The sequence below is a fragment of the Salvelinus alpinus genome, chromosome 28 (assembly GCF_045679555.1).
Source record: "Salvelinus alpinus chromosome 28, SLU_Salpinus.1, whole genome shotgun sequence".
Taxonomy (NCBI): domain Eukaryota; kingdom Metazoa; phylum Chordata; class Actinopteri; order Salmoniformes; family Salmonidae; genus Salvelinus; species Salvelinus alpinus.
In genome coordinates, this window is record NC_092113.1 from 2,015,362 (window position 1) to 2,159,540 (window position 144,179).

General features: G+C 44.4%; 3 protein-coding genes, 2 long non-coding RNA genes and 1 pseudogene across 11 annotated transcripts; 4 read left to right on the forward strand and 2 right to left on the reverse strand.

Moving 5' to 3' along the window:
- The first annotated feature begins 2,522 nt into the window (after positions 1-2,522).
- Positions 2,523-7,051, forward strand: LOC139556926 (transcriptional regulator QRICH1-like; annotated as a pseudogene).
- A 13,228-nt stretch (positions 7,052-20,279) lies between these two features.
- Positions 20,280-65,125, forward strand: LOC139556933 (proline-rich transmembrane protein 3-like). 2 transcript variants are annotated; one of them, XM_071371092.1, is made up of 4 exons: positions 20,280-20,556; positions 48,617-49,534; positions 55,124-55,417; positions 60,944-65,125. In XM_071371092.1, exons 2-4 carry the CDS (start codon positions 48,700-48,702, stop codon positions 62,935-62,937), a joined length of 3,123 nt encoding a protein of 1,040 aa, XP_071227193.1. In that variant the 5' UTR covers positions 20,280-20,556; positions 48,617-48,699; the 3' UTR covers positions 62,938-65,125. The 2 variants fall into 2 exon arrangements, with proteins under 2 accessions (XP_071227193.1, XP_071227194.1); XM_071371093.1 differs by lacking the exon at positions 20,280-20,556 and adding an exon at positions 20,570-21,060.
- Positions 39,888-42,690, reverse strand: LOC139556927 (uncharacterized). Of its 2 annotated transcripts, XR_011671311.1 has the most exons (3): positions 42,384-42,690; positions 41,417-41,975; positions 39,888-41,293 (listed from the first exon to the last, which is right to left on the reverse strand). It is a non-coding gene; the product is annotated as an uncharacterized lncRNA (long non-coding RNA). The 2 variants fall into 2 exon arrangements; XR_011671310.1 differs by lacking the exon at positions 42,384-42,690 and having other exon boundaries at positions 41,417-42,369.
- Positions 65,126-75,378: 10,253 nt separating the features above from the next.
- LOC139556934 (rabenosyn-5-like) lies at positions 75,379-82,968 on the forward strand. Of its 5 annotated transcripts, XM_071371095.1 has the most exons (14): positions 75,379-75,532; positions 75,789-75,897; positions 76,496-76,777; positions 76,932-77,081; positions 77,595-77,695; positions 77,827-77,872; positions 78,022-78,183; positions 78,336-78,598; positions 78,686-78,756; positions 78,878-78,964; positions 79,065-79,167; positions 79,332-79,436; positions 79,590-79,862; positions 80,015-82,968. In XM_071371095.1, the coding sequence occupies exons 3-14, from the start codon at positions 76,615-76,617 to the stop codon at positions 80,852-80,854; spliced, it is 2,364 nt and encodes a 787-aa protein (XP_071227196.1). In that variant the 5' UTR covers positions 75,379-75,532; positions 75,789-75,897; positions 76,496-76,614; the 3' UTR covers positions 80,855-82,968. The 5 variants fall into 5 exon arrangements, with proteins under 5 accessions (XP_071227196.1, XP_071227197.1, XP_071227198.1 ...); XM_071371096.1 differs by lacking the exon at positions 75,789-75,897; XM_071371097.1 differs by lacking the exon at positions 75,379-75,532 and having other exon boundaries at positions 75,565-75,897; positions 76,484-76,777.
- LOC139556935 (uncharacterized) lies at positions 77,127-86,116 on the reverse strand. The gene is made up of 4 exons (XR_011671312.1): positions 85,920-86,116; positions 85,584-85,652; positions 79,571-83,410; positions 77,127-78,532 (listed from the first exon to the last, which is right to left on the reverse strand). It is a non-coding gene; the product is annotated as an uncharacterized lncRNA (long non-coding RNA).
- A 20,587-nt stretch (positions 86,117-106,703) lies between these two features.
- On the forward strand, positions 106,704-111,727 carry LOC139556936 (beta-1,3-galactosyltransferase 9-like). Its single transcript, XM_071371099.1, has 2 exons — positions 106,704-107,021; positions 109,805-111,727. The coding sequence occupies exon 2, from the start codon at positions 110,041-110,043 to the stop codon at positions 111,145-111,147; it is 1,107 nt and encodes a 368-aa protein (XP_071227200.1). The 5' UTR covers positions 106,704-107,021; positions 109,805-110,040; the 3' UTR covers positions 111,148-111,727.
- Positions 111,728-144,179: the final 32,452 nt, after the last annotated feature.

Sequence of the window (144,179 nt, forward strand, 5' to 3'; positions counted from 1 at the left end):
GAAGGCGAGGTCAGTACAGGTGCATCAAAGCAGGGACCGAGAGACTGAAAAACAGCTTCTATCTCAAGGCCATCAGACTGTTAAACAGCCACCACTAACATTTAGCGGCCGCTGCCAACATACTGACTCAACTCCAGCCACTTTAAAAATGGGAATTGATGGAAATTATGTAAAAATGTACCACTAGCCACTTTAAACAATGCCACTTAATATAATGTTTACATACCCTACATTACCCATCTCATATGTATATAGTGTACTCTATATCATCTACTGCATCTTGCCATCTTTATGTAATACATGTACCACTAGCCACTTTAAACTATGCCACTTTATGTTTACATACCCTACAGTACTCATCTCATATGTATATACCGTACTCTATACCATCTACTGCATCTTGCCATGCCGTTCTGTACCACCACTCATTCATATATCTTTATGTACATATTCTTTATCCCTTTACACTTGTGTGTATAAGGTAGTAGTTGTGGAATTGTTAGGTTAGATTACTTGTTGGTTATTACTGCATTGTCGGAACTAGAAGCACAAGCATTTCGCTACACTCGCATTAACATCTGCTAACCATGTGTATGTGACTAATAAAATTTGATTTGATTTGATTTGATTTGCCTGTTATCCTCTGACTCATTTTTTACAGTCAAATTATTTTTGGTGTCACCAACTTCACAGGGGACAGGATGTACTAGTGTACATTTTAAAAGGATACATTTAATAATACCCCGGTTCTCACTCCCTTTGCCATCTCTATCAATCAATCAACTAGTCCGTTTCTGGTTGGACCATACCTTGTCTGCTGTGCTGTCGGAGTCCAGTGCGAAGTAGCCCACTCTCTCAAATTGGAACTTATCAAACACCTTTGCCTTGCTTACCGAGCTGTCCACCAAGGCACTGTCAATCACTTGCTAGGAGTTCTGGGGGACAGAGAGGACATAGGAAACTTTTAGGCTTGGGTACATCTCAAACTTCCTCACCTTATCTCCTGTCCTTTATCAGCATGTGTGTGTGTGTGTTTTCTTAGGCCTTGATGTGTCTGTGTCCTTGATAGTAATACAGACTCACAGGGTGGACGTCACTTAGGGTTCCCGACACCCCAGGGCCCAGGCCATCAAATGTAACCCTTTAGCTTCTGTCTGATGTCAAACGTTCCTGGATTCAACCACTGACATACTCCTGGGGGGCGTTCAGTTCACTTCGACGTTTGCTACGTTGCGTGATGGTTTGTTTTGAATCGTGCGCATTCTTCAAATGCCTTTGCGGTATGTTTGGTGGGTATGGCGAGGTGTGGCCTGATCAATATGGGTGTGACCATTTAGAAACTCGCAAAACTCGTGCAGCACGGTAATCGCTCTCTGGGCCACCTTAATGACAAGGTTTTTAATCTAGGGTGTATTCATTAGTCGGGTGTATCCATTGCAAAACGTTAGGTGTAAATGTTTGGAAACCATTGTAAAACTTTTGGAAACCGTTTCCACCAAATGGAAAACGTTTTGCAACGAGAATGAGTTTCTATTGGACAAATTCAGGTAGGTCAATACTAAACATACAGTATACAACTTTGATATCTTGCACGTGCATTTCCCTGTGGATATATTTTTACATCGACTCTTTTTGGAATTAGCACAGCAAACATCTACTTTGAATAATTTGTATTATTAGCTTTGCTGCAAGGACTTTTGTTTAAACGTTCCCTCCTTTGCAACAGACCAAATGTTTTGCAACAAAGTTCGACTAATGAATACATGTCACGATTCCTAATGAAGGTGGCTCCCCTTCCTGTTCGGGTGGCGCTTGGCGGTCGTCGTCACCGGCCTATTAGCTGCCACTGATCCTTTTCCCCCCCTTTTCTGGTAATTGGTTTCACCTGTTTTGTGTTTGGTTTATTAGTTGGGCTATATTACCCAGCAGGCCCGACTGCTATTCGTGCGGGAATGTTTGTGTAACTAGGGTGCACGTTTGATGTATACGTGTTTCTTGTTTTGTGGGTTTTGCTGGACTGTTGTTGTCCCCGGTTTTGGGGCATTTGTTTTGTGTGCGCCCTGTGTTTTGTGGGGTGGCTTATGTTCGCCGTTTTAGTGCATTCAATTAGCACTACCACTGAACTCTCTGCTTCCTGCGTCTGACTTCGCACCCACAACACCCAGAGTGTTACAATACACCCCTGGTCGTACAGTACCATTTCCGTTTAATTCAACCTTTGCACACTGTTCTGTCATACTGAAAGCAACACTTGCTGGACAGGAATCTAGATCCTACTATCTTCAGTGAGTGGACGGCCACAATAGTTAACAGTTCCCTCAGCAAATATTATTGATCTAAAACTTTATTTTCCATCCAAAACTGAAGTGTTTTAATTGTTCTTGTGAACCAACAAAATCTGACTAGCTGTGTACCACAACCCCATTTATGTACAGCCATTGTATATAAGTCATTAACGGCAGGGTTATGGTACAATACTAATTGACATGCATCTTGTTTGTCTCTGTCCACACAGACGCCCCTTCCCCATCACCTTAGAGTAGCGAATCGTATGGAGGGCTCGTTTGAGGAGCTAGTGAGGCTGAAGGTCCACAGTGTCCCCCAGCATCGGATGAAGGAGTTCCTGGAGTCTCTGAACAACAAGAGCTGAGAGGCACTGCAGGAGTTCAACCAGCAGGGGGTGTTACCACCACAACCACCACCATGGTTTACCAGCAGGGGGTCAACTGCATCTACACAGACAGCAACGAGGTGGCTGGATCACTGCTGGAACTGGCCTGTCCGGTAAGAGACTGAGGGCAGGAAAGAGAAGGTACAGTTAGTGAAAGACAAGATGGAGTTGGTGACATTATCCATATTATAAGCACATTGTGCTCTACCTTCAGCAATAGCAGGTAGAGGTGTCCAAGCAGAAGGTGATGTCATGACAGCAGCAGCTCTCGCCCCATATGACCACAGCCATGCCGCAAGGCCAAGACATAATACAGGTCAGGACTTTTTCTTGCGCTCCTTGCTCTACTCTCTTTCTCCCTCATCACACTGTCTCTGTCCCTGCCACTCTCCTAAAAATGTGTAGAAATGATTGCTGAGAGGATTATCCTGGTTAACCAAAATGTATATGGAAAAGATACTGACAGCAGACAAACCCCTCTTTCACCCTCTCCGGTAGGTGCAGGTCAGGGGGCAACAGTAGGGCCAGGTGCTGAAGCTGCACTCCTCCACCTCCTCCCATCGACAGCTACAGGGGGTCACCATAGCCCAGCTATTACAGTCTGGGAACAGCACCAACAGGTAAACACACACAGGCCCACCGATTGGTGTACACACATACCTAACCTTCGGCTGCAGGCCGGGTTGCTGGCAGCGGTGGCAGGTGAACAGCAGATCCAGATCCAGACAGAGGAAGCTCCCCCCCCGCCCCACGCAGCAGCAGTATTCTCCCCAGAGGAGCACCATCCAGACCACCTCCCTGCAGCCAGCCAAGAAGCGTAAGGTGGACATGCCATCACAGTGTCCAACACCCTGCCTGGTCAGCAGCTGGCCACTGTACTAGCCACCCGCAGGGTCAGGGACAGCAGCAGAGCTACGTGTCTCTGAGGCCAGACGTGTTAACTGTAGATCGCAGCCACCGGTACAGCGTTACAGGTACCATCACCAGCCCTACTAGAGAGACCTGGACCATCCCTGTCTACTCTTACCCGCCAGGGTCACGTGGTCAGTGTGGCGTTACACACATTCCCATCCCCCAGGAGGCATACAGTGCCATGCAGGTTGCCGGGGGAACTACAGTGTTAATGGCACACACTGCGCCAACGCAAGTTCCTATTGGCTCGGGTCATGCGGTTTCCACGCTGACGGGGGGGTCATGAGGAGGTGCAGTACCAGACGGTGGCGGGCAGCTCTGTTTCCAGCCCAGTTCATGAACGGGAACATTCACATCCCGGTGGCGGTGCAGGGGTACGGCAAGCAGTCACTCATCTGGGACCCCCAGCAGCAGGTATTGCACACACAGAGAGGGGTGCAGGTCCAGGACTCACAGCAACTACAGGTAACTTTAAGCCGTTACAGATTAGAATTTTAAAAGCCCCAAACATCTACATCAAGATTGTTATAATTTATATAATCTTGATTTAGTTTTTGAATGTTTTTTTGGGGGGGTAATATCAGTCAGTTAACATGACATTTATGATGAAGTCTTTATTTGCTTGTTATGATTACATAAATACTTCAAATTTCACAAAAAGTGATGTTAGCTGATGAAGATGATCTCATAGAACAAAATGTTAGAAGATCTCCTAAGCCTGTTAACCTGTAACCTTATTTTCGGCTTTAATCCCCAAACCCTCTTCTTTCACCATTAATTTCCCCCGTCATTTCCTCTTTTTAGGGCTACAAGCTGTTGAGCTCAGATGCGTGGTGTCCTACTGTATATAGAGCTACATGACTGACTGATTAGTGTCTGTAATGTGTAAAGGATGTTTATAATAACCCCCCCCCTGCATTTTGATTTTGGATTGTTTATTTTTGTTGTATGGCAAACGGATGATGGTGGTTCCCACTTTGTATGCATTGAATCAAAGTTGGTTCTCTTGTGATTTCTCTATTACTAGGGACGAGTTCACGTCCTCCAATGTCATCTCATCCGATATCTCTGATACTGCAGTATGTGGTGAGTTGTCGAGCACTTTGTCCCAGCATACATTGCTGTCGGTGGGGACTGCTCACGGTCAGAGCTCCGCCTGGACCTCACACTGGGCTGCGGACAGAGCTTCTAGGTAAGTTCCTCTGACCACTGCTGCTTTCTAGAGCAATGGCAGGACATATGTTACACGAGGGCTTTGGCCAGGGCATTAGCATATGTGTAGCCTACTGAAATTCCTTCCTCACCCTTTTTTTCTCCCTCCCCCTTTTTCCTCCCAACTTGCGAGAGACAGGTGATGGCCACTAGACCAGAGTTGTGGGGGTGACGAGTGAGGACTCTCACCCACTCTATGGTACTACACCTAGAATCGTCCCAACACCACAGGAGACGGGGATGGGAGGAGGGGCAGGGGCCCCGCTCCAGGGGTCAAAGGGGTCAGGGAAGAGATCCAAGGGAGGGATGGAGGTGGAAGTAGGAAGAGGAGGCGCTAGTTGGCTGTGAGCTTTGACCCAGACATGAAGGAGGAAGAGCTGTTGAATTATTATTTCCAGCTGGAGGTGAAGTTGGGGGATCTGTACACAGTGGGGAGCAACCGACCCACACTTTCAACACATCGCCAACATCTTCACAGGTATGTGTGTTCTTCACCCCAGGTGTGAGAATGCTGTTCCAGGACACCACGGAGTGCCTGTTCTCCTTCATCTGCACCTCCAACAACCAGATCTCTCATATCCAGGGCAGTTGGACCAGACCATCTACCACAACTTCCCGTCCCTGCATGCCCTTGCAGGTACCACCTCAACTACCACCAACACCACTCCGGCTGTCTGTCTGATAGCCATCTCGCTCTTTCAAATCCTTTATGCTTCTCTTTGTGTCTATGGCTCTGACATGTCCACTGTGCTCTGATTGGCAGACAGCAATGTGGAGGCATGTCTGAAGGAACTGGGGTTTGGGTACAGGTACAGGTTTCTGCAGCAGATCCTGGATTCCCACGGTGGACCCCAGTGGCTACCTGCAGGCCGGGGATTCGCTGCGCACTCTGCCCAGGGTATGGCCCCAAGGTCTCAACCCTTCAGGGCAACTAAGGGTGCATCTCCAAAGGGTGCAGCTGAGGAATGGCTTTCTATGAACCAACTGTATGTAGTGCATTATTATGAATTATGAATAATTTTTGTGGAAGGAGCCATGCCTATAGCAAGTCTTGGAATGAATAGGTGTGATAGAGGCCACCACTGTGTATGCATTATACACAGGCATAGAAAGTGTTACCTGTGTTCCACCTGTAGGTGGCAGACTTTGTGTGTGTCTGATGGACAAGGCCTGTGTTGTGCCTGTGGACACGTGTGGCAGATTACTGAACAAGACTACAGCTGTGCGGGCTGGTAACAGGCAGAAGAGCCTCACAGACAAAGTCTGCTGTGAGATTGGTGAGGATTCACCCTACAGTATGTGCTTAACAACCTCAAACTGTCATTCTGAACAAAACATCGCTGATTGATTATATTTCTGCGTAGGGGACTTCTTCAGACAGCCATTGGGGTCCTTACACTCGGTGAGTAGCACACAAACTAGTGGTCAGAATCCATCCCCTCTTCTGTTCACTCTCCCTCTACTCTTTAGAGAGAGATAATCTATAAAGGCAGTCCTTACTTGGGACACCAGTTACTTGAACTTTCACGAAGTCATGCATTGATGTCAATGGAGCACGACTCTCTCCCACTCTCTCAGGTGTTCTGTGCTGACCTGAAGAAGTTCCAGAAGCTGAAAGAGACACCCTCTGAAACAGGAGGAGGAGAAGGTCACGACAAAGCTAAAGGTAGAGGGAATGGGGAAGGACAAGAAAATGTGTAATGGAAAGGTCTGTGAAGAAAGAGGTGGATGTGGCGTGAGGTCAGCAAAGGTTATATGTTGATGATTTATGTTCGCTCAGGAGGCTAAACTGAATATCTGTCATTCTCTGCATACCTCTCTCGGGAGCAACTAGGCTGTGAGGCTGACCGGGTCAGACTGTCTCCCCAGGTTTATGGCCTGATTGCATGCAAACCAAGGTCACTATCAATGGAGATTTTTCCTGATCACTTTGTAGAATGATGTAAGACGGATATATAAATGTGATAGATGTCATAAAAGAGACAGAGTTCACTCCGAACCAGACTTACATTGTCTGTCATATATTTCTGTGTTCAGGCTCTGAACTGAAGGCTACTGATTCCTTTTACAGCGATTTATGTCTGGGAATGAAGATCTACAGGTGTGTGTAATTTCACTCTTCTGTGTTTACATAGATACTTTCTCAGTGTTTAGTTCCTATCTATTATTTTCTAGATCAATGGACCACCAAAAAGACTTTGTATTTGTAACAGTTTATTTTTTTTACAATGAAATAAAAAGGTTTTGTACTCGTTTCCCTTTGTCAGTGATGTGAGATTATGCACACATTTTGATTCAGTCTAGTTGTGGATACTTCCAGTCTTTTGACACCCCTGTATTCATCTTCTACCAGTGTAGTAGACCCAGGGAAAAGGTAGAGTGTCAGAGGTGGCTTCTAGATGGTGATAAGATATGGGAAGATTCTTCATCACAGCATCATATGATTTCCTGGGCCAATTACTTTTAAATAAGACTCTACTTAATATCACATTGAGTTTTTTGCTAAGCTTAGGCTACATTTAAAGGGTCAATCTGCAGTTCAAACCATAACGTTGAGGGATTGGGCTGGAGAAATGTAACCACTCTCAAATTCACAAAAACATGGTTTGTAGTCTAAACCATGTGTTAAGGCTATAAAGTGTTTGTTTACAATGACATTGTTTAAAACAAGCTTATATTTTGGTCCTGATGGGGTATTCATAACTTTTATATTCATCAAGAATCAATGGGTTTGTATCATTCATTTAAAAGTAAAAACACGTATGTAGCCATTTTAGATTGCCCCTTTAAGTAGTAAATGGTTCTCAGGGTAGCCTATGTGCAAATGCAATTAGCAATGTTGACGTGTGCATGTGCTGGTTCATATGTCCAAAAAATGGTGCCCATTGCCCCTCTGACGCAATACACACCCAGTCTCTTGCTGATTCGATTCGTTTACTGTGTATGTCTGCGTCTGTCCTGTAAAAGCAGTATGTCTGGCCAGCTCTGAAATGCCATGTTTATAGCTGGGATTGCAGGTATCTGCCCTCAGTGCTATTTTTTACATTTGAGTCATATAGCAGATGCTCTTACGCAGAGCGACTTACAGGAGGAGTTAGGATAAAGTGCCTTGCTATAAGTTTGTCACTAGGTGCTGTCACTGGTTTCAACTAGAGTATGGACGGTATAGGAGTCACTGAGAGTGTGACTAATACCCTAAATCCGTAACCATGGGCACCCTCATAGATATCATCCTGACCAATTTTGCTCTCTAAATACACCTCTGCTGTCTTCAACCAGGATCTCAGTGATCACTACCTCATTGCCTGCGTCTGCAATTGGTCCGCGGTCAAACGACCACCCCCTCATCACAGTCAAATGCTCCCGAAAACACTTCAGCGAGCAGGCCTTTAATCGACCTGGCCCGCGTCTGTCAGGAGATTGACCTCATCCCGTCAGAGGATGCCTGGTTGTTCTTTAAAAATGCTTTCCTCACCATCTTAAATAAGCATGCCCCATTCAAAAAATTTAGATCTAAGAACAGATATAGCCCTTGGTTCACCCCAGACTTGACTGCCCTCGACCAGCACAAAAACATCCTGTGGCGTACTGCATTAGCATCAAATAGCCCCCGCGATATGCAAATTTTCAGGGAACCAACTTACACAGTCAGTTAGGAATGCTAAGGCTAGCTTTTTCAAACAGAAATTTGCATCATGTAGCGCTAATTCCAAAAAGTTCTGGGACACTGTAAAGTCCATGGGGAATAAGAGCACCTCCTCCCAGCTGCCCACTGCACTGAGGCTAGGAAACACTGTCACCACTGATAAATCTACAATCATTTCAATTAGCATTTTTCTACGGCTGGCCATGCCGTCCACCTGGCTACCACTACCCCGACCAACAGCTCTGCAACCCCTGCAGAAACTAAGTAAGCCAGTTAAGAACAAGTTCTCATTTACAACTGCGACCGGGCCAAGATAAAGCAAAGCAGTGTGACACAAACAACACAGAGTTACACATGGAATAAACAAACGTACAGTCAATAACATAATAGAAAAGTCTATAAACAGCGTGTGCAAATGTAGTAAGATTATGGAGGTAAGGCAATAAATAGGCCGTAGTGGCGAAATAATTACAATTTCGCAAATAAACACTGGACTGATAGATGTGCAGAAGATGAATGTGCAAGTATAGATACTGGGGTGGAAAGGAGCAAAAAAATAAATACATAAATAACTAACAATATGGGGATGAGGTAGTTGGATGGGCTATTTACAGATGGGCTATGTACAGGTGCAATGATCTGTAAACTGCTCTGATAGCTGATGCTTAAACTTAGTGAGGGAGAAATGAGTCCCCAGCTTCAGTGATTTTTGCAATTCGTTCCAAGTCATTGGCAGAAGAGAACTGGAAGGAAAGGCGGCCAAAGGTGGAATTGGCTTTGGGGGTGACCAGTGAAATATACCTTCTGGAGCGCGTGCTACGTGTGGGTGCTACTATGGTGACCAGTGAGCAGAGATAAGGCGGGGCTTTACCTAGCAAGGACTTATGGATGACCTGGAGCCAGTGGGTTGGCGACGAATATGAAGCGAGGGCCAGCCAACGAGAGCATACAGGTCGCAATGGTGGGTAGTATAGGCAGAGTTCCTCTGTCCAGTGTTTGTGTTTGTTTGCCCTTCTTAATTTTTTATTTGTATTGGCCAGTCTGAGATATGGCTTTTTCTTTGCAGCTCTGCCTAGAAGGCCAGCATCCTGGAGTCGCCTCTTCACTGTTGACTTTGAAGACTGGTGTTTTGCGGGTACTATTTAATGAAGCTGCCAGTTGAGGACTTGTGAGGCGTCTGTTTCTCAAACTAGACACTCTAATGTACTTGTCCTCTTGCTCAGTTGTGCACCAGATCCTCCCACTCCTCTTTCTATTCTGGTTAGAGACAGTTTGCGCTGTTCTGTGAAGGGAGTAGTACACAGCGTTGTACGAGATCTTCAGTTTCTTGGCAATTTCTCGCATGGAATAGCCTTCATTTCTCAGAACAAGAATAGACTGACAAGTTTCAGAAGAAAGTGCTTTGTTTCTGGCCATTTTGAGCCTGTAATTGAACCCACAAATGCTGATGCTCCAGATACTCAACTAGTCTAAAGAAGGCCAGTTGTATTGCTTCTTTAATCAGGACAACAGTTTTCAGCTGTGCTAACATAATTGCAAAAGGGTTTTCTAATGATCAATTAGCCTTTTAAAATGATAGCTAATCCACGTTTAAAACAACGTGCCTTTGGAACACAGGAGTGATGGTTGCTGATAATTGGCCTATGTAGATATTCCATAAAAGAATCAGCCGTTTCCAGCTACAATAGTCATTGTTAATGTTGTAAATGTCTACACTGTATTTATGATCAATTTGATGTTATTTTAATGGACAAAAAATTTGCTTTTCTTTTAAAAGCAAGGACATTTCTAAGTGACCCCAAACTTTTGAACGGTTGTGTGAAATACGTATATATTATACTGAACAAAAATATGAACGCAACATGTGAAGTGTTGGTCCCATGTTACATAAGCTGAAGTAAAATATCACAGACATTTTTCCAGACACAAAAAGCTTATTTCTCTCATATTTTGTGCAAACATTTGTTTACATCCCTGTTAGTGAGCATTTCTCCTTTGCCAAGATAATACAGCCACCTGACAGGTGTGGCATATCAAGAAGCTGATTAAACAGCATGATCATTACACAGGGTGCACCTTGTGCTGGGGTCAACAAAAGGCTAGTCTTAAATGTGCAGTTTTGTCGCACAACACAGTGCCTCAAATGGTATCAAATACATTGGTTTCCAGGTGTTTGTTGCCATTCCATTTGCTACTTTCCGGCCATTATTATGAGCTATTCTCCCCTCAGCAGCATCCACTGGCCTATGCCTTCCCAGGCCCACCCATGACTGCGCCACTGCCCAGTCATGTGAAATCCATAGATTAGGGCCTAATGAATTGATTTCAATTGACTGATTTCCTTATATGAGCTGTAACTCATCATTGAGTTACAAATCATTGAATTTGTTGCATGTTGCTATTTAAAAATGATTGTTCAGTATATATATATTATTATTATTAACAGTTAACACCCAACAACAACTGCTCCCCGGATGCCGATGACGTTGATTAAGGAAGACACACTTTGGTTGAATTGCACATTCAGTTGTGCAACTGACTAGGTGTTCCCTTTCCCTACTTATGTACGTAAGCATATGCATTCATGTGTTTACTTGCATCTGCACGGGTTTCGGTGTGTGTTGTCATCCATAGATGGTTTAGTTTGTGTGTGTGTGTGTGTGTGTGTGTGTGTGTGTGTGTGTGTGTGTGTGTGTGTGTGTGTGTGTGTGTGTGTGTGTGTGTGTGTGTGTGTGTGTGTGTGTGTGTGTGTGCAGCCACGTGTGTTAATGTGTGAGTGAGTCAGCTTTCATCTTCAGTCCAGTTGAGTTGGACAGGAGCCGGGGCCCAGCTTTAGGGCAGATAAAGAGAGAGAGAGCACACAGAGTGGAGTGGAAGAATAGGAGGAAGAAAAACAGTGGGAAGGGTAGAGGAGAAAATTGAGTTTGACATAAGTTGGCTAAATAGGCAATATCTGCACACCAACACATATGCTCACCAGGAAAGAAAAAGCTTTACTGCCCTGTGTATTGCGTAAGAGATACGTCTCAGTCTGTCATGTCTGTGCATAGCAGTGGAGGCTGGTGGGAGGAGCTATAGAAAGATGGGCTCATTGTAATGGCTGGAATGGAATAACAAAACAGAGTCAAACGTGGTTTCCATATACTTGATGACTTTGATACCGTTCCATTTATTCTATTCTAGCCACGACAATAAGCTAGTCCTATAGCTCCTCCCACCAGCCTCCACTGGTGTATAGGAGTGTGTATAATGAAAGGATACCTCTCTGGAAGATGCCGCTCCCCTGAAGGGATTCTGTTACTCTCCTCAGCCAACAGATTTGCAGCAGTAGGGGTGTGTTTTTCTCTCTGGGGGGAGCGTGTGAGGTGTGTGACTGTGTATATGAGAGAGAGAGTGTCATGTGTGGGGATGTGGCAGAGAAAGAGTGGTATACAGTGCCTTGCAAAAGTGTTCACCCCCTTTGCTTTTTTCCTATTTTGTTGAATTACAATCTGAAATTTAAATTGATTTTTATTTGGATTTCATGTGATGGACATACACCAAATAGTCCAAAATGGTGAAGTGAAATGGAGGGCATTAAACATAGAGGCAACAAAGAGACCAGATATAACCCTGAAGGAGCTGCAAAGCTCCACAGCGGAGATTGGAGTATCTGACCATAGGACCACTTTAAGCCGTGCATTCCACAGAGCTGGGCTTTACAGAAGAGTGGCCAGAAAAAAGCCATTGCTTAATGAAAAAAAATAAGCAAACACATTTGGTGTTTGCCAAAAGGCATGTGGGTGACCCCCCTAACCATATGGAAGAAGGTACTCTGGTCAGATGAGACTAAAATTGAGCTTTTTGGCCATCAAGGAAAACGCTGTCTGGCACAAACCTAACACCTCACAATACCCCGAGAACACCATCCCCACAGTGAAGCATGGTGGTGGCAGCATCATGCTGTGGGGATGTTTTTCATTGGTAGGGACTGGGAAACTGGACAGAATTGAAGGAATGATGGATGGCGCTAAATACAGGGAAATTCTTGAGGGAAACCTGTTTCAGTCTTCCAGAGATTTGAGACGGACGGAGGTTCACCTTCCAGCAGGACAATGACCCTAAGCATACTGCTAAAGCAACACTCGAGTGGTTTAAGGGGAAACATTTAAATGTCTTTGGCCTAGTCAAAGTCCAGACCTCAATCCAATTGAGAATCTGTGGTATGACTTAAAGATTGCTGTACACCAGCGGAACCCATCCAACTTGAAGGAGCTAGAGCAATTTTGCCTTGAAGAATGAGCAAAAATCCCAGTGGCTAGATGTGCCAAGCTTATAGAGACATACCCCAAGGGACTTACAGCTGTAATTTCTGCAAAAGGTGGCTCTACAAAGTATTGACTTAGGGGGGTGAATAGTTATGCGCACTCAAGTTTTCTGTTTTTATTTATTTATTGTTTGTTTCACAATGCAAAATATTTTGCATCTTCAAAGTGGTAAGCATGTTGTGTAAATCAAATGATACCCCCCCCCCCAAAAAAAAAATATATATATTTTAATTCCAGTTTGTAAGGCAACAAAATAGGAAAAATGCCAAGGGTGGTGAATACTTCTGCAAGCCACTGTATGTGCATGTGGGAGTAAGAGAGCGTGTGTGTTGTCTCTGCATAAGAGTGTGTCTCCATGTGGCTCTGATTGTTATGTCTAAATCCTGGGCTTTTGTGTTCTTAAATGGAAAGACAGTGTGAAAGCCATTGGAACAACATGTACCTCAATGCCTCTCTGTTTTGAATTGAACAATTTTCCCTCTTAGACACACATGGGCTCTGTGTGTCTCCCCCTCTCTCTCACACATTACACTAAACATGGTCTGTCTGTCTTCTACTGTTCCTCTCCCCTCTGTCTAATAATACAATACAACTGATGGCTATTATCTTAAGCAATAAAAGCTGAACTATTTATCATTCTTGGTTAATAATAGACACTGATATTCGTATACAGTGCCTTGAGAAAGTAGTCATACCCCTTGACTTATTCCACATTTTGTTCAAATCAAACTTTATTTGTCACATGCGCCGAATACAACAAGTGTAGACCTTGTTGTGCTTACTTACAAGCCCTTAACCAACAGTGCAGTTCAAGAAGAGTTGAGAAAATATTTACCAAATAAACGAAAGTAAAAAATAATAATAATGAGGCTGTATACAGGGGGTACCGGTACAGAGTCAGTGTGCGGGGGTACAGGTTAGTTGAGGTAATTTGTAGATGTAGGTAAGGGTGAAGTGACTATGTATAGATAATAAACAGCGAGTAGCAGCAGTGTATAAAACAAATGGAGAGAGGGGGGGTCAATGTAAATAGTACAGTGGCCATTTGATTAATTGTTCAGCAGTTTTATGGCTTGGGGGTAGAAGCTGTTATGGAGCCTTTTGGTCCTAGACTTGGCGCTCCGGTACCGCTTGCTGTCCGGTAGCAAAGAGAACAGTCTATGACTTGGGTGACTGGAGTCAGGGTGTTCCTCTGACACCGCCTATTATAGGCCTGCGGGAGGTCATTTTGCAGGGCTCTGGCAGTGCTCCTCCTTGCACAAAGGCGGAGGTAGCGGTCCTGCTGCTGGGTTGTTGCCCTCCTACGGCCTCCTCCACGTCTCCTGATGTACTGGCCTGTCTCCTGGTAGCGCCTCCATGCTCTGGACACTACGCTGACAGACACAGCAAACCTTCTTGCCACAGCTCGCATTGATGTGCCATCCTGGATGAGCTGCACTACCTGAGCCACTTGTGTGGGTTGTAGACTCCGTCTCATGCTACCACTAGAGTGAAAGCACCGCCAGCATTCAAAAGTGACCAAAACATCAGCCAGGAAGCATAGGAACTGAGAAGTGGTCTGTGGTCACCACCTGCAGAACCACTCCTTTATTGGGGGTGTCTTGCTAATTGCCTATAATTTCCACCTTTTGTCTATTCCATTTGCACAAAAGCATGTGAAATTTATTGTCAATCAGTGTTGCTTCCTAAGTGGACAGTTTGATTTCACAGAAGTGTGATTGACTTGGAGTTACATTGTGTTGTTTAAGTGTTCCCTTTATTTTTTTGAGCAGTGTATATTACGTTCCTTTTCATCATAAAAAAACTCCCAAGCAAACCCATAACATGATGCAGCCACTAATATTCTTGAAAATATGGAAGGTGAAACTCATTGTGTTTTATTGGATTTGCCCAAAACATAACACTGTATTCAGAACAAAATATTTTGGGGAGTATTACTTAAATCCTTTCGGAGCCAAGGACAACATACCCCTCTCTAGCTGAAGGTCAGGTAAAAGAGAACAATAGATAACCTGCGATGGCCAATCCAAAATATACAAAACTTTTACAATCACATGTCTGTACAATATTGATATGAAAAAGTGTTTGTACACCAAAGAAAAGCATTAGCTATGCAGCTGGAAAAAAAAAAATACACTGAATTATTATTATTATTATCAAATTATTAACATCCCCTCTTGACCTGGCCTATTTGAATTGGTCCTTGTGTGCAACTTGGTGCATAATCTAGGGGAACAACATCACACTGCTACAGCAAAAAATAGCTTTTTAGATGCTTCCTGTCAGTTAAAAGAGCTGTCGCGGTAAATTAAATAGTTATGAGTTGCTGTCATCCCCAATAGTCAGGAAGCCATAAAAAATCATGTGAAAGCCAGCGTGACACCTGGACTGTTTCAGCTACAAGAGGAAAGGCTTGTTTGTAAATAAAAAGAAACCAAACCTGAGCTAAATGTCTGACTTCCAACTGAGTCAGGTTGAGAATGGTGCCTGACAAGAGAGACAAAGGGATTGGAACAGACTGTGATCTCATGCTGAAACTCTACCCTCCTCCTCTCCTCTATCTGTCCCAACCTATGCCTCTGGGGGAGAGTGAGGCAGCCAAGGCTGCTGGTGTTTCCCTGTGCCAAGCCCTGCACCCTGGCTCCATGCCACCGCTTCATCTCCTCTCTCTCTCCGTCACTCTTTCACTCACCCAAGGATGTCCAAGTGATTCAGAGAGAGGTTCGGGACGTGTTCAAATTCAGGGTTAAGATTAAGCATCAGCCAATTACAATGGTCAACGTGTGATAGAACGCTGGTCCCGTAAGATAACCCGGCACACATTAGCCCTATGCTGACCTCACCAGGTAGCAGTGAATATTTCCCGCAACAAATTCCACCTGAGCCTATCAAAGATCTTAAACTTTTTCTCGACAAACCAATGGCATTTCGTAAAATAAGTCAACTCGGTCACGAGAGGGATACATGTAAAACTCAAAATTCAAGACGTACATGTATCCCTCTGGTGGCAGAATTTACCTTTAAGGAATGCACATGATTTGGGGAGAAAAAGTTTAAGATCTTTGATAGGCTGACAAGGAATTTGTTACAAGAAATACTCACTGCCACCTGGTGAGGTTAACATAGGGCTAACGTGTGCCAGGTTGTCTGATGGGACCAGAAACCATGTAGCATTCTATCACGTGACATTACATTAATTGGCTGATCCTTAAACTTAACCTTAAACTTGTTCTAATGTTTGCAAGTATGGCGCCCTTTATTTCACCTGTCCATGGACACTTGTGTCAACAATATTATATTCAGTGGAGAGAGTGCAGTGGAGTTTTTTTCACAGTGATAACAGTAGAACCACACCCTTCCTCTACTCCTCAAGGCTTAACTATCTGTCCTGCTGCACCACAGACACTAGGCCTGAATCTACTGTCAACAATGCCAGACAGTGTCTCACTGCCACATAGACTGGAAACAAACAACAACCCATACACACACTACTGCGGGGTTTGGAGGGAAGTCACAGATAATCAATTTGTGCCTTTGTCTCAGTACAATACCTCTCTCTCTCTTGCTCGCTCGAGCTGAGGCCTAGGACCTAAAATAACCCTAGGCTTTCCCTAAGACCATTGCATTAGTACTGAGCCAGCAACAGATATGCTTGAGGTGATGAGAGAGGGCTGGGGTAGGAAAACTTCCAGAGCGTAATCAAATCAGTGTGCATATTTTACAACTAACATGCAAATGCACCGTGAGACAGGAAACAAATAAACTCAGACAGATCCTCTGTCAAGTAGAGCAGGTAGAAAAGATCTTCACACACACACACACACACACACACACACACACACACACACACACACACACACACACACACACACACACACACACACACACACACACACACACACACACACACACACACACACACACACACACACACACACACACACACACACACACACACACAAGCAATTTAGGTTGTTAGAATTTAAGACTTTAGAATAGTAAGGGTTCGGGTTAGAATCACTTCATACTGCTTACGTTCTTCAATAGAATACAAACACTGTATGAATGGGTGTGTGTGTGTGTGTGTGTTTCTGCCTCTTTGTCGTTGTTTCACAAAGAGAGTTTGTTCATGTGTGCATGCACATCTCTGTCTCTCTTTCTCAATCAATTATTTTGACAGTGTGGAAGATAGTCAGAGAGGATTTTTTTTGTATGGATATGATTGCTGCAAGCAACCGACTTGAGTGTGGTGCTTCTGTCTTTTCAGTTTGTCAAGTTATAAAATATAAAAACTTAAACTTGTGACCATGTACAGTATGTGTTTTCATGCTTGATTTAATATGAATAAACCCAAAAGCATGCAATCCATGTGTTCGCACAATACACATTACGCTATAGGAATGACCACAGGAATGTGTAGGAGTGTGAATGGGAGGGTGTGTTGCCGTGTGTTTAGGGTATGATTGGGGCATTACCAAGCTATGTTCCCTGGGTACCGAGATTATAGTAATCTGGTCCTCTCACTGGGGGGCATGATTCAGCTAACAGCCTAAAATCACACAAAAGGCCCCCCCCATGAGTTACCAGTCCAGCATGGGTGTCCATCTGTCTGCCTACACAGACAGCTGGACACCCTCTCAAAGAGAGGGAAATAGATACACTACCAGTCAAAAGAATGGACACACCTACTCATTCAAGGGTTTTTATTTATTTGTACTATTTTCTTCATTGTAGAATAATAGTGAAGACATCAACACTATGAAATAACACATATGGAATCATGTAGTAACCAAAAAAGTGTTATATATTTCCTATTTGAGATTCTTCAAAGTAGCCAGCCTTTGCTTTACAGCTTTGCACACTATCTTACCCAATAGGGCTGTCTTCTGTATACCCCTACCTTGTCCCAACACAGCTGATTTGACTGGTACTGTATCTGACTGGTACTGTATCTGAGAGAGAGACGGGGACAGAGAGAAATGAAAAGATAGATAGACGGAGAGAAAGAGATGTCCATAGTGAAAGATAGAACGATAGCCTATGCCATATTATACACAGGGAGAGATCGAGATAAACAGATACACAGTTAGAGAGGGGTACAGTACATCTTTCAGGGGGTCCAGACACAAACGTGGTTAGCTTTCCGGCACACTTGGAACCATATGTGTTAAATTAACAACTTCTTTGTGAAATGTCCTTGAGCTGAGAGAGGGAGTTGGTTGGTCTGAAAACACAGAGACATGCACAGTCACACACAAAATCACAGCCACATGTTACTGAGCATAACGGTAGTCAGGCACACACAGTCAGGCAGTAGATCACACACCTTCCTGGTACAAGAATGAGGTAGATGCATATCATTTGGTCATTAGGACTTGTAGACTGGAACTCAATGGAAAAACACTGTCCTGCCAGAAAGCCACACAAATAGACCTCTAAATTGAATCTTTATTTAACTAGGCAAGTCAGTTAAGAACAAATTCTTATTTACAATGACGGCCTACACCGGCCAAACCCGGACGACGCTGGGCCAATTATGCATCGCCCTATGGGACTCCAAATCAACAGCCGGTTGTGATACAGCCTGGATTCAAACCAGGGTGTCTGTAGTGACGCCTCTAGCACTGAGATGCAGTGCATTAGACCGCTGCTCCACTCAGATCTTTCCTCCAAAACCAGGCATGGGGCTCCATCTCAAATAAATAACACTGCGGCAGCCGGATACAAGCAATCAGATTAAGACCCATATTAATTTCATGAATGTGATAAACTCTTCCTTATTAGGCCTAGCACAGGCTTCTCAGCTAAGGTATGGCTACAGATGAGTCCGTGGGGAGATTAGTACCAAAATACCTCCACAGGATGCAGCCTCTTTCTGGTTGTCTAGACACTCAGGGATAATTCTCCACTCTGGGCTCTAAAGACAGAGCTCCATATGGAGGCTGCTCTCCCTCTCCCTCCACCAGCATTGAGTTTCATCAGATCTGGAGGGACAAGAGGATGGAACCCCATTACAGTCTCTGTGTCTGTACAGTATAATACTATACGTTGCCTTCAGAAACTATTCACACCCCTTGACTTTCTCCATATTTTTGTTGGGTTACATCCTGAATTTAAAAGGGATTACATTTATATTTGTTTTGTCACTGGCCAACACACAATACCCCATAATGTCAAAGTATTTTTATTTTTTTACAAATTAATAAAAAATGAAAAGCTGAAATGTCTTGTAATGGACTCACTTTGTGTGGATAAGTGTTTAACGTGATTTTTGAATGACTACCTCATCTCCGTACCCAACACATACAATTATCTGTAAGGTTCCTTTCGTCGAGCAGTGAATTTCAAACACAGATTCAACCACAAAGACCAGGGAGGTGTCCAATGAAAGAAGGGCACCTATTGGTAGATGGGTACAAAAAAGCAGACATTCAATATCCATCCCTTTGAGCATGGTGTAGTTATTAATTACACTTTGGATGGTGTATCAATACACCCAATCACTACAAAGATACAGTTGTCCATCCTAACTCAGTTGCCGAAGAGGAAGGAAACTGTTCGGGTATTTCGCCATGAGGCCAATGGTGACTTTAAAACAGTTTATTAACTGTGATAGGAGAAAACCATGGACGGATCAACAACATTGCCAACATTGCCTAACAACAATACTAACCTAATTGACAGAGTGAAAAGAAGGAAGTTTGTACAGAATAAAAAATATTCCAAAACATGCATCCGCTTTGCAACAAGGCACTTAATATAAAACCGTCATAATGTTACACAATGTACTGTTATGCTACCATACGTTTGTTACAATGTGGATGATATAAAGACTTATGTTAACAAGTTTCACAAAGCTCGCTAACTAGAGTATCTATTGTAACGTGTGAGTACTTGGGACAGTGTTTGAGTGAGTGTCCATGTGCCTGCGCAGGTGCCTGAGAGCTAGGACTGCGCCAAGGGTTAACATAATGTGTGTTGTCTCTTCGTGTGCAGGGCAAATAAAAAGAATTCAACTGGCAGACCGTCAGTTGTGGCAGCGTCCTAATTAAAAGTACACAACGCAGAATGAACCACGCTACATTGGCTTCAGAACTATTTTCTCACACCTTTAGTCAGTCAATATTATAGATCCACTCATGCCATCATCACACTGCAATGTCTTCCAGTATGCTGATAACATCAAATATTTAATAACGGAATTATCATAATGAATAAACATAAAAAAAGGTTGAACCACAGCAAAAGAAAGACCTGTATGAGTGTATTATTACTACTGTCAAGAGAGAGACAGAGAAGAAGAAAACAAAGTTAAAAGGTGAAAGCATAGCTCTGTCTAGATTAAATGTATATGAGTGGAAAATGTGAGGTCAGTTTTTCTCACAAGGAAGGTTGGGAATGTAATTGTAGGCACATTTATTGGTGTGGGCCCTGGTCTCTGTGCTTGTGCAATTGTGTAATAGTAATTGCGCCGGGCGGTTGGAAGCAATCATGTTGATATGCATGTAAACCGGAGGGGGAGGGAGAAAGAGAGAGGCAGCGAGAGACGGAGCAATCTGAAGGGTGCGTGAGTTAGCGCGCTTGCTCCTGCTGGTTTGATTTATCGTAGAGAGAACTGGGCGTTGGGAATCCAAGTCAAAATCAACAGAAGACTTGTTATATTTTAGCCTATAGCTTGCTACTCACCAGAGGTGGAAGCGTGAGACAGAGGGCTGTGGATACGCATCCGTACCCGTGGCGACATGCATGCCCGAGTCATAATCTGACGCTGAGGACGTAATATCTGAGGACAGGACACAGGAGCGCAGGTAAATCGTGAATGATGAAAGGCGAGTTTGAAACACATTAAAAAAACTGTATGACCAGAGGAGAAAATCCGATAGGCCTACTACAGGCTATGAATTATTAATTGGTGACTTAGCCATACATGCGCGCTTAAAGATACCATATTCATATGCCTTTTATATTATGAGTTTATTATTTCGGGCTATGTGTGCCACATTTTGTCAATATGAATGAATGAAATCGAAATATTTGAGTGGCCGTGGTCGTTTTTCTATCGTTGGGAATCTCTGAGCTGTCGTGCACCGTGGGGGCAGGCTGCTGCGGACATTCTCTGCCAGTTGGGATAGCCTTCTGTAGCCTAGACCAACCTTTCGGGAAAAAACGGCCAAGGAAAGACGATCCTCTCCTTCCAATGATGCGATGATAGGCCACCTGATACTCCGCCAGACTATTTTCCTCACGACGTCCTACTCATGTTTAAATACTAACAGACCCAGATGCCCAATTTACTATAAGAAAGAGAAGGGGTGAGTTGGACACACACAATGAGAATATGATTGAGATCTTGATTGTAAATGTGGAATGCACAAATAGCCTATGGTTCGTTGAAAGAGCAAGCAACAAGTTGTTGTGCACAAGTTGTGTGTGTGTGTGTGTGTGTGTGGTTTACACGTGCTCCTTTGAAACTGAGGTCTGTCCTCTAGCTGGCAGCCTGTTGTGTGTTTATGCAACTAGATCTCACAGTCTCATGTCATAATTATACATTCATCCATGTTTCTTAAACATGACACAAGTGTTTAAGGTTACGATTAGGCATGAACTCTGAATGGTTAAGGTAAGAGTTAAGGTTTGGGATAGGCTAAAGACTAAAATCTCAAATAGCTGTATTCAATCTTGCAACCTTTTTGAATCATAGACAGATGCTAATTGTTGCCCCTAGTGGGCGATTTCCACTTCATCTCCCAATGTCCACAGACATGGATGCGTCATAGTGCTAGTGGCGTCACTACAGACCCTGGTTCGATCCCGGGCTGTATCACAAACAGCCGTGATCGGGAGACCCATAGGGCGGCGCAGATTTGGCCCAGCGTCGTCCTCGTTAGGGTTCTTAACTGACTTGCCTAGTTAAATAAAGGTTAAATAAAATACTTACTTGTATCACGGGTGACCTAGCTGTGTTTACAAGGGCTGCCCAACCAAGGCCCGAAGCCTAGTAGGGGCAGATCCACCTGCTTCTCATCAGGACGTCAGCAGCAGCTGAATCCAGCAGAGGGAGGACAGGTTAGAGGGAGAGAAGGAAGGGGGGAGAAACCGTGCCAATGCGCCTCTGGATCGTATAAACGCTCAGGCAAGCTGCTTGTGAGTGCTACTGGATTGAATGCAGAGCCCTGCCAAGACGGCTTGTGTTGCGAAGAGAAACAAAAACACGGCGATCCACCGACTAGAATAACAGCTATCAACCTCCAAAAATAGCCTTCTGCCCGAGAGGATTTACAGTCTGCTTTGATGCTTTTATTTTAGAAAAGTGTTTTGGAAGGGCTTTCAAATTTGCGGACACGTGCAGACCATACTGTACACACTCAAGAACACCTTGAAGGTATGGAATATCATAGCCAACTGCTATATGTTTAATCTATTAGGAGTTCATCATTCTGTCGTCTTTTAGGCCAGAGTGGGTTGTGAAGCTGGCAGAATAATTGGTATAATGTAGTAATCATCTCCAGTAAAGTGTGCAGCTCAGCAGGACAGAATAGTTAACATATCTGACTGACAAAACACACAGCAGGCAGAGGACATTAGTCACAACAAACCCGAAAAACCTATACTGACAGAGCGATAGACAGAATACGGCACAGACAGAACACAGGCAGAACATTGAGAATGGTTACGAAACACTTAGAACAACAGACAGAATAAGTGTGTAGTCATAAGCGACATAAGCAAGGAAGAATAGTAGAATACACCAAGGTGCAATTTCAACATTTGGTTGTGTATCAACAGTTTTTCTCTTGATATGTCAGTGACTCATTTTGGGATTGGCAGACTCCTCAGTATTCCATTACTATCAGCTGTTTCAATCAGTCAAGAGTCTGCCAAATAGAGTGTGTTTTCTGTGTGTCTCTCTGCTCTTTCTGCATTCACATCTAAACTGGTCGTGGTCACAGCAAATGTAGGTTTGGGGGTTCCATGGGTATACTTCACTCATTAGTGTTGCCAAGACGACCCACATTTGACCCGTGTGTGTGTCTGTGCGTGCGTGCATCAGTGTCTATCTGCAGTTAAAATACCTCCCTGTTCGAGTGAACTGTGGCTCATCTCAGAAGAGGAGAACATTAGAGAAAGATGTCCACCTCAGACCTAGCCGAATATATTCCTCATCCAGAGATCAAAACGGGACAGCGGGACTCAGATGATTGGTTCTGGAGCAACGATAGCAAGCCTAACTTAGTGGACCAATGAACACCTCTCTAAGGCTTCATCATGTGACTGACTCTTCTGTGTGGTCAAAGTCACATTGGACAGGGTTATAGCCATAGACAAAGTGGCAGAGGGTCAACAACCTTTAGTGCTGGTTCATGATGGTGTGTCTATATCCGTAATAGAGTGCCTTTCACCAGGTCCTTAAATAGTTCACATTATGGCGATAACTGTCATGATACTGTAGGTGCACAAATACTGCATGTATCGCTTATTATTGGATCATTCAAACAGTTCATGTATTTATTACGCCACATGTTTTCTCAACATGGTATTGAGACAGAGATAGGGCACTACAGGTAATCAGAGTTGTTGGGAACACTGTGAGTGAGTTACTTTACCCCATACATACCACACACACACACACACTCCTCTCACCTCTCCCCTACATGGCATGCTAACAGGCCATACATGTATAATAAAAGGCAGTAATACTTGAACTGTTCTGTTGGACTGTGGAATCGCTGTGTCCCTTCATGACACAGCTCTCTAGTACTATATGTCTGTCCCTCTCTCTCTCTATCACTCTCTCACTACACTCTCTGTCTATAGCTGTCGTCTAGCTCTATGCCTCCCTCGTACTCCTCTCTTGATTCTCACTTTCTCTCCCACTGTCCACATGTCTGCTATTATTAGGCTCTTGATCATTATTCCTATCTTTTCTCTTTCTCTCTCTCCCCCCGTCTTAGTTTCCCACTTATTCTCTCTCTCTCTCTGTCACATTATTTCTGTCCAGTTCCAGTTCCAGTCTTCCTGTGCCACCTTCACATTCGAGACTCTGCAGACTCCCATTCACACACACACACACACACACACACACACACACACACACACACACACACACACACACACACACACACACACACACACACACACACACACACACACACACACACACACATGGAGGCCAGTATGTCGCTGTTCAGACTGGGGCTTTCTCGGACAAACTCAGAGATCCCTCTGTCCACAAATAGGCTAGTCTCTGTTCCTGGAAATAGTCACTAAAATGTATGGAAATTTCAGACCCTCACTCTCTGGAATCTGACAAAAATGTGTATGTGTGTGCAAGAAATATAGAGAAAGAGAGTTTGTGTGTGTGTGAATGTCAATCTGGGTAACGTGTGGGTCAAAAATGGCAATGATATGTGGTAATTTCAGTTGAATCTGGAACAGAGATTTCATTCAGAATTGGAGAAGTATTTTGGCTTGCTACGATGTACGGCTTGGTTTTTTAGATTCAGACATTTAGTTTGAGCTGAAAGGAATTCACTTTAGAGATCCTGATTTTTGGAACCCATTTGGTTTTGGAAATAAGAGTTTGCACCTGTTTCTCTATTTGTAGAAGAGATAGCAGTGCTTTCAGAAAGTATTCACACCCCTTGACTTTCCCCACATTTTGTTGTGTTGCAGCATGAATTTAAAATTGATTATGTCAAAGTGGAATTCTGTTTTTAGAAATGTTTACAAATTAATGGGGAAAAAAGGCTGAAACGTGTTTGTATTCAACACTTGTTATGGCAAGTGTAATGCATGCTTACTGGTGGCAGAGAAGTCAGGCGCAGGAGAGCAAAGACTGTGTTACAACGGTGCAGTTTAATAATAAAAATCACAGTGAACAAAAACAATAAATAAATACAATGGGACGAAACCCTTCGCATGCCAGACATAACGTGCACAAACTCTTACAATCAACAATTCCGGACAAGGACATGGGGGAAACAGAGGTTAAATACACAACATGTAATTGATGTAATTGAAACCAGGTGTGAGGGAAGACAAGACAAAACCAATGGAAAATAAAAGGTGGATCGGCGATGGCTAGAAGGCCGGTGACGTCGACCGCCCCCTTGACGTACGGCTCCAGTAGCGCGCCGACACCGGCCTCGGGGACGACCCGGAGGGCGAGGCGCAGGGCGATCCGGACGAAGACGGTGGAACTCCTGCAGCATTGAAGGGTCCAACACGTCCTCGACCAGAACCCAGCACCTCTCCTCCGTACCGTACCCCTCCCACTCCACGAGATACTAAAGGCCCCTCGCCCGGCGCCTCAAATCCAGTATGGTGCGAACGGAGAACGCCGGGGCCCCCCCCGATGTCCAGAGGGGGCGGAGGAAGAGGTTAGTGGAGGAGTGGCGAAGCGAGTTCTGTGCCATCTCAGCCCAGGGCACGAACGCCGCCCACTCCCCCGGCCGGTCCTGTCAATAGGACAGCAGACACCTGCCCACATCCTGGTTTACTCTCTCCACCTGCCCATTACTCTCGGGGTGAAACCCTGAAGTAAGGCTGATCGAGACCCCCAGACGTTCCATGAACGCCTTCCAGACCCTACACGTGAACTGGGGACCTCGATCAGACACTATATCCTCAGGCACCCCGTAGTGCCGGAAGACATGCGTAAACAAGGCCTCCGCAGTCTGTAGGGCCGTAGGGAGACCGGGCAGAGGGAGGAGATGACAGGACTTAGAAAAACAATCCACAACGACCAGGATCGCGGTGTTACCCTGTGAGAGTGGATGATCGGTCAGAAAATCTACCGACAGGTGCGACCAAGGCCGTTGTGGAATGGGTAAGAGGTGTAGCTTACCTCTGGGCAGGTGCCTAGGAGCCTTACACTGGGCGCACACTGAGCAGGAGGAAACATAAACTCTCACGTCCTTAGCCAAGGTAGGCCACCAGTACCTCCCGCTCAAACAGAGCACTGTCCGACCGATCCCAGGATGACCAGAGGAGGGTGACGTGTGGGCCCAATAGATCAACCAGTCACGAACAGTAGACGGGACGTACAGACGCCCAGCGGGACACTGGACGGGAGTGGGCTCTGCACGTAACGCCTGCTCAATGTCCGTGTCCAGCTCCCACACTACCACGCCTTCAAGGCCTTGACGACAGCCAACAGCTCCCGGTCCCCCACGTCATAGTTTCGCTCCGCCGGGCTGAGCATCTTCGAGAAGAAGGCACAGGGGCGGAGCTTCGGTGGTGTACCCGAGCCCTGAGAGAGCACAGCTCCTATCCCAGCCTCGGACGCGTCCACCTCCACTATGAACGCCAAAGAGGGATCCGGATAGGCCAGCACGGGAGCCGAGGTAAACAGAGCCCTCAGGTGACTAAAAGCCCTGTCCGCCTCAGCAGACCACTGCAAGCGTACCCCCCACCCCCTACAGCAGTGAGGTAATGGGAGCCGCTACCTGACCAAAACCACGGATAAACCTCCGGTAGTAGTTGGCAAACCTAAGAACCGCTGCACCTCCTTTACCGTGGTGGGAGTCGGCCAATTACGCACAGCTGAAATGTGGTCACTCCATCTCCACCCCTGAGGTGGAAATGCGATACCCTAGGAAGGAGACGGACTGCTGGAAGAACAGGCATTTCTCAGCCTTGACGTACAGGTCATGCTCCAACAGGCGACCAAGCACCCTGCGCACCAGGGACACATGCTCGGCGCGTGCAGCGGAGTATATCAAAATGTCATCAATATACACCACTACACCCTGCCCGTGCAGGTCCCTGAAAATCTCGTCTACAAAGGCTTGGAAGACTGATGGTGCATTCATCAACCCGTACGGCATGACGAGGTACTCATAGTGCCCTGAGGTGGTACTGAAAGCCGTCTTCCACTCGTATCCCTCCCGGATACGCACCAGGTTGTAAGCACTCCTGAGATCTAGTTTGGTGAAGAAGCGCGCCCTGTGCATTGACTCAATCGCTATGGCTATGAGAGGTAGCGGGTACCTATACCTCACAGTGATTTGGTTCAGACCCCGATAGTCAATACACGGGTGCAGACCTCCCTCCTTCTTCACAAAAAATAAACTCGAGGAGGCGGGTGAAGTGGAGGACCGAATGTACCCCTGACGCAGGGATTCAGAGACATATGTTTCCATAGCCTCCGTCTCCGCCTGTGAGAGGGGATATACGTGACTCCTGGGAAGTACAATCAACATTTCCGGACAAGGACATGGGGGGAACAGAGGGTTAAATACACAACATGGAATTGATGGAATTGAAACCAGGTGTGAGGGAAGACAAAACCAATGGAAAATGAAAGGTGGATCGGCGATGGCTAGAAGGCCGGTGACGTCGACCGCCGAACGCCGCACGACTTCGGCGGAAGTCGTGACAGCAAGCCTAGGTAAGTTCAGGAGTAAAAATGTGCTTAACAAGTCACATAAGTTGCATGGACTCACTATGTCTGCAATAATAGTTTTTAGCAGGATTTTTAAATAACTACCTCATCTCTGCACCTCACACATACAATTATCTGTAAGGTCCCTTGGTTGAGCGTTTTAAGCACAGATTCAACCACAAAGACCAGGGAGGTTTTCCAATGGTTCGCAAAGAAGGGCACCTATTGGTAGATGGGTAAAAAAATAAACAGACATTGAATATCCCTTTGAGCATGGTGAAGTTATTAGTTACACTTTGGATGGTGTATCAATACACCCATTCACTACAAAGATACAGGCGTCCTTCCAAACTCAGTTGCCGGAGAGGAAGGAAACCACTCAGGGATTTCACCATGAGACTGTAAACAGTTACAGAATTTTATGGATGTGATAGGATAAAACTGAGGATGAATCAACAACATTGTAGTTACTCCACAATACTACCTAATTAACAGAGTGAAAAGAAGGAAGCAGGAAGAAAATTTAAATATTCAAAAACATGTCTTGTTTGAAATAAGACACTAAAGTAAAACTGCAAAAAAATAACTTTGTCCTGAATACAAAGTGTTATGTTTGGGGCAAATCCAACACAACACATCACTGAGTACCACTCTTCATATTTTCAAGCATGGTGGTGGCTGCATCATGCTTTGGGTATTCTTGTCACCGGCAAGGATAAAGGAGTTATGCACAGAGCTATCCACAGGCAAAATCCTAGAGGAAAACCTGGTTCAGTCTGCTTTCAGACACTGGGAGACAAATTCACCTTTCAGCGGGACAGTAACCTAAAACACAAGGCCAAATATACACTGGAGTTGCTCACCAAGACAACATTGAATGTTCCTGAGTGGCCTAGTTACAATTTTACCTTAAATAGGCTTGAAAATCTATGGCAAGATGTCACACCCTGATCTGTTTCACCTGTCTTTCTGATTTGTCTCCACTACCCTCCAGGTGTCGCCCATCTTCCCCATTATCCCCTGTGCATGTATACCTGTGTTCTATGTTTGTCTGTTTTCAGTTAATTTTGTTTTGTCTAGCCTACCAGCGTTTTCCCCTCTGTTCCTGTCTCTTGATTGTTCCTGTTTTCTAGTTATCCCGGTTTTGACCTTTTCTGCCTGCCCTGATCCTGAGCCTGCCTGTCATCCTGTACCTTTGCCCCATCTATCTGGATTACTGACCTCTGCCTACCCTGACCCTGAGCCTGCCTGCCTGCCGTCCTGTACCTTTGCCCCACCTATCTGGATTACTGACCTCTGCCTACCCTGACCCTGAGCCTGCCTGCCGTCCTGTACCTTTGCCCCACCTATCTGGATTACTGACGCCTGCCTGCCCTTGACCTGTCTTTTGCCTGCCCCTGTTGGATTAAATAACTGTTGTTAATTCGACGTTGTCTGCATCTGGGTCTTACCGGAAACGTGATAGCAAGACATGCAAATCAGCAATGATCAACAACTAACTAGACAGAGCTTTAAGAATTAAAAAAAGATTAATGTGCATTTATTGTACAATCCAGGTGTGGAAATCTCTTAGAGACTTACCCAGAAAGACTCACAGCTATAATCACTGCCGAGGGATTGACTCAGGGGGTTGAATACTTATATGTAGTGTATCTAATCAAAATATATATTAGTGTTTTTTTATTTTTTTATTGTACAAATGTTAGCATTTTTCTAGATCGTTGTGTAGATCGTTGACAAAAAAATTACAATTAAATCCATTTTAATCCCTTTTGTAACTGTCACGACTTCCGCCGAAGTCGGTCCCTCTCCTTGTTCGGGCGGCGTTCGGCGGTCGACGTCACCGGCTTTCTAGCCACCGCCGATCCACTTTTCAGTTTCCATTTGTTCTGTCTTTGTCTTATTACACCTGGCTTCACTCACCAATCACTTGTTTATTATTTAACCCTCTGTTCCCCATGTTGTATTTGTGAGTGATTGTTATTTGTTACGTGGATGATTGTCAGGCGTTGCAATTTTGTTTTAGACCGTGTTTTTGGCACTTGTATGTGTTATGTGCTGTCAGTTGGTAACCGGTATTAAAGTGTGCCTGTTTATTATACACCGTTCTCCTGCACTTGACTTCGCCTCCCATATACACGCATTACAGTAACACAGCAAAATGTGGAAAAAGTCAAGGGGTGTGAATACTTTCTGAAGGCACATCTCTAACCTCCACATCGAACATGTTCTTCTGTTTTCCACTGTGATCTCAACTCATACCCCTTTAAACTATGTTTTACATCCTCCTATTCTGCTTCTGCTTATCTCTCTATCTCTCCTCCCACAGCTTGTGTGTAAAACACAACCATGTTGAAATAACACCACCTGAACAGGGGAACAGTGGTTCCTTGTAGGTGGATTGGCCAATAGAAGGCTGGAGTCTGAGAAAAACAGATGGTTGAGTGGGAGAAGGAAAATAAACAGTGATACTACTCGGAGGAGGTGGTAGATGGAGACATAACTATTTCTTACCCTCTCTTTCTCTCTCTCTCTCTCTCTCTATGTGTTTCTCTTTTTCTGTGTTTCTCTCTTTCACTATACCTCGCTAAAGGCGTCGGATGCTTCGGTTTGGCTGGCACCTAGCCGAACGAGTGTTCTCGCATACTCCCTTAAAAGACCTTCGCTTGAAAAACTTGAAAAAACACCAAATAGTACTGTAGCCAGTATACACTTCCTCAAAATAGTCAGAATTAATCTACTGTTAATCAATAAATGTTTTTAAGTTTTTGCTGAGGAAATCTGAGTGGCACACTTTTACATCTAACTGATATGTTTGGTGCAGTATTTCTAAAGTCATTTTTTGATGTTGTTGCATGAAAACACTTCATTGAGGAATCCCTACTGTTGACCAATCACTGAGGAAGGGGAGTAGACTTTGGCTACCGACTTCGGCTTGCCTCGAGAAAATGTTTGTGTATACGAACAGCTGAAAGAAAAACCTTGCTGAAGACCAAAACAAACAAAAATGTCTCAAAATGTTGTCATAATATATGCACTCACTGTTCCGAACTGTTTCGGATGGGAAGCTTGCCTTAAAACCATCAATTTCGGTGTCTTTTATAGTCTTGTTTTCTCAGCTATGTTTAACATCTAAATGTAAGTATGTGAACATCCCTCATTTGTTGACTTCTGTGATCGAAAAAGCCTTGGCCTCATGCATGTCAACATCAGAAGCCTCCTCCCTAAGTTTGCCTTACTCACCGCTTTAGCACACTCTGCCAACCCTGATGTCCTTGCCGTGTCCGAATCCTGGCTTAGGAAGGCCACCAAAAATTCTGAGATTTCCATACCCAACTATAACACTTTCCGTCAAGATAGAACTGCCAAAGGGGGAGGATTTGCAATCTACTGCAGAGATAGCCTGCAAAGTTCTGTCATACTTTCCAGGTCTATGCCCAAACAGTTCGAACTTCTAATTTTAAAAATTTATCTCTCCAGAAATAAGTCTCTCACTGTTGCCGCCTGCTACCGACCCCCCTCAGCTCCCAGCTGTGCCCTGGACACCATCTGTGAATTGATCGCTCCCCATCTAGCTTCAGAGTTTGTTCTGTTAGGTGACCTAAACTGGGATATGCTTAACACCCCGGCAGTCCTACAATCCAAGCTTGATGCCCTCAATCTCACACAAATCATCAAGGAACCCACCAGGTACAACCCTAAATCGGTAAACATGGGCACCCTAATAGACATTATCCTGACCAACCTGCCCTCCAAATACACCTCTGCTGTCTTCAATCAAGATCTCAGTGATCACTGCCTCATTGCCTGTATCCGCCACGGGTCCGCGGTCAAACGACCACCCCTCATCACTGTCAAACGCTCCCTAAAACACTTCTGCGAGCAGGCCTTTCTAATCGACCTGGCCCGGGTTCCCTGGAAGGATATTGACCTCATCCCGTCAGTTGAGGATGCCTGGTCATTCTTTAAATGTTACTTCCTCACCATATTAGACAAGCATGCTCCGTTCACAAAAATGCAGAACCAAGAACAGATATAGCCCTTGGTTCACTCCAGACCTGACTGCCCTCGACCAGCACAAAAACATCCTGTGGCGAACTGCAATAGCATCGAAGAGCCCCCGCGATATGCAACTGTTCAGGGAAGTCAGGAACCAATACACGCAGTCAGTCAGGAAAGCAAAGGCCAGCTTTTTCAAGCAGAAATTTGCATCCTGTAGCTCTAACTCCAAAAAGTTCTGGGATACTGTAAAGTCCATGGAGAACAAGAGCACCTCCTCCCAGCTGCCCACTGCACTGAGGCTAGGTAACACGGTCACCACCGATAAATCCGTGATAATCGAAGACTTCAACAAGCATTTCTCAATGGCTGGCCATGCCTTCCTCCTGGCGACTCCAACCTTGGCCAACAGCCCCGCCCCCTCCGCTGCTACTCGCCCAAGCCTCCCCAGCTTCTCCTTTACCCAAATCCAGATAGCAGATGTTCTGAAAGAGCTGGAAAACCTGGACCCATACAAATCAGCTGGGCTTGACAATCTGGACCCCCTATTTCTGAAACTGTCCGCCGCCATTGTCGCACCCCCTATCACCAGCCTGTTCAACCTCTCCTTCGTATCATCTGAGATCCCCAAGGATTGGAAAGCTGCCGCGGTCATCCCCCTCTTCAAAGGGGGAGACACCCTGGACCCAAACTGTTACAGACCTATATCCATCCTGCCCTGCCTATCTAAGGTCTTCGAAAGCCAAGTCAACAAACAGATCACTGACCATCTCGAATCCCACCGTACCTTCTCCGCTGTGCAATCCGGTTTCCGAGCCGGTCATGGGTGCACCTCAGCCACGCTCAAGGTACTAAACGATATCATAACCGCCATCGATAAAAGACATTACTGTGCAGCCGTCTTCATCGACCTGGCCAAGGCTTTCGACTCTGTCAATCACCATATTCTTATCGGCAGACTCAGTAGCCTCGGTTTTTCTAATGACTGCCTTGCCTGGTTCACCAACTACTTTGCAGACAGAGTTCAGTGTGTCAAATCGGAGGGCATGTTGTCCGGTCCTCTGGCAGTCTCTATGGGGGTACCACAGGGTTCAATTCTCGGGCCGACTCTTTTCTCTGTATACATCAATGATGTTGCTCTTGCTGCGGGCGATTCCCTGATCCACCTCTACGCAGACGACACCATTCTATATACTTCCGGCCCTTCCTTGGACACTGTACTATCTAACCTCCAAACGAGCTTCAATGCCATACAACACTCCTTCCGTGGCCTCCAACTGCTCTTAAACGCTAGTAAAACCAAATGCATGCTTTTCAACCGTTCGCTGCCTGCACCCGCACGCCCGACTAGCATCACCACCCTGGACGGTTCCGACCTAGAATATGTGGACATCTATAAGTACCTAGGTGTCTGGCTAGACTGCAAACTCTCCTTCCAGACTCATATCAAACATCTCCAATCCAAAATCAAAGCAAGAATCGGCTTTCTATTCCGCAACAAAGCCTCCTTCACTCACGCCGCCAAACTTACCCTAGTAAAACTGACTATCCTACCGATCCTCGACTTCGGCGATGTCATCTACAAAATAGCTTCCAATACTCTACTCAGCAAACTGGATGCAGTTTATCACAGTGCCATTCGTTTTGTTACTAAAGTACCTTATACGACCCACCACTGCGACCTGTATGCCCTAGTCGGCTGGCCCTCGCTACATGTTCGTCGTCAGACCCACTGGCTCCAGGTCATCTACAAGGCTATGCTAGGTAAAGTGCCGCCTTATCTCAGTTCACTGGTCACGATGGCTACACCCACCTGCAACACGCGCTCCAGCAGGTGTATCTCACTGATCATCCCTAAAGCCAAAACCTCATTTGGACGCCTTTCCTTCCAGTTCTCTGCTGCCTGCGACTGGAACGAATTGCAAAAATCTCTGAAGTTGGAGACTTTTATCTCCCTCAACAACTTTAAAAATCTGCTATCTGAGCAGCTAACCGATCGCTGCAGCTGTACATAGTCCATCTGTAAACTACCCACCCAATTTACCTACCTCACCCCCATACTGCTTTTATTTATTTACTTTTCTGCTCTTTTGCACACCAGTATCTCTTCTTGCACATGATCATCTGATGATTTATCACTCCAGTGTTAATCTGCTAAATTGTAATTATTCGATTTATTGCCTACCTCATGCCTTTTGCACACATTGTATATAGATTCTCTTTTTTTTTCTACCATGTTATTGACTTGTTTATTGTTTACTCCATGTGTAACTCTGTGTTGTCTGTTCACACTGCTATGCTTTATCTTGGCCAGGTCGCAGTTGCAAATGAGAACTTGTTCTCAACTAGCCTACCTGGTTAAATAAAGGTGAAATAAATCAAATAAAAATTAATAAGATCTCCGTTGAGATTTACAATTCTACACATGCATGAACACTGGCTCTCATATGTTCACTCTCTTCCATGATGGTGCACACACACGCGCATGCGCGCGCACACACGGCATCCTTAAACATACTTACTCACATGTGTCACTCCCATAACCACTTCACGCGTGTGTTGTTCACGAGCATAAAACACACACGTCAAGATTAGCACACAGATATTTGTTCTTCTACATGTGAGTTAGAGAATGAGGCGTATTTGTTATACAAGAGGCATGTAGTATGAGTCATAAGGAGTAAGATGAGGTTGCCCCAGATACTGATCCTAAGTCAGTTTTTTGGTTAATGTTAGGATTTGGTGAGGGTAAGCTGATCTGTGCCTTGGGGTAGTTTCACCCCCCTCTGTGGGTCACAAACTCAGGCAGTGTGGATAGAGGAGGGGATTTTGAGTCAGAGGATGCCACAGTGAAGGAAGGGGTATGTTCGATAAGACCTGGGGGTGAGCCATTCCAGTCCATGCTTTTGTTTCTGCCCAGATCTAACACACCTGATTCAACCCATCCATTCGTTTGATCAGGTGTGTTATTGCTGTGTTCCACACCCTGAGGTGCTTGGAACCAGAACAACTCACCCTGTTCCGTCACTACCTCATCCTCTGACTCAATAGCACTTCCCTTTTTAAGAGTGGATTAGACAGAATGACAGCATGGAGTGGTACTGATATGATTGTGTAATCATGCACTGTAGGAGCCTCTGGGCAGCTTTGCCACTGTCTTATACTGCATCACCTTCAGCCAATGTTACTGCTATGGATTCAGAGCTGTAGAGATTCAGTTGAACAGATAGTATTTGTAATCGAGGTATAGAGAGAAAGTGTAGAAAGAGGCTGGGAGAAATAGAAAAAGATAGTTCACATATACAGTTGAAGTCGGAAGTGTACATACACTTAGGTTGGAGTCATTAAAACTCGTTTTTCAACCACTCCACAATTTTCTTGTTAACAAACTATAGTTTTGGCAAGTCGGTTAGGACATCTACTTTGTGCATGACACAAGTAATTGTTCCAACAATTGTTTACAGACAGATTATTTCACTTATAATTCACTGTATCACATTTCCAGTGGGTCAGAAGTGTACATACACTAAGTTGACTGTGCCTGTGTGTTACTTTGGTGCAAAAAGTGCAAATCAATCCCAGAACAACAGAAAAGGACCTTGTGAAGATGCTGGAGGTAACAGGTACAAAAGTATCTATATCCACAGTAAAACAAGTCCTATATCGACAAAACCTGAAAGGCCGCTGAGCAAGGAAGAAGCCACTGCTCCAAAACCGCCATAAAAAAGCCAGACTACGATTTACAACTGCCCATGGGGACAAAGATCGTACTTTTTGGATAAATAACCTGTGGTCTGATGAAACAAAAATAGAACTGTTTGGCCATAATGACCATCGTTATGTTTGGAGGAAAAAGGGGGAGGCTTGCAAGCCGAAGAACACCATCCCAACAGTGAAGCACGGGGGTGGCAGCATCATGTTGTGGGGGTGCTTTGCTGCAGGAAGGACTGGTGCACTTCACAAAATAGATGGCATCATGAGGAAGGACAATTATGTGGACATATTGAAGCAACATCTCAAGACATCAGTCAGGAAGTTAAAGCTTGGTCGCAAATGGGTCTTCCAAATGGACAATGACCCCAAGCATACTTCCAAAGTTGGCTTAAGGACAACAAAGTCAAGGTATTGGAGTGGCCATCTCAAAACCCTGACCTCAACCCTATAGAAAATTTGTGCGCAGAACTGAAAAAGCATGTGCGAGCAAGGAGGCCTACAAACCTGACTCAGTTACACCAGCTCTGTCAGGAGGAATGGGACAAATTCACCCAACTTATTGTGCGAAGCTTGTGGAAGGCTACCCGAAACGTTTGACACAAGTTAAACAATTTAAAGGCAATGCTACCAAGTACTAATTAAGTGTATGTAAACTTGTGACCCACTGGGATTGTGATGAAAGAAATAAAAGCTGAAATAAATAATTCTCTCTACTATTATTCTGACATTTCACATTCTTAAAATTAAATGGTGATCCTAAATGATCTAAGACAGGGAATTTTTACGAGGATTAAATGTCAGGAATTGTGAAAAACTGAGTTTAAATGTATTTGGCTAAGGTGCATGTAAACTTCCAACTTCAACTGTACTAGAGAGAAGAGAGGTTTTGTGTCAAGAGGCTAAGAGAAAGAGAGATACAAGGTACCAGTAAGATATAAAGAGATACAAATAGAGAGATACAGTAGTGCCCATCTGCATTGGAGGAGTGAAACCAACTTTGCTCCTTTGCTCTGGTCATTATGCAGGCTTTCTGCATTTAAATGCATTTAAATTGCAGGTTAAGGTCTGGTCTGTGTGTGTGTGATTGCGTGTGTGTGTACACATTTGATTGTGTGTTTGTGTGCGCACGTGCGTGTGTCATGACTCACTGTAACTATACACCACACCCCTCTATGTGTGTGCTGGTGTCGTGCCGCTTAAACCTCTGGGAGAATTCAGTGACCTGCCCTCTGAGTCAGCACAGCAGAACAGCTATAAACACCACTCTATATAGGTACACACACAAGTTTCACATTTTTATTGTCAGTGAAATGCCTTTATTGCTTGCAATGCAGTAGTACTATAACAATTTTATTAAAAAGTCAACTAGAACAAAACACACGAGAAATAGAAATAAGAAGAACACGAGAAAGTAAGCTCGTGTCACAGGGTCACATCTCTGGGTCGCTCCTCTTTTCTGTTCGCTGCAGCTAGCGACTGGCATGAGCTGCAACAAACACTCAAACTGGACAGTTTGATCTCAATCTCTTCATTCAAAGATTCAATCATGGACACTCTTACTGACAGTTGTGGCTGCTTAGTGTGATGTATTGTTGTCTCTACCTTCATGCCCTTTGTGCTGTTATTTGTGCCCAATAATGTTTGTACCATGTTTTGTGTTGCTACCATGTTGTTGTTATGTTGTGTTACTACCATGCTGTGTTGTCATGTATTGCTGCCTTGCTATGTTGTTGTCTTAGGTCTCGCTTTATGTCGTGTTGTGTTGTCGTGATGTGTGTTTTGTCCTATATTTATATTTTATTTATTTTTAATCCTCCTTCCCCACAGGGGGCCTTTTTGCCTTTTGGTAGGCCGTCATTGTACATAAGAATTTCTGCTTAACTGACTTGCCTAGTTAAATAAAGGTTAAATACAAATAAATAAAGTTCCAGGGTCAGTGCCAATATCATATTTACAATGTGCAGGGATACTGGAGTGGTAGGGTTAGATATGTATACGGGTAAGGTGACTACGCATCAGGATATATGATAAACAGAGTAGCATCAGTATGTGTGGTGATTGTATGTGACTGTGTGTGCATGTATGTAGAGTCAGTATGAATGTGTGTGTGTTATGTGTGTGTGTGTGTGTGTGTGTGTGTGTGTGTGTGTGTGTGTGTGTGTGTGTGTGGTGTGTGTGTGTGTGTGTGTGTGTGTGTGTGTGTGTAGGTAGAATGTGCATAGAGAGAGTGCAAAAATTCAATAGAAGGATCATTGCAGATAGTCCGTGTAGCCGTTTTGTTAGCTATTTAGCAGTCTTTTGGCTTGGGGGTAGAAGCTGTTCAGGAACCTGTTGGCGGGAGACTTGATGCTCCAGTACCATTGCCATTTGGAAGCAGAGAGAACAGCTTGGGTGGCTGGAGTCTAACAATTGTGACCGACTGTCTTGATTCGGTGTTATGTAGCAAAATTTGAAATTGTGTTTTTTACATCGGATAAAAGCAGAGACCCAGAGCTACAAAATGGTACATCATTCACTGCATTTGAGGAACAATGGGAATGTAATTCTGCTTTGAAAGTTGATAAACTTGTAAACCCACTTTTGGGAAAATGGCCTTTGAATGATTTGGTAGTACTACTGGAGAGCCCTTCTTTGTCCACACCCATTCAGCATCGTTCACACCATCTTAAGCTTTAGCCCAACCCATCTCTTAAAGGGTTGATCCGAGTGTTCTGTACTAACAACAGGAGTCAAGCACCCAAGCTAACGTGCTAGCTACTTCCAGACACAACTGAGAGAACAGTTCACTGAACATTCTCGCCCTAGCAGAGCTGGTTAGGCTGTTATGTTATCCAGAGCGTTTGTGACTGCAACTGTGCTGTCAGATTGTCTGTTCACAAATTCAGAGCGTTTCGCTCTCAGAGTGTTCAGAGCGCACACTGGACAGTCTGGCCAATGAGTAGGGTTGATCAGAACGTCTTGACCGCACAATGGCAGTCAAGCACCCAAGCTAACTGGCTAACACTGGATAGGTTGCTATTTCCAGACACAAATGAGAAAACAGCCCACTCTTAACATTTTACTCGCCCTAGCAGAGCTGGTTAGGGTGTTTTCATGATATCCAGAGCATTTGTGAATGTAACTGTGCTGCTGGTAACAATTGAATGCCATTTTTTGCATACATTTACTGACACTGGCTATATTGAACAGGTGTTGAGCGTTTGTAAATTCATCAGTTATTCTTCGCTCTGGCACACTCAGACAAGAGTGCTCTGAAATCGGAGTTGATGGCCAGACTGAATTTACGAACGCACCCGAAATGGTTACTTGCATAGTGGAGTCTTTTGTTAAGACATGTAGCTAGTTAGCTAGGTAAACAATGAACCATAATCCCAACTCATGATGTTACTACCCTGCATGAATCTGCAGGTAGCTAACCAACCAGGTTCAATGTTAGCTAGCTAACATTTGTCTATAGTTAGCCAAGCAAATGGCTCTGAGATACAAATAATAAGATCATACACATAACATTAGCTAGCTAGCTAGCTAACAGTACACTTTAACTTGAAATAAACCACTTTCTGTCAAAATTAGAAACTTGTGATATCTGAAAATGTAGCTAGCTAGACTATCTTACCCATATACATCATTCATGGATAGACGCGTCTCCTGTCAGATGCCATGGTTACCCTTAGTTTGAAGACATAATCCGGTGACAGGTGTTTTCGCCATCTCCTTAGCTATCATACTCTAATTCCACTGGTTTCAAAACTTCAAAACACTTATGTAGTTTTACTACACAATAAAAAAAAAATTAAAGCCGCGTTAGACAGGACTACCTAGACAAACTGAGCAGATCAAAAAGACAGAAGCGTGCTATATGGCAGACCAATCCAAACTCATCTCTCAGCATGTCCAGCCCACTCATTATCTCAGCCAATCATGGCTAGCTGGATGGTTGCTGACTCTTTCTGTGGCTAAACCAACTAGGCTCGTAATTTAACAATTTTATTTGTATTTATAGATGACTTACAAGTTTGTTATTAAGGCACATGAAAGTTCAGATGTTCAAGAAGGAATTTCTGCCAAAAAAACACATTTTGATTTAAAAAAAAGTTTACATTAGAACGGCTCACCTGTGAAGTAGTGACCCACGACATACGCCTAGTTTCCTGAAACTGTCACGTTCATTGAAAGAATCGGACCAAGGTGCAGCATGCGTAGAGTTCCACATGCTTTAATAGTGAAACTTAAAACAAAACAACAAAGAATCTAACAAATATGCAGTATTGCAGTGCACAAGGCAACTATACAAAAACAAGATCCCACAACACAAATGAGGAAAATGGCTAACTAAATATGATCCCCAATCAGAGACAACGATAAACAGCTGTCTCTAATTGGGAACCATATCAGGCCAACATAGACATACAAAACCCCCTAGACATACAAAAACCCTAGACATACAAAAACTAGCGTACCCACCCTAGTCACACCCTGACCTAACCAAAATATATAGAAAACAGAGATATCTAAGGTCAGGGCTTGACAGAAACGGGTCACAAATGGTTACTTGCATAGTAGCAATATCAAAAATAGATAGTGTCAATATAAAGAAAAAAAGAACAAGTGTCGATGCCAGTAGAAAGAACAAAATAATATACAGTATATAATGTACAAGAACAATATCAATAACGATATCAGTGATAGATGAGCTATTTATATGCATACAATCAGGGGTAAAGTGGCTGAGCAGCTGGATAAAATAATAAATAGTAGCAACAACGTATGGCGTTTGTGTTAGGAGAGAGTCATGTGAATAGAGGCACTGCAGATAGTGCTGATCACTGGGAACTCGCCCCCAGTGATGAACTGGTCCATCCGAAATACACATGAACAATGGAATCTATATTTGGAGAGCCTGTTTCTGTCCTGCCCTTGACTTTGGTGCAGGGTATGTGATGTCTATAGCCTCTTCGTTGCAAAATTCCCTGATCTTCTGTGGTATATAATTTATTTACTCTCAAATGAGGAGAGACAAAATTATCACACAAGTCAGAGTCATACTTAAACTAAATCTTTATTCACTTATTAATAAGGGAGCAGGTCAATACAACACACACATATAAAGTGAATCGATTGAGTGCTCTACAATAATGATGGCTGGTCGACGAATCACTCTTTGGTGATTCGTTGAGAGCCCCTAGATAAAGGTATTTTATAGCCAAGATACACCCACTTCAGTCTACATGACAAACAACAGATGTATGGAATGAGTCACAAGGTTAAGATTTGTATGAAAGATACTTATAATTCACAGCAGACAGCATCTGCTGTAAAAACTATTTTCATTGTGTAAAAACCAGGGTCTGGCCCCGAGCCATCTCTCCCTGGTACCTTATTGAACAGAAACATTAACTCATGCTATGGAATGCAGTCTCTTTAGGTGTTATCACCCAAAAGACATCGTAAATCTCCTGTCAGTGTTAAATCTCCCAGAGGCCCATCCTCAGTAGAACACACACAGATGAGTGTTCTAGCAACCCATTACAGTGATCCCTCGCCACTTCGCGGTTCACTTATCGCGGATTCGCTATTTCGCGGATTTTCATAATGCATTTTTTATTTTTTTTTGGTGCATTGTGCTCTGCATTCTGATTCGCTAAAAACTCACTCCCGCTTCTTGTATCAAAACATGCTACGAATTGTGCTATCATTTTGTCGTCTCGTGCAGTTATGTGTACGTACATAAAACAGCTTGGCAAATTTACATTAAGTTGGCCAGGAAGGAAGGAAGGACTAACGCTTGGTCGCTTAGCAACCATGGTGCGAATGGCCACTGAACTTAAGCGAGTAGCTGAGGAATGGGACCCTTTGATGAGCCGTTCATTACAGTTCTCCAACGTAATCGATGGTGGCATGTCGGTGTACAAGGATCTTTTTGCAAAGAAGAAAAAAGAGCGACAACAGCTGCCTATCACTATGCTCTTCTCCCGAACAAACACACCTGCACCGCGGGCTTCAGAAGAAGAGAACACTGCAGAGCGCAGTCAGGATGCAGCGGCCCAGTCTGAAGAGCAGTGAAACGGCCTACACGTGAGTCACTGTATTTGTATACATGTAATAGTTGCTAATTGTAAAAAAAAAAAAAGTTTTCTATTTCGCGGATTTCACTTATCGCGGGTCATTTTCGGAACGTAACCCCCGCGATAAACGAGGGATTACTGTATTCTGTTGCATAAAACAACCATTTGATGCAATAACAGTATTATAACATAATCTTGTGATTTCTCTCACACTTCTCAAAAATATAAGTTTGTCTAGCTGTGTCCAGTCCAGGTGGTGCTTGTACAGGCAGACCATCTATGACAGGAAGGATGTCAGCGTTGCACAGCAGCTGAAACATGGCCTCGACTGAGTCTGAACACTCTTTGGCGACAACAACACCAGGCTCCAGAGCATCGAAGCTTTAAAACAGGAAATAACAAAATAAAATTGAGAAGACATTACAACCTTGCACAACATCAATTCACCTCCCAAGGTTAGATAAGAATAATAACCTCATACAATGCAATGAAAATGATATTCACCTGAAGTGCTGGCACTGCTTGATCTATAGCAGCGGCCTAAAGTACAGAGTCAGGTGTTGTTGCCAGCCATAGCTTTCAACCAGCACGGTGCCATCCTCCAGTCCAACCAGCTGTGGGATGTTGACCCGTCTCAGTGCTGTGCTTCACAACACCAGCAATCTCAGACAAAGTGGTCACTCAGATCTTTCTGAAGTGCTGCTTGATGAGGCCGAAGCACCAGTCGGAGGCAAACTTGGTGTGGCTTGTGATCAGGAAGTGAAGGTCCCGACTGTGGTGTAGCTTGTGCATGGTCCGCCAGGCTCTATACCAGAGCACAAACTTGATCTTGTTTTGTCCACTGCAGTTATCACAATTCAGGTCCACATGTGTTTCCCCAAATCTAGTTGGTGAAGAAATGGTGCATGTAGTTGATGACTGTGCTGCTGCCTTTGCTGGATGACATGCCTTCATCAATCAAGTAGTTGACTTGTTGTGGTATTCCTTCACAGCAGACACCACACTAGTGAGGATTTAAAAAGGAGATGGGACCTGGCTGCATAGGGTCAGAAGGACAGTGCACCTGGAAACAACAAAATAACATAAAAATAAATAAAATGTATTGTCTCACCCGTCAGTCTGTCTTTACACAGCTCAGTGAAAGGTATTTGCCTACTTCCCAATTATATATTATATATATTTTTTGTGTGTGTGTGTATCTCTCCATCTCTGTCCTTAATCAGTATAAAGGAGGAAATCAAAGCTGTAATGCATCCTGTTGTCTTTGCTTGCTGGTTCAGTAGGGGCCCCCAGAGACAACTGCAGGTCTTGACAGGTGGTCTTGCAGTCAGCAACCATCTTCTGGTAGACAGACCGCTCACTCTGAACAAGTGCTTGCTTGAGCCAGCTCTCTTTTTGATGGGAGGCATTAGACCATTCTCCTTGTATGACTGGTGGAGGAGGGCCAGGCGTGTTGTAGCTAGACTCTTACCCGTATACATGGATGAACGCTTCACCACAGACTGCCACCCCTTTCATTAAATAAGACATCCTGTGTTGTTTCCGTTTTGTTTGTACAGCTTGCATGTCCCGTGGTGTCATGTCACTCTGGTTCACATCGTCTGATTCATCTTCAGAGTCAGAGAGAGACAACATGGTACGATCATCCTCCTGAAAGTAGTCCATTACAATCTTTCCCACTGACCTTTGTCGATAGCGCCTGATAAATTCAGGGCAGAAATGTTATTGAGAGCATTAGCAACACATTTGCAGTTCTCCATGTCTAACGTTGTGTCTTTAGAAAAAACTGCAGCTAATTTTAAAGACAGAAGACGGCAGACCAATCCAAAACTCATCTCTCGGCATGTCCAGCCCACTCATTATCTCAGCCAATCATGGCTAGCGGGAAGGTTCCTGCCTTTTTCTGTGGCTAAACCAACTAGTCTATTAATTTAACAACTTTATTCGTATTTACAGATGGCATACTAGTTTGTTATTAAGGCACATGAAAGTTCAAATGTTCAAGAAGGCATTTCTGCCAAATAACGCATTTTGATAACAAATGTAAATTGCATGACAATGACAATGTAGGAGTTTAATTCAATAAGGGAAAAGCTGTGAAATGGAGGGTTGAAAATAAAGAGAAGGGAGGGCCAGAAAAGTAATGTTTGGGAAAGATTTGGTAAGGTGGTCAAAGAGGATGATCGCAGTGTTATGTGTGATGATTGTGAGGCGCTATATAAATTTGACAGTCACAGGACGGGCACTTCAAATAGGCCTATGGCACGTCAAGGGAACTGTAGTCTACTGTTCAGATGGGTTAAATGAAAACTGAAATCTGGACACTGATTCTCACACAGCCTTGTTATTAACTCCTGCAGAATTAAGTATTTCTTGCAGTAAAATGATACACCAAATGTAGGCTTAATTTTTATTCAGGAACAGGAGTTCAGAAATATGATTGATTTCTTTCTGCATCTTGATAGAATCCGAATGCTCAGTTAGATACCGTCTTTAGAGGTACTATCTTCATCAGCATCATAAAAGCTGATAGTGTTTCAACCACATAAAATATGCATCCAAACTGCACTGAAATGTTGTCAGAAACATGTTGGTTAGTTTTCACAGCTTTCTGTTTCCTTACAATCGGTCAAACTGATGTCGTTCTCGTTTTTTGGGGAGTATTGCATTTTGTCCCCGGTCCCTAAAAGTCTTTGCTCCATGAAAGAGGCAGAGATGACAGGGAGAACTTTACCGATGTCAACTAGATTAAAGCATTCATTCTATTGCTTTACAACATTATTCTGGTGAGCAAGGGGTGATTTAGTATTCTACGGTAACATATAATGACAGAAGAGAAGTTGCATGTATCTAATTATAGACAAGTTGACTAACAAATAGCCTACCAAAATGGTGGATTTTTTTTTTTTAAGTATGTGGACACCTGCTCGTCGAACATCTCATTCCAAAATCATGGGCATTATTATGGAGTGGGTCCCCCCTTTGCTGCTATAACAGCCTCCATTCAGCCACAAGAGCATTAGTGAGGTCAGGCACTGATGTTGGGCGTTAAGGCATGGCTCGCAGTCATCCCAAAGGTGTTCGATGGGGTTGAGGTCAGGGCTCTGACCATTTCTGTATGGACCTCGCTTTGTGCACGGGGGCATTGTAATGCTGAAACAGGAAAGGGCCTTCCCCAAACTGCCACCACGAAGTTGGAAGCACAGAATAGTCTAGAATGTCATTGTATGCTGTAGCATTAAGATTTTCCTTCACTGGAAGTAAGGGGCCTAGTCCGAACCATGAAAAACAACCCCTGACCATTATTCCTCTTCCACCAAACTCTGGGGCAGGTAGCGTTTTCCTGGTATCGGCAAAACCCAGATTCATATGTCGGACTGCCAGATGGTGAAGCGTGATTCATCACTCCAGAGAACAAGTTTCGACTGCTCCAGAGTCCAATGGCGGCGAGCTGTACACCACTCCAGCCGACGCTTGGCATTGCGCATGCTGATCTTAGGCTTGTGTGCGGCTGCTCGGCCACGGAAACCCATTTCATGAAGCTCCCGACGAACAGTTCTTGTGCTGACTGACGTTGCTTCCAGAGGCAGTTTGGAACTCGGTAATGAGTGTTGCAAACAAGGACAGAAGAGTTTCATGCACTACACGCTTCAACACTCAGCGATCTCGTTCTGTGAGCTTGTGTGGCCTAACACTTTGCAACTGAACAGTTGACAGGGGCAGCTCTAGCAGGGCAGACTTGTTGGAAAGGTGGCATCCTATGACGGTGGCACGCTGAAACTCACTGAACTCTTCAGCAAGGCCAATATACTGCCAATATACTGCCAACACATGGAGATTGCATGGCTCTGTGCTCGATTTTATACACAGGTGTGGCTGAAATAGCCAAATCCACAAATTTGAAGGGCTGTCCACATACTTTTGTACATATAGTGTATCTAAATCAGCAAAGTTGATGATGGGTGTTGGAGTCATGCTTGGCCACGCACTCGTGGGTGAACAAGGGAGTACAGGAGGGGACTAAGTACACATACCTGGGGCCCCTGTGTTGAGGGTCAGCGTGGTGGAGGTAATGTTGCCTACCCTCACCACCTGGGGTCGGCCTGTCAGGAAGTCCAGGATCCAGTTGCAGAGGGAGGTGTTCAGTCCTGGGGTCCCAAGTATGGCGGCGAGGTTGGAGGAAACTATGGTGTTGAACGCTGGCATGCAGTCAATGCACAGCCTTCTCACATAGTTATTCCTCTCATCTTGTTGGATGAGAGCAGTGTGGAGTGCAATTGAGATTAGCATCGTCAATGGATCTGTGGGGCGGTAGAAAAACTGGAGTGGGTCTAGGGTGTCTGGGATGATGAAACTGATGTGTGACATAACCAGCCTTTCAAAGCACTTCGTGATTACAGATGTGAGTGCTACAAGGTGGTAGACATTGTGTCAGGTAGCCTCAGAGTTCTTGGGAACAGGAACGATGGTGGTCAGCTTGAGACGTGGGGATTACAGACTGGGACAAGGAGAGGTTGAAAATGACTGTGAATATGCCTGCCAGCGCCCTGGTTAAAAAACCTTACTCACGTCAGCCTCGGAGAGCGATATCACCCAGTCCCCTGGGTCAGCCGGGGCCCTCGTAAACGGCTCGGTGTTGTTTTTGCCCAAAGAGTAATAAAATGCATTGAGTTCATCTGCTAGAGAGGCATCGTTGGGAAGATCACGGCTGGGTCTTCCGATGTAATCCGTAATGGACTGTAGCCCCTGCCACGTGTCGGGCATTGGAGCCTGTGTAATAGGATTGCACCTTGTTCTTATATTGTCCTTTTGCTCGGTTGATTTGTTTACTGCTATAGGGTTATTACCATCAGCCTACCACCCTGCATCCCACTGCTGGCTTGCCTCTGAAAATAAGCGGGTTCGGTCCTGGATGGGAGACCAGATGCTGCTGGAAGTGGTGTTAGAGGGCCAGTAGGAGGCACTCTTTTCACTCTTTTCCCCAGGGCAGTGATTGGGAACATTGCCCTATGTAGGGTGCCGTCTTTCGTATGCATGTTAAACGTGTGTCCTGGCTCTCTGTGGTCACTAAAGATCCAATTGCACTTATCGGAAGAGTATGGGTGTTAACCCCGGTGTCCTGGCTATATTCCCAATTTGGCAATCATACCTTCATGGCCACCTATTCATCCCCATCTTACAATGGTCTCATTCATCCCCCCCTCCTCTGTAACTATTCCCCAGGTCGTTTCTGTAAATGAGAATGTGTTCTCTGTCAACTTACCTGGTAAAATAAGGGTTAAATATGAATGTTGCTTATCTCCTATTGTGTATTGATTTCCTTTTCATTCTTTATGAGGTGTGCACTGCGCAGAACACCGGAAGAATATCTGATTTATTTAACCCGTTGACTGAGAACACCTTCTCATTTACAGCAACCACCTGGGGAATAACCAGGGCAGAGGAGGGGGGATGATTGAGACCATTGGAAGCTGGGGATGATTAGGTGACCGTGATGGTATGAGGTCCAGATTGGGAATTTAGCCAGGACTCCGGGGTTAACACCCTGACACCACTGAATTAACACTTTGAATCATTGTAATGTTTGTATGGCTGACCCCAATTAGTCGACTGGTCGATTGTTTGGTCGTTAGGCTGTTGGTTGACCGAGATTGTTTTAGTCGAGCAGTAACAAATATATATATATTTGCGCCCATCTCAGTGAACTAATTCATTGCGGAGGCCTAGACTAAAAGCCAATTTATGCTTGATCTGTAAATGTGGTCTGAGGCTCCGTATGGAGGGTGTGACGCAATTGCGGAGCCTCCAGAGGCATGCAGAGGCCAAATCGAGCCCTGTACCGCATTGGCATGCGCCTCCCAAATTTTGTAACAATGTGAAGGGCTCCATATACTGTAGCTCCGCATTGACATGATTGGTTGATTGTAGGTGGGGGCGGTACATCCTGTATAAACACAAACTCACTTCCTTGACAGCAGCTCTGCAAAGCGCAAGAAGTATGAATACCCTGACTTCTGCTGAGTCCATATCACCATAAATGCTGCATGGCCAATGCAGACGTCAGATTGACCATGCACCCAGATGCACACTGCACTTCTCTTTCCAGAATGCGCTCTCTCCCGCCAATTTGTGCACATTCGTTGATTCATAACGTCATTGTGTGAATTATTTGCATTTGATTATTAGTGTATATCAATTCCCCATTACATATATCACCAGATGTACATTTACCGTTAATTTCTATAATTTCTAATCCACAATGTTTGTTACTTTGGTTACAGTCATTTATTTTAATGTCTTCAATATTATTATTCCAGACTTCCCGTTCTCATTGTCTGAGTGGACACATTGTTTGCAGACTGCACAACCTATGCCACACTTGTGAGAAACAAGTTTGGTTATTTTATTCCACTTACAAGTTTTGTCAATTTAGTCATTGTCTTTTGTTTAGAGCGCTCCTGTCAATGTTGAGTAAGGTCACGCACGCATAGAAGTAGGAGTCCCACAATACTTTTTTTCTAATATTCTATAAGAGGAACAGGAGCTCAAGCAGTAGTACTCAGCTCTGGTGAGCTCCTGCCCAAGTCAAGCACCACTTCTTATCCCTTGGGCAAATAGCCTACAGCTGTGTCTGTCCCGAGCTCACTGGTGCAGGATACTTTGACAGCCCAGATTTTTTTTTTTTTTTTTTACAATGTAGCAAGTTCACTAGTGCAAGCTTCAGGCTGGACCCAAGTTAATAGTTGATACAATCTTTCAAGTTTGTTGCAGACAGGCCATGTGTAGCCAATGTGATTTATAGGATATTTATTTCTATCAGGATATTTTCTACATATTATTTGATATTTGCTATTTTTACATAGTTGGCAATGACAATAGAAGTTACTTTTTAGGTTAGTGTCATTTTCACTTAGATTTGGATAGAATTTCGATTGACCACATGACAACGATTTTGAAATATGGAGAAATATGAAACTGTATCACGAAAATGTGCATATGAAAACCATAACTGGCACGCAGATCGGTAGAAACGGCAATATAAATTAGAATTGAACATGAGAAAGGTTGCTGAATCCTCGTGGCCTATTACTGGCAACTTCAGGAGCGTAATGGCAGAATCAGGAGAATAGCTGGGTCAGTTTTTTTGGGGGGGGGGTTATCTGATGCCCTCTTAAGGCATTTGTCTTATTTCATCAAACCGTAAACTTTAAGCATCAGACAAGCTCAATGCATATAGTTGATTATATAAAAACACATATATATGGAATGTCAGGTGACTGTGTGGAGAGGATTGTCTATATATGGAAAAATACACGTTTAAAAATGTCCAGCAATCAATTGGTCGAAAGAACAGACGACTTTCGGTCGACAAAGATTTTTTTTTTGTCGGGGACAGCCCGAAATGTTTGTCAATTAATCCCGAAAGGAATGGGTTGCCAACTGGAGATTTGACACAAAAAAATTATTTCACTCATTCATTCATTCAATTGTACATACGTGTATGCTGCTTATGTGGTTTCATGTGTGGTCCCTGAGAGCTGTACCAAGTTAATGTGTAAAGGAAATATGCAGAGGTAATCATGTGTGCTCTGCTGAAGTGACATTTTATTCCCGCATCCAAAGGCCGTGGCGCGCATGTTATAATATTCACTCCTATACTGAGTTAACCTCATCCATCATTCTCTGTTCTGTCTGTGTCTACAGAGCCCAGTATGAGGATGGTGTGACAGACGGACGGAAAGACAAATAGAGGGACTATATAAATCATTACCCTCAACAGCCAGACCATGGCCACTGCATCCATCCTCACCCTCCTCCTCCTCCTCTCCTCTCTCCATCCTTCTTCTGGCCAGGTGATCGTCAGCTCCTCCTCCTCATCCTCCTCTCTTCCAGACCCTGTCATCACTCCATCCCTCAAACCCAGTCTGCCCTCCTCTCGTCCCAGAGGTCGGAGCGACGGGTCTGTCAGAGTGATCAACAAGGATTGGCCCACAGAGGGAGTAGGTAGGGGGGAAGGGGGCTCTGACCTGGGACTGGATGGGGGGGAAATGGGCACTCCCACAACACAGACTAGAACTATAGACCTCAGTCAATCCCATTCCCCCTCTCAGAAACTCAACATTCGGTCTGCCCAAAGCCAGTTCACTTCTGTTGAGGCTAGGACAGGTACTATGGTAACCCCAGAACCAAGTGGGGTTGCATCTGCAAAGGGACCAACTGCGCTCCCTCCCACCAAACCCTCAGGTGCTGAGCCAGTGACAACAGGGGGCAGGGAATCTGATGGACCAATCGTACCAGAGGATGTAGATGATTGGCAGATGACTGGATCAGGAAGTGAATTTGTCCCTACAGTGATGGCTGTTGTGATGAAGAAAGAGTCACCGGTTGCCTTGACAACATCAGATGGAATGGCACAGTTCCGGCCACAGGCTCAGACGGCTTTCAGCGGAGGGCCATCATCCAAGATGGCTGAAGCACAGATGACCCCGACGGTCAGCCTCACTGTCCAGCCCCGCCTATCTGCCCTGACAACAGCCAAAACAATCCTCTCCACACAGTCACCTGACATTAGATTGACAGTCGTCACTGTGGTGTCAACAGTCCGTGGAGGAGTAGTGACAGGTGAGTACCTAAAGATTAACTTATATGTACAGTACCAGTCAAAAGTTTATTTAGACTATTTCCTACGTTGTAGAATAACAGTGAAGATATCCAATCTATGAAATAACACATATGGAATCATGTAGTAACCAAAAAAGTGTTATATTTAAGATTCTTCAAAGTAGCCACCCTTTGACTTGATGACAGCTTTGCACACTCTTGGCATTCTCTCAACCAGCTTCAGGACCTGGAATTTACATTTACATTTACATTTAAGTCATTTAGCAGACGCTCTTATCCAGAGCGACTTACAAATTGGTGCATTCACCTTATGATATCCAGTGGAACAACCACTTTACAATAGTGCATCTAACTCTTTTAAGGGGGAGGGGGGGTTAGAAGGATTACTTTATCCTATCCTAGGTATTCCTTAAAGAGGTGGGGTTTCAGGTGTCTCCGGAAGGTGGTGATTGACTCCGCTGACCTGGCGTCGTGAGGGAGTTTGTTCCACCATTGGGGTGCCAGAGCAGCGAACAGTTTTGACTGGGCTGAGCGGGAACTGTACTTCCTCAGAGGTAGGGAGGCGAGCAGGCCAGAGGTGGATGAACGCAGTGCCCTTGTTTGGGTGTAGGGCCTGATCAGAGCCTGAAGGTACGGAGGTGCCGTTCCCCTCACAGCTCCGTAGGCAAGCACCATGGTCTTTTGTAGCGGATGCGAGCTTCAACTGGAAGCCAGTGGAGAGAGCGGAGGAGCGGGGTGACGTGAGAGAACTTGGGAAGGTTGAACACCAGACGGGCTGCGGCGTTCTGGATGAGTTGTAGGGGTTTAATAGCACAGGCAGGGAGCCCAGCCAACAGCGAGTTGCAGTAATCCAGACGGGAGATGACAAGTGCCTGGATTAGGACCTGCGCCGCTTCCTGTGTGAGGCAGGGTCGTACTCTGCGAATGTTGTAGAGCATGAACCTACAGGAACGGGTCACCGCCTTGATGTGAGTTGAGAACGACAGGGTGTTGTCCAGGATCACGCCAACGTTCTTAGCACTCTGGGAGGAGGACACAATGGAGTTGTCAACGGTGATGGCGAGATCATGGAACGGGCAGTCCTTCCCCGGGAGGAAGAGCAGCTCCGTCTTGCCGAGGTTCAGCTTGAGGTGGTGATCCGTCATCCACACTGATATGTCTGCCAGACATGCAGAGATGCGATTCGCCACCTGGTTATCAGAGGGGGGAAAGGAGAAGATTAATTGTGTGTCGTCTGCATAGCAATGATAGGAGAGACCATGTGAGGATATGACAGAGCCAAGTGACTTGGTGTATAGCGAGAATAGGAGAGGGCCTAGAACAGAGCCCTGGGGGACACCAGTGGTGAGAGCGCGTGGTGCGGAGACAGATTCTCGCCACGCCACCTGGTAGCAGCGACCTGTCAGGTAGGACGCAATCCAAGCGTGGGCCGCGCCGGAGATGCCCAGCTCGGAGAGGGTGGAGAGGAGGATCTGATGGTTCACAGTTAGTAGTGCATTTCTGTTTGTCTCATTAGTCAGACAGACAGTTAGTAGTGCATTCCTGTTTGTCTCATTAGTTAGTTAGACAGTTAGTAGTTCATTCCTGTTTGTCTCATTAGTCAGTCAGACAGTTAGTAGTGCATTCCTGTTTGTCTCATTAGTCAGTCAGTCAGTTAGTAGTGCATTCCTGTTTGTCTCATTAGTTAGTCAGACAGTTAGTAGTGCATTCCTGTTTGTTTCATTAGTCAGTCAGTCAGTTAGTAGTGCATTCCTGTTTGTCTCATTAGTTAGTTAGACAGTTAGTAGTGCATTCCTGTTTGTCTCATTAGTTTGTTAGACAGTTAGTAGTGCATTCCTGTTTGTCTCATTAGTCAGTCAGAACGTTAGTAGTGAATTCCTGTTTGTCTCATTAGTCAGTCAGACAGTTAGTAGTGCATTCCTGTTTGTCTCATTAGTCAGTCAGACAGTTAGTAGTACATTCCTGTTTGTCTCATTAGTCAGTCAGAACGTTAGTAGTGAATTCCTGTTTGTCTCATTAGTCAGTCAGACAGTTAGTAGTGCATTCCTGTTTGTCTCATTAGTCAGTCAGACAGTTAGTAGTGCATTCCTGTTTGTCTCATTAGTCAGACAGACAGTTAGTAGTGCATTCCTGTTTGTCTCATTAGTCAGTCAGAGAGACAGTTAGTAGTGCATTCCTGTTTGTCTCATTAGTCAGTCAGTCAGACAGTTAGTAGTGCATTCCTGTTTGTCTCATTAGTCAGTCAGACAGTTAGTAGTGCATTCCTGTTTGTCTCATTAGTCAGTCAGACAGTTAGTAGTACATTCCTGTTTGTCTCATTAGTCAGACAGACAGTTAGTAGTGCATTCCTGTTTGTCTCATTAGTCAGTCAGACAGACAGTTAGTAGTGCATTCCTGTTTGTCTCATTAGTCAGTCAGTCAGACAGTTAGTAGTGCATTCCTGTTTGTCTCATTAGTCAGTCAGACAGTTAGTAGTGCATTCCTGTTTGTCTCATTAGTCAGACAGACAGTTAGTAGTGCATTCCAGTTTGTCTCATTAGTCAGTCAGTCAGAAAGTTAGTAGTGCATTCCTGTTTGTCTCATTAGTCAGTCAGACAGTTAGTAGTGGATTCCTGTTTGTCTCATTAGTCAGTCAGTCAGTTGGTAGTGCATTCCTGTTTGTCTCATTAGTCAGACAGTCAGTTAGTAGTACATTCCTGTATGTCTCATTAGTCAGTCAGACACTTAGTTAGTAGTACATTCATGTTTGTCTCATTAGTCAGTCAGAAAGTTAGTAGTGCATTCCTGTTTGTCTCATTAGTCAGACAGACAGTTAGTAGTGCATTCCTGTTTGTCTCATTAGTCAGTTTGTTAGACAGTTAGTAGTGCATTCCTGTTTGTCTCATTAGTTAGTCAGACAGTTAGTAGTACATTCCTGTTTGTCTCATTAGTTAGTCAGACAGTTAGTAGTGCATTCCTGTTTGTCTCATTAGTTAGTCAGACAGTTAGTAGTGCATTCCTGTTTGTCTCATTAGTTAGTTAGACAGTTAGTAGTGCATTCCTGTTTGTCTCATTAGTTAGTTAGACAGTTAGTAGTGCATTCCTGTTTGTCTCATTAGTTAGTCAGACAGTTAGTAGTGCATTCCTGTTTGTCTCATTAGTCAGTCAGTCAGTTAGTAGTGCATTCCTGTTTGTCTCATTAGTTAGTCAGACAGTTAGTAGTGCATTCCTGTTTGTCTCATTAGTCAGTCAGACAGTTAGTAGTGCATTCCTGTTTGTCTCATTAGTCAGACAGACAGTTAGTAGTGCATTCCTGTTTGTCTCATTAGTCAGACAGACAGTTAGTAGTGCATTCCTGTTTGTCTCATTAGTCAGTCAGACAGTTAGTAGTGCATTCCTGTTTGTCTCATTAGTCAGACAGACAGTTAGTAGTACATTCCTGTTTGTCTCATTAGTCAGACAGACAGTTAGTAGTGCATTCCTGTTTGTCTCATTAGTCAGTCAGACAGACAGTTAGTAGTGCATTCCTGTTTGTCTCATTAGTCAGTCAGTCAGACAGTTAGTAGTGCATTCCTGTTTGTCTCATTAGTCAGTCAGACAGTTAGTAGTGCATTCCTGTTTGTCTCATTAGTCAGACAGACAGTTAGTAGTGCATTCCTGTTTGTCTCATTAGTCAGTCAGTCAGAAAGTTAGTAGTGCATTCCTGTTTGTCTCATTAGTCAGTCAGACAGTTAGTAGTGGATTCCTGTTTGTCTCATTAGTCAGTCAGTCAGTTGGTAGTGCATTCCTGTTTGTCTCATTAGTCAGTTTGTTAGACGGTTAGTAGTGCATTCCTGTTTGTCTCATTAGTTAGTCAGACAGTTAGTAGTGCATTCCTGTTTGTCTCATTAGTTAGTCAGACAGTTAGTAGTGCATTCCTGTTTGTCTCATTAGTTAGTTAGACAGTTAGTAGTGCATTCCTGTTTGTCTCATTAGTCAGACAGACAGTTAGTAGTGCATTCCTGTTTGTCTCATTAATGCACTTCAATTAACAGGTGTGCCTTGTAAAAAGTTAATTTGTAGAATTTCTTTCCTTCTTAATGCCAATCTGTTGTGTTGTGACAAGGTAGCTGTGGTATACAGAAGATAGCCCTATTTGGTCCATATTATGTCAAGAAAGTCCATATTATGGCAAGAACAGCTCAAATAAGCAAAGAGAAACAACAGGCCATCATTACTTTAAGACATGAAGGTCAGTCAATCTGGAAAATTTCAAGGACTTTTGAAGTTTCTTCAAGTGCAGTCGCAAAAACCATCAAGCGCTATGATGAAACTGGCTCTCATGAGGACCGCCACAGGAAAGGAAAACCCAGAGTTACCTCTGCTACAGAGGATAAGTTCATTAGAGTTGCCAGCCTCAGAAATCTGTAATTAACTGCATCTCACATTGCAGCCCAAATAAATGCTTCACAGAGTTCAAGTGACAGACACATCTCAACATCAACTGTTCAGAGAAGACTGCATGAATTTCATGGTCAAATTGCTGCAAAGAAACCACTGCTAAAGGACACCAATAAGAAGAGACTTGCTTGGGCCAAGAAACATGAGCAATGGACATTAGACCGGTGGAAATCTGTCCTTTGGTCTGATGAGTCCAAATTTGAGATTTTTGGTTCCAACCTCCGTGTTTTTTTTTTGCTGGTGATACTGTCAGTGATTTATTTAGAATTCAAGGCACACTTAACCAGCATGGCAACCACAGCATTCTGCAGCGATATGCCATGCCATCTGGTTTGCGCTTAGTGGGACTATCATTGTTTTCCCAACAAGACACTGACCCAAAACACACCTCCAGGCTGTGTAAGGGTTATTTGACCAGGAAGGAGAATGATGGAATGTTTCATCAGATGACGAGATGACCTGTCCTCCACAATCACCCGACCTCAACCCAATTGAGATGGTTTGGGATGAGTTGGACCGCAGAGTGAAGGAAAAGCAGCCAACAAGTGCTCAGCATATGTGGGTACTCCTTCAAGACTGTTGGAAAAGCATTCCTCATGAAGCTGGTTGAGAGAATGCCAAGAGTGTTCAAAGCTGTCATCAAGGCAAAGGGTGGCTACTTTGAAGAATCTAAAATATATTTAGGTATTTTACCAAATAGGGCTATCTTCTGTATACCACCCCTACCTTGTCACAACACAACTGATTGGCTCAAATGCGTTAAGAAGGAAAGAAATTCCACAAAGGGTGGCTACTTTGAAGAATCTCAAATATAAAATATATTTTGATTTCAACGAACTACATGATTCCATATGTGTTATTTCATAGTTGTGATGTCTTCACTATTACTCTACAATGTAGAATATAGTACAAATAAAATAAAAAATCCTTGAATGAGTAAGTGTGTCCATTCTTTTGACTGGTACTGTAGTTTCAGAGGAATATGTTTTAACCTACAGTATGAGTACTAGTGTAGTAGTAGACTTTCATCCATAACTGGAGCTTGAGTACTATGTTATACTCTCTGAGTGGTTCTTTATCATGTTGTTATAACTTTTGAGTAGTATTTGAGTGACATCTATGTAGTTGTCAGCAGAGGGGCTGCTTCATGTCTCTTGTGTCTTTCTTCAGGTGATATGACAGCTAACATTACTACAGCCACAGACGAACCAATAGTAGCACAGACCTCCCCTGTGACATCACCATCTCCCAGAGCAACCACATCTGGCTCAACCAATCAACAGCCAAAGTCAGCGGCACCTCAGGGAACCACTCCCAGCTCAACCAATCAACAGCCAAGTACCACAGCAGAAGCAGCGATCACCACAACTACAACCAATACGACGACAACAAAAGCAGAACCCAGAAATACTTCAACAAGCACAACCAATCAACCGACAAAGGCTACTGAACTAGGAAGAACAGGTAAAGTAGGCTTTTGGGTGTTGTAGTTCCCTGTGTAACGGATGTGAAATGGCTAGCTAGTTAGCGATGGTGCGTGCTAATAGCCTTTCAATCGGTGACGTCACTTGCTCTGAGACCTTGAAGTAGTGGTTCCCCTTTCTCTACAAGAGCCGCGACTTTTGTGGCGCGATGGGTAACGATGCTTCGTGGGTGACTGTTGTTGATGTGTGCAGAGGGTCCCTGGTTCGCGCCCGGGTCGGGGCGAGGGGACGGACTGAAGTTAAACTGTTACATTGATGCTGTTGACCCTTATCACTGGTTGCTGCGGAAAAGGAGGAGGTCGAAAGGGGGGTGAGTGTAACGGATGTGAAATGGCTAGCTAGTTAGCGGTGGTGTGCGCTAATAGCCTTTCAATTGGTGATGTCACTTGCTCTGAGACCTTGAAGTAGTGGTTCCCCTTGCTCTACAAGAGCCGCGGCCTTTGTGGAGCAATGGGTAACGATGCTTCGTGGGTGACTGTTGTTGATGTGTGCAGAGGGTCCCTGGTTCGCGCCCGGGTTGCTGCGAGGGGACGGACTAAAGTTAAACTGTTACACCTGGGTGGAAAACAAAAGCCGCTTTGACTGGGCCAAGGCTAGCTTTTTCAAGCAGAAATTTGCTTCCTGCAACACAAACTCAAAAAGGTTCTGGGACATTGTAAAGTCCATGGAGAATAAGAGCACCTCCTCCCAGCTGCCCATTGCACTGAGGATAGGAAACTCTGTCACCACCGATAAATCCACTATAATTGAGAATTTCAATAAGCATTTTTCCACGGCTGGCCATGCTTTCCACCTGGCCACCCCTACCCCGGTCAACAGCACTGCACCCCCCACAGCAACTCGCCCAACCCTTCCCCATTTCTCCTTCTCCCAAATCCAGTCAGCTGATGTTCTGAAAGAGCTGCAAAATCTGGACCCCCAATAATCAGCCGGGCTAGACAATCTGGACCCTTTCTTTTCGAATCCCACCGTACCTTCTCCGCTATGCAATCTGGTTTCAGCGCTGGTCATGGTTGCACCTCAGCCACGCTCAAGGTTCTAAACGATATCTTAACCACCATCGATAAGAAACAATACTGTGCAGCCGTATTCATAGACCTGGCCAAGGCTTTCGACTCTGTCAATCACCGCAGACTCAACAGCCTTGGTTTCTCAAATGATTGCCTCGCCTGGTTCACCAACTACTTCTCCGGCAGAGTACAGTGTGTCAAATCTGAGGGCCTGTTGTCCGGGCCTCTGGCAGTCTTTATGGGGGTGCCACAGGGTTCAATTCTTGGGCCGACTCTCTTCTCTGTATATATCAATGATGTCGCTCTTGCTGCTGGTGAGTCTCTGATCCACCTCTTCGCATCCGACACCCTTCTGTATACTTCTGGCCCTTCTTTAGACACTGTGTTAACAACCCTCCAGACGAGCTTCAATGCCATACAATTCTCCTTCCGTGGCCTCCAACTGCTCTTAAGTATAAGTAAAACTAAATGCATGCTCTTCAACCGATCGCTGCCTGCACCTGCCAGCCCGTCCAGCATCACTACTCTGGACGGTTCTGACTTAGAATATGTGGACAACTACAAATACCTAGGTGTCTGGTTAGACTGTAAACTCTCCTTCCAGACATCTCCAATCCAAAGTTAAATCTAGAATTGGCTTCCTATTTCGCAACAAAGCATCCTTCACTCATGCTGCCTAACATACCCTCGTAAAACTGACCATCTTACCAATCCTCGACTTTGGCGATGTCCTTTACAATATAGAATCCAACACGCTACTCAACAAATTGGATGCAGTCTATCAGTGCCATCCGTTTTGTCACCAAAGCTCCATATACTACCCACCACTGCGACCTGTACGCTCTCGTTGGCTGGCCCTCGCTACATACTCGTCGCCAAACCGACTGGCTCCAGGTCATCTACAAGACCCCCTTATCTCTGCTCGCTGGTCACCATAGCTGCACCCTCACGTAGCATGCGTTCCAGCAGGTATATCTCTGGTCACCCCCAAAGCCAATTTCTCCTTTGGCCGCCTCTCCTTCCAGTTCTCTGCTGCCAGTGACTGGAACGAACTACAAAAATCTCTGAAACTGGAAACACTTATCTCCCTCACTAGCTTTAAGCACCAGCTGTCAGAGCAGGTCACAGATCACTGTACCTGTACATAGCCCATCTATAAATAGCCCAAACAACTACCCTTTCCCCTACTGTATTTATTTATTTTGCTCCTTTGCACCCCAGTTTTTCTACTTTGCACACTCATCTACTGTCAAATCTACCATTCCAGTATTTTAATTGCTATATTGTATTTACTTCGCCACCATGGCCTATTTATTGCCTTTACCTCCCTCATCTCACCTCATTTGCTCACATTGTATATAGACTTATTTTTCTACTGTATTATTGACTGTATGTTTGTTTTACTCCATGTGTAACTCTGTGTTGTTATATGTGTCGAAACTGCTTTGCTTTATCTTGGCCAGGTCGCAATTGTAAATGAGAACTTGTTCTCAACTTTCCTACCTGGTTAAATAAAGGTGAAATATATATATTTTTTTAAATAGTAACTATTCCAACTTTGGGATTTGACTCGGTCCTTGGGGAACTCATAAACCTCTAATCCTCATTGAAGCTACAAAACGGTCAATGTTCAACCTTAATATGGCAACACAACTGAAGAGATTAACAGGAATTACATTTACTCTAACAGTAGGCCAAAAAGTATCTATCAGAAAGCCACGCACCTTACTAAGCCATGCTACATTGAAACACTAAAGGTTCCTCCAATAAACCCTTGACTAACCGAAGGTGCAAATATGAACCATTGACTCGCAATGCTTCCTTGAGGTTCTCCAAGGGTTCCGTCCAACTCTAAGATTGTAGAGGAAAGAAGAAAACGAGAAAGAGATAAAGGATTGAAGAGTGACGCTGAGAGTTTGAACAATGGAAGGGGATAGGGAGGACATAGAAGAGTAAGGAGGTAGTGAGTGAAAGATAAAGTAAGGCAGAAGGAGAGGCAAGGGTATAGAAAGTACACCGGGTGAATAATGAAAACGAGATGGATGAGAGAGTGATGGAGAACGGGAAGAAGTAGAGGAGAGGAAAAGCAGACAGAAAAGGAAGATAATGACACTCTTAGATATCACCAGGACAACATTTGAGCCACGTTTAAACAAGCCACATTTAAACAACCCTCCATTTGGTCTGTTGTCCCCAGGTGTGTACTGAAACTATGCCTCTTTACAGAACACTGAGGTCGATCGGTTAACTAATGGCTCATAATAATGATAACAGAGAGATGCTTATACAGTATGTGCTGTCATATGTATTTTGTGTGTGTTGGCACGTGTTGGTCTTGTTAGTGTGTTGTTGTCAGGGCTGTCGTCGAAAGGAGACCAAGGTACAGCGTGGTGAGCATCCATTTTCTTTTATTAGTAAAATGTCGCCAACAAAACAAGAAATAACAAAAACGACCGTGAAGCTTACAGGGCTAAGTGCCACTAACAAAAGTCAACTACCCACAATCACAGGTGGGAAAAGGGCTGCCTAAGTATGATTCCCAATCAGAGACAACGATAGACAGCTGTCCTTGATTGAGAACCATACCCGGCCAAAACATAGAAAACCAAATCATGGAAATAAAGGACATAGAATGCCCACCCAAATCACACCCTGACCAAACCAAAAGTAGACATAAAAAGGGCTCTCTAAGGTCAGGGCGTGACAGTTGTAACGTGTGTGTGTGTGTGTGCATTTGTGTGTTAGAGAGTGGGGACTTCCAAGTGCCTCCAACTGTGAAATTTGAGCAGCACATCTGGGACATGTCTGAGTCCTGCTGCTCAGAAAATGAAGAGTGTAGTTAAGAGAAGGGAATTACACAAATGTGAGAGGTTGTGTGTGACCATTTCAGGATACTTTGTTTTTGCTTTGTGATTATGGGGTATTGTGTGTAGATTGATGAGGGATTTACATTTTATTTTTTTTATCTTTAGAATAAGGCTGTAATGTAACAAAATGTGGAAAAAGTCAAGGGGTCTGAATACTTTCCGAATGCACTGTAAGTTGTGTTATGGTAGTCCACCCTGTCAGTGTTATCTTAGTGTTTAAGCTCTGGTGGTTGGAGGTGATGAATGGAATTGTGATTGGAGTGTTATTGGCTTTACCGGGCTTAACAGGATAAGGTGGAGCTCTCTGGGGAAATGATTTGCTTGTTTTGCCTTGAACTGCAGATAGATCGTATTGTGTATGTGCGCATTCATGTGTGAACACATGTACGTGTGTGTGTCAGAGAGAGAGTAAGAGAGTGTGTGAAGGGAGGGGCAACAGGCATATGTGATAGATATTGTGGCAGGTCTTTGATAGTTTCAGTTGGTGTCATGTGCTTCGTGCTCCATTCCCACAGATATATTAAAGGTGCTGCACAGGATTTAATATTTTTTTTTAATTCATTGTAATTTCTGAAAATGTCAATTTATTTTTATTTAACCTTTATTTAACTAGGCAAGTCAGTTAAGAACAAATTCTTATTTATAATGATGGCCTACCCCGGCCAAACCCGGACCCGAACGACGCTGGGCCAATTGTGCGCTGTCCATAACAGCGGCAGCCCGCCCATTACGGACGTAATAAAAAAAATATATATATTTTGTTTTTAATGCTCATAAAAGTGTGGTAAATGTGTCCATTTTCCTGTTTTAAATATATATTGTTCAAAACAAGCTGTTCAGTTACTTACTACTCCGCCCCTCAGTGACTGCCAGCAGCTCCGCCTCCGTTAGCACATAGGCCTTGCGAACATCGCTTGGATTGTTTTGATAGCTTTTTGCTATGAGGGGGAACTGCCCTAATGAAATCGCAGGATTTCATAGCATAAATTATAACAGCACAAAGTAAGGGGACCGTCCTGGGGCGTTCAAATGTGCGTCCATTCAGTCAGAACTTCAAGGTCAAATAAAGGCGTGTTGACTGTGTTAAAGGCACTGAGCTGACCCCATGCTGGGCTCGCAGGAAGGTGTCTTACGTAAGAGCTGACGACTGTCAACAAACACATATTATCTAGCTACCTGCCACACACACACACTATCAGGGAGAGGAAGAGGTGGAGAGGGGGTGATAATAAGAGAGAGAGAGAGAGACTATTTACTATTTGGATTGTGTGTGAAGGCTGTTTGGGGTTGAAAGAGGGTTGAAAGAGGTTTCACAATTACCCTTTGTGATTTTTGCCCTTATTGGAAAACACTGTTGACAAAGTTTAAATATTGAGTGTTGAGTGTCCTTTGGCCTGGTAGGAGAAAAGAAGGTCAAGATATTCAACTCCTGCTGTGCTTTCAATATACTCTTCTCATAGGAAATTAGCCCCCTGTAGTGGGGTAGATGGTCCACTGTATGTGTCCACTTGTTTTAGCTGGGTTCTGCTCTGTTAAAGAAAGTATTTTTGAGTATTATTGTCAATCATAACAATCATGTTTTGGGACAGTTCAATATGATGAATTAACAATTTCTCTCTCTGCCTCCAGGGAGGACCCCTCTCCACATCACCCCTACTCTACAAATTGTCAGAGGGCGGTACATCCCCAAAAATGACACCCGCCCAGTTCAGAGGAACCACTCTATCCCAGTGGGCCGCCCTCGCCTCCACCCATCCCCCAACGACACCTCTCTCCTGTGGGATGACCTGAGAAGGACGCTGGGCTTCGCCTGGGGGCTCCACGTCTACGGCTCGGCTGTCCTCTTCCTGCTCTTCCTGGCTGGAGCGACCCTGGGTCTGGTCCTATCCCCCAGAATGCACTGCCCTCACCGTGGTGCGCTGGTCCTGGCCAACACCCTCCTCCTCCTGGTGGGCGCAGGCAGGGCAGCTATGTTCCTGATTGACCCATACGGAACAAGGAAGATTCTTCCACGGCCTGCATTGACTGCTCTTTATAACTTCCCTCTGCCGTTACTGGTGTGGGCTCAGGCTGCACTGGTGCTGCTCGCCATGAAGGGGGCAGGTGTGAGTCTGCTGCCATCTGCTCTGGAGCGCCCTCCTCTGGTGGCTGTGTTGGCTGTATTACAGTGCACCCTGCTGCTGGCTGCTGACCTGCTCTCCCCAGCCCTGTCCCCAGCCGTGCCTGTCACCCTGCAGTCTCTGTCTCTCTGCTGGGGCCTGGCACTCTGTCTGGGCTTCCTGTGCTACGTCTTCCCCTGCCTCCGCCACCCGCCCACCCAGTCACCTGTCCCAGAGGAGGGGAGGGCAGTTAAAGCTTGGCCGGGGGGTAGGAGGACAGGGTCGGTGGTGGGTCGTGTGCTGGTGTTGTCTGCCCTCCTAGGGGCATTGTGCTGTGGGCTCCATGTCCATGCCACCATGTGGCTCTACGGGATGTTGGGGGACTGGAGGCGCTTCTGCTGGGACTGGTGGCTGGTGCACTTCTGGGCCCGGCTGTTGGAGCTGGCCTGGGCCTTTTCTCTCATTCTCTTGGGCTCCTGTGTGTTCTGGAGGCCCCGGAGGGCCCAAGGGAGAGGAGAGGAGGGAGCAGGGGAGAGCAGGGGGGGAGGAGATCTCCCCTCACCTGGACAGTCATCTGGGTCGACTCATAAACACACCTGCTGGGCCAAGATAGTCCAGAGCCTGACAGGGAAGCCCTGTGGGAAGTCAGAGAGTAACGGAGTGGGAGGAATAGGAGTAGGAGGGGGCGGGGTGGGGGAGCTGCCTAATAACTGGGCAGGGCAGGAGCGCTCAGGGGCTGACATCAGCAAGAGTCTGATCAGAAACCAGAACCATGAGGCTCCACCATCACACCCGCGCGGCGTCAAGGACAGCAACCGTGGACGCAACCAGAGGGGCAGGTCTGCAGAAAATGGGGTGTCGGACAGGTCCACAGGATCTCTGTTGCAGGCGTTAGGACACCCCCCACTGCACTTCCTTAGCGGCAGCCTGGAGCAGGAGAAGGAGTCAGGGGTGTCTCTGTATGAGTTTGACCTGCAACCCCCCTCCCCCATCGACCTGAGCCGCAGCATCGATGAGGCCCTGCACCAACAGCACCTCCTCCATGGGGGCAGCCTGTTTCAGCCCCTGTGCGCCCCCTCACCCACTCCCTTCCCGGGCTCAGCTGTCAGTCAGGGGGGCCCCTGGCTCCGCAGGCACACCGGCCCCCAGATCTCTGACAGCAGTGAAGATCGCTTAGCCTGTACAGATTCCTCCGTGCCACTTGGGGGCAGTGTGCTCAGCAGTGTTCCAAACAGGCAGGTCACTGCTCCCCCCACGCCCTCTCACCAGGGGCACTGCTGCGCCGGGGACGGGGGAGCCAGTGTCCCCTCCTCAGTTTCCTGTCCCATCTCCCTGCACCCCTCCAGAACCTCCAAGGGGCATCTTGGGGATGAGGGGGAAGTCGACACAACGCTGTTCCTCACCCCAGACACAAAGACCCAGAGGGGGAGGGCAAAGAGGGAGGGAGCGGGAGGGAAGAGTTACATTGTGGTCAGCAGGCAGGATGACTTAGCCAGCATCAGCAGTGAGATTATTGACCTCTGAACCCATAACTCTAACCCAGGACATCAGGACCAATGACCAAGCCCCAAGCAAAACCATCAAAAAACAAACTTACATAAGACCTTAACACTTAGGTAATAACTTTAAGTCTATCTAGTCAACTAGACTTTATCATAAACATTGACTCAACTACATGAGGAATGTTACGTGAATCATGGACAGAGGACCTATTTTGAGAAGATGAGGGAAAATACATAAAAGCTTTCATATCCACTGAGTTGAACAGATGTCCTATATGGGACATTATCCAGTGTTTGCTCTAAATGTGAGTGGTTCAAATGTGTTTATGGCACAGGTGTGGCTAACCTGACTCAGATTCTTGGGCGTAGCGCACGTGTGAACAACAGAACACACACACAAACACACGCCTACAGTTACACACCTGTGTACATTTGATGAACTCGCTGCATTTCAAGCATCACATACATCAGCACATACTGTACATTCACTCTTTGTAGCACTATTATTTAAGGTGGTCCTGAGCGAACAGAGGAATGGATTGACACTGGATTCATATTGGTGACGACCCAGAGATTCCTTCAAATATTTATTGGTCATCTCTACCATTCCCTCTGTGAATCTGTTGTGAATCTGTTGCCAGCCATGTATGTTAAATATGAACGTCGTGGCTCCTACCTTTCTGAAAGCCCTTGTAAAAATGCCTTTTATATGAATTTATTAACTTTGTTCGCTTTGATAGTATTAATTTGCTGTCCTTGATAGTTCAACTTGATGCATATACGTTCATGTGTTTTTAAGAGTTGTGCCATACACATTGATCACGTTGGTGGTTGATTTCAAGTTATGCTTAAAAATACATTAATAACACATTACCTGACTGACAACAGTGGTCTTTTCCCATATTTCCTCTAGCATGAAGGCAGCGTAGCAGTCCACATGCATAGGATTGCTGGTAATCGGCTCATAAATTGAGTTGCTGTTTCAGTAGTTTGCCTTGTATGTAAATGTGATGTTTATTAGGAAAAACAACTGAACTGACACGCAGAAAGAAAGCGCATTATCCTGTGAAACTGTGGCTGATGCCCGGAGCTGTAGCTAAAATAGTTCCTGCTAAAACCAGATATTTTACTTTGAAAAATGATGCCGATACATTTCACCTGCTGATTGTGTGTGGTACATTCTATCGTCGCGGACCGTCAAAGCCTATGACTGCGTTTCGTAACACTCAATATAACTGACATCAGTATAAACATACCCACAATATTTTATCAGTTGCAGCATGTCAGTGCACACTGAACTTTTTGTATTTTTAGCTATGCTCCTTGCTCCATACAGCTAAGCAGCTATATTTCCTAATTCTTGCCTACCGTACTATGAACCACAACACTTCTGTACTGTAGTACGCTACAGACGTCTATAAGCCTAAACATGAGCACTCAAGACAGAAGTATTTTTACTACTCAAGAGGAAAATATCATACAAGTATATTATGTAACATAAGAAAGTATGTGTGTTATTTTTGGATCTTTGTAAATAAAGGTGCACTTCAAAAATGATCAAAATGTATTTACTGTGAAGACAATCTAAAGTGGTCTTACTGAGGTCTTTGAAGTGTTGAACAGATTTACCTGCCAAGAGAGTGATGACTGGTCATGGCTTATGGAGGAATATTGGGAACAGTGACTGTCTGGCCCTAATTTCTGATATGCAGGGCTCCGTTCAGGATAGAAGTGTTGAAAGAGGTTTCACAATGAACAGTACCTGGGATTGCAGTAGACGTTAGCATTTCATTTTTAGGGGTTAAATGGCAGTGGCAATGGCACTCTCTAATTTGGAGCGGTGTCCATTTGAAAACTGTTGAGTGATACTGAACAAAGCCCGGGAGTCAATCCTCAGTCCCATATCTCCTCTTGAGACCTGGGTTGAGCAAAATAGGCACAAAATGGGAGAAGATGTTTTGAAACGGAGTAAAATGGGGAGGTACTACCTGATCACATCCAATAAGAAACTCTTTTTTTCAGATTCAAAATCCTTCCAAATGTGTCATACCGAACACGAACTGGGTCCCTGTGCGACAGGATCAGCTGTTTTCTGCCTCTTTCAGGGTCATTGCAGTCTCTCCCTGTGACGTGAAATGATTGACTTGTTAATATTTACAGTACAGTACAATGGGGTGGTGCTGTTGTCTACATTCCAATGACCCCATCACATTCCAATGACCCCAAATTCAACCACACACATAGGCCTATTGATTCAGGACTACGGACAGTTACTGCGAGCCAGAGCAAAGAAAAAAGGCACACCGCCTCTGCTATTTCAGTATCATGCTGAAAGAGAGCGCCGATAGAAACAGCAGTCACACACAACATCAAATAATGTTCAAGAATAAGCAGCCCATTCACTTGAAAATAATAAGCCAGTAGACCCCAATAAAAAGACAACCATTTAGCAAACACAAAATGAACAAGCTAGCTATTACTTCACATTGCAAACATATTTTATCATGTTCAGCACACAAAATAACAGGTTGTCTAAAGTTAAAATGCAACAATGTTTCACACGCATTATAGCAAAAAGATTTTAATAGCGGGCATTTGCAGGGTCATATAGTTTGTCCTTTGATTTTATATAGGCGAGGGGTACTTTCTCGATTGAGATCAAATCCAAGGCTGACAGTTCAGGGTGGTGAATGTCATTTCAAACTGAGGGAATGGTGAACACCAGACAGGTCAACCTGGTCTCAGAGCATTTCGTATTATTCTGTACGTACATCCAAGATTTTCCTTTAGTATGATGCCCTACATGATCAAACGTATGTGGACACCTGCTAGTCGAACATCTCATTCCAAAATCATGGGCATTAATATGGAGTTGGTCCCCCTTTGCTGCTATAACAGCCTCCACTCTTCTGGGAAGGCTTTCCATTAGATGTTGGAACATTGATGTGGAGACTTGCTTCCATTCAGCCACAAGAGCATTAGTGAGGTCGGGCACAGATGTTGAGCGATTAGACCTGGCTTGCAGTCAGCGTTCCAATTCATCCCAAAGGTGTTTGATGGAATTGAGGTCAGGGCTCTGTGCAGGGCAGTCAAGTTCTTCCACACCAATCTCGACAAACCATTTCTGTATGGACCTTGCTTTGTGCACGGTGGCCTACCACTTCAAGGGTGAGCCGTTGTTGCTCCTAAACGTTTCCACTTCACAATAACAGTACTTACAGTGGACCGGGGGCAGCTCAAGCTGGGCAGAAATTTGACGAACTGACGTGTTGGAAAGGTGGCATCCTATGACGGTGCCACGTTAAAAGTCACGGAGCTCTTCAGTACAGGCCATTCTACTGCCAATGTTTGTCTATGGAGATTGTATATCTGTGTGCTCGATTTTATACACCTGGCAGCAACGGGTGGGGCTAAAATAGCCGAATCCACTCATTTGAAGGGGTGTCAACAAACTTTTGGCCATTGTTAGTTTCATATGGTGTGGATGTCCATTATCCATTTCGTATATTACGAATTACAATTCATATTATCTGATACGAATTTGCAAAACATATATGTTAGGAATTCTAGCTAGGTCGCTAGGTGGCTAACTTTAGCTGACTGGCTAACGTCAACTAGGCTAGGGGTTAGGGTTAGGGTTAAGTTTAGGAGTTAGCTAAAATAGTTAAGGTTAGGGTTAGCTAAAAGTGTTGAAGTTAGGATAGTGGAAGGGTTAGCTAACATGCTAAGTAGTGCAAAGTAGCTAAAAAGTAGTAAGCAGTTGAAAAGTTGCTAAAATTGACCCTTATTTTTTTATATTTTTTTATTTACCCTTATTTTACTATTGGCTCTCAGTCAGTAGGTGGGATGCAACGGTACAGTGGGCCCAAGGTTCAGTATGTATCACGGTTTGTGGGCCACAGTATGGTTTCGGTATCTTTATATTTAAGAAAAGTGGGTGCTTGTATGACTCTCATACAGAGGACGAGTTTGCAACATGTAGCTCTTCATCTCCCAATCCAATACATCAGTGGCAAATTTAGGTTTAGGCAACATGGGCAGCTGCCCAGGAATGGTGACATTTGCGCTATCGGTTTTCTATCGCTCATTTGCACGTCACGTCAGCGAAATCGTCTTTTTATCTGTATATCTGTATTTGTCTTATCCTTTGTCTTATCCCATGTAAATAGCCGGTCTTTTTCGTATATATCTTAATCTATCTTTCTATCTACGAACTAAATATACTTTCCTGCAACCCGCCTCACCCAATGTGGTACGGATCTGCTATTTCTATTCCTTATAACTGGAACTTCCATCAGGAGCTTGCCAGCTAACTAGCTACTAGTCTTTGTTAGCCACGGCTAGCGGTCCTCGCCTTTTTTCCCCCAGGCGTAAGTCAGCCTTAGCTCGGACAACACCTGCTAGTCTGCACAGCGCGATATCAACCCAGAGCATATCGGAATGCTTCTCTCTACCATATCACCGGATACTCCGGATCATTGCAGCTAGCTAGCTGCAAACGAGTGGCTACTGTTAGCTAACGCCTCTGTCCCAAAGCAAGCACCAGCTAGCCTTGAGCTAGCCTCAAGCTAGGCCCATATACCAGCTAATTCTAAGGCTACAATACATCCTTTGCCAATTGGCCTGGACCCTTTATTGTCGGCACGGAGCCCCGCCGATCCATCACAACTGGACTGCCGACGTGATCGCCCAATGTGGTCTCAACAGGCTATTCTGTTACGATATCACCACAGAACTATCTACTAGCCCCAGCCCGGTAGCTTTTCTAAACGCTGTGTCCCCTGCTCGCCTAACGAAGTAGTGACTACCGAACAGCACCCTGACTCACTTATTGCTGCTCTTTTGACCCTATGATCACTCGGCTACACAGCTGATGCCCCCTGAACTGTTTCAATAACACGGTACCTCATTTTCTTTACCTTTCCGCCCCAGCCTTGAACTCAGGTCCTGTATGTACCTAACTGACCCGCTCAGCCTAATCATCGCCATTTACCCGCTGTTGTCTTAGCTTTCTTGATCAACACCTGTGATTGCTTTACGCCTCTCTCTAATGTCAATATGCCTCGTCTACTGCTGTCTTGGCTAGTTTTTATTGCTTTATTTCACTGTAGAGCCCTCAGTCCCGCTCAAAATGTCTTAGATAGCTCTTTCGTCCCACCCCACACACATGCGGAGACCTCACCTAGGTTAACTGATGCCTCCAGAGACAAAACCTCTCTCATCGTCACCCAACGCATAGGTTTACCTCCACTGTACTCACATCCTACCATACCCTTGTCTGTACATTATGCCTTGAATCTATTCTACCACTCCCAGTAATCTGCTCCTTTTATTCTCTGTTCCGAATGCACAAGACAACCAGTTCTTATAGCCTTTAGCCATACCCTTACCCTACTCCTCCTAAGTTCCTCTGGTGATGTAGAGGTTAACCCAGCCCCAGTAGCCCCCAGTACTACACCTAATCCCCAGGCACTATCATTTGTTGACATCTGTAGCCGTAAAAGTCTTGGTTTCATGCATGTTAACATCAAAAGCCTCCTCCCAAAGTTAGATTTTTTCACTGCTTTAGCACACTCCGCCAACCCTGATGTCTTAGCCATGTCTGAATCCTGGCTTAGGAAGGCCTCCAAAAATTCTGAAATGTCCATCCCCAACTACAACATTTTCCGGCAAGATAGAACTGCCAAAGGGGGTGGAGTTGCAATCTACTGCAAAGACAGCCTGCAGAGTTCTGTCATGTTATCCAGGTCTGTGCCCAAACAGTTCGAGCTTCTACTTTTAAAAATCCACCTTTCCAGGAATAAATCTCTCACTGTTGCCGCTTGTTACAGACCCCGCTCAGCCACCAGCTGTGCCCTGGACATCATATGTGAATTAATCGCCCCCCATTTATCTTCAGAGTTTGTACTGTTAGGTGACCTAAACTGGGATATGCTTAACACCCCAGCCGTCCTACAATCTAAGATAGATGCCCTCAATCTCACACAAATAAATTATCATGGAACCTACCAGGTACAACCCTAAATCTGTAAACATGGGCACTGTTGTGTATTGCTATTCTAGTTTTGTCCCTTTAGGGCACCTGTAACCCCCCTTGCTTACCTATGTTGAAATGCTTGGAATCTTCTTCCTGTGAAACGCATGAAACAATGCCCACGTTAATTTCTAGTCCCGTCTCATGTCCTGTCCTTATATTAGTTGTAAAAGTAATACAGTGTGCTATACAACAAAACTGGCGACCAGGAAGAAACGTTCTCACATTTGTGCTCATTATCTTCGAAAGAAAGTCAGTTATATTTGTTTTTTTTCCGCTGTAGAAAGACGCAAACAAAACGTGGAGCTAGTCAGTCGAGTGGTGCTATACAACAGGCACCCTCATAGATATCATCCTGACCACCCTGCCTCTACATACACCTGTGCTGTCTTCAACCAGCATCTCAGCGATCACTGCCTCATTGCCTGCGTCCGTAATGGGTCCGCGGTCAAACGACCACCCCTCATCACAGTCAAACGCTCCTGTCACGCCCTGACCTTAGAGATCCTTTAAATTCTCTATTTGGTAGGTTAGGGTGTGACTAGGGTGGTAAATCTATGTTTATATTTCTTTGTTGGCAGAGTACGGTTCCCAATCAGAGGCAGCTGTCTATCGTTGTCTCTGATTGGGGATCATACTTAGGCAGCCCTTTTTCCCACCTTCGTTGTGGGATCTTGTCTTTGTGTGTTGCATGTGTTGCACTCCTAGCTTTACGTTCGTTGAGTTGTGTATTGTTTTTTGGTGGAACATTTAAAAATTAAAGAAAATGTACGCCTACAACGCTGCACCTTGGTCTTCATTTAACGACGGACGTAACAGAAGATCCCACCACCAACGGACCAAGCAGCGTGGTCAGAAGGACTGGACCTGAGATGAAATCCTGGAGGGAGCACGACCCTGGACAAGGGCCGGGGAGTATCGCCATCCGAAGGAGGAGATGGAGGCAGCAAAAGCGGAACGGCGACGTTACGAGGAGTTAGCTCAACGAAGCAAGCACGAGAGGCAGCTCCCAAAAATGTTTTGGGGGGGAGCCACACGGGGAGATTGGCGGAGGTAGGGTTTAGACCTGAGCCAACTCCCCGTGCTTACCGTCGGGAGCGTGTGACTGGTCAGGCACCGTGTTATGCGGTGATGCGCACGGTGTCTCCAGTGAGCATTCACAGGCCGGTGCGCTTTGTGCCAGCGCCCCGCATTTGCCGGGCGGAAGTGGGCATCCAGCCAGGACGGGTTGTGCCAGCTCTACGCTCGAGAACTCCAGTGCGCCTCCACGGTCCAGTGTATCCGGTGCCTGCTCCACGCACCAGGCTTCCAGTGCATCTCCCCAGTCCGGTGAGACCTGTTCCGGTTCCACGTACCAGACCTCCAGTATGTCTCCCCAGCCTGGTAAGCCCTGTGGCAGCTCCACACATCAGGCTTCCAGTACGTCTCCTCAGTCCGGGGAGACCTGTTTCGGCTCCACGTACGAAGCCTCTAGTGATGATCCATGGCACGAAGCCTCCAGTGATGATCCAAGGCCCGGAGCCTGTAGTGATGATCCATGGCACGAAGCCTCCAGTGATAATCCATGGCCCAGAGCCTCCAGTGATAATCCATGGCACGAAGCCTACAGTGATGATCCATGGCCCGGAGCCTGTAGTGATGATCCATGGCACGAAGCCTCCAGTGATGATCCATGGCCTGGAGCCTGTAGTGATGATCCATGGCACGAAGCCTCCAGTGATAATCCATGGCCCGGAGCCTCTAGTGATAATTCATGGCACGAAGCCTCCAGTGATGATCCATGGCCCGGAGCCTGCAGTGAACATCCAGGGCACAGAGCCTCCAGCGAAGGTCCCCAGTCCGGAGCAGCCAGCGACGGTCCCCAGTCCGGAGCCTCCAGCGACGGTCCGCAGTCCGGAGCCTCCAGCGACGGTCCGCAGTCCGGAGCCTCCAGCGACGGTCCGCAGTCCGGAGCCTCCAGCGACGGTCCGCAGTCCGGAGCCTCCAGCGACGATCCGCAGTCCAGAGCCTCCAGCGACGATCCGCAGTCCAGAGCCTCCAACGACGATCTGCAGTCCAGAGCCTCCAACGACGATCCGCAGTCCAGAGCCTCCAACGACGATCCGCAGTCCAGAGTCTTCAGCGACGAGCTGCAGTCCAGAGCCTCCGGCGATGATCCACAGTCCGGTTCCTCCGGCAACGATTCACGGTCCGGAGTCTCCGGCGACGATCCACGGTCCGGTTCCACAGAAGCGGAGGGATCAGCGTAGGGAGCGGGGACTACGTCCGAAACCGGAGCCGCCACCAAGGGTGGATGCCCACCCGGACCCTCCCCTATAGGTTCAGGTTTGCGGCCGGAAGTCCGCACCTTTGGGGGGGGGGGGGGGTTACTGTCACGCCCTGACCTTAGAGACCCTTTAAATTCTCTATTTGGTAGGTTAGGGTGTGACTAGGGTGGGAAATCAATGTTTAAATTTCTTTGTTGGCCGAGTATGGTTCCCAAACAGAGGCAGCTGTCTATCGTTGTCTCTGATTGGGGATCATACTTAGGCAGCCCTTTTACCCACCTTCTGTTGTGGGATTTTGTCTTTGTGTGTTGCATGTGTTGCACTCCTAGCTTTACGTTCGTTGAGTTGTTTATTGTTTTTTGGTGGAACATTTAAAAATTAAAGAAAATGTCAACAGTGAAGATGCGACTCCAGGATGCTCACCTTCTAGGCAGAGTTGCAAAGAAAAAGCCATATCTCCGACTGGCCAATAAAAAGAAAAGATTAAGATGGGCAAAATAACACAGACACTGGACAGAGGAACTCTGCCTAGACGACCAGCATCCCGGAGTCGCCTTTTCACTGTTGACGTTGAGACTGGTGTTTTGCTGGTACTATTTAATGAAGCTGCCAGTTGAGAACTTGTGAGGCGTCTGTTTCTCAAACTAGACACTAATGTACTTGTCATCTTGCTCAGATGTGCACCGGGGCCTCCCACTCCTCTTTATATTCTGGTTAGAGCCAGTTTGCTCTGTTCTGTGAAGGGAGTAGTACAGTGCGTTGTATGAGATCTTCAGTTTCCTGGCAATTTCTCGTATGGAATAGCCTTCATTTCTCAGAACAACAATAGACTGACGAGTTTAAGAAGAAAGGGCTTTGTTTCTGGCCATTTTGAGCCTGTAATCAAACCCATAAACTTGGATTACAACGTGCTATTGGAACACAGAAGTGATGGTTGCTGATACTGGGCATCTCTGGAATATTTTCCTAGGCGTACAAATAATCTGCCGTTTCCAGCTACAATAGTCATTTACAAAATGAACAATGTCTACACTGTATTTCTGATCAATTTGATGTTATTTTAATGTGCAAAATAAATAATTTTCTTTCAAAAACAAGGACATTTCTAAGTGAGCTAAACATTTGAACGGTAGTGTATATTTTTTTAAAGAATAATGTGCAAACATCTTACAATATAGGGCTGCGGTCCAAACACTTAAAAGACACAACCTATCCCCTCAGCCCTCAAATTAAGTGGACACTTCTGACGACGTATCATGACGTCTGACGAGTATGCCCTTGCAGGGCAAGGGAGGAAGGAATGATTTTTAAATGGACCACCCTTGGCCGGAAATTCATCACAATTCAATTCAAGGGGCTTTATTGGCATGGGAAACCTATGATAACATTGCCAAAGCAAGTGAAGTAGATAATAAACAAAAGTGAAATAAACAATAAATATGAACAGCAAACACTACACTCACAGAAGTTCCAAAAGAATAAAGACATTTTAAGTGTCATATTATGTCTATATAAAGTGTTGTAACAATGTGCAAATGGTTAAAGTAAATAAAACATAAAGATGGGTTGTATTTACAATGGTGTTTGTTCTTCACTGGTTGCCCTTTTCTTGTGGCAACAGGTCCAACATATTGCTGCTTTGATGGAACAGTGTGGTATTTAACCCAGTAGATATGGGAGTTTATTAAAATTGGGTTTGTTTTCGAATTCTTTGTGGATCTGTGTAATCTGAGAAAATATGTGTCTCTAATAGGGTTGCAAAGGGTCGAAAACTTTTCAGGAAATTTCTGGGAATTTTCCATGGGAAGTTAAGCCTGGGAATTTTGCTTAAATTCATATAAAAAGTTTGCTTATAACAGTGAACCTTTTTTGTGGGATACACATAAGTTAATTCTAGGTCTTCTGGCATATTTTGATTAAACTATCCCCAATTCAATGGAATTGCAACCCAATGCAATGGAATTGTACAGCTGATTCTCAAGATCTTACACACTAATGAGACACTATTGAGCCCACACTACTACACTGTCTGAGCTAAAGACTACATGCTTTCTGGTAAGTTTTTATTATAATACTGGGTGGGGTGAATATATTTTATATGACATACATGATGTATGTTAACTAGTAAATAGTAGCCTACAGCAAAGTGTGTTTAAATAATTTCTAACTTGTTAACAATTTCCGCTAGTTAGTTTTTGCTACCATGTGGGTTTTAGCTTGCTTGAGCCTGCTATTTTTTTCTAATCTTTACAGGAAAATTCCATGGGCACTATCTGATGTGTGGAGACATTTCACTGCAGCTAATGTAGAAGGAACCGCTGTGTACATTTGCAAATACTGTGCCAAATCCTATGTGAAGACTGCAACAAAGATGCAGAATCATCTGGCCAAGTGCATAAAGTTCCCTCAGCGCTCACAACAAGCAACCTCTGACAAAAGTCCCTCTACTTCTATTTGAGGTGAAAATGATGAATCAGACACCTTATCGATAGGAACAGCTCATGGTCCTCCTGGAAGTTCAAGTGAAGGTCAAGCAAATCATAGAGAAAGCAGACTGTATTGCAATCATCTCTGATGGGTGGTCTAATGTTTGTGGGCAAGGAATAATTAACTACATCATCTCCACCCCTCAACCAGTATTCTACAAGATCACAGACACAAGGGACAACAGACACACCGGTCTCTACATTGCAGATGAGCTGAAGGCAGTCATCAATGACCTTGGACCACTGAAGGTATTTGCACTGGTGACAGACAATTCTGTGAACATGAAGGCTGCTTGGTCTGAAGTGGAGGAGTCCTACCCTCACATCACACCCATTGGCTATGCTGCTCATGCATTGAATCTGCTCCTCAAGGACATCATGGCACTGAAAACAATGGATACACTCTACAAGAGAGCCAAGGAAATGGTTAGGTATGTGAAGGGTCATCAAGTTATAGCAGCAATCTACCTCACCAAGCAAAGTGAGAAGAATAAGAGGACCACATTGAAGCTGCCCAGCAACACCCGTTGGGGTAGTGTTGTCATCATGTCTGACAGTCTCCTGGAGGGGAAGGAGTCTCTCCAAGAAAAGGCAATATCACAGTCTGCCGATATGGACAACCCCATCAAGAGGATCCTCCTGGATGATGTATTTTGGGAGAGAGTGGTAAGCAGCCTGAAACTCCTGAAACCTATAGCAGTAACCATTGCACGGATTGTGGGAGACAATGTCATCCTGTCTGATGTTCAGACTCTGCTTTCAGATGTAAGATAAGAAATCCGTACTGCCCTGCCTATTTCACTGTTGCTCCAAGCAGAGGAAACTGCAGTTCTGAAATACATCAAAAGAGTACATGTTGGACACAGCATACATGTTGGACCCCAAGTATGCTGGCAAGAGCATCCTGTCTGGTGCAGAGATCAACAAGGCCTATGGTGTCATTACTACCGTGTCTCGCCACCTCGGCCTGGATGAGGGCAAGGTTCTTGGCAGTCTGGCAAAGTACACTTCCAAGCAAGGGCTTTGGGATGGAGATGCAATATGGCAGTTGTGCCAACATATCCCATCAGCCACCTGGTGGAAGGGACTTTGTGGATCTGAGGCTCTTTCCCCTGTTGTTATCCTCCAAATCCCAACAACATCAGCCGCCTCAGAGCGCAACTGGTCCTTGTTTGGGAACACACACACACACACCAAAGCACGCAACAGGCTGACCAATACAAGGGTTGAAAAATTGGTGGCCATCCGGGCAAATTTGAGCCTGACAATGAGCCATCCTCAACAAGGTTGAAAGTGACAGTGAAGATTAGGTGGGCATTGAGGAGGTAGCTTGTGGCTGCTTTATATGCGCTACAGTCAATTATGAGTGCGTCTACTTATATTAAATATATAATTAATATATGCCTACTGTATGATGTAAATTAATTAACTAACTAACGTTAGTCTGCCTAGCTTGAACTTCAGAAGAAGAAACATGTTTTCTTTTTTACAATTTCCAAAAGATAACCAAACATAAATATATTTACTTTTAACGAGACGTGTTTGTGCCGTCATTTGCATTAGTAGCACCATTTCTAACTTTTTTGCATTCGTTTTTACTTACACTTTTATGTTACATTTATGTTGTTTTTAAGTTTTCGCGGACTTTTCTTAGCGGATGTACATTCGTCGCGAATTGAATTATGGGGAGTTTTAGGCCCGCGTGTGAACATAAGTGTACACTCGCAAAATCGACTAAAAACGGGGGCTTAAGTTGCAAACTTCCCTTGCTTGGCTAATCATTTGGACCGCCGACCAAGATAGCAACGGGGATTCCCCCATAATGGGAGGGTAAGTCGACGAGGGTGTGTCTTTTGTGTGTTTGAACCGCAACCCTCTCTAGGGAGGACCTCTGAGGTATAAAGAAAGGGGTGGACATCACCACTGTGATGTTCAGTGTGTCCAAGAACACTTGTTTCCTCTGATAAATGTATATTTCTTGTTGTAAAAAAGGACATATAGAAGAAAGTCAAATAGGTGCCATCTGGCTTTCCCCATCCACGTGCATTTTTGTCCATTCTTTCCTCCGGTCTTGGCTGTATGCTAGTCACATGACTAGGCTGGGGCGGCTAACCTTTCAACCGCGGAGAGTGTTGCAGCGAGCTGTCAACATTTAATTCATAAACTACACCGTTAACAGGTTTACATTGTGATATGTAAGTACACAAATGCGTATTTGGATAGTTTTTATCATTGCAAACGGTATACTCACTACTGGCGAAACGTCATTATCTACAGTAGTTAACTGTTAGTTAGCTAGGTTGTTAGCCTTTTGATAACTTTAGCCAGCTAATTGCTAGCTAGTGTGAATAGTTCTAACTAGTTAGCTATCTATGACAGGCTGGTTCTAATCAAAGTATGTCCCTGCCTACTGCCAATATGTCCCTCGATCAGATACAATGTGAGACAGATGACTACCGTAAAGATACACTAGCTAACGTTATCCAGTACAGCCATCACTGGCTTATGGAGAGTTGTAAACACAGCCATTGTTAGCTATTGTAAGTTAGTTAGCTAATCTGTTTATTCTTTCAAACGCGGTTCCTTTAGGTAACGCCATGCATAGGATTTACGTGAGCAATTAGCGTTCAGTAGGTAACGTTAATCAGTGACTTCCATGTCATCTGACAAGTCTTTCATGCTGGAAATGTTTAGAATTCGTCATTCAGTAAGCCACTAAACCATGACTTCCATAAACACGTCTGAACTTCTTACCTATATGTTATTGCTTCAAACTATCAGTTTCTTCCTCAGGCTTTCTCCTGTCATAATGGAGCGGATGAGGGGTGGGCGTCACACCCAGTTGGGCGTGGCATGAGACAGACACACACCCTGGGTGTCTCTGTTACCATCCTGCGTCCACCCCCACCAAAATGGCCTCCAGCTACCCACCCCCCTTCGAAGGCACAGGGGAGGTGAAGGAGGGCTTCCTGTGCCCGCTGTGCCTGAAGGACCTGCAGTCGTTCTACCAGCTCCAGGAACACTACGAGGAGGAGCACTCTGGGGACGATCGACATGTCAGGGGACAACTCAAGAGTGAGTCCATTTTGTGCTCTACCAGACTAAATATGCACATCATGGAGGAGCAAAGGAAATTCTAAATCAAAAGGGTCTCTGATAATACTTTTAGAAGGCATCCTTGCTATCACCCTTGCTTGAAGTAATCACTACTCTCTCCTGTTGGCTGCAGGTCTGGTCCAGAAGGCTAAGAAAGCCAAAGACAAGCTGCTGAAGAGGGATGGTGAAGACAAGCCAGAGACGGGCAGTTATGAGTCCTTCTACTACGGCGGAGTGGACCCTTACATGTGGGAGCCTCAGGAGTTGGGTGAGACTGGGAGAAGTATGCAGGGGGTTACTGGGAGTAGAGGAAAGGGGTGGTGTGGTAGAGGGCTTCCCAAATCAAATTTTATTTCTCACATACATGGTTAGCAAATGTTAATGCACATGTAGTGAAATGCTTGTGCTTCTAGTTCCGACAGTGCAGTAATATCTAACAAGTACTCTGACAATTCCCCAACCACTACCTAATACACACATATCTAAAGGGATGAATGAGAATATGTACATGTATGTATATGGATGAGCGATGGCCGAGCGGCATAGGCAAGGTGCAATAGATGGTATAAAATACAGTATATTCATGTGATGAGTAATGTAAGACATGTAAACATTATTAAAGTGGCATTATTTAGAGTGCATTGTATAAAGTGACTAAATCTACACTACATAAGAGATGTATTGGTCTGGTCATTGAATGCTAGTGAGTCATCTCAACTGAATTGAAAATATGGTGTTACATTGTAATGTAACACCCTTCCATCCAGTCTGATGGTGTCCCTCCTATACCCCATAGGAGCCACAAGAAATCATATGGACTTTTTTAAGAAGCACAGAGCTGCCCGGATTGACCACTATGTCATCGAGGTCAACAAGCTCATTATCAGGCTGGAGAAAGTGAGGACTCGCACAAACTACAGCAGGCAATCACAAGTCGTTTGTCAATGTGGTTTTGACACATACAGTAGCAGTTACACCGCCCTTACTGTCAGAACATGACTCACCATGTATCCTGTGTTCTGTTTCAGCTGACAGCTTTTGACAGGATGAACATAGATGCAGGCAAAATTAGAGGTGAGTTAAGTGGGGATCATATTGCAGTGTGTTTTGGTATTCACCATCACATTATACCAGACCCACATTTCTTCTTATTGAGTACAGTGTGGATTTGAATGTCATTTTCATTGTGTGAATCCAGAAAAGCCTCTTCTCTTCCTCTCTAGCGATTGAGAAGTCTGTTGTGGCGTGGGTGAGCGACTCTGATGTTCCGTTCTGTCCCGACTGCGGGAACAAGTTCAACCTTCGGAACAGGCGACACCACTGCCGCCTCTGTGGCTCCATCATGTGTAGGAAGTGCATGGAGTTTGTGCCCCTGCCTTTGGCTTGTGAGTAGAATTACACACACATAAACACACCACATTATGGACATATATAATGTGTGCATGTGTTTACATACATACTGCAGTATTACATATTATTACAACATATATCAGTGTTGCTCAGTGAATCCTCACCCTGTTTGTTCTCTTCTCTCCAGACAAACTGACCAGTGGGACTCGGGAGGCCCGTAGTGTTACGGGCAGCCAGTCCCAGTCCCCTCCAACAGGTGGTGGGGGCAATGTCAGCGGGATGGGCTCCAGGAGGGGCAGCATCAGCAGTCTGAGCAGCGTCACCTCAATGCTGGAAGAGAAGGATGACGAGAGGATCCGCTGCTGCCTCCACTGCATGGACACCCTGATGAAGAGACAGCAGAAACTGGAGGAGAAAGACCACGTGCCTGACATCGTCAAGCTCTACGAGGTAACACAGAGCTCTGTGTGCTTCCTCTCGTTCACCATGTAGTGTGCTTCCTGTCATTCACCATCCATCTTCCTGTCTTCCTCCCAGAGGCTGAGACTGTGCATGAACAAGGTGGACGAGAGGGCTCCAGAGTATATCAGAATGGCTGAGTCTCTCAAGTAAGATATAGCCTGTGTCTTAAATGACACCTCATTCCCTATTTAGCGTACAACATTTGACCAGAGCTATATGTGGCTCTGGTTCTGTTTTATCCTCATTGTCAAACTTCCTTTTTCACAGTGCTGGAGAGACCACCTATAACCTGGACACGGCTGGTGGACTGAGAATGGAAGTCCAGAAATACTACGAACTGATCGATGCACTGAGGTACATACCGTTTACAGAATGTGTTAACTAACTTCAAGTCACTTTGGATAAGTGTCTGCTAAACGACCATATTATAACATTCTCTATATATTCATGTCAGTAAGAAGATCTTAACACTGGGAATGAAGGAAGAGCCACAACCCCATCAAAAGACTCTCCAGCTGCAGAGGATGGTCAGATACACAGCCACACTGTTTGTCCAGGTGAGACAGAGGGTACACTAGTGTACACACAGAGCAGCTATGGATGAGCTGAATAGCATACTAAACATGTCATTCATAATTGAGACTGCCACCAGTAATGTTACATACTATATTCAAGCAACCCCTATCTCTATACGGTCTATACTTCTCTCTCCCTCCTGCAGGAGAAGTTGCTGGGTCTGATGTCTCTACCCACTAAGGACAAGTATGAGGCCCTAAAGGAGAAGAGGAAGCAGGAGCAGGAGAAGAGGCTCACGCAGGAGAGACTAGTGAGTAGGCTGCTTATTGTTTAAACTAATGACCCAACAATGATATTCCAAAAAGGATCTAATATGTCTGATACCAGACAAGCAAAAAGCAACACAAGTAGTGTTTTATAATGAAGCTGTCTCTAAAAGCTTACCTTCCTATTTTCCTGCCAGATTGCCCAGGAGGCTCAGAAAAGGAGGCAGGACTCTGAGAAGAACCGCCCAGCTGCCAGCACCAATGGGGAGGCTCCCCAAGCCCCCAGGGCCCCCCGCATGACCAAAGCTGGGGGATGGCTGCCCTCTTCCGATACCCTCCACACGTGCGGGGAGCTGGAGGACCCCCTGCTGCAGCAGATAGACAACATCCAGTCATTCCTGCGGCAGGCCAAGGCCGCCCAGAGGCATGACGAAGTGGCCATGCTGGAGGAGAACCTCAGACAGCTGCAGGTGGGGAAACCTACATTATATTAGACATGTACCACAACAACTAGTATTGATCAAGGCATTCATTGTTGTATGTACAGTGATTACAATGCACCACATCCAGTAGGGCTCTGTGTAGGAATAGGGTGTTATTTGTTGAACTATGTGTTTCCCAGGATGAGTACGACCAGCAGCAGACCAGCTTGGCCATCGCTCTGTCCCAGAGGTTGGCGCAGGAGGAGAGTCTACAGCAGGACGAGCTGCAACGCCTGGAGGACAGAGAGAGGGGGGAGAGGGAGCACAGGGCCCAGAGCCAAGCCCCAGGATCCCAGGCCACATACACCTGGCAGGGCTCACTGAACCTAACCGATATAGGGAGCCTCCATAGGGAGGAAGACGGGGAGGAAGAGTTGACCCCTAAAGCAGAGAGCAGCCCCCTGTCCATGAGGGCCTTCCCTGCCCTGACCGACCAGGATGAGGAGTCACCCCCCCGGCTGAGGAGGCTGGGGGGAGATGTGACACCTCCTGGTGGCGAGGGACAGAACAGCTCCTCCCTCAACCCCTTTGAGGAGGAAGACTCCACCCCTGTGGAGGATCCTTCCAATCCGTTCTTCGAGGAGATCCAGAAGGAGCACAAGGAGGTGGCTAACGGGAAGAAGGAGTACAACCCGTTTGAGCAGGAAGAGGGTGGGGAGGAAGAGCAGGGGCAGGCCGAGGGCGCCACTGGCAACCCTTTCGAAGTGAAGGAGGAAAACAATGAAGGTAACCCTTTTAAAGAGGCTGCTGGGTGTACCCCGCCGGGAGCCTCGACCAATCCCTTCGAGGGGGAGGATGAGGAGGTGATGCCGGATGTTGACGTGATTGAGGAGGAATTGCTGCTGCAGCAGATCGATAATATACGGGCGTACATATTTGATGCCAAGCTCAACGGGAGGCTAGACGAGGTGGAGCTGCTGTCGGAGAACCTGAGAGAGCTGCAGCGCACGCTACAGGAACAGAAGAGCAAGACACACTGACAGACACCTCCTCCCTGTCTCTTTCTCTCATAACCCCCATACCATCACCTGACGCTTACAACAGGGCTGCCCACCCAGGGCTAGAAGGCTACTCCTGAGACTACGGTAGTTCCCTTTAAATGACCAATGATCTCGTTGATACTAGGTTGTGTTAGGTGACGGAATCACCCAGCGCCACCCTTGGTGAGTAGCCCTCCAGAGCCAGGGTCCAGAGGGTGCATCTCGGTCTATACTCCAATAGCCTATACTCCTTTCCTTCATCTGCACTGATGTGAATAAACTGCACATAATAGCATTATTCCTTTGCCTATCCTGATCGACCTACCAAGTAAGTGCAGGTCAAGGAGAGGAGACAAGGAGAGGAAGCATCTCCAGACTTGAGGCTCTCGGGTTTTGGCAGCCAAGCCACTAGAAGGATGCCGACCACGAGATGCATTTAGATTGCGTTTTGATTTCTCATACTTACTAATAACACTCACTCTATAAAGGTGTCTTTTAGGAGCCCAGGTTGGTTTTTATTATATGTGTATGGTAAGAAGAAGCACAAGGGCAGAGTATCATCACTTACAGACAGTTGTCTGTAGTCGGCCACTGGAGAGAGGATTCAAGGGGTCATAAGGGAGGTTATTTGAGGCCAGACATCGATCTGTAGTCCTGCTACGCAGTAGATATCTTATGTAGAATCAGGGTTGCATTCAAGATCACATGGTTTTGGAAATGTAATGGTCTTCTTGAACAAAAACATTCACTCTAGGGTTGGGCGATATGAGACCTACGATATGCTACTCCAAATACTGCGATAGCCAATATAATTGATTTGCACGTTAATGACTAGATAATTCAAGACTATGCCATTTTTGTCCTTATATTTGATTTAATCACATCTGCCCAACCTTGGTTCACTCTGAATAGTTTAAAATGACAGCTGTGTCATGAAAACATGTCGTCTGCACACAAATGCAGCCCTGAATACTAAGCATGTCTAACCTGTAACCGCTACATACTGTCTGATCTTCACATACATGTTTGTAGGGGAGTGGAAACTCATTGCCGTTCGCACATAATCTTTTAGCTCGGTCTTCTGTCGTCCCTGGGGGTCATGACCACTAGAAAGAAAATGTTGAACAAAACATGAGCGAAACCAACAGTTTTTGAAATCCTACTTTGCCTTCTTCAGTTTCTGTAAGCTGGTTTTGTGAGTGTCTGTTGAAGCGCAGGATAGATGCATTAGCTTTCAGTGTGTGTACATCACATCACTAGGAGGCACTTCAGCAGTGGTCCAAAGTAGGCTTTCAAAGCTGATATTGTCCTAGTCTCTCTCATGCTGTTTCTCTAACCTGTCCTAGTCAGAATCTGGCCTGCTCTGAACAAATCTAAAGCTCTTTACAGGGTAAAAAAAACATCCTATTTACTTTCTCTTATGCCAAGCCTGGTTCAGAATATTGGCCTTTGTCATCCTTATCCAATAGCTGTCTAGTCTTGTATCTTCAGTCTGTATTTAGTGTATTTATGCAACTGATTAAGCCAAGTCTTTCTTGGCATCACTTATACCATTAACTCAGAACACCAATGTTGCAGTGGAGATGTTTAGGTCTGAGGCACAGAATAGGTTAATTTACCCAGAGTGCTCTGCTTGGCACCTATATCTGTCACATCATCAGCCTGCTCTGTATCCATAAGGTTGTGGCAACTTTAGGATGTAAGATTGTCTTTTATCCCATCTTGATTAATCTCTTAAAGATAATTTACCTATGACAATAGATTAACACTAAACCTATTCCACGCTACCAAGTATTATCATTTATACTGTTGGCAAACTGTGTCACCTGTTGAATAAGTACTTTGATGTATCCAAGTACTGGTTCGCTTGCCTTGCAGAGTATACAATAGTACTTGTCATTTTGATGAACTAAAGCAGTATTGTGTTCGCTGTAATCAATCATGCACCACTAACTCAGCTGTGTTGCATCTAAACCAGACATGAATAATGTATTTGTGGCAAATGTGAATGACTTGTCGATTACCTTTTTGGTAATGTTGCCTGTTTGCCTTTTGTTATCGTAGAAGGTTTCGTCACGCAACACTAATTAAAGACATGACCTATGTGAACAATAGGAAGTGGCCTTTTCATTCACCCATGCCATCGACACTAGATGTGATAGTGTGTTGCAAAGATTATATACTTTCAACTTCACGAATCTAGAGCAGATTCTAGTTCACCGATCTCCAAATTATCATTGTTTACAACAGCTGGCAATGAAACTAAATCCTGTCTGGTTTCCTTTATTGTACAGAAAAACATCCACAATATTTCCAGTGAAACATGATATACTACTAAATAACAGTTCAGTCCATGATTCCTTCACCCCCCCTGCTGTCCAGTCTTAGTCCTGTGCAGCTAGCATCTGGGCGCGCTATTTCCCTGTCATCTCCTCGGGTGGTGCTGGGGCAGGGGACCTCCACCTCAAATACTCTTTCAGACAGTACTTCTCAGGCCCAACGTTGGCTGGGTTAGCAGCCTCCATCCTGGCTAGAGCCTATGCTTGCAGGACCTCGCTGTGAAGGGAGGGACAGGAAAAATAACGACAAGGGGAAGACAAATGAACCAATAAGAACTAAATCATACATACTGTACACATAGGTTTGCTCCTAGAACTCGGATAGCCGAACTGAGCGTCTGTGCTCGCATACTCCCTAAAGACCTTCACTTGAGCAACCGTAGCAAAAACACAGCTGTAACACTTCCTCAAAATACTCAATTTAAAGAAGTTCAAAATCAAGTAGATTTTTTGCCGAGGGTCTTAGTCACACAATTATACATCTAAGAAGTTTGGTGCAGTATTTCTCAGGTGGAAAAAAATAGCATGAAAGCTAAGTCTCTCCTTGAATGGCAAACGCTTCATGTTCCCACTCCTACTGTTGACCAATCACAGATGAAGGGAGTGTTGACTTTGGCTACTGAACTTCGACTTGACTCAAGAAAAAAAATATGCGGGCAAACAGCCGAGAAAAAAAACGTCAACATTTCATAATATATGCGCTAACTGTTTAGACTGGGAAGCTTTAGACAAGAGTGTAGCATCTAACCCAGTGGTCACCAACCTTTTTGGAGTCAAAATGCATGCCGAGATCTACCGCTCTAATTTTGTATTAACATGACTTAAAAGGTAAGTCTATGCAACTAACTTCTTATGGATAGGGGGCAGCATTTTCACGTTTGGATGAACGTTTAGCGTGCCCAAAGTAAACTGCCTCCTACTCAGTCCCAGATGCTAATATATGCATATTATTATTAGTATTGGATAGAAAACTCAGAAGTTTCTAAAACTGTTTGAATCATGTCTGACTAACAGAACTTATTTGTCAGGCAAAACCCCGAGGACAAACCAGATTTTTTATAGGTCACTTCAATGGGATTTCATTGGGAATCCAGATTTCTAAGGGACCGTCCTGCAGTTCCTATCGCTTCCACTGGATGTCAACAGTCTTTAGAAATTGGTTGAGTTTTTTCCTTTGAGAAATGAAGTAGCAATGTTCAGAATGAGGCTCCAGTGAAGTGTACTGTTTGTTAGAGGCGCGTGACCAGAAAGCATGCTACACATTGTTTTCCTCCAGTATTGAACACAGATCATCCCGTCTTCAATTGTATCGATTATTTACGTTAAATACCTAAAGTTGTATTACAAAAGTAGTTTGAAATGTTTGGACAAAGCTTACAGGTAACTTTTGTAGACATGTTGAGCGAGTTGGAACCGGTGTTTTTCTGGATCAAACGCACCAAATAAATTGACATTTTGGATATATATATAGACGGAATTAATCGAACAAAAGGATAATTTGTGATGTTTATGGGACATATTGGAGTGCACACAGAAGAAGCTCGTCAAAGGTAAGGCATGAATTATATCTTTATTTCTGCGTTTTGTGTCGCGCCTGGAGGGCTTAAATATGATGGTCTGTGATTGTTTGCTGGGGTGCTATCCTCCGACAATAGCATTGTTTGCTTTCGCCGTAAAGCATTTTTGAAATCTGACACGTTGGCTGGATTCACAACAAGTGTAGCTTTAATTTTGGTATATTGAATGTGTGATTTCATCAAAGTTCAATTTTTATAGTAATTTATTTTAATTTCGCGCTCTGCATTTTCACTGGACAAGGCTTTGTCGTTGGGTTTTTTACAGAAATGTTTGGCGATTGACTAGAAATCCCTTGGAGATCAAGTCGATCGCGATAGACCGGTTGGTGACCACTGATCTAACCTAACAGACATTCCTCTTATTAGTCTACAGACAGACTCATTCACTGGCATCTAGCCTGAGCACTGGTCTGTTTCTAATTTAGGCTAGCCAAGTCCTTTGTTATCATGCCAAACAGACTGCTGCAACCCAGCATGATGTACAATATTCCATTATGTTTCTATAGCATAATATTTAATATGCCATATACTATTTAAGTTTAACTTTTTAATTAACTTAATCATTATGACACACGCCTCACTACTGTCATTGGTTGCACTAATTGCACTGTGTGTCTACATAACCTGGTTCAAGTATTCATGACATTACCCTGAGGAAGGCACAGTGATGCCGAAACGTTGGTTAGACCTCAAAGCCCAAAACAGACTTGACAGTATCACAATCACTGTATTTATGACAGATGGAACACAGGTGTTTAACACCATGGGAATAACTATATATGTATGTAAAGACGATTACATAATGGGACTCACCTAGGTAGAACTTGAGGAATGGCGATGGTGTCATTCTTGAACATCAATTTAAAACCAAGGATCTTTGTACTGAATTTGTGGGACAAATGTTATGCAAAACAGGTTAAGTGTATTAGACAGCTAACGTTGGCTCTCTAGCTCGCTTATATCAGTTTTTCGATTGGCAACACAAGTCACTCATCAATACCCAGTCATTATCACTGGGTTAGTTCTGGTTAATTTTCAATTGCATATCTATACATTATTCAACTGTCAGACAACTTGAGATTTGGAAATATCACTGTTTTGCATTGAGAGACTTATCCAACAGCTAACGTTAGCTAGCTGCAAACTGACCTTGCTCCGTCGCTGAGCTGTCCATGTGTGTGGTAATTGACTGTGACACTCTGTTTTCTGGAGATAATCCAGCGTTCGCCTGATATGAAACGAATATTTCCTAGGCATTTAAAGTTTTTATTTACACATTATCATGTGTAAGGACCGAGCACTTCTCCTGTGAGTCGCACCTTGATGACGTTAATACATACGAAGAGGCGCGCTTTTCTTTTGTATTTTTATTCACGATAATTACATTTATAATATTAAGCGAAATAGTTTTTCAATATCATATAGACAAAGGTCTGACCATGATTTACATAAAAATAATAGGATACATAAAAAAGTAGGACAACATTAAGTGTTCTCATAACATTCGATTTGCATCCATTATAATTGTTTAACGTTTACATGCTTTTTGTTTTCCCATCTATTTAAGGAATTCTGTATACATTTGGAATTCATGTTGGAATTAAACAATTTTGCTTTGCACATGATCTACATTTCAACAGAAACGGACAGTACAGGAATAGTAAATTATAAACCGAGTTTGAATTTTTGGGGGTTAGAAATATGTAATGTTTGGGGGTCTCTATTGGTTGCATGCAGTGGTTGGTGTACATTTCTTAAGTACAAATAATTTAAAGTACTACTTAATTCGTTTTTTGGGGTATCTGTACTTTACTATTTATATTTTTGACTACTTTTACTTCACTACATTTCTATAGAAAATAATGTAATTTTTACTTTCTCTGACACCCAAAAGTACTCTTTACATTTTAAATGCTTAGCAGGACAGGAAAATTGTCCTATTCACGCACTTATCAACAGAACTGGTCATCTGGCGGACTCACTAAACACACATGATTCGTTTGTAAATGATGTCTGAATATTTGAGTGTGCCTTTTGTGGCTATCCATATATAAAAAAATAAAATAAAAAAAACGTTGCCGTCTGGTTTGCTTAATATAAGGATTTGAAATTATTTATACTTTTACTTTTGATACTAAAGTATATTTAAACCAAATACTTTTACACTTTTACTCAAGGTGACTTTTACTTGAGTCATTTTCTATTAAGGTATCTTTACTTTTACTCAAGTATGACAATCGGATACGTTTTCCACCACTGCTGAGGAGTGACGGACTTCATCCCAGCTGGAGGGGTGCTCTCATCTTATCTATCAACATAGACAGGGCTTTAACTCCTCTAGCTCCACAATGAGATAGGGGTGCAGGCCAGGTAGCAGGCTGTTAGCCAGACTGCCAGCTTAGTGGAACATGCCACTAGCATAGTCAGTTGAGCTATCCCCGTTGTGACTGTCTGTGCCTTGATCTAGGTTGGGCAAAATGAAACATGGCGGTGTTCGCTTAAGCAATCTCACTGGAATAAAGACCTCTTCCATTCCTGTCATTATTGAATGAGATTGTGATATCTCACATCTCATGGAATCCAAGATGGCGGCGCAGTAGGACCTGTATATCTGTCTTTGTCTTATCCCCTGTAAATAGCTGGTCTTTTTTCGTATAGATCTTAATCTCTCTTTCTATCTATGAACTAAATATACTTTCCTGCAACCTGCCTCACCCAATGTGGTACGGATCTGCTATTTTTATTCCTTATAACTGAAACTTCCATCAGGAGCTAGCCAGCTAACTAGCTACTAGGCTTTGATTGCCACGGCTAGCTGTCCTCGCCTTTTCCCCCCCGGAATCAGACAGCCTTAGCTCGGACAATCACCTGCCAGTCTGCACAGCGCGATATCAACCCAGAGCATATCAGACTGCTTCTCTCTACCATATCACCGGATTCCTGCCACTCTGGATCATTACTCCTAGCTAGCTGCCAGCTACACGAGTGGCTACTGTTAGCTAACGCCTCTGTCCCGAAGCAAGCACCAGCTAGCCTTGAGCTAGCCTCGAGCTAGGCCCATATACCAGCTAATTCTAGGGCTACAATACCTCCTTTGCCAATTGGCCTGGACCCTTTATTGTCGACACAGCCCTGCTGATCCATCACTGATCCATCTCCTACCCATCTCTCCGATTTGATCCTGCCGTACATACCTACACGTACGCTACGGTCACAAGACGCAGGCCTCCTAATTGTCCCTAGAATTTCTAAGTGAACAGCTGAAGGCAAGGCTTTCTCCTATAGCGTTCCATTTTTATGGAATGGTCTGCCTATCCATGTGAGAGACGCAGACTCGGTCTCAATCTTTAAGTCTTTATTGAAGACTCATCTCTTCAGTAGGTCCTACGATTGAGTGTAGTCTGGCCCAGGAGTGTGAAGGTGAACGGAAAGGCACTGGAGCAATGAACCACCCTTGCTGTCTCTGCCTGGCCGGTTCCCCTCTCCCTACTGGGATTCTCTGCCTATTATGGGGGCTGAGTCACTGGCTTACTAGTGGTCTTCTATGCCGTCCTAGGAGTTGTGTGTCACTTGAGTGGGTTGAGTTACTGACGTGATCTTCCTGTCCGGTTTTGCGCCCCCTCAGGCTCATGCGGTGGAGGAGATCTTCGTGGGCTATACTCGGCCTTGTCTCAGGGTAGTAAGTTGGTTGTCTGTTAACATCCCTCTAGTGGTGTGGGGGCTGTGCTTTGGCAAAATGGCTGGGCTAATATCCTGCCTGTTTGGCCCTGTCCAGGGGTATTGTCAGACGGGGCCACAGTGTTCGGCCCTCCTTTTTCTGTAGTCCACGATCAGCTCCTTTGTCCTGATCATGTTGAGGGAGAGGTTATTGTCCTGGCACCACACTGACAGGTATCTGACCTTCTCCCTATAGGCTGCCTCATCTTTGTCGGTAATCAGACCTACCACCGTTGTGTTGTCAGCAAACTTAATGATGGTGTTGGAGTTGTGCTTGGCCACACAGTTATGGGTGAACATGGAGTACAGGTAAAAAATTTTTTACGAATTTAACTTTAATTAAATGAGTTGACTCTTCACATGGGATGATTTCACCGAACAACAACAGAAAGGGACTATTGAATGATCCCCAATGATCCATCGCGTCTCCCAAAAATGTTTTAAACATACATCTGTAAAATGATAGTCTAGAAACTAAAGCTTTGGTCGTCTTCCTCTCATGCTTCCATGTCTTTTCCCTGGACCTCCTCAATGCCCACCTCTTGAACATCAGACTCTTGAGGCCTCACCTTCACTGTCACTTTCCAACCTTGTTGAGGTTGGCTCGTTGTCAGGCTCAAAAAGCCTCAAATTTGCCCAGATGGCCACCAATTTTTCAACCCTTGTATTGGTCAGCCTGTTGCGTGCTTTGGTGTGTATGTTCCCAAACAAGGACCAGTTGCGCTCTGAGGCGGCTGATGTTGGTGGGATTTGGAGGATGATGGAGGCAACAGGGGAAAGAGCCTCAGATCCACAAAGTCCCTTCCACCAGGTGGCTGATGAGATATGTTGGCACGACTGCCATATTGCATCTCCATCCCAAAGCCCTTGCTTGGAATTGTACTTCGCCAGACTACCAAGAACCTTGCCCTCATCCAGGCCAAGGTGGCGAGACACGGTAGTGATGACACCATAGGCCTTGTTGATCTCTGCACCAGACAGGATGCTCTTGCCAGCATACTTGGGGTCCAACATGTACGCTGCGGCGTGTGTGGGCTTCAGGCAGAAATCTTCACGCTTTTTGATGTATTTCAGAACTGCAGTTTCCTCTGCTTGGAGCAACAGTGAAGTGGGCAGGGCAGTATCGATTTCTTCTCTTACATCTGCAAGCAGAGTCTGAACATCAGACAGGATGGCATTGTCTCCCTCAATCCGTGCAATGGCTACTGCTATAGGTTTCAGGAGTTTCCGGCTGCTTACCACTAGAGATTAAACATTTCATATCACGATCGTAGTGACCAAAATGATCACGGTTATCAGTATTATCGTGGTATTGTTCAAATGTGCTGGAAATGTTCAAAAAGTATTGATACACACACTGAAATCATTTCGCCAAGTTTTATATTGAAAACCAACAAACAACAAATAAAATGAGCAGCGCTATGCACTTAGTGTGCATAAACATTAAAAGAATAACATGAACATTAAAGATGGCACCATGTGGCCGTGAGAGGTAAACGTTTCCCAAGTGCAGGTTTCAATGAACACAACCTTAAGGAAGCACATCAAATGTGCATATAAAAGCAACACGAGTAAAGCAATGTGCATGTAAGAACAATACCACCATATGTAAACAATCCAATGTGCAGGTGTTGATGTTAAAATAACACTATGTCAACAAATCAAAATGAACAGCACTGGTTGTATGTCCGTCCTCTCCTTCATACAGAAATAAGGTGCTGCTGGCCTAACATCCTGTATGTATGCATCTTTGTTCACTTGAGATTGAAATGTAAAAATGTCATCATATTTACTTTGTCCGGTTTAAGTAGTGATCTGCAAGGGGAGACAATGTGCCCGCTGGCACTCGCTCTGATGGCACGCTGGTTGCTGGGATGCACAAAAGCTTCCCGGCAACCCTGGCAAGGTGAGGCAGCTCTGATGCATGGCCCCTCCACCACACCAGTGGATCCTCTTCTGCTGGAATGGGTGGCAGAGACAGGTAGACCTTGATCTCTTCTTTCACTCTGTCTTCTGGGGTGGTCGGAAGCTGACCCTCTTCACCTCCTCTGCTGCCTTGTTGAGGTAATCTTTCTCAGCAACCCAGTCAGGCCTTTCCCCTCCGATGCCGCTGTGGGGGTGTTTGTGGTGGAGGTGCTGCTGATACAGAGATGGCTCTGTATCCTTTTCCACCAGAACATCACTGGTGATGTGGTCCAGGACAGGCTTGACAGTGTCACTTGTGTTTTTGAGGCAAGTGCATCTGTAAACTTGCTCAGAGGTTCAAGGAGCTGGCACAGTTGCTCCATGACACTTATGTTGGCATCCTTGGGCATCAGATGCCATGTTCCTCTTTCTCCAGCCAGTGTCCCACAGACTGGCTGCTGTTGGCTGAGGAAACACTCAAGCATCTTGTGTGTAGATCCCCATCGGTTCACCACATCATGGATCAGAGCCTTCTGTGGCATGTTGAGGGCAGCTTGCTTTTCTCTCTCTCTTGTGGATACCCCACTCTTCCAGCATATTCTCAAAAAACTCTCTGATGTTGTGAGCCAAGTGATCTTCTGGGAAGAACTGTGTTTCCAGGCAGTTTGATTCCAGTTGCCAGTCTGGGTTGAGGTAAAGGAGTTAAAGATTTTCTTTTGTAGTTTCTCTTTTCAAGTGCAAAAAAGTAACTAGTGTTTATTTCCCCCTCTTCAATCCATTTTGCTCTTGACCTTACAAAGGCACCCTTTGCCAGATCCATGTAAAGCTGTTCTAATTCTAGTTGTAAAGACTTAAATACAGACTCATCTTCTTCAGATAGACTTTCTTTCTTTAGAACACTGTCAAGCTTGCTCATCAACTCTTTTTCTCTAAGGTTCTTTAAGTGCATCAGCTCTTTGGCGCGTTTAATGGCTACGACACAATTTATATTTGAAAAATTCCCATCTACTTCCATGACCCAATACTTTTCTTGCAAAAATATATTTGGCTAACAATTTGATGTTTCCAATGAGAGTAGGGTCTTTAAGAAGTGTGTTGTTTAATTTCCAATATCCTTGAGTACCTTTTGATTTTTTAGTAGCTTGTAAATTTAAGAAAATCAATTGATGATCAGAAAAGGGAGCCAACTGATGATCTACATCTATAACAAGTTGTAACAAAAAGGGGGAAATTAGGAATAAATCTATTCTAGATTTACGTGACATAGTTTTGTTGGTCCAGGTATAACCCTTTGCATCCGGATTGAAATAACGCCAGGTATCATCAACACAGAGATCCTTGCATAATGTAGTGATGATATTGCTATTTTGAAGGCTTTGAGGTGTTTCATTAAAATCCCCTGAAATAATTAGAAAAGCCTCGGAGTATTTGTCGCTTAAATCCTGTACTTTCCTGGTAAATTGGGTAAAAATTGTCTTATTTGGAGCATGTGAGTTATGTCCATATACAGTACATTACAAATGATGAAAATAGAATTGTCAAATTTAACAATTACTATGACCCATCTCCCATCTTGTGAAGATGTGGATTCTAGAATGTCACCTTTAAACTTGTGAATAAGTGTCAAAACACCAGCAGAATGGTTTGATCCATGACAGAAATAGGCTATGTCTCCCCATTGTGATTTCCAAAACTTCAAATCCCTTTCACCTGAATGAGTTTCCTGAAGAAGGACAAAATCTGCGTCACTGCGTTTACAATATACAAATAAGGCTCTCTCAAACCCCTAGCATTCAGACTAACGATACTGGGTGAGTTGAAAACAAACTCCTGCATTAAAAAGAGAGAGAACACAAATTAGATAACAGAAGTAGTAACGTGAACAATAAAACAAACAGTGAACCTTGAGAGGATTACTCCGACGGAAAACTACACTCAGCTGAGGTAGCGGTGGTTAACAGTATTAACAAATCTATTTACTTCCTTTTTTTTGTTGGCAAGTGTTCATCAGTTGTAGTTCGAACTGTACATTTACTCGTGGCAGTACATTAACTGTACTCATGGCAGTACTCACAGTTCCAGTTTGGTTAATGTCAACAGAGTTACCCAGTAATCATTCCTCCTTCGATAAACGCGTGTGGGCCCTTGAACCCAGCCTTCTTTCCCTCTTGTCGCGCCTTCTGTATGAGCAGCCACAGTTTCTCCTTGGCAGTCTGATCCTGCGGTATCAGAGCTTCTTTGATGCGGAGCTTCTTCTCGTCCAGAAACTTGATCCCCGTGGCCATTTTCCTGATGATGTCCCTGTCCCTGTAATAGTTAAGCGCAAAATGATATTGAGAGGGGGTCCATCAGATCTTTGTTTCCCAAGTCGATGTACTACGTCGATCACGTCTCTTAGCTTGTCTTTGATGCACGGAGCCACCTTTCCCAGGATATTAATAACTACTTCTCTAATATCCTCTCCCTCTACCTCTTTTACACCTTGGATTTTCAGATTCTACCTGTGAGAGTATCTTTGAAGTTCAGCTACATTCTCACACAGCTCATTATTTTGGGATTGCAGTTTCTTCAACTCATTCTCTAGGAACGTTATCTTTTCCTTGTTCTCGCTCATCATTTTGTGTAGCTGACTGACAGTTTCTGACAAATTATCGATCTTCTTTAATGTTTCTTCGGTAGCCCGCTCTATGATGGACACTTTGGAGAGCGTGGCGTCTTGTTTAGTAGACAGGGACTGGATTGCAGAGAAAAGTTCAGACATGGAAATGTCCTCTTTGACTTTTTTCACCAGTGGATTTTTTATTGGGGTCTGAGGTAAAGAGTTTGCAAGGATTTCATCCTGGTCAGTTTTGTTCTTTCTCTTGCTTGAGTTTGCGGCTTCTTGTGTATCCATGCTCCTCTTGTTCTCGTTGTGGCTAGCTAGCATGTCTGCCGTCTTCTGTGAGACTTGGATATTCCGTCTACTATTGTCTTCAATCAATCAATCAAATTTATTTATAAAGCCCTTCTTACATCAGCTGATGTCACAAAGTGCTGTACAGAAACCCGGCCTAAAACCCCAAACAGCAAGCAATGCAGGTATAGAAGCACGGTGTCTCGGAAATACTCCCTAGAAAGGCCAGAACCTAGGAAGAAACCTAGAGAGGAACGAGGCTATGAGGGGTGGCCAGTCCTCTTCTGGTGGGCCGGGTGGAGATTATAACAGAACATGGCCAAGATGTTCATAGATGACCAGCAGGTTCAAATAATAATAATCACAGTGGTTGTCGAGGGTGCAACAGGTCAGCACCTCGGGAGTAAATGTCAGTTGGCTTTTCATAGCCAATCATTCAGAGTGTCTCTACCACTCTTGCTGTCTCTAGAGAGTTGAAAACAGTAGGTCTGGGACAGGTAGCAGGCAGAACAGTTGAAACTGGAGCAGCAGCAGGAACAGGTAGACTGCGGACTGCAAGGAGTCATCAGGCCAGGTAGTCGTGAGGCATGGTCCTAGGGCTCAGGTCCTCCGAGAGAAAGAGAGAAAACATACTTAAATTCACACAGGACACCAGATAAGACAGGAGAAATACTCCAGATATAACAGACTGACCCTAGCCCCCCGACACAAACTACTGCATAAACTACCCGTCCGGCGATACCCCCGGACAGGGCCAAACAGGCAGGATATAACCCCACCCACTTTGCCAAAGCACAGCCCCCACACCACTAGAGGGATACCTTCAACCACCAACCTACCATCCTGAGACAAGGCCGAGTATAGCCCACAAAGATCTCCGCCACGGCACATCCCAAGGGGGGGCGCCAACCCAGACAGGAAGATAACGTCAGTGACTCAACCCACTCAAGTGACGCACCCCTCCCAGGGACGGCATGGAAGAGCACCAATAAGCCAGTGACTCAGCCCCTGTAAATGTAATTCTCCCCTCTCTCTCCAGATGAAATCTCGCGTCTTGTGATGGCCGGCCGCCCAACAACCTGCCCGCTTGACCCTATCCCCTCCTCTCTTCTCCAGACCATTTCCGGAGACCTTCTCCCTTACCTCACCTCGCTCATCAACTCATCCTTGACCGCTGGCTACGTCCCTTCCGTCTTCAAGAGAGCGAGAGTTGCACCCCTTCTGAAAAAACCTACACTCGATCCCTCCGATGTCAACAACTACAGACCAGTATCCCTTCTTTCTTTTCTCTCCAAAACTCTTGAACGTGCCGTCCTTGGCCAGCTCTCCTGCTATCTCTCTCAGAATGACCTTCTTGATCCAAATCAGTCAGGTTTCAAGACTAGTCATTCAACTGAGACTGCTCTTCTCTGTGTCACGGAGGCGCTCCGCACTGCTAAAGCTAACTCTCTCTCCTCTGCTCTCATCCTTCTAGACCTATCGGCTGCCTTTGATACTGTGAACCATCAGATCCTCCTCTCCACCCTCTCCGAGCTGGGCATCTCCGGCGCGGCCCACGCTTGGATTGCGTCCTACCTGACAGGTCGCTCCTACCAGGTGGCGTGGCGAGAATCTGTCTCCGCACCACGTGCTCTCACCACTGGTGTCCCCCAGGGCTCTGTTCTAGGCCCTCTCCTATTCTCGCTATACACCAAGTCACTTGGCTCTGTCATATCCTCACATGGTCTCTCCTATCATTGCTATGCAGACGACACACAATTAATCTTCTCCTTTCCCCCCTCTGATAACCAGGTGGTGAATCGCATCTCTGCATGTCTGGCAGACATATCAGTGTGGATGACGGATCACCACCTCAAGCTGAACCTCAGCAAGACGGAGCTGCTCTTCCTCCCGGGGAAGGACTGCCCGTTCCATGATCTCGCCATCACGGTTGACAACTCCATTGTGTCCTCCTCCCAGAGTGCTAAGAACCTTGGCGTGATCCTGGACAACACCCTGTCGTTCTCAACTAACATCAAGGCGGTGACCCGTTCCTGTAGGTTCATGCTCTACAACATTCGCAGAGTACGACCCTGCCTCACGCAGGAAGCGGCGCAGGTCCTAATCCAGGCACTTGTCATCTCCCGTCTGGATTACTGCAACTCGCTGTTGGCTGGGCTCCCTGCCTGTGCCATTAAACCCCTACAACTCATCCAGAACGCCGCAGCCCGTCTGGTGTTCAACTTTCCCAAGTTCTCTCACGTCACCCCGCTCCTCCGCTCTCTCCACTGGCTTCCAGTTGAAGCTCGCATCCGTTACAAGACCATGGTGCTTGCCTACGGAGCTGTGAGGGGAACGGCACCTCCGTACCTTCAGGCTCTGATCAGGCCCTACACCCAAACAAGGGCACTGCGTTCATCCACCTCTGGCCTGCTCGCCTCCCTACCTCTGAGGAAGTACAGTTCCCGCTCAGCCCAGTCAAAACTGTTCGCTGCTCTGGCACCCCAATGGTGGAACAAACTCACTCACGACGCCAGGTCAGCGGAGTCAATCACCACCTTCCGGAGACACCTGAAACCCCACCTCTTTAAGGAATACCTAGGATAGGATAAAGTAATTCTTCTAACCCCCCCCCCCCCTTAAAAGAGTTAGATGCACTATTGTAAAGTGGTTGTTCCACTGGATATCATAAGGTGAATGCACCAATTTGTAAGTCGCTCTGGATAAGAGCGTCTGCTAAATGACTTAAATGTAAATGTAAATGTAATAGGGTTAGAGGTAGAGAATCCCAGTAGGGAGAGGGGAACCGGCCAGGCAGAGACAGCAAGGGGGGTTCATTGCTCCAGTGCCTTTCCGTTCACCTTCACACTCCTGGGCCAGACTACACTCAATCATAGGACCTACTGAAGAGATGAGTCATCAATATAGACTTAAAGATTGAGACCGAGTCTGCGTCTCTCACATGGATAGGCAGACCATTCCATAAAAATGGAGCTTTATAGGGGAAAGCCCTGCCTCCAGCTGTTTGCTTTCAAATTTCTAGGGACAGTAAGGAGGCCTCTGTCTTGTGACCGTAACGTACGTGTAGGTATGTACGGCAGGACCAAATCGGAAAGATAGGTAGGAGCAAGCCCATGTAATGCTTTGTAGGTTAGCAGTAAAACCTTGAAATCAGCCCTAGCCTTAACAGGAAGCCAGTGTAGAGAGGCTAGCACTGGAGTAATATGATACATTTTTTTTGGTTCTAGTCAAGATTCTAGCAGCCGTGTTTAGCACTAACTGAAGTTTATTTAGTGCTTTATCCGGGTAGCCGGAAAGTAGAGCATTGCAGTAGTCTAACTTAGAAGTGACAAAAGCATGTATTAATTTTTCTGCATAATTTTTGGACAGAAAGATTCTGATTTTTGCAATGTTACGTAGATGGAAAAAAGCTGTTTTATTTGAGATGACTGTACAACCATCAAGATTAATTGTCAGATCCAACAGAAGATCTCCCTGTTTCTTGGGACCTAGAACAAGCATCTCTGTTTTGTCCGAGTTTAAAAGTAGAACATTTGCCGACATCCACTTCCTTATGTCTGAAACACAGGCTTCCAGTGAGGGCAATTTTGGGGCTTCACCATGTTTCATTGAAATGTACAGCTGTGTGTCATCCGCATAGCAGTGAAAGTTAACATTATGTTTCCGAATGACATCACAAAGAGGTAAAATATATAGTGAAAACAATAGTGGTCCTAAAACGGAGCCTTGTGGAACACCAAAATTTACAGTTGATTTGTCAGAGAACAAACCATCCACAGAGACAAACTGATATCTTCAAATCAAATTTTATTTGTCACATACACATGGTTAACAGATGTTAATGCGAGTGTAGTGAAATGCTTGTGCTTCTAGTTCCGACAATGCAGTAATAACCAACGAGTAATCGAATTTAACAATTCCACAACTACTACCTTATAAACACAAGTGTAAAGAGATAAAGAATATGTACATAAAGATATATGAATGAGTGATGGTACAGAACGGCATAGGCAAGATGCAGTAGATGGTATAGAGTACAGTATATACATATGAGATGAGGAATGTAGGGTATATAAACAAAGTGGCATTGTTTAAAGTGGCTAGTGATACATTTTTATATACATTTCCATCAATTCCCACTAAATGTTAGTGGTGGCTGTTTAACAGTCTGATGGCCTTGAGATAGAAGCTGTTTTTCAGTCTCTCGGTCCCTGCTTTGATGCACCTGTACTGACCTCGCCTTCTGGATGATAGCGGGGTGAACAGGCAGTGGCTCGGGTGGTTGTTGTCCTTGATGATCTTGAGTCGATGATGGCTCCAAAAGCCTTTTTGGAGTGGGTCTGTGGACTTTTCCATATGAATATTAAAATCACCAAAAATTAGAATATTATCTGCTATGACTACAAGGTCCGATAGGAATTCAGGGAACTCAGTGAGGAACGCTGTATATGGCCCAGGAGGCCTGTAAACAGTAGCTATAAAAAGTGATTAGGCTGCATAGATTTCATGACTAGAAGCTCAAAAGACGAAAACGTCATTTTTATTTTTGTAAATTGAAATTTGCTATCGTAAATGTTAGCAACACCTCCGCCTTTGCGGGATGCACGGGGGATATGGTCACTAGTGTAACCAGGAGGTGAGGCCTCATTTAACACAGTAAATTCATCAGGCTTAAGCCATGTTTCAGTCAGGCCAATCACATCAAGATTATGATCAGTGATTAGTTCATTGACTATAATTGCCTTGGAAGTGAGGGATCTAACATTAAGTAGTCCCATTTTGAGATGTGAGGTATCACAATCTCTTTCAATAATGGCAGGAATGGAGGAGGTCTTTATTCCAGTGAGATTGCTAAGGCGAACACCGCCATGTTTAGTTTTGCCCAAACTAGGTCGAGGCACAGACACGGTCTCAATGGGGATAGCTGAGCTAACTACACTGACTGTGCTAGTGGCCTGCACCCTATTTCATTGTGGAGCTAGGGGAGTTAGAGCCCTGTTTATGTTCGTAGATAAGATGAGAGCACCCCTCCAGCTAGGATGGAGTCCCTCACTCCTCAACAGGCTAGGCTTGGTCCTGTTTGTGGGTGAGTCCCAGAAAGAGGGCCAATTATCTACAAATCTTTTGGGAGGGGCAGAAAACAGTTTAACCAGCGATTGAGTTGTGAGACTGCTGTAGAGCTCATCACTCCCCCTAACTGGGAGGGGGCCAGAGACAATTACTCGATGCCGACACTTTCTGTCGTGTTCTTCCCATTTAACTTGACAAAAACGACCTCTAAACTTATCCTATGTCCCTAAAACAAGTTATAGTTAGTTTCTTTCAACATTGATAGCCAATATTAGACTGTTAACCACCTAACCCTCAATGTTTCGTTGAAGAGCGAGAAAACACTCCCTCTCACAGCGACGCCATCTTGGCTCCCTAAAACACTACCCATTGATGACGCATGGGCAAGGTACACAATGGTAACACAAGGTAATACAATTCCAATGGAGTTTCCCATCTCCTCAAAATTCTCTGCTGTAAGATATGATGTGGTTAGCAGTACTGAAATACCCATCAGGCATTGTAAGATCTGGTATGCGTCACTTTGATTTAAACCTCGGTGAGGACTGTCATTGGCTAAAGGATGGCCATGTGTTCGTTCGCTCACTGGCCAAATTACAAAAACAAATTTCTACTGACATTCAAATGGAACAAAATGAAGAACCTGGCAATTCGTTAACATATTTATATCTATGAGAGACCCATTATTGAATTTTTTTACGTGTACAACCCCCCAAAACAACCCTTGTCCATGAGATGGCAAAGGTAAAAGGGTCGGTCGGGTTCATCTGCGCGGTACTAGCCGGCTATCAACATACTTGGCTGCACTGACAGCTACAGCTCATCTTTTGTCCTCCGTTAGATCTTTAATGGAGCAAGTTTATATCAAAAGTTTTACATGGGAGACAGGGTATTCAACGATGTTGTCACTGAATAGATATTTTAATAGCGTTGAAAGAAGGGATGACAGCACCGCCCAGTTTTGACAACCATCCTCCAGCCCACCGGGAAGAGTTCTCCCTCAAATCACAGCAGCAGGCTAACCAAGCTAAATTGTCCTTTTTTTATTGTTGTCTCGTCTGTGCCTTTCAACACTAGCTTTAAATGGCGTAAATATTTTAGATGACAACTTACCCCCGGGATCAAAAGTTGGAAGATTTAGGGATTTAATTGAATTTGTGTTTTTAATATGTTGTTTTTATTCATTGAAAGGTCATAGTTCATGACCCCGTTCCGCCAGCGGGCTGGGAGTTTTTTTCTTCTTTCTCCTCAAGCGCCTTGCTCTTTTCTCCCTTCTAGCACGCGGCGCGAGACTGACGTTAGCCTGTCTGCCTTCTTCAAAGGGGAGCTGATTGGTAGATTTTTTTGTCAATGTTGTAATCCTTTCATACATTCTTTATAATAGAACATTCCTTAAAATAAGGAGAGAGCTGATTAGGATATTTATGGGTGTGTAAATCTAACCTGTATGCATTTATTGAATCTGACTGTAAAAAGTAGAGGTCGACCGATTATGATTTTTCAACGCCGATACTGATTATTGGAGGACCAAAAAAAACGATACCGATTAATCGGCTGATTTTTATATATATGTATATATTTGTAATAATGACAATTACAACAATACTGAATGAACACTTTTATTTTAACTTAATATAATACATCAATAAAATCAATTTAGTCTCAAATAAATAATGAAACATGTTCAATTTGGTTTAAATAATTTTTATTTTAATTTCACCTTTATTTAACCAGGTAGGCTAGTTGAGAACAAGTTCACATTTGCAACTGTGACCTGGCCAAGATAAAGCAAAGCAGTTCGACACATACAACAACACAGAGTTACACATGGAATAAACAAACATACAGTCAATAATACAGTAGAAAAAGTATATATACCGCATGTGCAAATGAGGTAAGGTAAGGGAGGTAAGGCAATAAATAGGCCATGGTGGTGAAGTAATTACAATATAGCAATTAAACACTGGAATGGTAGATGTGCAGAAGATGAGTGTGCAGTAGAGATACTGGGGTGCAAAGGAGCAGGATAAATAAATAAATACAGTATGGGGATGAGGTAGTTGGATGGGCTATTTACAGATGGGCTACGGACAGGTGCAGTGATCTGTGAGCTGCTCTGACAGCTGGTGCTTAAAGCTAGTGAGGGAGATATGAGTCTCCAGCTTCAGTGATTTTTGCAGTTCGTTCCAGTCATTGGCAGCAGAGAACTGGAAGAAAAGGGGGTCAAAGGAAGAATTGGCTTTGGGGGTGACCAGTGAGAAATACCTGCTGTAGCGCGTGCTACGGGTGGGTGCAGCTATGGTGACCAGTGACCTGAGATAAGGCGGGGCTTTACCTAGCAGAGACTTGTAGATGACCTGGAGCCAGTGGGTTTGTCGACGAGTATGAAGCGCGGGCCAGCCAACGAGAGCGTACAGGTCGCAGTGGTGGGTAGTATATGGGGCTTTGGTGACAAAACGGATGGCACTGTGATAGACTGCATCCAATTTGCTGAGTAGAGTGTTGGAGGCTATTTTGTAAATTACATCGTCGAGGATCGGTAGGATGGTCAGTTTTACGAGGGTATGTTTGGCAGCATGAGTGAACGATGCTTTGCTGTGAAGCCGATTCTAGATGTAATTTTGGATTGGAGATGCTTAATGTGAGTCTGGAAGGAGAGTTTACAGTCTAACCAGACACCTAGGTATTTGTAGTTGTCCACATATTCTAACTCAGAACCGTCCAGAGTAGTGATGCTGGACGGGCGGGCGGGTGCGGGCAGCGAAGAGCATGCATTTAGTTATACTTGCATTTAAGAGCAGTTGGAGGCCACGGAAGGAGAGTTGTATGGCATTGAAGCTCGTCTGGAGGTTAATTAACACAGTATCCAAAGAAGGGCCAGAGGTATACAGAATGGTGTCGTCTGCGTAGAGGTGGATCAGAGAATCACCAGCAGCAAGAGCGACATCATTGATGTATACAGAGAAGAGAGTCTGCCTAAGATTTTAACCCTGTGGCACCCCCATAGGCCCTCCGATTTGACACACTGACCTCTATCAGAGAAGTAGTTGGTGAACCAGGCGAGGCAATCATTTGAGAAACCAAGGCTGTTGAGTCTGCCGATAAGAATGTGGTAATTGACAGAGTCAAAAGCCTTTGCCAGGTTGATGAAGATGGCTGCACAGTACTGTCTTTTATTGATGGCGGTTATGATATCGTTTAGGACCTTGAGCGTGGCTGAGGTGCACCCATGACCAGCTCTGAAACCAGATTGCATAGTGGAGAAGGTACGGTGGGATTCGAAATGGTCGGTGATCTGTTTGTTAACTTGGCTTTCAAAGACCTTAGAAAGGCAGGGTAGGATAGATATAGGTCTGTAGCAGTTTGGGTCTAGAGTGTCTCCCCCTTTGAAGAGGGGGATGACCGCGGCAGCTTTCCAATCCATGGGAATCTCAGACGATACGAAAGAGAGGTTGAACAAGCTAGTGATAGGGGTTGCAACAATTTCGGCAGATAATTTTAGAAAGAGAGGGTCCAGATTGTCTAGTCCGGCTGATTTGTAGGGGTCCAGATTTTGCAGCTCTTTCAGAATATCAACTATCTGAATTTGGGTGAAGGATAAATGGGGGAGGCTTGGGCGAGTTGCTGTGGAGGGTGGAGGGCTGTTGATCGGGGTAGGGGTAGCCAGGTGGAAAGCATGGTCACCCGTAGAAAAATGCTTATTGAAATTCTCAATTATAGTGGATTTATCAGTGGTGAAAGTGTTTCCTAGCCTCAGTGTAGTGGGCAGCTGGGAGGAGGTGCTCTTATTCTCCATGGACTTTACAGTGTCCCAGAACTTTTTTGAGTTTGTGCTACAGGATGCAATTTTAAGATGGTGAGAAAGGCACTTTTAAAGAAAAACAGGCATCTTCTACTGACGGGATGAGGTCAATATCCTTCCAAGATACCCGGGCCAGGTCGATTAGAAAGGCCTGCTCGCTGATGTGTTTATAATGCAAAAACAAAGTGTTGGAGAAGAAAGTAAAAGTGCAATATTTGCCATGTGAAAAAGCTAACGTTTAAGTTCCTTGATCAGAACATGAGAACATATGAAAGCTGGTGGTTCCTTTTAACATGAGTCTTCAATATTCCCAGGTAGGAAGTTGTAGGTTGTAGTTATTATAGGAATTATAGGACTATTTCTCTCTATACCATTTGTATTTCATATACCTTTGATTATTTTATGTTCTTATAGGCACTATAGTATTGCCAGACTAATCTCGGGCTTGAAGTCATAAACAGTGCAATGCTTGAAGCACAGCGAAGAGCTGCTGGCAAATGCAGGAAATTGCTGTTTGAATGAATGCTTATGAGCCTGCTGCTGCCTACCACCGCTCAGTCAGACTGCTCTATCAAATATCAAATCAGACTTAATTATAATATAATAACACACAGAAATACGAGCCTTCGGTCATTAATACGGTCAAATCCGGAAACTATCATTTCGAAAACAAAACATTTATTCTTTCATTGAAATACGGAACCATTCCGTATTTTATCTAATGGGTGGCATCCCTAAGTCTAAATATTGCTGTTACATTGCACAACCTTCAATGTTATGTCATAATTATGTACAATTCTGGCAAATTAAATACGGTCTTTGTTAGGAAGAAATGGTCTTCACACAGTTCGCAATGAGCCAGGCAGCTTAAACTACTGCATATACCCTGACTGCTTGCACAGAACGCAAGAGAAGTGACACAATTTCCCTAGTTAAAAGAAATTCATGTTAGCAGGCAATATTAACTGGTTTTAAGAAAGGCATTGATGTTTATGGTTAGGTACACATTGGTGCAAATCATCACCCGTTTGGCGAAGTAGGCTGTGATTTGATGATAAATTAACAGGCATTGCATCGATTATATGCAACGCAGGACAAGCTAGATAAACTAGTAATATCATCAACCGTGTTAACTAGTGATTATGTTAAGATTGATAGTTTTTTATAAGATAAGTTTAATGCTAGCTAGCAACTTACTTTGGCTCTTTGCTGCACTCACGTAACAGGTAGTCAGCCTGCCACACAGTCTCCTCGTTGAGTGCAATGTAATCGTCCATGATCGGTGTCCAAAAATGCCGATTACCGATTGTTATGAAAACTTGAAATCGGCCCTAATTAATCGTCCATTCCGAATAATCGGTCGAGCTTTAGTAAAAAGCCTAGTAAGTGTTCTTGTTATAGGCCCTAGTTCATTTGTGCATATACAGTACCAGTCAAAAGTTTTGACACACCTACTCATTCAAGGGTTTTTCTTATTTTTTTTGCTATTTTCTACATTGTAGAATAATAGTGAAGACCTCAACACTATGAAATAACACATATGGAATCATGTAGTAAGCAAAAAAGTGTTAAACAAAACAAAATATATTATAGATTCTTCAAAGTAGCCACCCTTTGCCTTGATGACAGCTTTTTACACTCTTGGCATTCTCTCAACCAGCTTCACCTGGAATGCTTTTCCAAGAGTCTTGAAGAAGTTCCCACATATACTGAGCATTTGTTGGCTGCTTTTCCTTTACTCTGGGATCCAACTCATCCCAAACCATCTCAATTGGGTTGAGGTCGGGTGATTGTGGAGGCCAGGTCATCTGATGCAGCACTCCATCTCTCCTAGCCCTTACACAGCCTGGATGTCTGTTGGGTCAATGTCCTGTTGAAAAACAAATGATAGTCCCACTAAGTGCAAACCAGATGGGATGCGTATTGCTGTAGAATGCTGTGGTAGCCATGCTGGTTAAGTGTGCCTTGAATTCTGAATAAATCACTGACAGTGTCATCAGCAAAGCACCCCCACACCATCACCTCCTCTATGCTTCACGGTGGGAACCACACATGCAGAGATCATCCGTTCACCTACTCTGCGTCTCACAAAGACACGGCGGTTGGAACCAAAAATCACAAATGTGGACTCATCAGACCAAAGGACAGATTTCCACCAGTCTAATGTCCATTGCTCGTGTTTCTTGGCCCAAGCAAGTCTCTTCTTATTGGTGTCCTTTAGTAGTGGTTTCTTTGCAGTAATTCGGCCATGAAGGCCTGATTCTCGCAGACTCCTCTGAACAGTTGATGTTGAGATGTGTCTGTTATTTGAACTTTGTGAAGCATTTATTTGAGCTGCAATTTCTGAGGCTGGTAACTCTAATGAACTTATCCTCTGCAGCAGAGGTAACTATGGGTCTTCCTTTCTTGTGGTGGTCCTCATGAGAGCCAGTTTCATCATAGAACTTGATGGTTTTTGCGACTGGACTTGAAGAAACTTTCAAAGTTCTTGAAATGTTCCACATTGACTGACCTTCATGTCTTAAAGTAATGATGGACTGTCGTTTCTCTTTGCTTATTTGAGCTGCTCTTGCCTTAATATTGTCTTTTACCAAATATTGTCTTTTACCAAATAGAGCTATCTTCTGTATACCACCCCTACCTTGTCACAACACAATTGATTGGCTCAAACACATTAAGAAATTAAGAAATTCCACAAATTAACATTTAACAAGACACACCTTTTAATTGAAATGAATTCCAGGGGACTACCTTATGAAGCTGGTTGAGAGAATGCCAAGAGTGTGCAAAGCTGTCATCAAGGCAAAGGGTGGCTACTTTTGAAAATCTCAAACATATTTTCATTTGTTTCACACTTTTTTGGTTACTACATGATTCCATATGTGTTATAGGCCTCCCGAGTGGCGCAGGGGTCTAAGGCACTGCATCTCAGTGCTAGAGGCGTCACTAGAGACACTGGTTAGATTCCAGGATGTATCAGAACCGGCTGTGAATGGGAGACCCATAGGGTGGTGTACAATTGGCTGATGGGTTAAGGTTAGGGTTTGGGTAGGCCGTCATTGTAATTAAGAATTTGTTTTTAACTGACTTGCTTGCTTAACTTTTGACTGGTACTGAATACACTGAATAAAAATCTAAAAGCAACATGTAAAGTGCTGGTCCCATGTTTACATCCCTGTTAGTGAGCATTTTATCCTTTGTCAAGATAATTTATCCACCTGATAAGTGTGGCATATGATTATTACACAGGTAAACCTGGGGACAATACATATATATATTTTTTTTAACCTTTAGTTAACTAGACAAGTCAGTTAAGAACAAATATATATATATATATATATATTTTTGTTAACCTTTAACTAGACAAGTCAGTAAATAACAAATTCTTATTTACAATGATGGCCTAGGAACAGTTGGGTTAACTGCCTTGTTCAGGGGCAGAATGACAGATTTGTTCCTTGTCAGCTTGGGGATTTGATCTAGCAACCTTTTGGTTACTGGCCCAACACTCTAACCACTAGGCTAAAGGCCCCTCTAAAATGTGCAGTTTTGTCACAACACAATGCCACAGATGTCTCAAGTTTTGAGGGAGTATGCAATTGGCATGTTGGCTGTAGGAATGTCCACCAGAGCTGTTGCCAGATAATTGAATGTTAATTTCTCTACCATAAGCCGCATCCAACATTGAGGAGTACTTCTGTCTGTAATAAAGCCCTATTATGGGGAAAAACTCATTCTGATTGGCTGGGCCTGGCTCCCCAGTGGGCATAGGCCCACCAATTGCTGCATCCCTGCCCAATAATGTGAAATCTATAAATTAGGGCCTAAATCATTTCCTTACATGAACTGTAACTCAGCTAAATCTTTGGAATGGTTGCATGTTGTGTTTATTTTTTTGTTCTGTGTATATTTCAGATGGCATTACATTGCTTCCCCAGGCTTCATAGCTAATTGTTGTTGAAATAAAAATGTGTGTCCAAATCGTGTGTTTTCTAAATATGTACACATGGAGATGGGTGCACCAACAGGGTTTGGAATATCACTGTCACTCTCTCAACCACACAGTGCCTGGGCTTGAATATTGTAACTTTATCAATGCCATCAACGGAGATACAATCGTAAATGACCCCAGTCAAGTCCCCATTCTCTATATAGTGAGCCACTACTAGGCCTGTAGTGTGTCATTTGAGATGCAGACAATCTCTTGTTGTAAAAGATTATGCCACATGCACACCTTTAGCACCGATTAGTGAAATAAAGGTTAAAAAATACAAAAAATAAATGAGTACTAAAAGAAGTATTTATAAATATAAAAGCAACATGTAAAGTGCTGGTCCCATGTTTCATGAACTGAAATAATAATAAATAGGCTATTATAATCGAACATCCGTCTCACGTTATATGTTGAGCTATTGATTGTCACCATAAAGCAGTGGAGTATGCTATTGTCATTCATACAAGTAGCATAGTCACGCATTATCAGTTAAAACACTGCCCCACAAAGACGCTTGATAAATTAGGCTACATTTCCAAATATGTCCACAAGATGGCGTACAAATATCAAGAACAGAAGAAATGCCAAACGCAAGAATAGCCTACATTATACATGCATGTTCTTCTAATATCTTCTCAATTAAAGCTTACAAATAGTCCTGCATTAAAAAGAGACACACATGCAGTCTATCTGGAGGAAGTGCATTTGCATGAAGTGACCACCGGGACAGTTTCTTATGAAGTGCATGGCATCCGGAGGCGGCGATTTGTTTCTGCTCAGCGGGAATGTATTTGAAGCCGTACGACATTGCGGACCAAAACGGAACCATGGACAGAACGTGTTGACACTGTCGTCTTCATTGGATTCAAGGTTTGATGTTATTGCGTTTTTATTTAGTAGCGTGCTCAGATGATATCAGCCATGAAAACAGCATTTGATTGTTAGGCTATACAGCAGGGGTGTCAAACTCATCCATGGGCCTCGTGTCTGCTGGATTTTGTTTTTTCCCCCTTTCAATTAAGACCTAGACAACCAGTTAATTCACCGATCAATTACAAGGGAGGAGAGATCCAGCAAAGACTTGGCCTTCAGCGGAATGATTTTGACACGTGCTATACACGATGATAAGCAATAGGTTTTTACCTTTATTTACGCAGAGAATCTAAAATGACACCATGGTCTATTTTGCAACTGTTGCCTGTATTACATCAAACAACAATTCAAAAAGCTCAAAGAGATAACATATTACATAAAGATCAGAAATACAGAGCGAAATTATCCGATTTTCAGTCACAAACAAATACACGAGCAAGCAACATAAGTACAGGAAATACACAAATGAAAAACAAAAAACACAATCATAAAAAACAACCACATTCCTTGGTAAAGAGGTCCTCAACCAACAATCTGAATTGCCCGTAAGGCACTAATGCATCCAATTTGAAACAGTCAAATAAATGTAGTCAATGTCGAGAGCATAACGTTCATAGTGCCAAACCGCGCACCGCACCACTGTACCCAGTAGCCTAGTCAAGCCAATCCCTGGAATGCTGTGCTGTTAAACTGCATTTTTCTACAGAGGGGAAGTTCTGCAGGCGTTATTGTCTTCCCTGTAAGTGGAAGGGAGGAGTTTTTAACGGTATCTCGGCTGGTGTGGTGGGTGTGTAGCCTATACGTGTATGTGTATATACATCAATGGTGGAAAAAGTACTCAAGTGTCATATTTGACTAAAAGTAAAGATACCTTAGTAGAAAATGACTCAAGTGAAAGTCACCCAGTAAAATACTACTTGAGTAAAAGTCTAAAAGTATTTGGTTTTAAATATACTTTAGTATCAAAAGTAAATGGAATTGCTAAAATGTACTTAAGTATAAAAAGTAAAAGTATAAACCATTTCAAATTTCTTATATTAAGCAAACCAGATGGCATAATTTTCTTTCTTTTTGTTGTTGTTGTTGGATAGCCAGGGGGCACACTCCAACACTCAGACATAATTTACTAACAAAGCATTTGTGTTTAGTAAGTCCGCCAGATCAGAGGCAGTACGGATCACCTGGGATGTTCTCTTGATAAGTGTGTGAATTGGACAATTTTCCCATCAAAATGTAACAGGTACTTTTGGGTGTCAGGGAGTAAGTAAATGTATGGAGTTAAAAGTACATAATTTTCTTTAGGAATGTAGTAAAGTAAAAGTTGGCAAAAATATAAATAGTAAAGTACAGATACCCCAAAAAACTACTTAAGATGTATTTTTACTTAAGTACTTTACTCCACTAAAGACATCAAAACTATGAAATTACACATATGGAATCATGTAGTAACCTAAAATGTGTTAAACAAATCCAAAATATATTTGGGATTTTTCAAAGCCACCCTTTGCCTTGATGACAGGTTTGCACACTCTTGGCATTCTCTCAACCAACTTCATGAGGAAGTCACCTGGAATGCATTTCAATTAACAGGTGTGTCTTGTTAAAAGTTCATTTGTGGAATTTCTTTCCTCCTTAATGCATTTGAGCCAATCAGTTGTGTTGTGGCAAGGTAGGGGGTATACAGAAGTTAGCCCTATTTGGTAAAAGACCAAGTCCATATTATGGCAAGAACAGCTCAAATAAGCAAAGAGAAACGACAGTCCATCATTACTTTAAGACACGAAGGTCAGTCAATATGGAAAATGTCAAGAACTTTGAAGGTTTCTTCAAGTGCAGTCGCAAAAACCATCAAGCACTATGATGAAACTGGGTCTCATGAGGACCGCTACAGGAATGGAAGACCCAGAGTTTCCTCTGCTGCAGAGGATACGTTCATTAGAGTTAACTGCACTTCAGATTGCAGCCCAAATAAATGCTTCACAGAGTTCAAGTAACAGACACATCTCAACATCAACTGTTCAGAGGAGACTGTGTGAATCAGGCCTTCATGGTCGAATTGCTGCAAAGAAACCACTACTAAAGGACACCAATAATAAAAGGAGACTTGCTTGGGCTAAGAAACATGAGCAATGGACATATATTTGAGCTATACTACCCTTACCTTGTCACAACACAACTGATTGGCTCAAATGCAGAAAGAAATTTGACAAATCAACTTTTAACTAGGTATACCTGTTAATTGAAATGCATTCCAGGTGACTACCTCATGAAGCTGGTTGAGAGAATGCCAAGAGTGTGCAAAGCTGTCAAAATGTGGCTACTTTGAAGAATCTCAAATATAAAATATATTTTTATTTGTTTAATAAAATGTTGGTTATTACATGATTCCATATGTGTTATTTCATAGTTTTGATGTCTTCACTATTATCCTACAATGTAGAAAATAGTAAAAATAAAGAAAAACCCTTGAGTGTCCAAACCTTTGACTGGTACTCTATGTGTTAGTGTGATACTTATCATCAGGTTATTTATATAGCAGCGAATCAACTGCTACACATCTTTTATCTTTTATAGGATCAGTCTGTGTGATAACGCTCATTCAGGAGCTTTGCCAAGGGCCTCTAGGTGGAAAAGACTTACTCTCTTTCGTTTTCATTTGCACTGAGAATAGCGACATCATTTTGATGCATCTAGAGTGGTGTGGGAAGTAAGGCCATTGACAGCTCCAGGTAAATGTCTGTCTGTTAACCCCGATTTGTATTTGCCTCTTTAACGTGCAGTTTTACCGGTCTGCGGAGTGAAAGCATCACACAACACCCACCAACAACCTGGATAGTTATCCACTAGCAGATCAACTGAGGTTCGAGGAAGAGATGCAAGAGACAACAAGGAAGTAAAACATGAGGAAAGCAAATAATTCAGAGTTATAAAGCTGGATTGAGAGAAGACCAGAGGATAAAGAGAGAGAGAGAAGGGGTGAGTTTTTGAGCTGCAGTGTGGAGGTTGGAGGGAGGTCATGGTGGGGCAGGGGCTGTGGGTGTTTAAGCCCCTCTTTGGGACGCGTAGGGGCCGGTTCGGAGTGGTGCCTGCTCTCTGTGTGCTGATAGTCAGTGCTGCCCTGCTAGCTCTACTCTTCATTGACTCCATTGAGTCATGGGCCACATACATGAATATGAACACAATGGTAGAGGCACAGGGGGGGATCATACCCCCCCAGAGTGTCCCCCCAACCAGACCTGAGGAGTACCTCCTTATGCCCAGCCCTCATGTCTGCCAGCATGCCAAGCCCTACCTCATCACCATGGTGACCTCCTCCCCAGCCAATCAGAGGGCCCGCCAGGCCATCCGGGACACGTGGGGTGGGGAAGTGGAGGTCAGGGGTCATAGGGTAATGACCTTGTTCATGCTCGGGGTGGCCTCTGACCCCGGGCTAGCCAAGCTGCTGATAGATGAGTCCTGGGAAAGAGGGGACCTGATCCAAGGGCGCTTTTGGGAGTCCTACTCTAACCTGACCCTGAAGACCCTATCGATGCTGAGCTGGGTCCGACGCTTCTGCCCCCAGGCCCACTTCCTGGCCAAGGTGGACGATGACGTCCTGTTCAACCCTGGGGCCCTTCTGCGCTACCTGAACAGCACCTACGAGCATGGGGACCTGTACCTGGGCCGGCTCCACCTCCACGTGGCTCCAGACCGGGAACCAGGCAGTAAGCACTACCTCCCTAGAGTGGCGTACCCTGCCTCTGTCTTCCCCGACTACTGCAGCGGCACTGCCTACATCCTCTCCCGCTCCGCCTTGCTCAAGATCTCCTTGACGGCCGCTGCCTCGCCTCCGTCCACTCCTCTGCCCCCCGAGGACATGTTTGTGGGTCTGTGTGCCCGTGAGGCTGGAGTGCTGCCCTCCCACTGCCCACTGTTCTCTGGTGGGCCTGTGGTGCCCTACGGGCGCTGCTGCTACCAGGCCATGGTGTCCATCCATCACATCTCCCCCAGCGAGATGCTCCAGTTCTGGGCTCACGTCCACTCCCCTCCCCCCTGCTCCTGGTTGGGTATGCGTGCCTCCCTGGGGGTCTGTAAAGTCCGGGCCATGCTGGGGACCTTTCTGGGGGTGGAGCAGGGGCTGTGAGAGTGTTATTGCCATTGTGGATAGAAAATACTATTGTGTTATGGGGGGCTGTGCCTCTGTCAGTATTTCAAAACTGTGACAAGCACAAGCGGAAAGCACTCTATTTCATTAGCTACGATGAGGAATCACTGTGCAGTGTGAAAATGTACTTTTTAAATTTTTTATAGACTTTTAGGAATACTTTATATGTATTTTACGTTGATGATTATTACGCTAGCATTTTGTAAAAACTGAAGCTATATGAATCGGTTGAAGGGAATTGGTGTGAATATATTTTTAAGACTGTTAAAACACACCCACTACACAGACATATACTGTAGATATGAAAATATTACTGACCAGGAAACACGTAACATACAGGAGATGCTAATGTCAGTGTTTCATCTATATTAATTTAGCAGTGTTTGATGTTTTATTTCCATTGTACTATCCAGTACAACAATGAAACATTTAAAAATCAAATGTAAATGCTTAAATGACAAATAATTTCTCACGTTTGCCATTTCATTTGCTTGTTGTGACAGCAACAAAATCATTAATGTGTATGCCATCTGTAAATACGAATAAAAAAATTACATTAGGAGCCTAGTTGATTTAGCCATGGAAAAAGACCGGAACCTTCCCGCTAGCCATTATTGGCTGAGATAATGGATGTGCTGCACATGCCGAGAGATGAGTTAGGATTGTTCTGCCATATAGCACGCTTCTGTCTATAACATGAGCTGCTTAGTATTTGTAGGTAATCTTTTTCTAAAGCGGCATTTTTGAAATGACTAAAAAAGTGTTTCTAAGGCTTTTGTAATGGTTTTGAAAGTTGTTTTGAAATCAGTGTAATGCCTGGTGGAAGCAGAGTGCGATAGCTAAGGAGATGGAGAAAATTCACGCGTTTGATTGCAAATGAGGAGGGAGTTAAAAAGAGAACACATAAGGCTGTTGTATAAAACACCTGTCTCCAGATTACATCTTCAAACTAAGGGCAACCATGGCATCCGTGACAGAGAGGGAGAAGCGTTCATCCATGTATACGAATAAGAGAGTCTAGCTAGCTACATTTTCAGATATTATACGTTTCTAATTTAGTCAGAAAGTTGTTTTCATTGCAAGTTAAAGCTTACTGTTAGCTAACTAGCTAATGTTAGCTGACTGACTGGCTCGCTAGCTAACGTTACGTGTATGATCTGTGTAGTAATATACGTGTCTCATTGTTAAAGCCAGCATGGATGGCAAATCGCAATCTGTAGATTTATGCAGGGTAGTAATGCTGAGTTGGGATTATGGTTCATTGTTTAGCTAGCTATCTAGCTACATGTTTAAACAAAATACTCCACTGGGAAAGTAACCATTTCACTGTACCGTTTACACCTTCAGTATCCTGTGCATGTGACAAATAAACTTTGATTTTATTTTATATAGTGTGTGTTTACCAGAGACGCTAATGTGAAGAACGTCAACTGCACCAAATTTGGATATAATGTTAGGCCAACAAGTCAGCGATTTATTTTGTCACACTCGCAACCGTAAGCTATTTTCTGTAATTAGCTCGCCATTATCTTGTAAATAATTATCTAGTTGTGAGTTTATTTTCCTGTAATAATGATAACAAATTAGCTAAAGTTACGACGGTCAGCTATATGATATAGTCATTATTTGAACTGCCTAGCCAGGTAACTTAACGCTAGCTAGCTAGCTAGCTAACAAGCTACAAACGAACCAAAACATTATTTAGAAAGTTGCTTTTAGTTGCCTGGTTTGCTAGAGTGACATACTGTAACGGTGCTCTAGCTCTTCCTCCTCCTCGGACGAGGAGAGGAGAGAAGGATCGGTGGACCAATACGCAGCGAGGTATGATGACATAATGAATTTATTAAATAAAGACGAAACACGAAGAACACTTGAATAACTTACAAAATAAGAAAACGACGTAGACAAAACCTGAACATGGAACTTACATAAAGACACGAAAGAACTCACGAACAGGAATAGACTACATAAAACGAACAAACCGAAAACAGTCCCGTGTGGTGCACAGACACAGACACGGAAGACAATCACCCACAACGAACACTGTGACAACGCCTACCTAAATATGACTCTTAATTAGAGGAACGCCAAACACCTGCCTCTAATTAAGAGCCATACCAGGCAACCCAAAACCAACACAGAAACAGAAAACATAGAATGCCCACCCAACCTCACGTCCTGACCAACTAACACACAAAAACTAACATAAATAGGTCAGGAACGTGACAGTACCCCCCCCACAAGGTGCGAACTCCGGACGCACCAGCACAAAATCTAGGGGAGGGTCTGGGTGGGCATCTAACCACGGTGGTGGTTCAGGCTCGGGGCGCGGTTCCCACCCCACCATAATCCATCCTAACTTCCTCCCTCCAAGAATGTCCACCCTCTTTTGACCCCCACAAAATTCCCTTAACAACATATCTAATAGGGACAACCCCGGGACAGAGAGATAAATCAAGAAAGAGGGATAGATAAGAATATAGAGATAGATGAAGATAGAGAGGGAGATTAGGATAGAGGGGCAACTCCGGACTGAAAGGCAGCTCCGGACAGAGAGACAGCTCTGGACTGATGGGCAGTTCTGGGTATCCAGCCTTTTCAGGCTGAAGGGCAGCTCATGGCTGACTGACGAATCTCGATGCTCATGGCTGGCTGACGGCTCTCGACGCTCATGGCAGGCTGACGGCTCTCGACGCTCATGGCAGGCTGACGGCTCTCGACGCTCATGGCAGGCTGACGGCTCTCGACGCTCATGGCAGGCTGACGGCTCTCGACGCTCATGGCAGGCTGACGGCTCTCGACGCTCATGGCAGGCTGACGGCTCTCGACGCTCATGGCTCTCTGACGGCTCTCGACGCTCATGGCTCTCTGACGGCTCTCGACGCTCATGGCTCTCTGACGGCTCTGGCTGCTCATGGCTCTCTGACGGCTCTGGCTGCTCATGGCTCTCTGACGGCTCTGGCTGCTCATGGCTCTCTGACGGCTCTGGCTGCTCATGGCTCTCTGGCGGCTCTGGCAGATCCTGTCTGGTTGGCGGCTCTGGCAGATCCTGTCTGGTTGGCGGCTCTGGCAGATCCTGTCTGGTTGGCGGCTCTGGCAGATCCTGTCTGGCGAGTTGGCGGCTCTGGCAGATCCTGTCTGGCGGGCGGCTCTAGCGGCTCCTGTCTGGCTGACGGCTCTAGCGGCTCCTGTCTGGCGGATGGCTCTGTAGGCTCATGGCAGACGGGCGGCTTTGCAGGCTCATGGCAGACGGGCGGCTTTGCAGGCTCCTGGCAGACGGATGGCTCAGATGGCGCTGGGGAGACGGATGGCTCAGATGGCGCTGGGGAGACGGATGGCTCAGATGGCGCTGGGGAGACGGATGGCTCAGATGGCGCTGGGGAGACGGATGGCTCAGATGGCGCTGGGGAGACGGATGGCTCAGATGGCGCTGGTGAGACGGATGGCTCTGGCCGGATACGGCGCACTGTAGACCTGGTGCGTGGTGCCGGAACTGGAGGCACCGTGCTAATGATAAGCACCTTCCTACTAGTGCGGGGAGCAGGGACAGGGCACACTGAACTCTCAAAGCGTACTCTATACCTGGTGCGTGGTACCGGCACTGGTGGCACCGGGCTGAGGGCACGCACCTCAGGACTAGTACGGGGAGAAGTGACAGTGTGTACAGGACTTAGGAGACGCACAGGTGGCTTAGTGCGTGGGGCCGGAACTGGAGGCACCGAACTGGATACACGCACTATAGGGAGAGTGCGTGGAGGAGGAACAGGGCTCAGGATACGCACTGGTAGCCTAGTGCGTAGTGTAGACACTGTAGGTACTAGGCTGGGGCGGGGAGGTGGTGCCGGAAATACCGGACCGTGGAGGCGTACTGGCACTCTTGAGCATTGAGCTTGCCCAACCTTACCTGGTTGAATACTCCCGGTTGCCCGACCAGTGCGGGGAGGTGGAATAACCCGCACCGGGCTATGTAGGCGAACCGGGGAAACCATGCGTAAGGCAGGTGCCATGTATGCCGGCCCGAGGAGACGCACTGGAGACCAGACGCGTTGAGCCGGCCTCATGACACCTGGCTCAATACTCAATCTAGCCCTACCAGTGCGGGGAGGTGGAATAACCCGCACTGGGCTATGCACTCGTACAGGAGACACCGTGCGCTCTACTGCGTAACACGGCGCCTGCCCGTACTCCCGCTCTCCACGGTAAGCCTGGGAAGTGGGCGCAGGTCTCCTACCTGCCCTTGGCCCACTATCTCCTAGCCCCCCCCCAAGAAATTTTTGGGAATTACTCACGGGCTTTTTTGGCTTCCGTGCCAGACGCGTTCCCTCATAGCTCCGGTTCCTCTCCCAGGTAGCCTCTGCTCTCCTCAATGCCTCCACCTGTTCCCATGGGAGGCGATCCCTCCCAGCCAGGATCTCCTCCCAAGTGTAGCAACCCTTTCCATCCAAAACATCGTCCCATGTCCATTGCTCCTTTCTCTCCTGTCCCTTACTCCGTTTCGTTTTCCCTTGCCGCTTGGTCTTAGCGTGTTGGTGGGTGATTCTGTAAGGGCTGTCGCTCTCCTCATCCTCGGAAGAGGTGAGGAGAGAAGGATCTTCAGACCAAAACGCAGGCTCAGGGAAATAAGCCATCTTTAATATAAATTACGATGGCACACGAAACGAAACAAAACACTTTCCAAACTACAAAATAACAAAACGACGTAGACAAAACCTGAACATGGAACTTACATAAAGACACGAAAGAACTCACGAACAGGAATAGACTACATAAAACGAACAAACCGAAAACAGTCCCGTGTGGTGCACAGACACAGACACGGAAGACAATCACCCACAACGAACACTGTGACAACGCCTACCTAAATATGACTCTTAATTAGAGGAACGCCAAACACCTGCCTCTAATTAAGAGCCATACCAGGCAACCCAAAACCAACACAGAAACAGAAAACATAGAATGCCCACCCAACCTCACGTCCTGACCAACTAACACACAAAAACTAACATAAATAGGTCAGGAACGTGACACATACTACATTCATTTTTAAACAGATGGGTTTATTTGTGTTAAAATACACTAGTTATGACATTTTGGACCACCAGGCTGGTGATGTCATTCAGCCTCGTTTTTGTGTTAATACTTTTCATAACGACAACGACAAGTTTGATGTCAGACGACAATAGAATGTTCATGATGCCACTACGACAACTGTATACAGACATGTCGATAGATGTAGTATAAACCAGCCTTTAGTCTTGAACTCTTTGGTTGTTTAGCACAGTGGTTCCCAACCAGAGGTACTAGGACCCCGGGGGGTACATTGCCTATCCACAGCAAGGTACTTGAGAAGACTCATGAGACCATAGGCTTACTGGTAAAATGCAAGAGGGGGTAATTCGGGGGTACTCCAGGCAGAGCAAAATACTGTTGGTGGTACAGTAACCAAAAAAGGTTGGGAACTACTGGGTCAGCACATGGTTTCACATGTGAATCTTTAAAGAGATGGGTGGGGCTAAGGCTTAAGAGGGTGTGAACTATGCTGAATGGGTGTAGACAAAGAAGAGCTCTCCAGTAGGTGTACCAAAACATTCACAGGCCAAAAGTGGGGTTACAAGTTTGTCAACTTTCAAAGCAGATTTACTTTACAAATGTTCCTCAACTGTAATGTATGATATACCATTTTCTAGCTCTGAGCCTCTACTTTTATCCAATATAAAAACACATTTTGCTACATATAACCAAATCGAGCCTGATGGTCACATATTAAACAAACTTTGCTATTTCAAACTTGACTATTTGGCAGGTATTATGCATGCTTAATCATGAAAATGATAATGCTACATATTTCTTTGAACTTTAATTAGAATTTTGTCACAACAAATGCATACCCATTTAGGAAAAGGAATTACAAACATATTGATTTATCATTTTTGTCCATTTGCCTTTTCAATTGACTTTCGGCAGCGAAATGCTTCCATATATTTTTATATCCCCGTTCCATTAAAGTATGTAACTGTGATGTTTAGCAAGTAGAGTGTGAATAGTGGACATGTATGGATTTCTCTGGGCTGGGAGTAATGCTTTGTCTGACCCAGAGAGGGATTCAGTCCAATAGCTGCAGAGGGCTTTTCTGCAATCAGTTGAGATCCAATACAGAGTCAAATGCAGTTTACAAAATGTTGTTGACAAAAGTACATCTCTTGGATTTTTCAGACGTGGGGACATAATTTGACACCACTCATCTCTTTGCTACTGTGTGCAGGATACATAGAATAACTATCGAATGTATTATTGTTTACAATAACCTTTCAATACTAATGTGGTCAGAAGCAAACTGGAACATTGAACTGACATTGTATGAAGAAAGGGTGGATCCGGGTTGCATGTAAGTTCTTCCTTAATATAGATGATGACGACAGGAAGGCAAAGCGAGGCACTTTTTTTTTACCTTGAACCTTCCCGCACAGTTGCCTAGCAACCAGGCGACAGGTGAATCATATCCTGAATGTCTGTCTGTCGACACAAAGCTATTTTACCCATTCAATGCTTAACCAGTTCTAGTAATTTTCACTCTCATTCGTGACAAACACTGCCCCCCTGGGTTCAAAGTCTATGCCACTTTGGTTCAACGTTATTTCATTGAAATGACATCGAAACAACGTTTATTCAACCAGTGTGTGCCTAGTGGTTGTTCATTATAAGTAGTCATGTGGAAAGCAGGTTATAACATGCAAAGTCTTGAAACCAGACCTGCATGCAATTAATCAGCCAATGTCAATGAGCATTGATAAAAACACTCTTGCATGAGATAAACCAAACTTGATTTTCTGGTTATTGCACACCCATAGAATGGGCTGCTGAGAAATGAATGAACAATTTCCACTTCCTTGACGTCCACATAACTAAATAGACTAACATGTATTGTTCTAAACAAAGGCAGTGAGGGCCGGCAGGAGGCCTTGCGGGTAGGAGTGTTGGGCCAGTTACCAAAGTATTTTGTTCCCCGAGCGCCGAAGATGTGGATGTCGATTAAGGTAGCCTTCCGCACCTCTCTGATTCAGAGGGGTTGGGTTAAATGCGGAAGACACATTTCAGTTGAATGCATTCAGTTGTACAACTGACTAGGTAACTCCCCTTTCCCAGTTCAAGGCTTATACATTTAGAAATGGTGAAATCTTGATAAAACTCAGATATTTCATACATAATCATTTAGCAATTGTATAATTCCGAGGTGTTAGAAGCATTGTAGAAGCACAATACATTGGTGGCGTTACCCTCACATACAGATGTGCAGGAAGGCAGTAAATATGTTGTAGTTGCTTTGATTATCAATGAGTCCCTGGCCTTCAGGGAGAGACAGTGCATTCGGAAAGTATTCACATCCCTTCATTTTGTTACGTTACAACCTTATTCTAAAATTAATTCAAGTTTCCCTAATCAATTTACACACAATACCCCATAATGAAAAAGCAAAAACAGGGTTAGATTTATTTTTGGGGGCAAATCTTTCCCTAAAAAAACAAATAAAATGTTATTTGTCACCTGCGCCGAATTCAACAGGTGTCGACCTTACAGTGAAATGCTTACTTATAAGCCTTAACCAACAATGCAGTAACAAAAATATGAATAAGAAATAAAACTAAAAAATTATTAAAGAGCAGCAGAGTTAATGTGCGGGGGCACCGGTTAGTCAATGTAATTGAGGTAATATGTACATGTAAAAAGAGGGGGGGGGGGGGGGGCAATGAAAATAGTGTGGGTAGCCATTTGATTAGATGTTCAGGAATCTTATGGCTTGAGCTCGCACCCCTGAGGGGCCCCCGTGTTGAGGAACAACGTGGCGGATGTGTTGTTACCTACCCTTACCACCTGGGGGCGGTCCATCAGGATGTCCAGGATCCAGTTGCAGAGGGAGGTATTTAGTCCCAGGATCCTTAGCTTAGTGATGAGCTTTGAGGGTACTATGGTGTTGAACGCTGAGCTGTAGTCAATTAATAGCATTCTCACATAGGAAAGGGCAGTGTGGAGTGAAATAGAGTGCATCATCTGTGGATTTGTTGCTGCACAGCTATTTTCAGGTCTCTCCAGAGATGTTCTATCGGGTTCAAGTCCAGGCCTCTCAAGGACATGGAGACTTGTCCCGAAGCCACTCCTGCGTTGTCTTGGCTGTGTGCTTAGGGTGGTTGTCCTGAGAACAGTCTGAGGTCCTGAGCGCTCTGGAGCAGGTTTTCAACAAGGATCTCTCTGTACTTAGCTCCGTTCATCTTTCCCTCGATCCTGACTAGTCCCCCAGTCCCTGCTGCTGAAAATAAGGTATTTGTTTTTATTTTTAATACATTTGCAAAAACCTGTTTTCGCTTTGTCATCATTGGGTATTTGAAAAGCCTTCCCAGAAGAGTGGAGGCTGTTATGGCAGAAATGGGGGGACAAACTCCATATTAATGCCCATGATTTTGGAATGGGACGTTTGACAAGCAGGTGTCCACATACACTACATGACCAAAAGTATAATTTGGTCTCAATGGCTGTGGAAGCATCTACATATGAAATATTATTAATAAGTCTTGCATTTGGTGAAGTGGTTTCTAAATTATTGGTAAAGATGTGCTAGTATGCACGGATGGATATGACATGCTGGCAGTAGTCAAAAGGTTGTGTGTTTATGTGGTGATGGTAGTTGCCTGAGAACTAGCATAGATGCTGTCAAATTGGCTTGATAAAGCTGGTGCTGGTTGGTTTTTGCTTTGCCGCAAACCAAATGAGCGCAACAGGGATAGAACATTTCATCCTACTTTTGACTTGTCTGTAGCATAACAATAATTGAAGCTATTGAAATACTATTTTAGATGGCAGAATATAGACTCATTTGCCACCGATGGGAAAAAGTCCAATCAGTACGCCACAAATACTTGTTTTGTGACAATGTTTTTGTCAAAAATTACATGAGTTTTTACTAAAACATTTGACAAGAAACAAACAGTATTCACCTTTGTTGAAAATGGTCATAACAGTCCCAACAGAAAATGAAGGTCATAATACTTCATTTCAGTGACAGCATGTCCAACTGAGTAGGATAGACATAAATACACTGACAGCTTGTAAATGTCACACAGCATGAGCTCGGGGCACTGAATATGATGCACTTCCAAGTCATCTCCTAGACTTTGGTATGTACAGTGCATTCAGAAAGTATGCTAAAATGGATTAAATAAGAAATTGTCCTCAATCTACACACAATACCCCATAATGACGAAGCAAAACAGATTTAGAAATGTTTAGAAATTTAATACAGAAAACAGCTTATTTACATAAGTATTCAGACCCTTTGCTATGAGACTTGAAATTGAGCTCAGGTGCATCCTGTTTCCATTGATCATGGAATGTTGGAGTCCACCTGGGGTAAATTCAATTGATTGGACATGATTTGGAAAGGCACACACCTATCTATATAAGGTCCCACAGTTGACAGTGCATGTCAGAGCAAAATTAGCCCATGACGTCGAAGGAATTGTCCGTAGAGCTCCGAGACAGGATTGTGTCAAGGCACAGATCTCGGGAAAGGTACCAAAACATTTCTCAAGCATTGAAGGTCCCCAAGAACACAGTGGCCTCTATCTTCCTAGAGCTGACTCTCTGGCCAAACTGAGCAATCAGCGGGGAGAAGGGCCCTGATCAGGCAGGTGACCAAGAACCCGATGGTCACACTGACAAAGCTCTAGAGTTCCTCTGTGGAGATGGGAGAACCTTCCAGAAGGACAACCATATCTGCATTACTCCACCAATCAGGCCTTTATGTTAGAGCGCCAGACGAAAGCCACTCCTCAGTAAAAGACACGACAGCCCGCTTTGAGTTGGCCAAAAGGCACCTAAAGGACTCTCAGGCCACGAGAAACAAGATTTTCTGGTCTGATGAAACCAAGATTGAAATCTTTGGTCTGAATGCCAAATGTCACATCTGGAGGAAGCCTGGCACCATCCCTATGGTGAAGCATGGTGGTGGCAGAATCATGCTGTGGGGATGTTTTTCAGCCGTAGGGACTGGGAGACTTGTCAGCATCAAGGGAAAGATGAACGGAGCAAAGTACAGAGGGATCCTTGATGAAAACTTTCTCCAGAGCGCTCAAGACCTCAAACTGTGGCGAAGGTTCACCTTCCAACTGGACAAGCACCCTAAGCACACAGCCAAGACAACGCAGGAGTGGCTTTGGGACTAGTCTCAATGTCCTGGAGTGGCCCAGCCAGAGCTGAACCCGATCAAACATCTCTGGAGAGACCTGAATATAGATGTGCAGCGATGTTCCCCATCAAACTTGACAGAACTTGAGAGGATCTGCAGAGACGAATGGGAGAAACTCCCCAAATACAGTTGTGCCAAGCTTGTAGCGTCATACCCAAGAAGACTTGATGCTGTAATCGCTGCCAAAGGTGCTTCAACAAAGTACAGAGTAAAGTAAATGTGATATTTCCGTTTTTATAAATTTTTATAAATTTGCAAGCATTTCTAAAAGCCTGTTTTTGCTTTGTCATTATGGGGTAATGTGTGTAGATTGATTAAATCATTGTTTTTCTCAGCAATTTTAGAATAAGGCTGTAATGTAACAAAATGTGGAAAAAGTCAAGGGGTCTGAATACTTTCCTGAATGCACTGTATGTTCTGTGTGTCTGCAGTGGCTGTTGGAGCCTGCTGTCTGGGCTTCGGAGGAACATGTCCAAGAACGTGTATCTGAAAGGTCAAAATTCATTCCCACAGAAGACCAAGTTGACACATCCACTGGTCCCTCTGTCCTACTTCCTGAATCTGTCCAGAGCAGACTTCTGACCAGAGCAGACTTCTGACCAGCTGCTGCCGCCTCCTCTTTTTTCTCTCTTTATCTGTCTTCATCCTGACTTCCACTGTTTGCCTGATCACTTCCGGAGGGGTGGAAAGCTGCCAACAGAGGTTAGGGATCAGGAAGAAGAGCAAGAGATACATGTTAGGTAAATATGAAATAATGAAGACATTTCATGTAATTGTATTGGGTATGAGTGGTAATCGAACTCACCCTCTGGTCCTCGTGTGCCACTTGCTTCTTGCGCTTTTCAACTTTTCAACTTGAACGCTGACCTTGGGTCTTTAAACTTGGCATGAACTTCTCCTTGGCCAGCAGGTAGAAGCCCTGAAATCAAACCACACAACAAAATTCAGTCTCACCACATCAATGCATGATTTATGCAAAATCTCTCTGATAAATTGCTCCCATCCCTTGGTGGTACTGACCAATGCTTGGACACAGGCCTATCAACTCTGGCTGGATCTTCTCCAGCAGGGCTTTCGCCTCCCACTCCTGCCTCTGCTTGGCGCTGGGGTACAGGTTGGCCTCCAGACCATCAAAGTTGGGCTCGCCAGCACTTGAAGGAGGAGGGAAGGAGAGAGAGCATGTAGTTAGCGACTGTACACCAGGGTTAGGGTGAACAGTCGCAGAATTGAATTAATTCAATTAAATGCCCTATGAATTGGAATTCAAATTAGACATGGCACAAAGGAGAATTTGAATCAGAATTTCATTCGGACCTGGTACGACCATGCTGGTGACGCCCTCTCCATGGCCTACAACGAGCACGTCTTCAAAGGGACAGAAGTCTACCACCCACACTGAGCCCTTTGCCCTGTGGGCCATGTAGGGCTTGGTCACTGGGGTGCCCCACACATCTCTGTACACCTACAGAACGCACACAGATAAGCAGACGAAACTTGAGCACAGAGGTTTCAGAGACAAAGACTCTTTTTTTTTTTTTAAGTGTCAGAAACAGTACAGAGTTTGGACAACAGAGCTGGGTGCCATGTTGCTGCCCCATAGCAATCCATTCTCTCACTTTTAATGAGTATTTAGGTACGAGTTCTGTCAATTTCATTAGTATGCTTGGTTCTAGATTCAGTGGGCCATATAGGTTAATATAGTTTGAGGCTATACCATGGCTTGGTGGAATGGAACTATGGAATGGCAGGAAACATTGTTGAGTTTATATTGAGGATCACAGGGAAATACAAAAGGCATGGCACACAAACATTTTAAGCAGTATGTATGACTACAGTGTATGACCTGGACTATGTCTCCCGTGGCGGCGGACAGCAGGCCCCTCTGACTTAGAGACAGACAGGAAGCTCCCGCAGGCAAGAAGCAGGAGAGCAGGGGCCGGTAGGATCTGATGTCATATACCTTCAGCCTGACGAGCGGCTCTCTCTGGTTGGGCGTCCAGAGGGTAACGGTGCCGTTGGAGTGGCCCAGGTGGATGATAGCGTTGTGTGAGTTATGGGCCATCACATCCAGCCTTGGTGCAGATGGCCGCCGCCTCTTTATCTACCGACACGTCCAGGTACTGCAGGAAACCTGTCGCACTAGAGGGACAGGAGTTCACAGGTGAGTCTTGGTGGTGGTTCACCTGACTACGCTCGCATGTTGTGAGTAACCTTGCTTGAGACTGGAAGATTTGTGTTAGCCTCCAGAGCTTACCTATGTCTTCAGTCAGTTTCACATTCATATTCTCAACAAGCACATTACACAATAGATTCCCCTGACATATGACACAAACACATATATTACAAAGCTAGTATAAGTTTAACACACCTCTGTGGCCAGCAGGAAGTGGTAGGGGAGAAACTGCATGCGGAAACCATCGTTGAGCTCAATGCCCTTGTTGTCATAGATATAAAGCCACTTCTTCTGAGCCACTGTAAACATGGCTTCACAGTGGAGCCACCTAAAGGACACAAAGAGAAGTACAGATTAGGATGATTCAATGGGAGGAGAGGAAAAAATGCCTCAAATGTGCATGTAAATGAGTGTGTAGGGTTTCCAATCAAAAACTCATCTTTTGACCAATGGGTCAATGTTAATTGTGTAGATATTCCTCTAAGAAAACCAAATGTTCCAAATCTCATATCGCCATCATAATCCATTCAAAAGTTTAGAGTTTTTACCTTTATAGGATGGCCAGAATTAGGGTGACTAAATCAATGGAGGTGGTAAAAAAGTACACACACACACACACACACACACAGCAAAAAAAAAGAAACCTCCCTTTTTCAGGACCCTGTCTTTCAAAGATAAATTGTAAAAATCCAAATAACTTCACAGAGCTTCATTGTAAAGGGTTTAAACACTTTCCCATGCTTGTTCAATGAACCATAAACAATTAATGAACATGCATCTGTGAACGGTCGTTAAGACTAGAGGTCGACCGATTATGATTTTTCAACGCCGATACCGATACCGATTATTGGAGGACCAAAAAAAGCCGATACCGATTAATCGGCCAAACTTTTTTATTTATTTGTAATAATGACAATTACAACAATACTGAATGAACACTTATTTTAACTTAATATAATACTTTAATAAAATCAATTTAGCCTCAAATAAATAATGAAACATGTTCAATTGGGTTTAAATAATAATAATAATCCAACTAAGTGTTGGAGAAAAGTCAAAGTGCAATATGTGCCATGTAAAAAAGCTAACGTTTAAGTTCCTTTCTCAGAACATGAGAACATATGAAAGCTAGTGGTTCCTTTTAACATGAGTCTTCAATATTCCCATGTAAGAAGTTTTAGGTTGTAGTTATTATAGGAAATATAGGACAATTTTTCTCTATACCATTTGTATTTCATATACCTTTGACTATTGTATGTTCTTATAGGCACTTTAGTATTGCCAGTGTAACAGTATAGCTTCCGTTCTTCTCCTCGCCCCTACCTGGGCTTGAACCAGGAACACATCGACAACAGCCACCCTCGAAGCATCGTTACCCATCGCTCCACAAAAGCCGCGGCCCTTGCAGAGCAAGGGGAACAACTACTTCAAGGTCTCAGAGCGAGTGACGTCACCGATTGAAACGCTATTAGCGCGCACCCCGCTAACTAGCTAGCCATTTCACATCGGTTACACCAGACTAATCTCGGGAGTTGATAGGCTTGAAGTCATAAACAGCTCAATGCTTGAAGCATTGCGAAGAGCTGCTGGCAAAACGCACGAAAGTGCTGTTTGAATGAATGCGTACGAGCCTGCTGCTGCCTACCATCGCTCAGTCAGACTACTATATCAAATCATAGACTTAATTATAACATAATAACACACAGAAATACGAGCCTTTGGTCATTAATATGGTCAAATCCGGAAACTATAATTTCGAAAACAAAATGTTTATTCTTTCAGTGAAATACGGAACCGTTCCGTATTTTATCTAATGGGTGGCATCCCTAAGTCTAAATATTGCTGTTACATTGTACAACCTTCAATGTTATGTCATAATTATGTACAATTCTGGAAAATTAATTACAGTCTTTGTTAGGAATAAATGGACTTCACACAGTTCGCAACGAGCCAGGCGGACCAAACTGCTGCATATACCCTGACTGCTTGCACGGAACGCAAGAGAAGTGACACAATTTCCCTAATTATAAGAAATTCATGTTAGCAGGCAATATCAACTAAATATGCAGGTTTAAAAATATATACTTGTGTATTGATTTAAAAGAAAGACATTGATATTTATGGTTAGGTTTGGTGCAACGACAGTGCTAAATCATCACCCGTTTGGCGAAGTAGGCTGTGATTCGATGAGAAATTAACAGGCACCGCATCGTTTATATGCAACGCAGGACACGCTAGATAAACGAGTAATATCATCAACCATGTGTAGTTAACTAGTGATTATGTTAAGATTGATTGTTTTTTATAAGTTTAATGCTAGCTAGCAACTTACCTTGGCTTCTTGCTGCCCTCGCGTAACAGGTAGTCAGCCTGCCACCCAGGCTCCTCGTGTAGTGCAATGTAAGGCAGGTGGTTAGAGTGTTGGACTAGTAACCGGAAGGCTGCAAAAACAAATCCCCAAGCTGACAAGGTAAAAATCTGTCGTTCTGCCCCTGAACAAGGCAGTTAACCCACCGTTCCTAGGCCGTCATTGAAAATAAGAATGTGTTTTTTTGCCTAGTTAGATAAAGGTGTAAAAAATAAATAATAATATTAATATTAAAATCGGCCAAATCGGTGTCCAAAAATACCGATTTCCGATTGTTATGAAAACTTGAAATCGGCCCTAATTAATCGGCCATTCCGATTAATCAGTCGACCTCTAACACAGTGCATTCGGAAAGTATTCAGACACCTTGACTTTTTCCACATTTTGATACGTTACAGCCTGATTCTAAAATGGATAAAATAATTTTTTGTCTTTGTCACGTTGGTATAAAGGATTGGGAGACAGGTGCAGGAATGCGAAATGTTTTTTTATTGACCCAAATTACAGTGTGCCATGTAAAGGCACGGGGACGAAGACCAAACGAACATGTATACAAAACACAGGGTTGAAACCCAAACAAAGAGTGAGGAGTACCTTGAATAAATACACGGGTCGCACAATGATACCACACTGGACAAGAACCGTAATCATCTGCGCAATACAAGCCTCACTAAAGCCAAAACAACAAGGCACAGGTACTCACACGACCAACAGACATTGGAACAATAATCGACCAGACAATGGTGAACAAAAGGGCACATTTATACAAATACAATCAGGGGAAATGGGAATCAGGTATGCGTAATGAGACAGTTCAGTGACTAGAGGCCGGTGACGTAGACCTCCGCAACTGGTGCACGGAATGACCAACAGTACTGGAGGGATCCGTGACAGTCCTCATCAATCTACACACAATACCCCATAATGACAAAGCGAAAACCGATTTTTAGACATTTTTATAAATGTATATATAAAAAAAACTCAGATCCTTTGCTATGAGACTTGAAATTGAGCTCAGGTGCATCCAGTTTCCGTTGACCATCGTTTCTACAAATTGATTGGAGTCCACCTGTGGTAAATTCAAATGATTGGACATGATTTGGAAAGGCACACATCTGTCTATATAAGGTCCCACAGTTGACAGTGCATGTTAGAGCAAAAACCAAGCCATGAGATTGAAGGAATTGTCCATAAAGCTCCGAGACAGGATTGTGTCGAGGCACAGATCTTGGGACGGTTACCAACAAATTTCTGCAGCATTGAACATCCCCAAAAACACAGTGGCCTCCATCAAGACAACAGCCGTGAAGGGAAAGTAATAGACCCCCTCTTATGTCTCATCTTAGCTGGTGTAAATATGAAGTCAGATGGAATATATGTGAACATGATGGTTAATAACTTTGCAGTAGATTTTTTTTTAGTAGATATGGGTGCTGAAATCACTGTATTGCCCATTTCTTATGCAAAACATATATGTCCTCAGTACACGGGCAAGAAGATGAGAGCGACAGGAGTGGGGGGGACAGATATGATTCAGACCAAACCATTATCAATTTCTATTGGTCCAATGAAGATTGGTGCAGGGGTGTGGATAGGCTCATTTGAACAACCTATTTTAGGCCTTGATGTTATTATGCAACTGGACTTTACACTGAACATTTCTGAAGGAAAGGTGACGTGGCAAAATAGACAACTCTAGGATTCTACAGTTCAGAACCATGCTATTTGGACTACGAAGAAAAAGGAGTGTGGACATTTGGATATGGAACCAGTGTGCTTGACAGGTGTTGCCCCACCTTGCACAAAACAATATCCCATTAGCGAGGAAGCTATGGACGCTACTAAAGTAGTGATTAAAGATCTATGGGACATGGGTATAGTTGAAAAGACACCATGTAATCCAGCTACCCTGATGTATCCTACAGATACCACATTACTTGAACACTACTGTTGTGAGTTGGTTTTGGATCAGCTCTCTGATGGATTTATAGAGTCATTCATTGGAAAACCCTGAGTTTATCTTATACACAGACGGTTCAAGCATTGTGGAGGGGGTTGTGAGGAAGGTAGGCTGGGCAGTTACTACAATAGACCCATGTCACTACCAGGCACGTTAGATTTGAGAAAAGCAGACGTTCATTTTATGAGTGACATAATGCTAAAATATTGCGTACAAGTCTCTAATGGGGAGTAACTCCCAAGGGAGTTGACATAGTGCCAGGACAGTGGGTGATATTAAAAAAATAAGTAACAGAGACATTAGGGTCAAAATGGGAAGGTCCTTATCAAGTTTTGCTCATGACAACGTCAGCAGTAAAAGTCCAGGGGAAATCACAATGTCACTCATTGCAAGGTTGTCCATTTCGATGACAAAGCGGAGCCTGGAGAATAAAGAACTGATTTATTAGCAATCGGGGGCCAATCTCGGGTTAAGAAGCATAGTGTTGGTCCCTCTCCTTGTTCGGGCGGCGTTCGGCGGTCGACGTCACCGGCCTTCTAGCCATCGCCGATCCACTTTTCATTTTCCATTTGTCTTTGTCTTACACACCAGGTTTCAATCCCCAATTACTTGTTCATTATTTAACCCTCTGTTCCCCCATGTTTGTTTGTGAATAATTGTTTGTCTTGTATACGGTCCGTTATTGTGGGCTCGGTATATTGTGTTGTATTTGTGAATACTTGAGTAAATACGTTGATTACTCATATCTGCTGTCCTGTGCCTGACTCTCTACACCAGCTACACACAGGCCGATTACAAGTATGATCAGAACCTGATAAGCTTCCATGTTGTATACCGCAGTCGTCATATTAGGGATATCTAGGTTAAAAGTCCAACTTTTTCCAGAAAATTGGGACATGCTTCCTTAGGGAAATCTATGTGAAATATCCATTTCTCTTCAAACCAGGACATGTTACTTTCACTTTTTTGTTTCCTTCATTACAGGTTATGAGAATCTAGGCTGCAGCAATATCCCTCGACTGTACCTGAAACGATACAAGATCACCGGTGAAGTGCAACCAGTGGAACGGGAGAATAATTCCTCACTACCGGCAGACTGTCAGAACATAACTTCTAATAGTTATCCATGTGGAACTGATACCAGTGTGGAAGAGCTGGTCACTTTTAAAGGACTTTGTGAATGATTACCTTGATACTAGGATGTTTGAATATTATTGTCTTGCAGACAAGTGAAAGATGTTTGAAATTATTCTCCTTGTGAGTTTCCTCCTAATACAGGATGTGGGTGGTGGTTCCATTTCCAACACAGAGATCAGCAGGATGAGGGACACGCGGGCTTCAATACGTTTCTAGCTCTCTCTCTACACTATGCCACAGTAGTCAATCAAAGTAGTTGTTTGGTTTGTACGTATGCTCCATTCACATCAAGGGCGGGTATGCCATTAGGGGCTATTCCTTTTAACCAGAGTGAAATGTTGGGTATATGGAGAGATGTTAATTGGTATAAGGTGATTATTGGTACTAATTGGGGTGAGAATGTTGAGTATCAACATGCGAGAGTACCTAGTTCTGCAGATAGGAGCTGGAGGATCTGCAGATAGGTGCTGGAGGAGGCCTGATACTCCTGGATGTGTGTCCATTCAACAACATGTGGATTGAGATGGGAGTGGAGCTGACATCCTGGAGTGACAGGTTCCTTCCATCATTTGAGATTACCAATGACACTGATCAGCGACCACCTTACCTAGTTATTACACATGCCCCTGTTGGGTGGTTATGTTTTAATAGGTCACTCTCTCGGAAACTTGTCTCAACTGCACCAGGACGCGTTTGTCAAAGTAGGACAGAGTAAGTGTGATCAGACAACAGATGTATTTATCTGTCTGTGACTGTACTAAGGTTGCGAAATGTCTAATGTCTGCTGAATTGACTCTCAGTAATGTGAATTCTCCTTTTTCACACCGTCATAAACGTGTGTTTACAGAAACTGAGATTCTTTGCGATTGCTTTTCCCTCTTTTATGGTATTTCTAAAATAGCACGGGAAGTTATTGATATGGCTAATTCTTTGGAAATCCTAGCTGATAGTACAGCTGAGAGTCTTGAGTTAATTACTGCTGAGATGGGTGCCTTTCGGACTGTGGCGACGCAAAATCGGTTAGCCCTTGATTATCCTCTGTCCGCACAAGGGGGTACATGTGCTGAATGCTGTATTTACATTCCTGATAATTCTGAGGAAATAACTGACATAATCCAAAATATCAGGATTGAGGGCGCTAAATATTATGATTACAATCCAGTTGATTTGGGCTTAGTCATGTGGTTTTCTTCCACATTCGTTACATGGGAACGTTTTTTGGTGAGCATGATACTTCCAATAGTGGGAGTTGTGGCTATTTTTCTTATCCTCATCCAGGTTATCAAGTGTGCTATTGCCCGATGTTTGTCTGCTAAAATCCGACGGGTATGTGATAGGGGATATCATTAGATTCATCAACTGTGTCCTTTTGCAGATGGGTGTCTTTGGTGTTCACAAGAATGTGGTGGGGATCATAAGGGTCTTCATCATCACGCCAAGCCTCATGACTGTGGTCAATGTGCCCGTGGTAACTGTCCTCGGTGCTGTAATGAACCATGCTCTCTCAGATGTGGTATCACACCTGTTAATACCTTATTTCTATAACTTTGTGTGATTTTTATTTTTTATTGCTACGGCAAGTAAAATATGCTCTTTGTGTTTTATAGAAATGCAAGGTGTTTAATGTGAATGATTTTATGCTTACTGCTGATGTTTGTTATTCTATCGATTTTTCTATTGTTTTCTAAAAATACATTTGAAGTATATTTCTTTTTAAAAATGGTATAGGCGGTGTTATGAGAATTTTGTTATCAATGTTCATTAACTTCAATTAATCTACTCCGTCTGCAACCCAGAGTTTGTAAGATTCTGGTTGAATGATACAGACAAGAGTCCGAACTTACGAAAATCAAAGTGTTTATTCACGAGAACGTTCTAACATCAAAAATGAAAACCCAGTCTTTAGAACACACACAAACAAGTTCAAATCTTAAACTACGCCTTGCTCAGACAGTCTGTGTTTTCCCACTACACAGATACATTGTTTAATCTGCAACATGTTTCATAATTTTCTGCAAGTCTAACAGTTTCTCCCCTCCACGGGTGGAGACAGAATGTCCTGTAAGGAACACAGTAGTACAACTCGTCTGTCGATAGCTCCTCTTATCATTTGTTTCACACTTGCACCCTGGTCCGTGTTCTAATTCTGACTAAAACTACACACATCATCAGATTATAGTTTTATTATTCTAATATATTTCAAACAATTATATGGTTTCGGAGTGGAATTATTTCATCATTATCTTTAGACATACAAATTATTTTATCAGGGGAGTATAATAATATTTTGAAGATAAATACACAGAGGACGAGAGGTCAATACAATACTAGAGGATGAAAGGACGGGAGTACTAAAAACTCATTAGAGTACTAATGGTCAATAGGGAATTGTCAATGGAAATAGTTGAATCTGTGGAATGTCAGTCCTGAACTCAGAGCTACGTGTGCCACATTTTAATTGGTCTGTACAGTCTGGAGCAGGATACTTGTATTTGGCCATTGGCCCAGTTGTACTGCAAGAACTTCTGATTGGTCAACCCCAGGCTAGGGTGGGGGGTTATAAGTGACATCCTATATCTTTGTTCTGTGGAGAAAAACTGAGGACAGGGAAGACTGAACATCTACTTCTCAGCATAACATCTATGATTTGTCCTTTTAAAATAAATAATTTTTTTCTCCCCCTGATTTGCTTTGGGGTCTATGTTATTGAAGAATAACATCAACTGCTAACCATTTTTAAATGGAAGAAGTTTGGAACCACCAAGACCCATCCTAGAGCTGATGCCCGTCCAAACTGAGCAATAGAGGGAGAAGGGCCTTGGTCAGGGAGGTGACCAAGAACCCGATGGTCACTCTGACAGAGGTCCAGAGTTCCTCTGTGGAGATGGGAGAACCTTCCAGAAGGACAACCATCTCTGCAGCACTCCCCCAATCAGGGCTTTATGGTAGAGTGGCCAGACAGAAGCCACTCCTCATTAAAAGGCACATGACAGCCCACTTGGAGTTTGACAAAAGGCACCTAAAGACTCTAGGACCATGAAAAACAAGATGATCTGGTCTGATAAAACCATGATTGAACTCTTTGGCCTCAATGCCAAGAGGAAAACTGGAGGAAAACTGGCACCTCGAAGAAGCATGGTTGTGGCACCATTATGCTGTAAAGATGTTTTTCAGAGGCAGGGACTGAGAGACTAGTCAGGATTGAAGGAAAGATAAATGGAGCAAAGTACAGATCCATGAGAGATGCATGATGGAAACTTTCTCCAGAGCGCTCAGGACCTCAGACTGGGGCGAAGGTTCATCTTCCAACAGTACAACAACCCTAAGCACACAGCCAAGACAACGCAGGAGTGGCTTAGGGGCAAGTCTTTGAATGTCTTTGAGTGGCTCAGCCAGATCCCGGACTTGAACCTGATCCAACATCTCTGGAGAGACCTGGAAATAGTTGTACAGCGACGCTTCCCATCCAACCTAACAGAGCTTGAGAGGATTTGCAGAGAAGAATGGGAGAAACTCCCCAAATACGGATGTGCCAAGCTTGTAGTGTCATACCCAAGAAGACTTGAAGCTGTAATCGCTGCCAAAGGTGCTTCAAGTACTGAGTAAAGGGTCTGAATACTAATGTGAATATGATATATCATTTTTTAAATCTGTTTTCACTTTGTCATTATGGGGCATTGTGTGTGGATTGATGAGGAAAAAATACAATTTTATAGATTTTATAATAAGGTTGTAACGTAACAAAATGTGGAAAAAGTCAAGGGATCTGAATACTTTCCAAATGCACTGTATACAAAATTTGGTGGACACCCCTTCAAATGAGTGGATTCGGCTATTTCAGCCACACCGGTTGCTGACAGGTGTATAAAATCAAGCACACAGCCATGCAATATCCATAGACAAACATTGGCTGGAGAATGGCCATACTGAAGAGCTCAATGACTTTGAATGTAGAACCGTTATAGGATGCCACCTTCCCAACAAGTCAGTTCGTCAAATTTCTGACCTGTTAGAGCTGCCCCGGTCAACTGTAAGTGCTGTTATTGTGAAGAGGAAACGTCTAGAAGTATTGCCAGTAACTCCATTGTGTAAACGGATAAATGATCCGTTGCTCTTTTTGTCACTGCCTCCCTAAATCCAAGAACACTAAAAGCTGTGCATGTCTTGTTTTCCCTGTTTAGGTTCCTTAGATCCATTGGTGAATACTTACAATAGTTACTAGATCTAATCCTTCCTCACCAGCTCTTACCCTCTCAAGCAACTCTAGGTCTACCACTAACTGAGGAAGTAACCACAGTGGAATAACAGGAAAAATTACAGAGGAACTCCTTCTCAAACAGTCCTATCTCTCTCGCCATGTCTTTAGCTATTCAAAACATGTGTTTTAGATTTTGTTTATGCTCCCAGCATGAACTAGGATCACTTTTTTTGTAGGATGTGTAACCTTATGTCATTGAAGATTTACCCAATATGTCATGTTTAGTTGTTGTCCTCTCAACTTTAATGGCATCTCTCCCAACTCTACCTGCAGCGCTGCCATCGGCGAGGTCCTGACTGCTCCACAGCATTCTTAGGTCTTGAGCCTGGATTACATCTAGTTTATTTAAAGATGTCTGGGCTGCTAATCCATACACTACCGTAGTCCAGTGATGACATTGATAGCACTATATATAGCATTTTCAACACCATTATATCCGCCCCTTCACTCCATTCACGACAGGCAACACATCACATTCAATATTTTCTTTCCTTCGACAGCTACTCTGTTAATATGCTCCAACCATCATTCAAGTGTCAAACCAGACCCACAGGAACCTAAGCACTCCCACCCTCTCCAGGTTCCTTCTGTACAGTTTCAGGCATATTTCCTCCCTAAACTTCCTTCTTGTAAAAAAAAGAGTCTGTGTTTTTTTCAACTGAGAACTTGAAGCCTCACCTGAGTGACCACTGCTCAACTTCTCTGATCGCTTCTTGAAACTCTCCCGGCTGTATGTGGTATATTTATCACTCTCTTAAACAGTGCCCTGTCATCCGCAAACAATGACCTCCCAATATCTGATCTCACCTGGGAGAATACATCATCAATCATCATGGAGTACAACAATGGACTAATGACACTTCCCTGGGGGGGGGGGGGGTGTGTAACATTATACACCTCATAACTTTCTAACATAGAGCACCCAACCCTCCCTTGTATAGATCTTCCAAAAAAAGTCCTTTATCCAGTTATATGTCCTAATTAACCCTTTCCTTTTTCATAACTTATTAATAAGTTCATGTCTGTGATACCTACCTACCTGCCATAAAATCAGCTGCTTAAAAACATTGTAAATTATATTAATAGCAAGACATTTATTGTATTTGCCTTGATTCAATTGGTTCCCTGACCTTCATTGGGCAACAATACTACAACAACCCAATTCTGTTTCAAGTAGAGCTACAATATACCCGCATTTCTAAATCCACAAGCTGCCCAAATAAATTCTGTTGTTGCCCTTTTGAGATAATCATATGACCTGAATCTTTTGGTGGTCCCGTGTGGTCCCGTGTGGCTCAGTTGGTAGAGCATGGCGCTTGCAACGCTAGGGTTGTGGGTTCATTCCTCACGGGGGGACCAGGATGAATATGTATGAACTTTCCAATTTGTAAGTCGCTCTGGATAAGAGCGTCTGCTAAATGACTTAAATGTAAATGTAAATGTTTTCAATATGTGACCAACTGTACATATTAGATTACATGAGGATTACTTTATGTGGTTATAAAAACTAATCATATGACCTGAATCTTTTCAATATGTGACCAACTGTACATATTAGATTACATGAGGATTACTTTATGTGGTTATAAAAACTAATCATATGACCTGAATCTTTTCAATATGTGACAAACTGTACATATTAGATTACGTGAGGATTACTTTATGTGATGCCCTGGTTATAAAAACTGTCAGAGAATACACTACATAAACAGTTACAGTAGGGCCAATGCTCAATTAATTGTGAGAAATGGTTGACATCCACTGTGCTGAGATGGCAGACCCTGGTAGTGGCTGCATAGAAGATTGGTAGCATATATGTTATGCTTGCAGGTACTGATGGTTTTGAAATGAGGAATTGCTAAAAATGAAGGAGAGAGAGGACTTGAAACTTGTATTTCAACTAATGACTTCTGTAGCTTATGAAAAAGATTTGGAGAGATCTGATTTTAAAACAAATTGTGATACTCGTTATTTACAGAAACAATGTGTTTATTCTTATGGATGATTGTCACTCATTATTTTATGTTTACCTTTCTGAAGGACTGTCACTCAATGCTGTGTGTCAGATGCACACATCGTTTTTCTCTCGGACGTGCGCGAAGTCTCGAGGTATTGCTCGCCTGAGGTGGAGTACCTTATGATAAGCTGTAGACCACACTATCTACCAAGAGAGTTCTCATCTATATTATTTTTTGCCGTCTATTTACCAACACAGACCGATGCTGGCGCTAAGACGGCACTCAACCAAATCTATAAGGCCATAAGCAAACAAGAAAATGCTCATCCAGAAGTGGAGCTCCTAGTGCCCGGGGACTTTAAGGCAAACTTAAATCAGTTTGACCAAATTTTTACCAGCATGTCACATGTGCAACCAGAGGAAAAAAAACTCTAGACCACATTTACTCCAGACACAGAGACGCATACAAAGCTCTCCCCCGCCATCCATCTGGCAAATCTGACCATAATTCTATCCTCCTGATCCCTGCTTACAAGCAAAATTAAAGCAGGAAGCACCAGTGACTCGGTCTATAAAAAAGTGGTCAGATGAAGCAAATGCTAAACTACAGGACTGTTTTGCTATCACAGACTGGAACATGTTCCGGGATTCTTCCGATGGCATTGAGGAGTGCACCACATCAGTCACTGGCTTTATCAATAAGTGCATCGAGGACGTTGTCCCCACAGTGACTGTACGTACATACCCCAACCATAAGCCATGGATTACAGGCAACATTCGCACTGAGCTAAAGGGTACAGCTGCCTCTTTCAAGGTGCGGGACTCTAACCCGGAAGCTTACAAGAAATCCTGCTATGCCCTGCGGCGAACCATCAAACAGGCAAAGCATCAATACAGGGCTAAGATTGAATCATACTACACTGGCTCCGACGCTCGTCTTATGTGGCAGGGCTTGCAAACTATTACAGACTACAAAGGGAAGCACAGCCGCGAGCTGCCCAGTGACACAAGCCTACCAAACGAGCTAAATCACTTCTATGCTCGCTTCGAGGCAAGCAACACTGAGGCATGCATGAGAGCATCAGATGTTCCAGACGACTGTGTGATCACGCTCTCCGTAGCCGACGTGAGTAAGACCTTTAAACAGGTCAACATACACAAGGCTGCAGGGCCAGACGGATTACCAGGACGTGTGCTCCGGGCATGTGCTGACCAACTGGCAGGTGTCTTCACTGACATTTTCAACATGTCCCTGATTGAGTCTGTAATACCAATATGTTTCAAGCACACCACCATAGTCCCTGTGCCCAAAAACACAAAGGCAACCTGCATAAATGACTACAGACCCGTAGCACTCACGTTCGTAGCCATGAAGGGCTTTGAAAGGTTGGTAATGGCTCACATCAACACCATTATCCCAGAAACCCTAGACCCACTCCAATTTGCATACCGCCCAAACAGATCCACAGATGATGCAATATCTATTGCACTCCACACTGCCCTTTCCCACCTGAACTAAAGGAACACTTATGTGAGAATGCATTGACTACAGCTCAGCGTTCAACACCATAGTGCCCACAAAGCTCAACACGAAGTGAGGGACCCTGGGACAAAACTCCTCCCTCTGCAACTGGATCCTGGACTTCCTGACGGGCCGCCCCCAGGTGATAAGGGTAGGCAACAACACGTCTGTCACGCTGATCCTCAACAATGGAGCTCCCCAGGAGTGCATGTTCAGTCCCCTCCTGTACTCCCTGTTCACCCACGACTGCATGGCCAGGCACGACTCCAACACCATCATTAAGTTTGCAGACGACACAACAGTGTTAGGCCTGATCACCGACAACGACGAGACAGCCTATAGGGAGGAGGTCAGAGACCTGGCCGGGTGGTGCCAGAATAACAACCTATCCCTCAATGTAACCAAGACTAAGGAGATTACTGTGCACTACAGGAAAAGGCGGGCTGAGCACGTCCCCATTCTCATCGACAGGGCTGTAGTGGAGCAGGTTGAGAGCTTCAAGTTCCTTGGTGTCCACATTCAACAACAAACTAGAATGGTCCAAAAACACCAAGACCGTCGTAAAGAGGGCACAACAAAGCATATTCCCCTTCAGGAAACTAAAAAGATTTGGCATGGGTCCTCAGATCCTCAGAAGGTTCTACAGCTGCAACATCGAGAGCATCCTGACTGGTTGCATCACTGCCTGGTACGACAATTGCTCGGCCTCTAACCGCAGGGCACTACAGAGGAGAGAGAATAACGTAGACGGCACGGGTCAAAATGTTGATTTATGACCCTATGTCCGGATGACGCGTACATGCCCAAATATGGGCATCCGGCCAGGACATCCTGTTCCTGTTGTCACGTGTTAGAGGGTGTGTTATTTTATATCTATATTGCATCTATTCCTTTGAAGTTGTCATGATGATTGATGTGTAGGGACCTGATTGAACTGGGGGGGATGTGTTTGAACATTTCAAAGAGGGTGACCCCACACCCACACTATTTTATTGCCCTTAGGGTTGTTGTCTATGAAGTAGGAATGTCCGGGGGGGGGGGGGTTGTATTTGCGGCAGACGCATTATAAATAAAGCCCAGAACAAGACATGCGGCCCCAGAACACTAAACAAGATTTTTTAAATAAAACCCAGAACATTAAACAGAAAATTATGTCTCCTAGGCCAATTCTCGGGGTGCTATGCGTCTCTTGTCACGAACCCAATGATAAAAGCATCGAGGACGTTTTGGGTGAGGCCCCTAAATGTTTTAAAGGAGTTTTGGGTACGAGTGAGGGACATATGTCTTACATATTCCAACCTGAGGATTCTACGGTTAAGATATTCACAGACAGCAGCCCCAAACCCCTTTTTTTCTCCTGCGCTGCGTATGAGAGAATGGCTTAAGATAAGGCTAGCGTACTGTCAAATTGAACAGGCCCTGAGTGGTACAACCCTGCCAGGATATGCAATGGAAGAACTGGTCTGCGGCCACAGTGATCTGAAGGCCCTAAGAATCGGTTCAATGGGGTATAGCGCCGACTCCAAAGTGACAATTTTAGCATGTGAACAATTTGATAGTACAAATGCAACGAAGTCTGTCAGTTCATATGTATTTTCCAAAGCCTTCAAGGATGTAAACGTTTTTATGCCAGTGTTTAGCTTTAAATGGATTGATTACCCCATATTCATAACCCTAATGAACAAAGAACAATTACGGCGCTTGCCGCGTTTTTCCTTAAGACATACCCAGGATCTACAAGCCAGACGTTTGATCTATCCCTGGAGTGAAAACCTCCAGTGATGATCCATGGCACGAAGCCTCCAGTGATGATCCATGGCACGAAATCTCCAGTGATAATCCATGGCAAGAAGCTTCCAGTGATAATCCATGGCAAGAAGCCTCCAGTGATGATCCATGGCACGAAGCCTCCAGTGATGATCCATGGCACGAAGCCTCCAGTGATGATCCATGGCACGAAATCTCCAGTGATAATCCATGGCAAGAAGCCTCCAGTGATAATCCATGGCAAGAAGCCTCCAGTGATGATCCATGGCACGAAGCCTCCAGTGATGATCCATGGCACGACATCTCCAGTGATAATCCATGGCAAGAAGCTTCCAGTGATAATCCATGGCAAGAAGCCTCCAGTGATGATCCATGGCACGAAGCCTCCAGTGATGATCCATGGCACGAAGCCTCCAGTGATGATCCATGGCACGAAATCTCCAGTGATAATCCATGGCAAGAAGCCTCCAGTGATAATCCATGGCAAGAAGCCTCCAGTGATGATCCATGGCACGAAGCCTCCAGTGATGATCCATGGCACGAAATCTCCAGTGATGATCCATGGCAAGAAGCCTCCAGTGATGATCCATGGCACGAAGCCTCCTGTGATGATCCATGGCACGAAGCCTCCTGTGATGATCCATGGCACGAGGCCTCCAGTGATGAACCATGGCACGAAGCCTCCGGTGAGGATCCATGGCACAAAGCCTCCGGTGAGGATCCATGGCACGAAACCTCCAGTGAGGAGTTATGGCACGAGGCCTCCAACGAAGGACGTCAGTTAGGAGCCTCCAGCAACGCCCTCTAGTCCGGAGCCTCCAGCGTCTCCCTCTAGTCCGGAGCCTCCAGCGACGTCCTCTAGTCCGGAGCCTCCAGCGTTGCCCTCTAGTTCGGAGCCTCCAGCGACGCCCTCTAGTTCGGAGCCTCCAGCGACGCCCTCTAGTCCGGAGCCTCCAGCGACGCCCTCTAGTCCGGAGCCTCCAGCGACGCCCTCTAGTCCGGAGCCTCCAGCGTCGCCCTCTAGTCCGGAGCCTCCAGCATCGCCCTCTAGTCCGGAGCCTCCAGCGACGTCCTCTAGTCCAGAGCCTCCAGCGTTGCACTCTAGTTCGGAGCCTCCAGCGACGCCCTCTAGTCCGGAGCCTCCAGCGACGCCCTCTAGTCCGGAGCCTCCAGCGACGCCCTCTAGTCCGGAGCCTCCAGTGACGCCTTCTAGTCCGGAGCCTCCAGCGATGCCCTCTAGTCCGGAGCCTCCAGCGACGGGCTTCAGTCAGGAGCAGCCAGAGTCTCCCTCCTGTCCGGAGCAGCCAGAGTCTCCCTCCTGTCCGGAGCAGCCAGAGTCTCCCTCCTGTCCAGGGCCCGCTGCGAGTGTCCCCGGTCCGGGGTCGGCGGTAAGGGTCCCCGTCCCGCACCAGAGCCGCCACCGCGGTGAAATGCCCACCCAGACCCTCCCCTATTGGTTCAGGTTTTGCGGCCGGAGTCCGCACCTTTGAGGGGGGGGGTACTGTCACGCCCTGACCGTAGATTGCTTTGTATGTTTCTATTTTTAGTTTGGTCAGGGTGTGATGTGGGTGGGTAATCTATGTCTGGTTATTCTATGTTGTTTAGGTTTTCTGTTTCTGTTTCTGTGTGTTTGGCCTGGTGTGGTTCCCAATCAGAGGCAGCTGTCTATCGTTGTCTCTGATTGGGAGCCATATTTAGGTAGCCTGTTTTCCCACTTTTGTTTGTGGGTGGTTGTTTCCTGTTTAGTGTTTTGTTTCACCTTTCAGGACTGTTCGTTTGTCGTTTTTGTTGTTTGTCAAGTGTTTTCATATTTTATAAAAAAAATATGACCACTTACCACACTGCACCTTGGTCCTCCTCTCCTTCTCCAGACGACAATCGTTACAGAAGGGGCTCTGTCTTTTCGCTCTATCATCATGCATGTCTCTGATTTTTTTTTAAACCCGGAAAAGACGTGTGCGCGCGTGTGTTCGTGTGCGTGCGAGTGTTCGTGTGCGTGCGAGTGTAGGTGTGTGTGTTTCAAAAACAAAGGGGAGGGGTGTGTGTTCAACAATGCCATGGCATTTGTACTCAAGGCTCTATCTCTCTCTTTCGGTCAAGATATCTGGCTACCCCCAATCAAAAAAGTGTGTGGGGTTGTATGGGGGCTGTGTTTATGTGACTCTTCAAATGGGTATTTTCGATTCATTAACACACAGGCCTTTCAAATACGTATTTATTTCACCCCCAAGGACGTGGGGGAGGGGGGGGGGTTAAAATTCAAACAACCCCGGCAAAATATATCTTAACTACCTCCTACGGGTTTTAAAACATATGTTATTTGTAATTAGCGCATATACAAACGGCCCCCCCACTCAGATCTATACATTTATATCGGACCCCCCCCTCACACTGCTACCCATGATGTTGTAGGAAATCAAAAGGAAATACCGGCAGACAGAATATGTCCAGACAACCACCTGTGGTTTTGGGGACTTTAAACATTCAGAGGTCTGGCCGCTCGAAAAAACATCACCCCCGCTCTGTAAGATCATTAAAGAATATCTCTCGTTAGAGACACGACCGCGGAGCGAGTGACAACAGACACTATCCCCTCTGCACGAAAGGCATTAGCGCAACTCCAAACACCAGGCCAACAGCCCAGGAGAGTTATCAACCCAGAACAGATAAAAGACCCTCCGTGAATCCGTCCTAATGGAGCTTTCTGAAGGTGAGTTAGTGAAAATAATATATTAGATTTGGAGGCGGGGAATTGTTTGAATTTTATTGATATTATTGTAATATTAAACCGGCGTGATATGGTTTTTTAAACGGGGGGCAATGATTTTTTAGGTAATATGTCAAATGCATGTATTCTTATAAGTTAAAATGTATATATACAGTGGGGCAAAAAAGTATTTAGTCAGCCACCAATTGTGCAAGTTCTCCCACTTAAAAAGATGAGAGAGGCCTGTAATTTTCATCATAGGTACAGACAAAATGAGAAAAAAGAATCCAGAAAATCACATTGTAGGATTTTTTATAAATTTATTTGGAAATTATGGTGGAAAATAAGTATTTGGTCAATAACAAAAGTTTATCTCAATACTTTGTTATACACCCTTTGTTGGCAATGACAGAGGTCAAACATTTTCTGTAAGTCTTCACAAGGTTTTCACACACTGTTGCTGGTATTTTGGCCCATTCCTCCATGCAGATCTCCTCTAGAGCAGTGATGTTTTGGGGCTGTTGCTGGGCAACACAGACTTTCAACTCCCTCCAAAGATTTTCTATGGGGTTGAGATCTGGAGACTGGCTAGGCCACTCCAGGACCTTGAAATGCTTCTTACGAAGCCACTCCTTCGTTGCCCGGGTGGTGTGTTTGGGATCATTGTCATGCTGAAAGACCCAGCCACGTTTCATCTTCAATGCCCTTGCTGATGGAAGGAGGTTTTCACTCAAAATCTCACAATACATGGCCCCATTCATTCTGTCCTTTACACGGATCAGTCGTCCTGGTCCCTTTGCAGAAAAACAGCCCCAAAGCATGATGTTTCCACCCCCATGCTTCACAGTAGGTATGGTGTTCTTTGGATGCAACTCAGCATTCTTTGTCCTCCAAACACGACGAGTTGAGTTTTTACCAAAAAGTTATATTTTGGTTTCATCTGACATTCTCCCAATCTTCTTCTGGATCATCCAAATGCTCTCTAGCAAAGTTCAGACGGGCCTGGACATGTACTGGCTTAAGCAGGGGGACACGTCTGGCACTGCAGGATTTGAGTCCCTGGCGGCATAGTGTGTTACTGATGGTAGGCTTTGTTACTTTGGTCCCAGCTCTCTGCAGGTCATTCACTAGGTCCCCCCGTGTGGTTCTGGGATTTTTACTCACCGTTCTTGTGATCATTTTGACCCCACGGGGTGAGATCTTGCGTGGAGCCCCAGATCGAGGGAGATTATCAGTGGTCTTGTATGTCTTCCATTTCCTAATAATTGCTCCCACAGTTGATTTCTTCAAACCAAGCTGCTTACCTATTGCAGATTCAGTCTTCCCAGCCTGGTGCAGGTCTACAATTTTGTTTCTGGTGTCCTTTGACAGCTCTTTGGTCTTGGCCATAGTGGAGTTTGGAGTGTGACTGTTTGAGGTTGTGGACAGGTGGTTTTATACTGATAACAAGTTCAAACAGGTGCCATTAATACAGGTAACGAGTGGAGGACAGAGGAGCCTCTTAAAGAAGAAGTTACAGGTCTGTGAGAGCCAGAAATCTTGCTTGTTTGTAGGTGACCAAATACTTATTTTCCACCATAATTTGCAAATAAATTCATTAAAAATCCTACAATGTGATTTTCTGGATTTCTTTTTCTCATTTTGTCTATCATAGTTGAAGTGTACCTATGATGAAGATTACAGGCCTCTCTCATCTTTTTAAATGGGAGAACTTGCACAATTGGTGGCTGACTAAATACTTTTTTGCCCCACTGTACATAGGATAAATATATGTTAATATTATCTAACGTTTGTAGGGTATCCATCCTTTACGCAGTTGCTCAGGGGGATAAATGATCTGGAACAGCCTTCGTTAGAAGGGGATTCAGAGGAGCAAAACGCATGCAGCCAGTCCCCGTAGACTTACGTCTACATTATTGTAGACGTAAGTCCGAGAATAAAATACACTGCTCAAAAAAATAAAGGGAACACTTAAACAACACAATGTAACTCCAAGTCAATCACACTTCTGTGAAATCAAACTGTCCACTTAGGAAGCAACACTGATTGACAATAAATGTCACATGCTGTTGTGCAAATGGTATAGACAAAAGGTGGAAATTATAGGCAATTAGCAAGACACCCCCAAAAAAGGAGTGATTCTGCAGGTGGTGACCACAGACCACTTCTCAGTTCCTATGCTTCCTGGCTGATGTTTTGGTCACTTTTGAATGCTGGCGGTGCTCTCACTCTAGTGGTAGTATGAGACGGAGTCTACAACCCACACAAGTGGCTCAGGTAGTGCAGTTCATCCAGGATGGCACATCAATGCGAGCTGTGGCAAAAAGGTTTGCTGTGTCTGTCAGCGTAGTGTCCAGAGCATGGAGGCGCTACCAGGAGACAGGCCAGTACATCAGGAGACGTGGAGGAGGCCGTAGGAGGGCAACAACCCAGCAGCAGGACCGCTACCTCCGCCTTTGTGCAAGGAGGTGCACTGCCAGAGCCCTGCAAAATGACCTCCAGCAGGCCACAAATGTGCATATGTCATCATATGGTCCCTTTATTTTTTTGAGCAGTGTACATACGAATATTTATACATTAAAAACAAAAACTGTGCACCCTATATTAAAAGCTATTTTTGTGTTTACAGCTGACATACCGCCAAGAAGGATAACGGCCTCCTTATGGACCCTGAACGACTTCGGAGGAGCAGATGACACAGATGCTATTCTCCCGTTCTGTACGAACGTTTTTTCAAACACACCGAGAACAGAGGATTTAAACTTCCGGTCAACTCCCCCGGGAACCTTCACCAGCTCGCTCCATATTCCAGACCCAAACAATCAACGCACAACTCGGGCGCAAGTACATTGCGCAGAATCATCCCCTCCCGAAAAGTGCTACTGGGCAGGGAACTTACTGCTTCACGAAACGGCGCTCCGTGGA

Bases quoted from the DNA above. Each gene is read 5' to 3' on its own strand.
- LOC139556933 (XM_071371092.1), top strand. From the start codon at position 48,700: ATGGCCACTGCATCCATCCTCACCCTCCTCCTCCTCCTCTCCTCTCTC. The intron at 49,535-55,123 runs GTGAGTACCTAA...GTCTTTCTTCAG, and splicing joins CCGTGGAGGAGTAGTGACAG to GTGATATGACAGCTAACATT. The intron at 55,418-60,943 runs GTAAAGTAGGCT...CTCTGCCTCCAG, and splicing joins TACTGAACTAGGAAGAACAG to GGAGGACCCCTCTCCACATC.
- LOC139556934 (XM_071371095.1), top strand. From the start codon at position 76,615: ATGGCCTCCAGCTACCCACCCCCCTTCGAAGGCACAGGGGAGGTGAAG. The intron at 78,965-79,064 runs GTACATACCGTT...TATTCATGTCAG, and splicing joins GAACTGATCGATGCACTGAG to TAAGAAGATCTTAACACTGG. The intron at 79,437-79,589 runs GTGAGTAGGCTG...TTTTCCTGCCAG, and splicing joins GGCTCACGCAGGAGAGACTA to ATTGCCCAGGAGGCTCAGAA.
- LOC139556936 (XM_071371099.1), top strand. From the start codon at position 110,041: ATGGTGGGGCAGGGGCTGTGGGTGTTTAAGCCCCTCTTTGGGACGCGT.